The 144,179-nt window shown below is 43.7% G+C and overlaps 4 protein-coding genes across 5 annotated transcripts in view; 1 reads left to right on the top strand and 3 right to left on the bottom strand.

Moving 5' to 3' along the window:
* Nucleotides 1-16,724, bottom strand: part of xpo4 (exportin 4) — a 103,907-nt gene extending 87,183 nt beyond the window's left edge. Inside the window, exon 1 of the mRNA XM_055636982.1 lies at nt 16,627-16,724. Within this exon, the coding sequence (XP_055492957.1) occupies nt 16,627-16,692 (66 nt within the window). The 5' untranslated portion in view covers nt 16,693-16,724. The remainder of the gene's footprint in view (nt 1-16,626) is intronic.
* A 17,078-nt stretch (nt 16,725-33,802) lies between these two features.
* lats2 (large tumor suppressor kinase 2) lies at nt 33,803-85,110 on the bottom strand. Its single transcript, XM_055636981.1, is given in 10 exon segments — nt 33,803-35,783; nt 37,762-37,868; nt 39,493-39,675; nt 41,482-42,064; nt 42,732-44,168; nt 44,170-44,345; nt 51,324-51,456; nt 72,263-72,753; nt 84,418-84,625; nt 84,940-85,110. Coding segments are annotated over 8 exon segments (3,456 nt in total). The 5' UTR covers nt 72,602-72,753; nt 84,418-84,625; nt 84,940-85,110; the 3' UTR covers nt 33,803-35,285.
* A 14,724-nt stretch (nt 85,111-99,834) lies between these two features.
* On the top strand, nt 99,835-110,890 carry sap18 (Sin3A-associated protein). Its single transcript, XM_055636980.1, has 4 exons — nt 99,835-99,994; nt 106,752-106,861; nt 107,058-107,180; nt 110,469-110,890. The coding sequence occupies exons 1-4, from the start codon at nt 99,881-99,883 to the stop codon at nt 110,623-110,625; spliced, it is 504 nt and encodes a 167-aa protein (XP_055492955.1). The 5' UTR covers nt 99,835-99,880; the 3' UTR covers nt 110,626-110,890.
* Nucleotides 110,891-112,023: 1,133 nt separating this feature from the next.
* ska3 (spindle and kinetochore associated complex subunit 3) lies at nt 112,024-142,119 on the bottom strand. Of its 2 annotated transcripts, none has more exons than XM_055636978.1 (10): nt 141,967-142,119; nt 139,783-139,898; nt 129,446-129,510; nt 126,308-126,473; nt 125,088-125,517; nt 120,665-120,765; nt 120,010-120,173; nt 115,777-115,986; nt 113,489-113,609; nt 112,024-112,776 (listed from the first exon to the last, which is right to left on the bottom strand). In XM_055636978.1, exons 2-9 carry the CDS (start codon nt 139,880-139,882, stop codon nt 113,526-113,528), a joined length of 1,320 nt encoding a protein of 439 aa, XP_055492953.1. In that variant the 5' UTR covers nt 139,883-139,898; nt 141,967-142,119; the 3' UTR covers nt 112,024-112,776; nt 113,489-113,525. The 2 variants fall into 2 exon arrangements, with proteins under 2 accessions (XP_055492953.1, XP_055492954.1); XM_055636979.1 differs by having other exon boundaries at nt 112,024-112,772.
* Between the last annotated feature and the right edge of the window lie 2,060 nt (nt 142,120-144,179).

Raw genomic sequence — 144,179 nt, 5'->3', positions numbered from 1 at the left:
TTAAAGCAACGCTCTTGCCTGCGCTGTATATTGATTTTAGAAAAAACACTACCATATATCGCTATGATTTTGGCCATCTCAGCCCACCTCCGCTGAGCAGGCCCCGAGGATTATTCTCATCGATAAAAAAGAAAAAAGTTATTGGGTGTTTAAAAAACCTTGAGATCCTCTCGCCTGTCAATCACTGCGATGAAGGTAGCGCCCTTTCCGGGGGGGGGCAGGACTATAAAACCCCGGATGCATGGACGTGACACAGTCACTCTGCAAGATCGCGAGGGAGAGGCCACGACTCTCATTCTAAGCTGTGAATCAACTGAACTACGAGTCTGCAATGTACTTGCAATGAATGATTTGTTAGCCCTTAATGACAATGGCATGAGTTGTTTGGCCTGCTGCCCTGCCTTTGCTTGAAACTACAATGCCATATTAGGTCCGACTGTGTTTGGAAGGAATAAATGATTTATTAGGTCCGAATGTATTTGTGCTCATTTCGTGATTTCCGCTTAGTCGACAGGTCGCACTGATTGATTGCGTAATTTCCGGTGAGTGCAGAGGTCACACTGATTGCAGAAGTGCCGCTGACTGCAGAAGCCACTGTGTGTGAGTGAGTGAGTGAGTGAGTGGTCTCTGTGACTGAGCTGCCAGCTCAAGAATCCATTTGGCCCACAATGTCCATACTAGCCCTCTGGAAACCAGTCGCTTCAGACCACAACACCATGCTAGCACTCCAGAAAGCCCCCCACCTTCCCACCCCACTGGCCAGCAATATTGGAATTGGTGGAGAGATGGAATATTGCGTTGGGGGACCACCCCTCCCGTGTGAAGCTGGGACCCAACGGGTCCCACTTAGTCCAGTAGCAATATATAGCAGTACAAGGATCACAATGAGGTAGGTTGGAAGACCAGGTCTACACGCCAGGGTATGGGAGAACTGTTCTGTAGTCTGATAACAGTAGGGAAGAAGCTGTTCCTAAATCTGGTGGTACATGTTATCAAGCTTTTGAAATTTCTGCCCGAATGGAGAATGACCCGTGTGAAAATTGAGTCACTATGAATTTAATGACAGCAAATAATTACTGCTCAAGGGCTTTGACTTTGCATTTACTCAGTTACTTACACAAATTCGAATAAATGGTTGGCAATATATTTTGAATTGAATAAATCAACGATAATTTGATAAGCAAAATGTAAGCATCATTTATTCCAAGAAAATAGATAGAAAAGCCCAAACAATTCCTCAACAAATAGTCCCATAAAGGCTGCTTCATGTACTTTGTTGGTGTTAGTTTGTTTAGTTTAATGCCATGTGTACCAATGTACAGTGAAAAGCTTTTGTTATGTGCTAACCAGTCAGCGGAAAAACAATATGAGATTACAATCGAGCAATCTACAGATATATGACAAAGGGATTAACGTTCAGTGCAAGCAACACTTGGTGCCAATAAATATTGGTGGAGTGCAGATCCATGTCCTCTGTGAAGGCAGTTCACTGTCCACTTATCCCAACTGTAGCTCTGATCCCACACCCATGCATCCCAGACAACAGCGCTTCTCACCTTGCATTCTGATCTACAGCCTGTACTGCAAATAAAGGTTGTGGATCAGACTAATAAATAACCCTCTCACACCCACATTGTAGTTATGCATTTCAAAGTATCCACCAAGCTATCAGCCCTCTCCACATATTACTTTATTTTAAAATCTGAAATGTCAGATTATTAAATCTCAAAGGGTGTCTCAATCCACTAAACTGCAATTAAATCAATCTCTGACAGTGGAATTTCGCTAAGGTACAATTGACACTATTTGATCCTTTCAATGCGAATACAACTATATCATTCAATTCAGGATGCTATTCATTGACAACAGCTCAGCCTTCATAATACTGAATAAACTCATCCCTAAACTTCTAGACCTTGGCTCCTTCATCTTCAACTGGCCTTTGGACATCCCAGCTGGCAGGCATTGGTAACTTAGAATTGTTCATAAAATATTGTCCTTAATGACCATCAGTAATGATCCTCACTGATTGTGTGCCCAGTCCCTTGCCCTACTCTCTGTATACCCCGATTGTGTGGCAAAATACAATATCAACTCAATCATTAAGATTGCCGATGATACCACTATTGCCCCCTGGATCAACAACAACTATGAGCTGAAGACATGAAAGAAATCGAAACCCTTGTGTCATGGTTTCAGGACAACCAGCTCTGTACTATAGGTACACAACCTTTTATCCGAAAGCCTTGGGACCAGACACTTCTCGGATTTCGGAATTTGTCGGATTTCGGAATGGAAGATTTTTAGCGTAGATTAGGTAGGTAGCGCGGGCGGCTTGAAAAGTCTGGAGCGGCTGCCTCCTCCCCGGAGACCGGGGAATCATTGTAAATCATTGCTTAAATGTTAGTCAGTTAGTTTGGAGGGATTTTATGTTATGTGGGGGGGGGGGGGGGGGGGGGGGGGTGGGGGGGGGGTGGGGGAAAAACTTGATTCTTAGTCCCCTACCTGGTCAGAGAGGCGGGGAGCGGGCAATGCCTTACCGGGTCGCCGTGCAGTAAGCTCTGGAGTGCTGTGGCCGCCGACTCCCAACATCGCAGAGCTGGGGCTGCGGGCGTCCGGCCACAGGTGGCGCTGGATTTGGAGCGCCGCGCAGCCAGGGGTAGAGTTGCCGGGGTCGGAGCTACAACCGGCGCCACCCGCGGCCGGACGCCCGCAGCCCCAGCTCCGCGATGTTGGGAGTCGGTGGCCACAGCGCTCCGGAGCTTACTGCACCAGGTAGGGGACTAAGAATTAAAGATTCCCCCCCCCTCCAAACTAACTGACTAACATTTAAGCAATGATTTACAGATGTTTAAGTTTCTCCCCGGTCTCCGGGGAGGAGGCAGCCGCTACAGTAGTACAGATCTGGGTTGACCGTGGGTCGTTTCGGGTCAAGTTTGGCGCCAAACGCGAGCTTTGGTGTGCAGACGACATCCTGGAAAAAATGTCCGGTTTTCGGAGCTTTTCGGTTTCCGGAACACCGGATAAAAGGTTGTGCACCTGTATTCCCTATTTCTTTCGCTCCATAGATGCTGCTGCACCCGCTGAGTTTCTCCAGCATTTTTGTGTACCTTCTAGCTCTGTACTATTCTTCCTTTTACAGTGTTTACATGGGCCACTTTCCAGTGTTAATGCTATTATCTCTATGGATTATCTTCAACATTTTTTTAACATTAAAAAAAAAATTACACAAGCAAACCTTACTGACTGGAGTATAGAAAGTCAATTATCGTCAGCTAGTCTACTCAATTTCTTAAAATTTGACAGCATTCTCTCAAGTTTGCGTATTCTCCGCCACTAGAAATACCTCTTTCCTGCACATGGGAAAAACCATACCTCCTGGTAATTTTCCTTTTTCCTGCATACAGGCAGCAACTGAAGACTACAGCTCAGGTGAAGAGAATTTAACAGAGTTGATTAGAGGAAGTGGAAGAGCAACTTTGTGACTGCTTGGACTCATTTGGTTGGGTGATGTTTAAGGACTCAGTAACATACCTGAACAAATATGTCAGTTACTGATTTCACAACAAATGAAATAGAGGAGACTGTTCCCACAAAACACCATCCGAGTGTTCCCATACCAGAAGCTTTAGATGAACCAGAAGATATGCAATCTACCAAGGATCAGATCTTGAAGTTAGGCAATCCAGTCATACAAGAAGTCCAGATACAATCCCCAGGAGGCTATCAAGGCAACTAATCTGGAAGGTCTGAAGAAGGGTCTCGATTCTAAACATCACCCATTCCTTCTCTCCAGAAATGCTACCTGTCCCGCTGAGTTACTCCAGCTTTTTGTGTCTATCTTCAATTAATATGGAAGCTCGGATGGATGCTCAACAACTGGCAGGACTTGCAAGCAATTTTGTACAAGGTGAAAACAAGTAGCTCAAGTAACAGCGGCACAATTCTCCCAGATTAGCTTTTTATGGTTGCTTCGAGAGGCAGAACAATGTACCTTCACTGTCTCCTACAGCGCCAGATGACCGCAAGATCTCAGTCAATGAGGCTGATGCCAGAAGGGGGAAGAAGGGTCCCAACCCAAAACAACGAGCCTATCCATGTTCTCCACAGATGCTGCCTGACCTGACCTCCAGTACTTTGTGTCCTTTTTTAAATATATAAAAATGGGTGCTTTATGTTTGGCATGATCTCAATGGGACGAAGGGTTTGCTTCTGCGATGTGACCAAAGGACTGATTTACCCTTGATTTACATCTACTGGCCAACTAAAATAAAGTAATTATCATAGAATATGTTAAGAATTTAGTCAGACTGGTTTTACGTCTGCTATCAAAATTTTATCCAGGAACAAACTGTGCCAGATATCACACATGGAAAAATTCCGAAAGTAAGGCACAGCCCAGCCCATATGAAAGATCTCCACCCGAGAAGCCGACCATTCATATTCAGATTCAATTTTAATTGTCATTGTCAGTGTACAGTACAGAGACAACGAAATGCATTTAGCATCTCCCTGGAAGAGCGACATAGCAAATGATTTGAATAAATAATAATAAGTGTCCGGGGGGGGGGGTGATGATGATTGGCAGTCACCGAGGTACGTTGTTAAGTAGAGTGACAGCCACCGGGAAGAAGCTGTTCCCGGACCTGCTGGTTCGGCAACGGAGAGACCTGTGGCGCCTCCCGGATGGTAGGAGGGTAAACAGTCCATGGTTGGGGTGAGAGCAGTCCTTGGCGATGCTGAGCGCCATCCGCAGATGCTTGCTTTGGACAGACCCAATGGAGGGGAGCGAGGAACCGGTGATGCGTTGGGCAATTTTCACCACCCTCTGCAGTGCTTTCCGGTCGGAAACAGAGCAGTTGCCATACTATACTGTGATGCAGTTGGTAAGGATGCTCTCGATGGTGCAGCGGTAGAAGTTCACCAGGATCTGAGGAGACAGATGGACCTTCTTCAGTCTCCTCAGGAAGAAGAGACGCTGGTGAGCCTTCTTGATCAGAGTTGAGGTATTGTGGGTCCAAGAGAGGTCATCGGAGATGTTGACCCCCAGGAACCTGAAGCTGGAAACACGTTCCACCTCCGTCCCGTTGATGTGAACAATGAGCTCCTTGGTCTTCTTGGAGTTAAGGGCCAGGTTGTTGTCAGCACACCATGCTGCTAGGAGCTGGACCTCCTCCCTGTAGGCCGACTCATCGTTGTTGCTGATGAGGCCAATCACCGTTGTATCATCTGCATACTTGATTATGGTGTTAGTACCATGCACAGGTGTGCAGTCGTAGGTGAAGAGGGAGTAGAGGAGGGGGAACGCCGGTGTTCAGGGTGAGGGTTGAAGAGGTGTGCTTGTCTAACCTAACAGACTGGGGTCTGTTGGTTAGAAAGTCCAGTATCCAGTTGCAGAGGGATGGGTCAATGCCCAGGTTACCGAGTTTGGTGATCAGTTTAGAGGGTATAATGGTGTTGAATGCTGAGCTGTAATCGATGAACAACATTCTTACATAAGTGTCTCTGTTGTCGAGGTGGGAGAGGGCGGAGTGAAGTGCCATTGAGATGGCACCCTCCGTACTCGTATTCTTGCAGTAGGCAAACTGATAGGGATCCAGTGTGGGGGGTAGGCAGCCTTTGAGGTGTGCCAGGACCAGCCTCTCGAAGCACTTGGTGATGATGATGGGGGTAAGTGCAACTTGGCGGAAGTCGTTGACGGCTTGTAGCAGTGGAGTGCTTTGGCACCGGAACGATGGAGGTGGTTTTAAGGCACGTGGGGACAACTGCTTGGGCAAGTGACATGCTGAAGATGTCAGTCCAGACGTCTGTCAGCTGCGCAGCACAGGCCCGGAGGACGCGCCCGGGGATGCCGTCAGGGCCAGGAGCCTTACGTGCATTAGTCCTACTCAGTGCCACGTACACGTCGTAGGGGGTGAGTGTGAGGGGTTGGTGATCAGCAGGGAGCACAGCCTTGATGGCTGTCTCTAGATTGTCCCTGTCGAAGCGGCCATAGAATTGGTTAAGCTCCTCAAGGAAGGAGGCGTCGCTGGATGTGGGGGTGGTGTTGGTGGGTCTATAGTCCGTGATGGCCTGGATGCCTTGCCACATACGTCGGGGGTCGGAGTTGTTGAAGTGCTCCTCAATCCTGACTTTATGGCAGTGCTTGGCCTTCTTGATGCCCCTCTTCAGGTTAGCCCTGGATAAACTGTAGGCTCAAGCATCACCTGACCTGAAAGCGGTGTCCCGTGCTTTCAGCAGTAGCCTGATCTCGCTGTTCATCCAAGGCTTCTGATTCGGGAATATGGTCACCCGTTTGAGGGAGGTGACACTATTGATGGTGGAGTTATAAAGTCCAGAACAGAGGATGTGTAGGAATCAATGTCCGTGTGAGAGTCAAGGGTGGCCTGAGCTTGGAGAAAAGACGGGTTGTATGGGATATCACAGGGGAGGAGGGGCAGGAGTCAGCAAGAGGGACCAGAGGGGAAGGGGCTGGAGCTGGCGGTGTGATGGGAATTCACGGCGGGCGCTGGTTGCTCTCCTCCGCTGGGATCAGATTCTTCACTTTCCGTTTGGCAACATCACCGGGCCCTCCGAAAATTGTGTCCAGTTGGAAACCTCCTCCGGCCATCCTCAGCTCCAGTAAAGACGCGATGGTGCAGGAAGGAGCGGACCGTCCCGCGGAGTGACAGGAGAAGAGACCTGTCCATGCAGCGCTGATTGGCAGGAGAGGAGATCGATCTGCGCACGCACGGTTTTAACGATTTTTAAACCTCGCTAACTTTTACAATAGACCACCGATCGGAACAAAACTTGGTGCACTCGCAGCACAGGTGAACGGCGAGCGAGCTGGCGAAAAATTGTAGTGCTATCGTGTATCGTTTTTGCGCAAATAGAAAGACCGCGGAAACCGGAAGAGCACAAGATCAGAGTATAGTTATGTTTCGTGGTAAGCACATTTTCCAGCAATGCATTACCACCGATATGAATCCAACCATGTGCCCTTTTTCACAAAAAAGGAGCACAAATCAAATATAGTCAATTAGCACCTCAACAGTCTACCCTCAATCATCAGCAAGGTGATGGAAGTTGCATCTCCAATGACCAGTTTAGGTTTCAACAGGACCACTCAGCTTCAGACATTCTTACAAAGGTGGATCGGGCATAGTCCTAGAGGTGAAGTGACCATGACATCATTCATTTGATCAAGTGTCCAAAGCATCCTAACGGAACCAGTCAATCGGTTCACAATCGACCAATGTAGAACCAGAACCTCAGTCCAGGAATTCCTCCTGACAGTGTCCTGGCCACACTGCCAGTTTCATTAAATAATCATACTTCTATCATAAGTGGGATGTTCCCCGATTAGTTTTTTAAAATATTTTTAGTGTGTTTAAAAGGTTTGCGTTAATGTTTTCCGGTTTGTTTTATATGGGGGGTGGGTAGGAGGGATCAGGGGAAACTTTTTTTTCCAATCTCCTTGCCGGAGATGTGATCATTTTCCAGGTCGTATCTCCGGTTGCTCTGCAGCCTAACATCGTTGAGCTGGAGGCCTTGCTCGGGACTGAATTTGAGCCCCACTGCGGGCCGTGGATTTACCATCAGAGCCGATTCCTTGCCTTGGATCGACGCGGACTTTAAAACATCAAGGAGCTTGCAGTCTCGGGAGAGACCGAGTCGGGAAGCACCAAAACCGCACGATGCTCGACTAGCCCCGACCCGAGGTAGATCGTCCGGCGCGGGGAGCCGAGATCCCCACCCCTGATGCAGGAGCTTGATCGCCCCGACAAGGAGGCCCGCCGCCAGCTACGGGAGTAAGATCATCCCGTCAACGGAAGGTTAGAGGCCCCCGACCGCTGGAGGACCAAAAAGAGAAGAAATTAAACTTTTTGCCGACTTCCATCAGTGAGGAATGTGGAGTAGTCATTGTGGTGGATGTTTATGTTAAAATGTATTTTGTGTGTTCTGTTGCTTTTTATTAGTATGACTGTATGGCAAATCAAATTCCTCATATGTTGCAAAACATACTTGGCTAATTAAGTATGATTATGATACTTCCATCATAAGTGTGCTGTTCCCTGATAATTGCACAAAGCTCAATTCCAGTCACCTGCGGTGGGAATGGACAGGCGATGTTTTGAGTTCGGACTCTTCTTGACGAAGCAGGGTCCCCACCCGAAACATCATCTGTCCATTCCCTCCATAGATGCTGTCTGACCTGCTGAATTCTGCCAGCATTTTGTGTTTTGCTCAAGATTCCCTCATCTACAGTCCCTTGTGTCACCATCTATGAAGCATGTAGGTGAAAAATAGTTTAGTTTATTTAGAGATACAGCGGGGAAACGGGCTCTTCGGCCCACCAAGTCCATGCTGACCAGCGATTACCCCGTACATTAACACTATCCTTCACACTAGCAACAATTTAGAAGTTTTACCAATGCCAACTAACCTACAAACCTGTACGTCCTTGGAGTGTGGGACGGAATCGGAGCACCCGGAGAAACCCACGTGGCCACAGGGAGAATGTACAAACTCTGTATAGACAGCACCAGTGGTTAGGGTTGAACCTGGATCTCTGGCGCTGCAAGGCAGTAACTCTATCTCTGCGCCACCGTGCCGCCCCACATTCATGGCACTGTCCTTGGCTTTTAATACAACTGATACAAGATGGGCAGCACCTATATGGGAATTGATGGGAGCCAAGGAAAACATTAGAAGTAACAATTCAAAGAGAAGCAATGTGCTAAAAATGTTAGGACGTTTACATAGACGGAGAGCTACAGAAGAGAGTAGTGAGCTCACACACCAGAGGAAATGAATCAACATGGACCAGAACATGAAAAGCTCCTGGATGCAGTTATGTCTGCAACCACAGCTGCAGAGTATGAAGTTTAAGTAAAGAGAGTTAGGATCGTAATTGGAAAGCAGAATTCCCTAGTGAGATGAAATGAAAGGCACAATAAGGAGTCCAAGACAAACAAAAAGGCAAATAAATGAAGATAGACACAAAGCAACTCAGCAGGTCAGACAACATCTCTGGAGAAAATGAATAGGCAACATTTCAGGTCGAGACCCTTCAGACACAAAATGGGAACAGAAGTGGAGGTCTGGAATGGTAGCCAAAATGTACATGCATATGAGAAAAGAAAATGTTGCACAGGGCTGGAGAATTTCTCATCTTATGGCATAGGAAGTCAGTCAGTTCTCAGAGCAATTATATCAATCCCCGTCCCCCCATTTATTTCCCTAAACCTCCCTCACATGTAATTGGTTCTTCTTGAGGAAATATTATATAATAGAATTGCTTGGATAATAACTTTTGTGTGAGGAACTTATGTTAAGTTGCAAGAGAAGGGCTTGGAGTTGGGGTTTTCAGAAATACATGTCCCCACAAAGTAATAAAGTACAAAGAACACACACAGAAGAACAACAAAAAAGCTGGAGAAACTCAGCAGGTGCAGCAGCATCTATGGAGCGAAGGAAATAGGCAACGTTTCGGGCCGAAACCCTTCTTCAGACTGATCGGTGGCGGGGGTGTGTGGGGACAAGAAAGGGAAAAGGAGGAGTAGCCCGAAGGCTGGGGGATGGGAGGAGACAGCAGGGGGGCTGAGGGAGGGTAGGAGACAGCAAGGACTAACAAAATTGTGAGAATTCGATGTTCATGCCCCCGGGGTGCAGACTCCCCAAACGGAATATGAGGTGCTGTTCCTCCAATTTCCGGTGCTGCTCGCTGTGGCCATGGAGGAGACCCAGGACAGAGAGGTCGGAGACGGAGTGGGAGGGGGAGTTGAAGTGCTGAGCCACCGGGAGGTCAGCTTGGTTATTGCGGACCGAGCGGAGGTGTTCGGCGAAACGATCGCCCAACCTCCGCTTGGTCTCACCGAAGTTGAAGTGCTGAGCCACCGGGAGGTCAGCTTGGTGTTGAAGTGCTGAGCCACCGGGAGGTCTTTTTGAAGAAGGGTTTCGGCCCGAAACGTTGCCTATTTCCTTCGCTCCATAGATGCTGCTGCACCCGCTGAGTTTCTCCAGCTTTTTTTTGTGTAACCTTCGATTCTCCAGCATCTGCAGTTCCCTCTTAAACACACAGAAGAACAGATGGCTTATTATAACATGGAAATGTTGATCTGAATAGGCATAGCTTTGTTTGCTATGAAGCAGCTATAACACTGGCAGAAGTTGTATTGGGTTTAGTTTGGTGTTTAGAGTATAGGTTGTTAATGGGGTCTCTTCCCAGGACATAGGCACCATTTGTTCTTTCTTTGTGACACATCTCTGAGCTCAAGTGTGTCACAAAGAGGGTTTATGGTTGTTTATGTTGGGTCTTAGACAGCAAGGCTAGATAATAGTCTGTGATTTGGTTTGTGCTGTTTAAATGTATTTATGTTGAGATAAGAGATAAGGCATAGGTGATGTTTAAGAAAGAACTGCAGATGCTGGAAAATCGAAGGTACACAAAAATGCTGGATAAACTCAGCGGGTACAGCAGCATCTATGGAGCAAAGGAAATAGGCATAGGTGATGTGACCTTTGTATAAGGGTGATTTCTTATGTTTATAGAAAACTGATAAAAGTAACTCTGTTTTGATCTACCCCAAACGATTGGGGTCTGCATATAGTAATCTTCCATTTGCTGTGTGGAATGCTATTAGTAAGAAGTCGTAAAGAGGCCTTACATTCCTTTCATCCAGAGATGAGCAAGGGGGAGGTTGTAATTCAGAATTAAACTAGACCCAAGCTTGGTAAGAAGCAATTATAATTTATCAAGTGTATATGGCCTTTGTATGCTTGGAGTTGGGAATTGTGTGATTAGAAATAACTTAAGTCTTTACCACTTTGTAAGAATGGGGCAAAACTAATATTTAATCTTTGTAATCCATAAGTAACTGTATTTTAACTATGTAGTTGTAGGGAAATTATTTGTGAAGTGTATTGTGTTTTAATTAGGATTGTGAGTATTAGACTTTGATTAAATCTGAAGTTTTAGAAATAACTTTCTTTTCCAAAAGTGAAAATATATGTTTTGTGTGTATGTATTGTGTGATTGCTGTGTGATGTGTATTTTATATTCTGAGCGGTGGTCTCTGAGAATTGATTTTATATTTCTGTGGTTTTACTTCATTGAAATAAAATGATTTTGAACAAAGAGGGTAAAGTTAAACCGCAGGCAAACAAAGGGTTGTAAAGAGGCCAGAAAAGGGAAAATCACGTGACTACACGTGTTATCAATCACTGGAAAGGATTTAGTTGATTGGTTAATGCAAATAAGCTAATGTATGGTAAACCATAATGATTGGTTAATAGTTTGCCTCATCTTGTCTAATACCTATATAATGCGTTAAGTTTGTACCAAAGTTACTAGCAAAGATCTTATAGCAGAGCAAGATGGCCCATTCCTACGCAAAACACGTAGTACGGTCATGGGCAGATTCATGATTGATTATAGGACCCATTTTAGCAACCAGCCTCCGTCATCTTGCTTCTGGCCAAAGATCGGATCTTTGCTTCCGCTCCCGTATCTTCGCAAGTCTTTGACTTGGGCGGGGAGAGGGGATGCGTGGCCCGGGGCAATGGGGAGTGGTGGTGCACGGCCCGGGGCAGCGGGGAGAAGGGGTCCTGGGCAGCAGGGAGAAGGGGTGTGCGGCCCAGGGCAGCAGGGAGGCCTAGGGCCCAGGCGGGGAGAGGCGGTGTGCGGCCCGGGGCAGCGGGGAGAGGGAGGTGCGCGGCCCGGGGCAGCGGGGAGAGGGAGGTGCGCGGCCCGGGGCAGCGGGGAGAGGGGGGTGCGCGGCCCGGGGCAGCGGGGAGAGGGAGGTGCGCGGCCCGGGGCAGCGGGGAGAGGGAGGGGCGCGGCCCGGGGCAGCGGGGAGAGGGAGGTGCGCGGCCCTGGGCAGCGGGGAGAGGGTGGTGCACGGCCCGGGGCAGCGGAGAGAAGGGGTCCTGGGCAGCAGGGAGAAGGGGTGTGCGGCCCAGGGCAGCAGGGAGGCCTAGGGCCCAGGCGGGGAGAGGGGGTGTGCGGCCCGGGGCAGCGGGGAGGCCTCGAACCTAGGAGAGGGAGGTGCGCGGCCCGGGGCAGCGGGGAGAGGGAGGTGCGCGGCCCGGGGCAGCGGGGAGAGGGAGGTGCGCGGCCCGGGGCAGCGGGGAGAGGGCAGGTGCACGGCCCGGGGCAGCGGGGAGAGGGAGGTGCGCGGCCCGGGGCAGCGGGGAGAGGGAGGTGCGCGGCCCTGGGCAGCGGGGAGAGGGAGGTGCGCGGCCCTGGGCAGCGGGGAGAGGGAGGCGCGCGGCCGGGGCAGCGGGAGGGAGAGGGAGGTGCGCGGCCCGGGGCAGCGGGGAGAGGGAGTGCGCGGCCCGGGGCAATGGGGAGAGGGAGGTGTGCGGCCCGGGGCAGCGGGGGGAGAGGAGGGGAGTAGTGCAAGTGGGGTAGTGGTGGCGCGGGAGGGTTGGGTAGGGCCGGGGGAGGGGGAGAGCAAAGATCTTATAGCAGAGCTCCGCTATAAGATCTTTGGGAGAGAGAGAGAGGTGGGGTTGGGGCCGGGGTGCAGAGAGCATGGGGAGAGATGTGGGGTTGGGGGCTGGTGGGTTAAGGGTCCACAGCATAGGAGGGGGGGGGGGGGGGGAGGAAGAGAGAGAGTTGATGGGTGGGATAGGGCCTAGTGTGTGTGAAGTTACGGGGAGGTTTACAATGTTTACAATTGTTCGGCATGGACTTGTAGGGCCGAGATGGCCTGTTTCCGTGCTGTAATTGTTATATGGTTGCATGGTTTATTATTTAATGTCCCATGTCTAGTCTGAAATAAAGTTCATCATTAGATATAAAAATCAGAAAAAATATAATTGTGTGTGTTATATGATTATATACATTTATATCACATTCATGAATGTGTGTTTATAAACATTTTATTCTTCAACAAGAATTAACAGAAGTATGAATAACTGAATTATGAATCTAACCCTATATCACGCACAAAAACTGTTCCCCCGCAACGTTGATTACCCTGGGAGTCAGGTCGGGTAGGTTCCGGTTACTACAAAATCAACTCAAACACAGCTTATGAGCCATTTAAAAATAAATTATTTTATAAAATATTAAAAAAGACAATTACCAGAGTCAAATTTTATTCTTGACAAGAATTAACAGAAGTATGAACTGACAGAATTATGAATCTAACCCTATATCACACACACAAACTGTTCCCCCGCAACGTCGATTACACTACGAGTCGGGTCGGGTCGGGTAGGTTCTGGTTACTAAAATGGGCGGGGGAAAATGCCCAGGATCCCCTCCGTAGCGTACTACACGTCAGCCGATTGCATTTCACAGGAGGAGCCTATAGGGTCCACTATAGGATCTTTGGTTACTAGCTCTTTGGACCTGCCCTGGAGTGTTGGAAGGTTCAGAGATTAGTCTCGGCACCGAATAAAGAATTGATTTCAACAGCAGCAATGGTTTGAATCAAGTTTTCTTGAATTAGACTGGCAAAAGAACTCAGTTTAACATTCTCACTACCCATGTACACTTGGGACAAATTCGCAGTGGTCAATTGTAACGGATGCGAGAGAAAACCAAAGCACCATGGAGAAAGCCACATAGATGCACGCAAAATCAATGTAACACTGGATATCAGGATCAAACTTGGATTGTTGCACCATTGTACTATCCTAGTAGAAAAATTATTAATTGCCAGCAATAAAAGAAAATATGATGGTCCAATATTGCTGTGGCTAGAATTAAACTCTCATAAGTAAACCAGAAACTAGCCTCTGATGAGGATGATTTTTCATGTCATATTTCAGAGATTAGTCACAGACAAATAAAATCAGTACGATACTGATTTTACCCTTGTATTTCAACCCTGAGAACTGCTGCAGAGGTTTGAGATCCTAGATCCAGATAATAGAGAGGTGCAAGTCCCAGAAAATCAAGCCAGGAACCAGTCTACAACTAAAGTCTAAGAACCAGATGAACCAGTTTCCAAGTCACAAGCATAACAGTGGTGGCTCTTAGATAATCCAAAATTACTTAAAAGTCATGTGCCAACTGTTACTTAAAGTATAAACCAATACAGAAAGTAGTGTTGATAAGTCCAGGAATCTAGAATTCAAAACTGAGGGACAATCCATTCTTCACTAAAAGTTGAATAAGTTAGGTCTTTATTCTCTGGAGCGCAGAAGGTTAAGGGGGGACTTGATAGAGGTCTTTAAAATGATGAGAGGGATTGACAGAGTTGATGTGGACAAGCTTTTCCCTTTGAGAATAGGGAAGATTCAAACAAGAGGACATGACTTCAGAATTAAGGGACAGAAGTTTAGGGGTGACATGAGGGGGAACTTCTTTACTCAGAGAGTGGTAGCGGTGTGGAATGAGCTTCCAGTGGAAGTGGTGGAGGCAGGTCCGTTGGTATCATTTAAAAATAAATTGGATAGGCATATGGATGAGAAGGGAATGGAGGGTTATGGTATGGTTATAAAAAGGTTTTTGTGGAATATACGACAATTTAACCTTGCAGTGGAAGTACAGCAAGGCAACCCTGATATAATAGAATTCCGGGTGTTGGAAATTAAAGTTTGTGCTGGTGTACTTTAATGGCATAATAGCAACGAGGAACAAACCAGCTAAAAGGGTGGTTTCAATGATCAGTGTTCGTGTTAAATTAGTTGTACACATGCACTTAGCCTAAACAATTTTAATTGATATCTGAGCGACATTTCAAGCAGAAGAAAGATCGGGCAAGAAAGGTCAAAGGATGTTTAAAGAAGTTTCTGAAAAAATGTAATTCGTCAGTTCAGGAACTATATTGAAATATTCAGTGTTGCAGATCCCCGTAAAACGGAGGGGTCTTTATCTTCCACTCAAGGTCGGCTGCAAGAGGCACTCCCCGCGGCACAAAGGCTGAACGAGAGGAACAATGGTTTGCTGGCAATTCGGGTGGAGGTGATGATGGCTGCAACGGGCCTTTATAGCCAGCTGCAGCTGGGATTTGAAAATGGTACCAAAACCCTGGCAATTTACATTTGGACTCAGTGGGCTATTGTATGCATTCGGTACTTAATCCAGGATTGTACTCGTAGGTAGCAATAATCGTACTGATTTTAGGCAGTTCCAGGCCTCCAAATAATTGACAAATTTCACAAAATCCAGAATAAGGAAACATACTCTCAATTACATGTGATTAAATGCCAATTGAAAGGATCTGCATTTAAATTGTGTATTTCACAATCCTGATGTCCCAAAACATAAACTAGCACATAAACTAGCTAACAATGGCCTGTAGACACAAAATGCTGGAGTAACTCAGCAGGACAGGCAGCATCTCTGGAGAGAAGCAATGGGTGACGTTTCTGGTCGAGACCCTTATTCAAACAATGGCTTGTTTCCTTTCTCAATGTTACTTTTTTGCATATCCTTCATTCATTTGTTCTATATCTCTCCACATCACCGGCTATATATCTCGTTTCCCTTTCACCCGACTCTCAGCCTGAAGAAGGGTCTCGACCAGAAATGTCACCTATTCCTTTTCTCCAGAGATGCTGTCTGACCTGCTGAATTACTCCAGCTTTCTGTGTCTATCATTGGTTTAAACCAGCATCTGCAGTTCCTTCATACATAATTAAACATCACAGTTGGCCCTAAACTAACAGGGGCCACAGGAAAATAAACAATGATATATAATAAATAAATAATCAAATAATCCACCCAAATAGTTTACCCAAAGGGCAATTCAGAAAGGCCTAGCGAATGAACAACAATATGCACAATTCAATCTCTCCCTGATGGCAAGGTAGGAAAGAAACCGGTCAACTAAAAAAACAATCCATAAACTTACAATAACTTTTATAATATATAAATAATATGTTCATTCTGCATTAATTTCAATCTTTTTTTTAGCGTTTTATAAAGACTGTTACCATGCAGCAAATGAGTGTCACAAGCATGTGCTCCTAAGATGTTTGCTCTCCCTCATTCAAAAGTAAAGGAAACTATTCATCTACTTTGAATTCTAATTCATACTAAACGGTTCAAAAAGGTACCTTTATGATTTAATATTATGTAAATGAATATTTCACAACTTTTGTACCAATGAATAAATTAAATTCAGCGTTAAAATATAAAAGCAGTACATCTTTACTTCTTCCTAACCATCACTGTGGTGTACCTGAGGGGGTATCACCAAGAACTACCTGAACTAACACGCCATTTTAAAGCTCAACTGGAGAACTAGAAGTTTAATTCATCCATCATAATCCCACTGTGCACAAAAGATAGCAAAACATACCGGTCTGGCGTGTCGGGTTACACTGTATTCCAACTCATCCAAATTAAAACATATCATTAAGGGAAAGGAAGAACCACGGCGATAACCAGTGAAAACGATATACTTGGACATTTAAATCTAATGTGTCTTCTTAAAGAGACGTGTAGGTCACGCCACGCTTGAATAAACACAAGAGAAGTTGGGCAGGCAGGGATGAGATGGGGTGAGTAGAGCTCAGGGCATTCCTGGGTGGAAAATTTAATGAAGCCCCAGGTCTGGGGCACTACGCCACGCACGGCCTTTCACTCCCCCCTCATCCTGCCAGCCCCCTGAACCCCAGAGCCGCCGGAGCTAAGCCCAGCCAGCGGGAGAGGAAACCGAGAGGAAAGCGGACCCTTACCATTAAAACTTTGGCTGCGCTTTCCAGCTGTGCTATCACTTCTGGTGCATGATGAGCCGCCATCATGGTCTCGCTCGGTGACGCGCCGCGCCGCGCCGCGCGGGGGGTTGTGGGTGGGTCGGCCGGCCGGCGGGGCCGGGCTCGAAGATCTTTGGGGCTGACGAAAGCCGAGGGTCGGGCCGGGTCGGGTCGGGCCTGGTCGGGCCTGGTCGCAGGCGGTCGGCGTGATCGCAAGCCAGGACTCGGGGACCGCAGACAACACAAACAATGCGTGTGAGATGTCGACACCTCTGCCGCGCTTATTATTTGTTGTTTCCGGGTGATTTCTGAATGGACGGTACCCACATGTGGACCATCATCAGACGGCAACCGAGTGAATCACCCCGGGAGTGTTTGAGCTCTGGGTTAGCACTTCGTATTGTACTGGTATTGTGTTTATTAACTTTGTTTTGTTCATTATATATTATCTATGTGTGTCAAGAGTGTTTAATGGTTATATGTACCGACAAGGGGACAATTGGAATTCATATTTGGAACAGCATAACGGGCCTGTAAACACAATACACAAACGGTGCCCTCCATAATGTTTGGGACAAAGACCCATCATTTATTTATTTGCCTCTGTATTCCACAATTTGAGATTTGTAATAGAAAAAAAATCACATATGGTTAAAGTGCACAATGTCAGATTTTAATAAAGTCAATTTTTATACATTTTGGTTACACCATGTAGAAATTTCAGCAGTGTTTATACATAGTCCAGGGCTCGAAATTAACGGTTGCCCGGGTGCCAATGGCGACCTAAAGTCACGCCGGGCAACCTAAATGCCATGCCATTTTGCCCGGCTTGGCAAGCACCCGGGACACCTATCGTTTAATTCTGAGTGGGCCCCCCTCTCTATCTCTCTCTCTCTGTCATTCTCCGTCTCCGCCCGACATCCGTATCCGTGTCCGGGCCACCGGGTCTCCATTCTCCGCCGCTCCTCACGGCCTGCACATCCTCCCCCTGCACATGCACACAACCATGGCCAGCACATCATCGGCCCCCCTGCATTTGCGCACTGCCACGGCAACTGGTCGGCGCTGTGCACTTTCTCCCTCCCTTTGCATTGTGGGAGATCGGAGATCTGGTCGCCACCTCACCGCGACCGCTGAAAACCAGCGCAGAATCACTCCATGAAGCTGGAGTAACTCTTGCTTCTTGGTTTCCTGGTCCCCCAAATATATTCCAAATGGAATTTAAACGAGTGGACCCACCACCACCACCACCAAACTCCAAAATAATAGCCTATTGCACTTTTTCTGTTTATTTATTGTGTATATATATGGCCGATGGTATATAGACACACTGAACTTTCATCTCCTGTTCTGTATTATGTTTACATATTCTGTTGTGCTGCAGCAAGCAAGAATTTCATTGTCCTATCTGGGCCACATGACAATAAAACACTCTTGACTTGGACTTAAGCAAAAAAGCGTTCTTGAGGAAAAAAGAGCTACCTTAAATTTAGTTGCATCTGGTTGGGTAACTATGGTAGGGTGAAGACTATTCCATGCTTTAATTAATCAACCTAAAAAGCTGCCGAGGTTGCCCAGCTGGCATCAGAGAAAAAAAAGTTGTGAGAGCCCTGTAGTCCCGTCCCCCCCCTCACCCCCCATTTCAGGGCACCATAATGTTTGGGGCACAGCAATGTCATGTAAATGAAAGTAGTCATGTTTAGTTGCATAGCCTTTGCAGTGCTCTCACTTAAATTTTTTTCTCTGTTTCCAGCTGGGCAACTTAGGCAGCATTTTAGACTGCCAAATGACAGTTTAGGTGGACATTTAAGACGGTTTGCATGACGCGTGCGATAATGTGCTCGGACGAAGTGCATAGTTACCAGTCGGAATTATGCTCAATGAAGCATTCACGTATTATTTCTGCTTCAAATAAAGTCACAAACTAAGCATATTCACCAATCAAGACATGATATATACCACAATGACATGCAGCAAAATTGTAATACAGTATCTCAACTCTTTTTACACGTTGCAATGAATGCAATTTCTATTATTTCTTTCCACTTCCAAACAAAAATGTGATTGGATTATTCAGCGTATGGTCAACCTCGGTGAGACCAAGCGCAGGCTTGGCGATTGCTTTGCACAACACCTCCACTCAGTTCGCAATAACCAATCTGATCTCCCGGTGGCTCAGCACTTCAACTTCCCCTCCCATTCCACATTCGAAACGTCGTCCATTCCTTCGCTCCATCGATGCTGCCTCACCCGCTTATTTTCTCCAGCTTTTTTGTCTATCCACGGGATCCTACCACTGGCCATATCTTCGCATCTCCTCCCCTGTCGGCTTTCTGCAGAAACCGCTCCCTCCGTAACTCCGTGGTCAATTCGTCCCTTCCCACCCAAACCACCCCCTCTCCTGGCACTTTCCCTTGCAACCATTCAGGGACCCAAGCAGTCTTTCCAGGTGCGACAGAGGTTAACCTGCACCTCCTCCAACCTCATCTATTGCATCCGCTGCTCTAGGTGTCAGCTGCTCTATATCGTCAAGTTTATTTGTCACATACACATACGAGATGTGCAGTGAAATGAAAGTGGCAATGCTCGCGGACTTTTGTGCAAAAAGACAAACAACCAAACAACCAAACAAACTATAAACACAATCATAAACACACATATTCTTTTACATAATAAATAATGGAAGGAAAAATGTTCAGTAGAGTTAGTCCCTGGTGAGATAGGCGTTTACAGACCGAATGACCTCTGGGAAGAAACTCCTTCTCAACCTCTCCGTTCTCACCGCATGGCAACGGAGGCGTTTGCCTGACCGTAGCAGCTGGAACAGTCCGTTGCAGGGGTGGAAGGGGTCTCTCATGATATTGTTGGCTCTGGAGTTGCACCTCCTGATGTATAGTTCCTGCAGGGGGGCAAATGAAGTTCCCATAGTGCGTTCGGCCAAACGCACTACTCTCTGCAGAGCCTTCTTGTCCTTGGCAGAGCAATTCCCAAACCAGATGGTAATTTTCCCGGACAAGGTGCTTTCCACCGCCCGCTGCGTAGAAGCACTGGAGGATCCTCGGAGACACTCTGAATTTCCTCAATTGCCTGAGGTGGTAAAGGCGCTGCCTTGCCTTACTCACGAGTGCTGAGGCGTGTGATGCCCATGTCATATCCTCGGAGATGTGGACTCCCAGATATTTAAAACAGTTCACCCTATCCACAGGATCCCCATTTATCCTCAATGGAGTGCACGTCCTCGGATGATGTGCCCTCCTAAAGTCCATGATCAGCTCCTTCGTTTTTTTGATGTTCAAGAGGAGGCTGTTATCCTGGCACCAGTGCTAGATCAGCCACCTCCTCCCGATAGTCCTTCTCGTCGTTGGCTGAGATCAGGCCCACCACCACCACCATCGGTGAGACCAAGCGTAGGCAAGTTAACCTACAAAGCCAATGCATCTTTGAGATGTGGTAGGAAACCCACACGCTTGCAGGGAGAATGGGCAAATTCAACACACACAGTGCCTGAGGACAGGATCAAACACAGATCTCTGGCGTGTGAGGCAGCAAGTCTACCAGCTGTGCCACTATATTTTGTTTTCAACACACAAAAAATTATACGTTGATAACTTTGGTTACTAAAAATAACGAAACTATCCATTTTCAGTCTTCAATCTCGAAGTGATGCTATGTCCCCCTTTCCAGCTACTGTATGTTTTAATTCAGTTCAAGACTATGGGGCAGGACATTGGCCATAAAGTTGCTCCCTAAAGTGCCAGGGACCCAGAATTGATCCTGAATATGGGTGCTGTCTTTATGGAGTTTGCTCCTTTTCCCTTTGATCGTATGGGTTTTCTCCGGTGCTCTTGTTTCCTTCCACATTCCAAAGGGGTGCAGGAACCTTTTTCACACCCAACCCAAAACATAATATTTTCCTTTTGTCCAAAGATTCTGTCTGACCTGTTGAGTTACTCCAGCTTTTTGTGTCTATCTTCAGTTTAAACCAGCATCTGCAGTTCCTTCCTACACACACGATACTATACGATAGAACTTTATTAATCCCAGGAGGGAAATTGTGTGTGTGTGTGGATATATATATATTATACACACACACACATATTTATATAGTTATGTATTCATATATAAATATACACTTTTGTTTTCTCATTTATAACATTGTTTACAGTGTAGTACGTTTACACGTTTGTAGTGCTGCTGCAAGGATTTCATTGTTCTAACTGGGACGTGAGAGAATAAAATACTCTTGACTTACATCGCTAATGTGTGGGATAGAACTGGTGTACGGGTGATCAGTGGTTGGCGTGGACTCGGTGAGCCGTAGGGCCTGTTTCCACGCTGTATCTCAGTCCCACACTGTGCTGACAAAGCCCAATATAAACACAAAGTAAAAACATTTCTGTCGGGGTATGTTGCAGCCTTTGTGAATCCATCTTGAATTCACAATTTCAGATAAACTAGTCGGTGTTAGAACTCGTTAGTTCTGATGCAAGGTCATGCCCCAAATTCATTATCGTGATTATTCTCCCCACGGATGCTACATGATTTGCTGGAAATTTCCATCTTTGTATCTATTCGAGGACTCTGTGGCCAATCTAAATGACTTTGCCATTGCCATCACAGACTTCGTCAGTGGATGTGCAGAGGAACATGTGCCAAAGAAGCCAATGTGAGTGGTCCCCAACCCTGAGGTCCATTCCCAGGTGTAGTTCAAGTTGACCATCTCAAAGCCATCAAGAGTGCCGAGAGAGAATTCTAGACAAAGCTAGAATCCTGGGATAACTAATCAGACACCCATTCCAAAGCCAGCATGCTAGAACAGACCATAAAGTCAAGATGGGCAGTATCGATTGTAGTAATACGTCCCTCCCCAACGAGCTTGGTGCATCTATGATCTCTTTGACTAAAAGGTTAGTTGAATGACGTCACCTGCTCTGACAGTCTTGGGTGCACCTATACCCCTATGCCCCTGTCCCACTTAGGAAACTTGAACGGAAACCTCTGGAGACTTTGCGCCCCACCCAAGGTTTCCGTGTGGTTCCTGGAGGTTCCTATCAGTCTCCCTAATGGTCGAAAGTGGTTTCCGCTTCTATGTTCCGGCGATTATGTCAAAAAATTCAAAACCGGCCGCGACTAAAAATAGGTTGCCGTTTTAAAAATCGGTAATTTTTTAGTCGAAGCCGGTTGCGATGCTAGTTGAAGGTGGTTGCTGGAAGTTCCAGATGGTTGCCGGAGGTTGCAGGTAGTGGAAGGTATGACCTTCTTACCTACTCCACCACCTACCAAGGCCCCTCCTTTCAACACCTCCACTGACCTCCTTACCCCTCCTCCACACTGCTTCCTCTCCCAGTTTGACCTGGTCACCCCTATTGAAATCTCCAAACTCATCAGCTCTTCCAAACCCACTACCTGCTCCCTCGACCCTCTCCCCACTCCCCTGTTGAAGTCCTGCCTCCCCGTTCTCTGCCCCTACCTCACTAATCTCTTCAACTCCTCATTGTCCCAAGGAATTGTCCCCTCCGCTTTCAAAACTGCTGCTGTTACACCAATCTTAAAGAAACCTGGTCTTGATCCCTCCTTTCTCATTAACTACCGCCCAATCTCAAACCTCCCCTTTCTTTCAAAAACCCTGGAGCGTATCGTTGCGTCGCAACTTCATTCCCACCTCCTTGCGTATAACCTACTTGAACCCCTCCAATCTGGCTTTCGCCCCCTCCATAGCACAGAAACTGCTCTCCTCAAAGTCCTCAACGACCTCCTCACCTCTGCTGACACTGGTTCCCTCAACATCCTCATCCTCCTCGACCTGAGCGCAGCCTTCAATATAGTGAACCATAACATCCTGCTCACCAGACTCAAAGACCTTGGCATTGAAGGCTCTGCACTCAGCTGGCTCCGTTCCTACCTTTCCCACAGATCCCACTTCATCTGTCTCCACAACCACACCTCTACTACAGCCACAGTCACTCAAGGCGTTCCCCAAGGCTCCATACTCGGCCCCCTCCTCTTCATCATCTACATCCTCCCCCTTGGTCAGATACTCCGCCCCTTCCACTGGGCCTTCCACTGTTACGCTGATGACACCCAGATCTACCTTGGCACCAAATCCCCCCACAACCCCCTCCTCTCCCATATCAACTCCTGTTTGTCAGCTATAAAAACCTGGATGCAACATAATTTCCTCAAATTCAACAGAAATAAGACAGAATTCCTCCTCATAGGCTCCAAAGCCACACTCAGCAAAACCAATAACCCCACTCTCAACATCGACGGCACCACTGTCTCCCCATCTCCCCAGGCCCGCAACCTTGGCGTGATCTTTGATTCCACCCTCTCCCTTGAGCCTCACATCCATCATGTCATTAAAACCTCCTTCTTTCATCTCCGCAACATCGCCAAACTCAGACCCTCTCTCACACCTCCCGCTGCTGAAAGATTCATCCATGCCTTCATCTCCTCCCGACTGGACAATTGCAACTCACTTCTCCTTGGCATCAGCTCCACCTACATCAACCGACTCCAACTGGTCCAGAACGCAGCCGCCCGACTCATCACCCACACTAAATCCTGGCATCACATCACTCCAGTCCTCAAACAACTTCACTGGCTTCCCATCTCCCACCGGATCACCTACAAAATCCTGATCCTCACCTACAAAGTCCTCCACCATCTGGCCCCCCCATATCTCACTGACCTCCTCTCCCCCTACCAACCCTCACGGTCCCTCAGATCCACATCAGCTGGTCTCCTCTCCATCCACAAGTCCAACTTCCGCAGTTTTGGGGACAGAGCCTTCTCCAGGGCAGCTCCCAGGCTCTGGAACTCCCTCCCCCAACTGATCCGCAATTCCGTGTCCCTCACCATCTTCCAGTCCTGCCTCAAGACCCATCTCTTCACCTCTGCCTATCCTTAGCCCCACGTGCCGTCCCTTTTCATCTGTGCATTAATTGCCTCATACTGTGTTTTGAATTGAATTCTGTATTTACTTTGTGTACTAGTCATGTCTCTACTATTTATTTCATTCCCCTTACATGTTTTTCCTCTACCTGCTAAATTTTTGTAAGGTGTCCTTGAGACTCTTCAAAGGCGCCCATAAATAAAATGTATTATTATTATTATAATCGTAATTAGTAATCCTTCATTTCTGTCGCCTAGATCGCAATGCACTTCTACATGACCAAAGGCAGCCAATAAACAACTTTAAAATATGAAAATAAAGTGAAATAAACAAAAATAAGTTATCTGTTTAATTTAAACCCAGGTAACCCATCCTGTGGAGTTGTCGCTCATAACTCAGTGCAACCTTAATGACCGTACACACAATGGATCCAGCCCCTCAGCTCAGGATGAATGGGAACCACCACTGAACCCAAGAGAATAGAGAATAAAGCTGCAAGGGAGGAGGTCAGATACATTGGTGTTCGACCCCTGAAATATTCATTCTTCACAATAATATGCAAGTGAAGAAGTCAAAGTAGTGCAAAAAATCAGAGGGCAGAGTACATTGGAACTCCTTCTGGCACTTTATGTTAATGCGAAAATGGCCAATGCAGTTTTCAATATTCACTATCTGTTTAGTTTAGAGATAGAGCATGAAAACATGCCTTCTAGTCCGTGCCGACCATTGATCACGCATTCATACTGGATCTATGTTATCCCACTCTCTCATCCACACACTACACAATTTACAGAAACCAATTAAACTACAAACACACGTCACTGGGATATGGCAGGAAACCAGAGCACTCGTAGGAAACCCAGAGTTTTTTTTCTGATCATGGATTTCTGTCGTTGCCCAGCAGCCACTTAATTAAATAGGCAATTCATTGTTAATATTAAAATCAATGGGGAGTGGAACATATTTTGGAGAATATTTCACATTAACTTACAACTTTTCTCCAACAAGTTGAATGAAAAATTGAGAAGGTACTTGATGGAGCACCTGTTGGTGTATTAGGAAACTATCTACCAATAACTCAAATGTGGTCTTCCTCCTTGGGATCTGCAATTATACCTTGGTACTTTCTTAAGTTCTACCATATAACCTTATAAATAACCATATAACAATTACAGCATGGAAACTGGCCAACTTGGCCCTTCTAGTCCGTGCCGAACACTTATTCTCCCTTAGTCCCATCTACCTGCACTCAGACCATAACCCTCCATTCCTTTCCCGTCCATATACCTATCCAATTTATTTTTAAATGATAAAATCGAACTTGCCTCCACCACTTCCACTGGAAGCTCATTCCACACAGCTACCACTCTCTGAGTAAAGAAGTTCCCCCTCATGTTACCCCTACGTCTGTCCCTTAATTCTCAAGTCATGTCCTCTTGTTTGAATCTTCCCTAATCTCAATGGGAAAAGCTTATCCACGTCAACTCTGTCTATCCCTCTCATCATGTTAAAGACCTCTATCAAGACCCCCTTAACCTTCTGCGCTCCAAAGAATAAAGACCTAACTTGTTCAACCTTTCTCTGGAACTTAGTTGCTGAAACCCAGGCAACATTCTAGTAAATCTCCTCTGTACTCTCTCTATTTTGTTGACATCCTTCCTATAATTAGGCTACCAAAATTGTACACCATACTCCAGAATTGGCCTCACCAATGCCTTGTACAATTTTAACATTACATCCCAACTTCTATACTCAATGCTCTGATTTATAAAGGCCAGCACACCAAAAGCTTTCTTTACCACCCTATCTACATGAGATTCCACTTTCAGGGAACTGTGCACAGTTATTCCCAGATCCCTCTGTTCACCTGCATTCTTCAATTCCCTACCATTTACCATGTACGTCCTATTTTGATTTGTCCTGCCAAGATGTAGCACCTCACACTTATCAGCATTAAACTCCATCTGCCATCTTTCAGCCCACTCTTCCAACTGGCATAAATCTCTCTGTAGACTTTGAAAATCTACTTCATTATCCACAACCCCACCTATCTTAGTATCATCTGCATACCTACTAATCCAATTTACCACACCATCATCCAGATCATTGATGTACATGACAAACAACAGTGGACCCAACACAGATCCCTGAGGCACCCCACTAGTCACAGGCCTCCAACCTGACAAACAGCCATCCACCATTACTCTCTGCCTTCTCCCAGTCAGCCACTGTTGAATCCATCTTGCTACTCCACCATTAATACCCAACAATTGAACCATTATAACCAACCTTCCATGAGGAACCTTGTCAAAGGCCTTACTGAAGTCGATATAGACAACATCCACTGCTTTACCCTCATCAATTTCCCGAGTAACCTCTTCAAAAAATTCAAGAAGATTAGTCAAACATGACCTTCCAGGCACAAATCCATGTTGACTGTTCCTAATCAGACCCTGTTTATCCAGATGCTTATATATATTATCTCTAAGTATCCTTTCCATTAATTTGCCCACCACTGACGTCAAACTAACAGGTCTATAATTGCTAGGTTTACTCTTAGAACCCTTTTTAAACAATGGAACAACATGCGCAGTACGCCAATCCTCCGGCACTATTCCCCTTTCTAATAAAAATTTAAATATTTCTGACATAGCCCGTGCTATTTCTACACTAACTTCCCTCAATGTCCTAAGGAATATCCTGTCAGGACCTGGAGACTTATCCACTTTTATATTTTTCAAAAGTGTCAGTACTTCCTCTTCTTTGAATCTCATACTTTCCATAGCTACTCTACTTGTTTCCCTTACCTCACATAATTCAATATCCTTCTCCTTGGTGAATACCGAAGAAAATAAATTGTTCAATATCTCCCCCATCTCTTTTGGCTCTGCAGATAGCTGTCCACTGACTCTCTAATGGACCAATTTTATCCCTCATTATCCTTTTGCTATTAATATAGCTGTAGAAACCCTTTGGATTTACTTTCACCTTACTTGCCAAAGCAACCTCATATCTTTTAGCTTTTCTAATTTATTTCTTAAGATTCTTTTTACATTCTTTGTACTCCTCAAGCACCTCATTTACTCCATGCTGCCTATAATTATTGTAGATCTCTCTCTTTTTCCGAACCGTGTCCAATTTCCCTTGAAAACCATGGCTCTTTCCAATTTTTACTATTTCCTTTCAACCGAACAAGGACATAAAGATTCTGTACTCTTAAAATGTCATCTTTAAATGTCCTCCATTTCTCCTCCACATCCTTCCCATCAAACAAAATGTCCCAATTCACTCCTTTTAAATCCTTTCGCATCTCCTCAAAGTTAGCCTTTCTCCAATCAAAAATCTCAACCCCAGGTCCAGTTCTGACCCTCTCCATAATTATATTGAAACTAATGGTATTGTGATCACTGGACCCGAAGTGTTCCCCAACACATACCTCCGCCACCTGACCTGTCTCATTTCCTAACAGGAGGTCCAGCACTGCCCCTTCTCTAGTAGGTACCTCTATGTATTGCTGCAAAAAACTATCCTGCACACATTTTACAAACTCCAAACCATCCAGCCCATTTACAGAATGTGTTTCCCAGTCTGTGTGGAAAATTGAAATCTCCCACAATCACTATCTTGTGCTTACTACTAATATCCGCTATCTCCTTACATATTTGCTCTTCCAATTCTCGCTCCCTATTATGCGGTCTATAATACATCCCTATAAGTGTTGCTACACCTTTCCCATTTCTCAGTTCCAAATAGCCTCCCTAGACGAGCCCTCTAATCTATCCTGCCAAAGCACTGCTGTAATATCTTCCCTGACAAGCAATGCAACACCTCCACCTCTTGCCTCTCCAATTCTATCACACCTGAAGCAACGAAATCCTGGAATATTTAGTTTACAATCACAGCCCTCCTGCAACCATATTTCACTGATCGCCACAACATCATACTTCCAGGTGTCAATCCAGGCTCTAAGCTCATCCACCTTTCTTACAATGCTCCTAGCATTAAAATATACTCATTTAAGCAACCTCTTATTCTCTGTTTATTGTCTTTTTCTTCTTTCTCCCCTACATTTTGTGTCCGAGTGCTACCCTTCTCTGTCTCCTGCCTCACACACTGACTACTAGCTTTCCCTATTTGAGTCCCTCCCCCCAACCGTTCTAGTTTAAAGTCTCCTCAGTAGCCTTTGCAAATCTCCCCGCCAGGATATTGGTCCCCCTCGGGTTCAAGTGCAACCCATCCTTTTTGTACAGGTCGCACCTTCCACAAAAGAGGTCCCAATGATCCAGAAACTTGAATCCCTGCCCTCTGCACCAGTCCTTCAGCCACGCATTTATCCTCCACCTCGCTCCATTCCTACTCTCACTGTCGCGTGGCACAGGCAGTATTCCCGAGATTGTTACCTTTGCTGTCCTTCTCTTTAACTCTCCTCCTAACTCCCTAAATTCTCCTTTCAGGACCTCTTCTCTTTTTCTACCTATGTCATTGGTACCTATATGTACCACGACCTCGGGCTCCTCTCCCTCCCATTTCAGGATATCTTGGACACGTTCAGACACATCCCAGACCCTGGCACCAGGGAGGCAAACTACCATCCGGGTCTCCCGACTGCGTCCACAGAATCGTCTGTCTGACCCCCTAACTATAGAGTCCCCTATTACTAATGCCCTCCTCTTCTTTTCCTTACCCTTCTGAGCAACAGGGCCGGTCTCTGTACCGGAGGCCCGGCCGCTGTTGCTACCCCCAGGTAGGCTGTCCCCCCCAACAGTACTCAAACAGGAGTACTTATTGTGAAGTTGTACAGCCACCGGGGTACTCTCTAGTCCCTGCCTGTGCCCCTTGTCCCTCCTAACCGTGACCCACTTGCCTGCCTCCTGTGGCCTTGGAGTGACCACCTCTCTGTAACTCCTCTCAATGACCATCTTTGACATCAATTCCCAGGTTCTGCAGATAAGATACAAAGCAATGTTTATGGTTGCCAACTCTTGCTGTTTTACCAACTCCTGCTGTTGGCCATCAAAGAAGGAAATCAGAAATAATAATTTGAGGGTAATGAAGTAACACATGAGAAGGAAACAATTAGATAATTCTTACAAAGGTATGCCACAAGGCAGATGTAAGAACATTTGATTTGTTTCTCCAACTTATCAGCAACCAGAAGACATAGATTTAAAGTGAGGGGAAAGATTTAATAGGAACCTGAGAGACAACCTTTCTGTGTGGAAAATGTTGTCCCCGGGTTTAAAAAATCACAGCGTGGTGGGTGAATGGAATTAACTGCCAGATGAGGTAGTTGAGGCAGGTACAATAACAACACTTAAAGACATTTGGACAGATGTATGGACATGAATGGTTTAGAGGGATGTGGGTTAAATGTGGGCAGGTGGCACTAACAGATGAGACATCTGGTAGACATAGGCAAGTTGTGCCAAAGAGCCCATTTCTGTGCTGTATGACTCTGACTCTAATTTCTTTGGCAATTCCTTTGTATTTAGAATGACTTGCTTTAATTCTGAAGAGAAGAAGATGCCTGGCATACTTAGAAACATAGAAAATAGGTGCAGGAGTAGGCCATTCAGCCCTTCGAGACAGCACCGCCATTCAATATGATCATCCAAAATCAGTACCCCTTTCTGGCTTTTACCCCATATCCCTCGATTCTCAGTCCTAAGAGCTAAATCTAACTCTCTTGAAAACATCCAGTGAATTGGCCTCCATTGCCTTCTGTGGCAGACAATTCCACAGATTCACAACTGTCTGGGTGAATTCCACAGATTCACAACTCACTGGGTGAAGAGGTGATACTCCCTCTGTCTCAACTCCAGAACATCCAGTTGTTGACTATTCCATGTTCAAGTAAGTTCATTCAAGAGTCAAGAGTTTTATTGTCATATGCCCTAAAACAGAAGAATTAATTTCTTATGTGCAGCTTCTTACTTAAATCAATTTTCTAGCTTTGTGAGTTCTAAAATTAAAAACCCATCTACGAGGAGGAGGTCAGGAGCATCTTCAGGGGACTAAAGACGAATAAAGCCCCCGGCCCAGATAACATTAGCCCCTCCGTTCTCCACCACTGCGCTGCGGAACTGGCTGGGGTTTTTACCAACATCTTCAACACCTCCCTCTGTCAAAGCTCAGTACCCAATTGCTTCAAAGAATCCATTATCATCCCGGTTCCCAAGACCAAGACCATCTCCTGCCTCAATGACTACAGACCCATTGCCTTGACATCGGCAGTCATGAAATCATTTGAGTGCATCATACTAAATCACCTGAAAACTGTCACCGCCCCACTCATGGACCCATACCAATTTGCATACAGGGCCAACAGGTCAGTTGAGGACACCGTCAACTTAGCAACTCATCACATTCTGAACCACCTGGAGTCCGCAAACACATATGCCCGCATCCTGTTCGTGGATTTCAGCTCTGCATTCAATACAATAAACCTGGCCAAACTGTTCAATAAATTCCTGGACATTAACATTGACCCATGCATCTGCCACTGGATTCACAGCTTTCTCTGGAACAGGCAACAGAGGGTGAGGATCAACAATAACACATCCTCCCCTCTGTTCCTCAGTACAGGCACACCCCAAGGCTGTGTTCTCTCACCCTGGCTATTCTCCCTTTACACAAACCAGCTCACATCCCAACACAGCTCCGTCAACCTGTACAAGTACGCGGACGACTCAACCATCATTGGATTCATCACCAACAACCAAGAAACTGAATACCGTGCACAGGTCAACTAAGCAGTGACCTGGTGCACAGACCATGATCTCTTACTCAACTCATCAAAAACAAAATAACTCATCATCGACCCAAGACGCCAGCCATCCCCCAAAACTCCTGTGCTCATTAAAGGTGAATCCATCTCCATCACTGACACATTCAAACCCCTTGGAACCCACATCAGCAACAACCTCAAATGGAGGACAAACGCAGACCACATCTATGGGAAAGCCCAGCAAAGACTTTTCCATCTCCGACAGCTCAGGAAGTTCAGAGCAAGGTCTCATCTCATGCTCCGCTTCTATACAGCCATCATCGAAAGCATCCTCACTTCATCCATCACAGTCTGGTTCGGCAGTCTCGACTCACTCTCCCGGAAGAAATTACAGCGCATCATCAACAGAGCATCTAAAATTATTGGCTTACCCCTACCATCCCTTGAATCACTTTACCACAAATGGACATTACACAGAGCCCGCAAGATCATCTCTGATCCTACTCACCCTGCACACTATGCCTTTCAGCTACTGCCCTCTGGGAGGCGCTACAGGACAATTGCCTCAAAAACAAACCGCTTTAAAAACAGTTTCATTCCCACTGCAATTAACATTTTAAACTCTGTACGGTGAGGAATAAGAATAAGCATGGCCCTTATGTATTATGTAATGCGTCTGTTTGTATGTATATCTATGCTATATGTTTAATGTTTGATGAAATGTTGGAACCTGTACCGAGCTGTACTGATAACAAATTCCACCAGCCTGGCTGTGTGGTCATTAAAATACAATACAATACAATACAAAAATGGGGCATTTTTAAAATTTTACTGTACTTGGATTAAATCATTGCCTGAGCATCAAACATTAGGGGAAATCAATTGGGGACTATTATATGCTCATTTTATCTCCAGTCGTGTAATGACAAAAGCTATAACAGATAAAAAGATAAAAAGAGGCAGGTTCTTTTGTACATTATTTGGAATATAACTCCAGGGACTGCATAATACAATTAGATTGCAGGTTTTCATAATATATGTGCCTAGTTGGCAAGATTCATAGTCAGAACAGCGTTAGAAAATTACTCCCAAGTGTCAACTGATTCCAGAGGAGTTGCCAGTCATTTTTCACATATCCAGCAGGTGGCACTATATTTCAATCTGTTCCTGATTAAATGTCTGATGTGCTGCAGCCAAATGTAATGTTCTTGACAGCTCCTTTTCTGAGATTGGCTACTGATGCAAACCAGAAACCCATACTTCAGTCATTCCAGTTTGTGTTACATTTTACATTTAATGAGCTATAAGACACGATACAGTAATTGAATGTAATAAAGCAGATGTTTATAATGCCATTTAATCTATTCGTCGTTGTGTCAATTTCAAGGCACATCCTTTCAGAAGGAGCAACAAATATTAACAGGTACATCCCAGATCAAAGCATTTACATTATCCCAATTTGTGGTATTGCTATAACAAAGTAAGTGGCCAGTTAAATAAGATGATCATCGATCAGTGATTTTGGTCACAATAAATTACTTTTAGTTTAGAGATACAGCACAGAAACAGGCTCTTCGGTCCAGTGAGTACATGTTGACCACACTACTTCTTTGTGTACGAAGGAACTGCAGATGCTGGTTTACACCGAAGATAGACACAAAATGTTAGAGTAACTCAGCGGGTCAGGCAGCCTCTCTCAAGAAAAGGAATAGATGACGTTTCGGATGGAGACTCTTCTTCAGATGATGTCTGTTCAGTTTCACATGCAAATTTTAGAGCTTAGAGATACAGCATGCAAACAAGCCCTTTGACGTTGGGTGACGTTTCGGGTCGAGACTCTTCTTCAGAACAGTCTGAAGAAGGGTTTCGACCTGAAACGTCACCCATTCCTTCTCTCTCCAGAGATGCTGCTTGTCCTGCTGAGTTACTCCAGCTTTTTGTGTCTATCTTCGGTTTAAACCAGCATCTGCAATTCCTTCTTACACAAATGGTATCCTGGCCAGTGGTGGCGTTGGCAGCCCGGCCTGGTGGTGATGGTCAGAAGGTCCATCCGCTATAACCAAAATCCATTATAAAGAGGCAATAACATTTAACTTTTTTGAGGTGACAGTACACTGTACCGATGCGTTCAGTCACAAATAAAACAGTGGATAGCGTCATTTTGTTATGTATTCAACCTCCATTAAAAATTCTACTGCTGGCTGTTTGGCTACAGAATATGAAACACTTTTTGTTGATGTTACTGTTAGTGAACTACATGTAAATTTAAGTTCCAGCTCACTAACAGTAAAATCTGTGTACATATTCTGGCAAATTATTTTCATATATTGAGCCACAACATGTGCAGCTGAATAATGAAAATGCAGCCAAAACTAAGACTATGGGACCAAGTTTCCAGTCTGGTACATCAGTCTAATTGATACTCCATTCATGTGTACATTCCATTATTACTTATGTTCATATCCTTTGCATGCAATGACTGCTTGAATTCTGCAATTCATGGACATCACTCTGCTCTGCTCGGCTGCATACATGCTCTGCCAGGCCTGTATGCAGCCATCTTTAGCTTATGCTTGTTTTGGGGGCTAGTCCCCTTCAGGTTTCCCTTCAGCATATAAAATGCATGCTCAATTGCGTTCAGATCGGGTAATTGACTTAAGAATTCACCATTTTTTAGTTTTGAAAAACTCCTTTGTTGCTTTAGCAGTATTTTTGGGATCATTGTCTTGCTGTAGAATGAACCCACCGGCCAATGATTTTTTAAGGCATTTGTTTGAACTTGAGCAGATAGGATATGCCCATACACTTCAGAATTCATTATGCTTTGCCAGAACTGGTTGCTTGTTTAAGTACTTCTTGGCAAACTGTAACCTGGCCATCCTATTTTTGCGGTTAACCAGCAGTTTGCATCTTGCAGTGCAACCTCTATTTCTGTTCATGAAGTCTTCTGCGGAGAGTGGTCATTGACAAATCCACACCTGACTCCTGAAGAGTGTTTCTGATCCGTCGGACAGGTGTTAAGGGATTTTTCTTTATTATAGACAGAATTCTTCTGTCATCAGCTATGGAGGTCTTCCTTGGCCTGCCAGTCCCTTCGCGATTAGTAAGCTCACCAGTGCTCTCTTTCTTCTTAATGATGTTCCAAACAGTTGATTTTGGTAAGCCTGTTTGGCTGATCTCTAACAGTTTTACTCTTGTTTCTCACTCACAATGGCTTATTTGACTTTCATTGGCACAACTTTGGTCCTCATGTTGATAAACAACAATAAAAGTTTCCAAAGGTGATGGGAAGACTAGGTGCTGAGATCTCTCTTATACCTGCATTAAGGAGGCAATTAAACACACCTACACAATTACAAACACCCATGAAGCCATGTGTCCCAAACATTATGATGCCCTGAAATGGGGGGGGGGGACTATGTATATAACACAGCTGTCATTTCTGTGTTTAAGTGCAGCCAGACATCTGCTTTGGTACACTATGAAAAAGCTTCCCTGGAGTCGTACAGCACAGAAACGGGTCGTTCAGCCCAACTTGCCCATGCTTACCAAGGTGCCCCATCTACACTGGTCCTACCTGCCTATGTTTGGCACATATCGCTTTAAACCTTTCCTATACATGTACCTGTTCAAATCTCTTAAATGCTGATTCTAGTTTCTGCCTCAACTATATCCTCTGGCAGCTCATTCCATATACCCACCACCACTTTTGTGTGAAAATGTTGCCCCTCAGATTTCTATTAAATCTTTCCCCTCTCACCTTAAACTTATGTCCTCTGCTTCTTGATTCCTCTACTCTGGGTTCCTGTGCATCTACCCTATCTATTCCCCTCATGATCTTACACACCTCTATAAAATCGCCTCTTATACCTTTTATAAATAATTCCCCCATTTGTACATCTCTGCTGCTTGCAATTTTGTGAAACGATAGCTGATAAAAATAGTACCTTGTCAATAATTTTACATTCAGACAATACTTTTATTTCTGGACCATAGTCATTTCACATTAATTGAATAAGAAACATTCTGTGTCCATACCATGGTTATAAAAAGGCTTATGAGGCACTCTGTAATATTTAATATTTTAATATTTTATGAATATGTTATACGGAAAAAAACAAGAGATGGAGAACATGTAAAAGGCTTGATTATAAACAGTATTAAAGAGGCAGAATTACAAGGAGCTTACTTTCTTTAATTATTGTAAATGAACAGATTCACACAGGTCCTGCCCGTGTTATACACACATTTCCTAAACTACTTTAACCCAAAAGTTGAAATCATTATTTATGCCTCAGTTGAACACCAAAGCATATCGCAAAGCATTATCCACTTGTCAAATTGCTTTTTTGTAATATTGAAAAATCTTATATATATATATATAAATCATAAAAGATCAAAAGCAGCATTGGTGTTATCTAGACACAAGAGACTGCACATGCTGCAATCTGGAGCAAAATAAAAACTGCTGGAGGAACTCAGTAGGGCAGGCAGCAACTGTGGAGGATCTTGAACAGAAACACTGTCAATTCCTTTCCCACCATAGAAGCTGCTTGACCTGCTGAGCCTCTAGTAGGTACTTTTATGTTATCCAATTTGCTCTAGATCTTCAATATAGATTATAAAATTAACAAAAAAGTGTTTATTATTGTATTACAGATATTAATGACTATATATAAAACATTGATTTACATATTATTGCACTTAACCATTTTTCATAACTTTTCAGCTTTCTGTATATATTTGTAATCCTGTCTGTATATTCTAGATCTAACCAGAGTGTATTCTCTATTCTCTAGTTCTATTCTCTGCTATAAAATTAGTGTCAATACTAAATATAATACATTTTTTTAAATATTTAGCAGCAAGAGCCAATTATCCCAAGAGAGTATAATATGTCACGACACAAGGTAAGTGCTATCTGTTTTCAGCCACAGATTTTTGGTAAATTTTACAGTTTTAAATTCTGCACCAATGGGGAAAAATAACGCAAATAGCAGATAAAGTTACATATTGTCTCTAAACATACACTGGTTGATAGCTTTCACCATGGTCAACAGACTCGCTCTGACTCATATCTGACTGACCTTCTTTGAGCTCAGTGTTTTCTAAGGGTTTTGGATACCGAAAGGGATAACCATGGTCATCAAAGAATCTTCGGAAAGTGAACTCATAAAACGCATGTTCTGGATGCTTGTTACCACCAACGTGACTGGCTAATGTTTCAGAGGTTTTGGTACTGTCACTGCTGTCATTCCATGAATTCTCTTCTTCTATTGGATCGAAGTTCGAGGTGTCCATGGGATGGCTGATCTTTGGAACATATGGTGCCGGCTGTCTGCGGATGTCTTTAGAAAAATCAATGGAGGAAAAGAAAGGATGAGCCTTGATTTCATCTGCTCCATTTCCACCCAATCTGTCACCGGCTCCACAACAAAGTTTTGTGGTGAGATCTATTGCTTCAGGACTAAGTTTTACTTGTGGCGGAATGTACAGCGTGCTCTCCCAATTTATTACCTGTGAAACATATAAAATAAAAGGTACAGGATTATCTTAGCATTGCATTTATGTGTGGTATGTCTGGCATATTGCATGCAAAACATTACATACTTGAATTATTGTAAATGAACAGATTCACTCAGGTCCTGCCCGTGTATTACACACATTCCCTAAACCACACATCCCCTAAACATGGGGAGAAGGCCGGCACGGGTTATTAATTGGGGACGATCAGCCATGATTGCAATGAATGGCGGCGCTGGCTCAAAGGGCTGAATGGCCTCCTCCTGCACCTATTTTCTATTTCTAATTTAACCCAAAAATTGAAATCATTATTCATGCCTCAGTTGAACACCAAAGCATTTCGCGAAGCAATTTGTTTGGATAGCATGCAAAACAAAGCTTTTCACTGTACCTTGGTACATGCGACAATAATAATAAACCAAACCTAGAAACATTATATGCATGAACAGCAAATATGCGATGTCTCTGTATGTCTCTATGCATTTCGTTGTCTCTGTACTGTACACTGACAATGACAATAAATTGAATCATTTCATTTCATTTCATTTCATGAGAAACAATGGTTTACTTTTAAGACAAAATGCCCATTCTGAGTTTTGTTCCTCAAACATTTGTGGAGATTGTGAGAGCAATCAATAACTGGAATTATGAAATCTCATCCAAGTGCTGGACATAGGAACAGTAGCATACCATTTCATACCCTGAACATGCTCCATAAATAATGATTATTCTCTGTCATAACTTCATGTAGTTTAAAGTTCCCATACCCATCCAATCTATACACACACACAAAGTGCTGGAGTAACTTAGCGGGTCAGGCAGTATCTCTGGAGAGAAGGAATGGGTGACGTTTCAGGTCCAGACCAGAGTCTGAAGAAGGTTCCGACCCCAAACGTCACTCATCCATTTTCTGCAAAGATGCTGCCTGACCCGCTGAGTTACTCCAGCACCTTGTGTCTATCTTCGGTATATACCAGCATCTGCAGTTCCCTTCTACACACTGTCCATCCAAGTTATTCTGGGGGTTAATAAAACCATCCCCTATGTTATTAGACCTGCCCTGCACTCAGACACACTCTACCAGATCTATAATACTTGACAAGCCAGTAATCACTCAGTCTTGTATAGGTTTAAATGTTCAAAACTATTGTTGACAATTACAATTGTCTTTCATATATTCCAAATTTATCACAATCACAATAATACTTTAATAGCCAAGTATGTTTTTCAACATACGAGGAATTTCATTTGCCAAGTCAGTCATACAAATATAAAACAACAGAACACACAAAATACATTTTAACATAAATATCCACTACAGTGACTCCTCCACATTCCTCGCTGTGATGGAAGGCGAAAAAAAGTTCAAATCTCTTCCCTTCTATGCTCTCCCGCGGTCGGGGGCCTCGTGCCCTCCGTTGAGGGGACGATCTTGACTCCCGTAGCCGGCGGCGTTTGGGTCCTCCGCATCGGGGTGATCAGCTCCTGCATCGGGGGGATATCAGCTTCACCGCGCCGGTGATCGGACCCCGGGTCGGGGCTGGTCGAGCCTCTGTGTCGTTTGAGCTCCCGACTAGCCTCTCCTGAGACTGCGAGCTCTTGATGGTAAGTCCGCAGGCCGCGGTTGGAGCGATCCCAAGCAAGGGATCGACTCTGATGTTAAGTCCACGGTGGGGCTCAAGTCAGTCCGAGGAGGCCTCCAGCTCCATCGATGGTAGGCTGCAGATCAGCCGGGGATGCGATCCGGAAAAAAAGTATCTCCAGCAAGGTAAGAAACTGAAAAAAAGTTTCCCCCTCCCCCCTTCCCCCACATAAAACAAACCAGAGAACATTTGCACAAACTTTTAACACACACTAAAAATAAAAAAAAAGACGAATAAACAGATAGACTGTTGGCGGGGCTACCAATCTTGCGGCGCCCCAGGTGGTGGAAGGTTATTAGAAGTTAACAACATATCACACTAATAATTACCTTAATTTGAGTTTCTGCAGGAGTTGGAGCAAGAAAAGGAGGCTGCCCCACTAACATCTCAAACAGTATCACGCCCACACTCCACCAATCACACAGTTGTGTGTATCCTTTAAGAGAGACATCATCAGTTAAGTCAAACCTCAAATACAAACAATAAACTAAAAATGACTGTGATTTAAATGAAACAGTTAAGATTTTTCAATAAAATAAGTTCGAATGAGGATTAAGATGAGGAAAAAACTTTTCACCCAGGGAGTTCTGAATCTGTGTAATTCTCTGCCACAGAAGGCAGTGGAGGCTAATTCACTGGATGTATTCAAGAGAGAGTTAGATATAGCTCTTGGGGCTAACAGAATCAAGGAATATGGGGAGAAAGTAGGAACATGCTAGTGATTTGGGATGATCAGTCATGATCATATTGAATGGCAGTGCCAGGCTCAAAGAACCGAATGGTCTCCTCCTACACCTATTTTCTACGTTTTATCGAATTGACATAGTGGGGGAAAAATCCGTGTATTTTGCCACTAACCAAAATTGGTCTAGGGATATCAATGATTTTATTCATTTATTTAACATAATTTACCCTGCCCACTTCTTCCATTTCTCTGGACACAAGGATTTAAAAAAAATGGAATAAGGGTGATGAATCGTCTTGGATACCCAAAGCAGGTGGTTCAATAATCAAAACTTAAATAGATTTGTTTCTTAGCCTCTAGATCAGGATACAACATAAGATTTTGGAAAAAATAATAATTTAGCAGCATGCCATCTTGAAAATAACACCATTCCTTCATGGTTACAGGATTAGAATCCTTAAATATTGCAAAAATAACTTTTATAATTCACAGAAGAATTTTTTTAAAGCACAAGATAATTTTTATTCTGAAATACTTAGGAAGTCACTTTTTGCTTTTGATACATGCTTTCATGTCTTTAAAGTTCCTCTGCATTATTCACAGGCCTGTGAAAAATGCAGTTTTTGTGCATTAATTAATGCAGAAAAATGCAGACATGTCATGTTGCACTAATCGGACTTTTTTTCAAGCACCTGCCACAGCAATATTCTATTGCGTTTACCTGCTGAGGGTGTTTTGGAGGAGGAGTGGGAAGAGAAAGCAGGAATATTGGTAGGTGGGGTGGGTTGTTGAGACGGTTTGGGTCAGGGAATGGGGATCGTGTCAGGGAAGAAGATCTAGGGGTGAATGGACCAGCTTGGAGGTGATTGCCTCACGAGTAAAATGGAGACACGAGGCACTGCATACACTGAAATCTTGAGTAAAACACAAAGCGCTGGAATAACTCAGCAGGTTTGGCAGTATCTGGAATTCATTGTCACAGATGGCTGTGGAGGCCAAGTCATTGGGTATTTTTAAGGTGCAGATTGACAGATTCTTGAATAGTAAGGGTGTTAGGGGTTATGGGGAGAAGACAGGAGTACGGGGTTGATAGGGAATGATAGATCAGCCATGATTGAATAGCGGAGTAGACTTGATGGGCTGAATGGCTTAATGCTCCTATAACATGAAGCTATCTCGACATCAGTGAATTTCCAACACCAGTGGCTAAGTCCAGGGGTATCAATATTCCAGAGGGGTTGGTGACATTCTAATGGATGCCTGCCAAAGTTAGGTTGGAGGTAGTAAAGAACGGCTAAAGAAATTACACACAATTATTTGCTGCGTTTTTTCTTTCCAAAGTGCACCAGAGCCAAACAAGACTTGTGACACTAACCTTTTCGTACTAGAACCTCAGGAGCTATATAGTTTGGAGTTCCAACCAATGAGTGTGCGAGGCATCTTTGGTGCTGCCGGGCAGCCCTTCTTTCAAGGGTCTTTAATCTATCACCACACTTGCAGTCGGACAAGTCTCCCCAAAGATCACTTGGCTCCATGCTGTCCTGCCTGGCATGGGTCCCTTTTGGAAAACAAAACAGATGAAAGCAAAGCAATAATTACTCTTTCACTCCCTTTTCTCCCCTCTTCCATCAGGGCAGGAGGTACAGATGTTTGAAATTGTACACCTCCAGATTCAGGAACACTTCTCAGCTGTTATCAGGCACTGGGAGGCACCAGCTCTACTAGCTGTGTTACCCCCGTGGCTGTCTTTCTGACAATCAACTAACTTTAGTCAACTGGCTACAAAGTCATCATAGCAGCAACATATGCACAGAATAATGACAGCACATTGGAATAAAATTTCTAAAGAAAGGGTACTAGGGTTTCATTGGAACCGTATTCCAGAGGCAGATGACAATGCACTACCCCAATGCACTACCATAAAGAGCTTTAATGATTGCAAATAGACAATTAATTTCCACAGAGGGGGTATTTAAATCTTGCAATGGAAAGCTCATCAAGCATGCGTTCAAGAATAAGCTCATTAAAATGGGCCAAAATATTTTTTATAGTTCTGACAAAGAGTCTTCAACATTAACAATATTTCACTGATATTGCCCGACCTGTATTTCCACCATTTTCTGTGGTTGTTAATTATTTACATTTGCAATTTGTTTCGGGACAATGTAAAGTTAAAATAGGCATTCATTTTGAGTTTTTACATCACTTCTTGCCGACAGTGGAATAATCAAAATGTATGGGGCATATAGAATCGACAGGACATTCTATACAGGGAGTGCAGAGAGGGTTCACCAGACTGATTCCTGGGATGTCAGGACTTTCATGTGAAGAAAGACTGGATAGACTTGGCTTGTACTCGCTAGAATTTAGAAGATTGAGGGGGGATTTTATAGAAACTTACAAAATTCTTAAGGGGTTGGACAGGCTAGATGCAGGAAGATTGTTCCCGATGTTGGGAAGGTCCAGAACAAGGGGTCACAGTTTAAGGATAAGGGGGAAATCTTTTAGGACCGAGATGAGAAAAACTTTTTTCACACAGAGAGTGGTGAATCTCTGGAATTCTCTACCACAGAAGGTAGTTGGATGTGGCCCTTGTGTCTAAAGGTATCAGGGGGTATGGAGAGGAGGCAGGTACAGGATACCGAGTTTGGATGATCAGCCATGATCATATTGAATCGTAGGGCCGGATGGCCTACTCCTGCACCTATTTTCTATGTTTCTATATTTCTAAACAAAAACATATAATTATTTCTGATATATTCAAGAATTCTCCGATTCCAGTGCCTTATTATAAGACTAGCCCAGAAATAAATAGACCAACTTGCATCAATCTCCATGTTATTCCAGGTGCACTGAACCTCAATGCATTATTTAGATTTGTTTGGAAATTTAAATCAAAATATTCAAACTGAGTAGTATTTCTGATTCTCTCTTCATGTAGCAAGGATGGAAATGTCTCCTTTTACATTCTGACAATGCAATTTAACCAGAGCAAGTAAACTGATGCGTCAGGGCAGAAGCTGATATTTTAGTTTGAATGTTAAGTGATACACCGTGGAAACAGGCCCTTTTGGCCCGCGACGCCCAGCGATTACCCATTCACTAGTTCTATCCTGAAACCAAGGGCCAATTTGCAGAAGCCAATTAACCTACAAACCTGTACGTCTTTTGATGTGTGGGAGGAAATCCGAGCACCTGGAGAAAACCCATGTGAACAGGGCGAACATGCAAACTTCATACAGACAGCACCCATAGTCAGGATCAAAGCCGCGGCTCTGACGTTGTGAGGCAGCAACTCTACCGCTGCGCCACTATGCCTCCCCATTCTGCTGACCATGCAGGCACTATATCATCCACAACTCACCTTTCTGATAGTATTTGGAATCATGTGTCCACCTGAACCCAGTACAAAGACCAAAGTCAGTGAGTTTAATGTGTCCATCGAGATCAATCAGGATGTTGTCGGGTTTAATATCCCGATGGATGAATCCCATTTTGTGGACACTCTCAATGGCTAACGTCAGTTCTCCAATGTAAAATCTGGCCAGTGACTCTGGGAACACTCCCATTCGTATCAAGAGACTCATCATATCCCCACCGGGGATGTAGTCCATCACAAAGTACAAGCTGTCTTTATCTTGGAAAGAATAGTAAAGCTTGACGACCCATTCATTGTCAGCTTCAGCCAGAATGTCCCTCTCGGCTTTCACGTGAGCCACTTGATTACGACTCAACACCTCCTTCTTCCGCAGAGTTTTCATTGCATACAGAGCGTTGGTGTCTACTTTTTGGGCCAGGCAGACCTCCCCAAAAGCACCAACTCCCAGAGTCTTGATCTTCACAAACAGCGATTTGTCCATTTTTGCCCTTTTCAGTCTGTTGTAATTGGATTCTTTCTGATTAAGCATTTTCCTCATTTGTTCTTGCTCTGCCTCAGAGAGCCCTGCCTTTGGAAGTCAGATATTATAAATTAAATTCAAATAGGTGAATTGTACTTAAAAACAAAACACATCTATACAAAAGAACTGAAAGACTACTTGGTATTTCCTCTGTTGAAACAATTATCAGACTGAAACAATCAGTTTGAAGAAGGATCCAAACTCGAAACGTCACCTATCCATGTTCTCCATAGAAGCTCCCTGACCCGTTGAGTTACTCCAGCACTTTGCTTCACCCTGTGTCTATGGTTGCATGGTAGTGGACAGAAGCTCTCTACTCCCATCCCTCCAGTTGACCAACAAAGACATCAACCTTGCACAAACACCCATTTCCCCCAGTACAATTTATCACCAGGTTACTCACTTGTGCGCTTTAAAAGATCACAAATACATGTTCCAAATAAAAAAATTATTTCAGGTACCAGCACAATGTTTAACAAATATTTAGACAGGTACATGAACAGGCAGAGTTAGAGGAATATGGGCCAAATGCAAGCAGGTGGGAGTAGTGTAGATGGGGCAAGTTGGCTGGTGTAGGCAAGTTGGGCCGTAGGGCCTGTTTCTCTATGACTATCTATCCCTTCTAAGTTCTGAGCTGCGGTATTTAAACTGATGCCCCACAATTTACTAGTCCAGAAATGTTGTATTTTATTATCAAAATATTAAAAATCAATACCTTTGACATCTCTTGCTCCAACTGCAACCGTCGATTTAATTTTTGTTGGTACGTTTTCATTATATTTTCCACATGTTGTTCCATGAAGAATTTAAAAGCAAAAGGAGAGTAACTTTTAATTCTAGATTCTCTCTTCTCCTCATCCTTGCTGTTTTTGCGCACTGGTACTGGTGATGTTTGAATCAGTTTTTTATCTTTCCCCATCTTCTCCAGTTTGTTGGGCTTGCTGTTTTTCTCGCTCTTGAGAGTGCTGCTGCCTTCAGTTTCTTTCCGCGTCAGATCATGAATACCACGCATACTTTGGTCCACACCCTTGCAGAGGGTGTTGGCATCGAACTGCTCTGCGCTGCTCTGAAGCAGCAAGTGCTTTGGATAAGGTGGTGGGGGACATCGGCGCTCTTTCATGGTGTAATCGACAGGTTCCAGAGGATAGGCTGCAGCCCCACCTACCGCCAATGGCTTTTGATCCATCACCTCATTGCCATCGGTGCCCTGAGTCTGTAGCCACGCTGGATGAGAAGGTGCCACCGCTGTCTGAGGCTCAGGCCTTGGAACTCGAATGCTCCTGACTGGCTGAAGAATAGGGGTGGAGGTGACTGCTGTGATAGTATTGGTAGTGTTATGAGATGGTTCTGCTTTGCTCGTCTGAACTTGTCTCACAGATGGCGACGTCTGCAGTTTACTATTGAATGAATTGGTTCGATTTGGAATTTTGGCATCTGGCCTCAGGTGGCCAGCTGATCTTGGCAATGTTTCTAGCCCAGTGTTCTGCAAGGAATCCCTTCTTGTTGGAGATGGTACTTGCCAATGTTGCACCTGGGAAGGGTTAATGTCAAACATCTCCATGTTCAGGCTATTCCTTGAAGGTGCCATCATGCTTGGGGCGAGTTCAGCAAAGTCATTCCCAAACGACGGAGCAAGATTTGGCAATATCTGTATTTGAGGAGTCGTAGGACTTTGTTGTCTATGGTGGGACTGTGGCAAGTATAGAACTGTTGGAGGTTGCTGGAAGGTGTGGGCAGCAATGCCTTGAGTGACAGGGCTTTTATTCTGAAGGCTTCCATAACTTCCCTCTTGTGGCATCTTACATTGAAAAGATGAGCTTCTTTGGACAGGATAACCAAAGGAAACAGTGCTGTCTCCTTGAGCTATTAAATGCTGCCTCAGGTAATGGGGGTTAGTTGACACCTGAGAGCCTTGTAATGCAATTGGTTGGCCACCATGATTGGAGAGAGTGTAGCCAATCATTTGAAACGTTTGGCCTGTCTCACCTTTGGCTGAATATGTTTTTTGTTGATGTTTAATATCACAAGCAATGGGTGGGAATATATTGTTAGATGGAGGATTCTGTACACTGATTGTAGGGTGTGGTCCTATGGGGGAGCATCTCTGTCCAGGAGCATTAACAGCCATAGCTTGTCCAGCAGCAACTAAAAAAGTTAATATTAGATGTATTTGCATATTGCAGTGACAGTTCACTATGTATATTTCCACTCTCGGCTCCAGAATCTGCTACTTCGTAGATCGGATTTCCCATCTGATGATAGGCAGCCAAAGAGTCATTTGATCCTTCAAAACTTGGTCTACGATCAAGATGAGGCCCAATACCCTTTCCTTAAAATAAACAAGTAAAACAATATGATTATCACTGAGTTTTTTGCAATAATGCTAAATATTAAGGTTAAAACCATAATGCTGCTCACATTACTAACGTTATTCATATTATTCCCTTTATCATACATCTGTACACTGTGAATGGTTCTATTGTAATCATGTATTGTCTTTACGCTGACTGGTTAGCACGCAACAAAAGTTTTTCACTGTACCTCGGTACACATGACAAACTAAACTCAAGTCAATCTTTCTGTACTATCCAACAATGCTTCTTGAATTAAAAAATAATAGATCCTCTGATTGTTCATTCAACAATAGCAGCTTATTATGATTACCTAGAATGTAATTTGCCCTTTGTGTGTGTGTGTGTGTGTGTAGAAAAAAAAAACTTAAGGATAAGGGGGAAATCCTTTAAAACCGAAATGAGGAGAACTTTTTTCACACAGAGAGTGGTGAATCTCTGGAACTCTCTGCCACAGAGGGTAGTTGAGGCCAGTTCATTGGCTATATTTAAGAGGGAGTTAGATGTGGCCCTTGTGGCCAAGGGGATCAGAGGGTATGGAGAGAAGGCAGGTACGGGATACTGAGTTGGATGATCAGCCATGATCATATTGAATGGCGGTGCAGGCTCGAAGGGCCGAATGGCCTACTCCTGCACCTAATTTCTATGTAATGTAGCAAAACATCGCCAGACATTTCATGGAAGTACAATTTAACATTATTTGACAAGCTATTCTGTGAGACCGCCCCCTCACACTGCTCCTCCCTCTCTGATTCCTGCTGCTCTCCGGCTCTATGACTGTGACCCACTACCATAGCCACGTGTGCAAGACCCTGCAGTGAGTCTGAAGGGAACATATTCCTGTTCTCCAGAGAAGCTTGCTGACCTGCGGAGTTGCCCCAGCACTTTGTGTCGTTCTTTTACAAAGGCATTAAGGCAAGTAACCTAAAGATTGGTGAAAGGTGCAGGTTTTAATGAGTATATTAAAGGAGAAACAACAAGTTTAAGATAGCTAAGTTTCACAAGGGAATCCAGAACTGAAGGCAGAGTTTGCGATGGTGGAATGACTAAATTCATGAATGATCAAGAAAGTAGAATTGCTGGACGACTGGTATCTGAGGGTTATTTATACAAGCTGGAAATTACAAAGCATAGGGAAAAGTGAGCCATGGAGGGAGTTGAAAATATGGATGAGGATTTTAAAATTGGAAGCCAATACAAGTAATCAAACATGAGGTAATGGAGGAGTAGAACTTGAGTATCTAAAGTGTGTAGAAAGGAACTGTAGATGCTGGTATATACTGAACATTAGACACAAAGTGCTGGAGTAACTCAGCAGGTCAGGCAGCATCTCGGGAGAAAAAGGATGGGTTAGAAAGGAACTGCAGATGCTGGTATATACCGAAGGTATCTCCAAAGAGTTTCTCTAGAGATGCTGCCTGATCCGCTGAATTACTCCAGCACTTTGTGTCCATCTTGAGTATCCAAGTCTGCATTCTAAGTTTTAGACGAGCTGAGTATTGGACAATATAAAAAGATTTAAGGTACAACTCCTAGTGTGCAGCGTGAATAATTACAATTGATTTCAGAATTCTTTGTATATAGAATTCAAAATTTGGTAGGAATTAAATTTGATCAATGATTTATTTCAATACTGTGTTTATGGACATATTAACTCCAAGCTATTTAAATACTATCTGAAACCCAAACAGACAGTATTATGCCTCATTGAGTCTGCAGAAGAGACGTAACACAAAACCTTGACTGGCCATCCCCTTCACTGATGCTGCCCGACCTGCTGAGTTACTCCAGCACTTTGTGTCTAAACAGAAAAGCAAGAAGCCCACAAATATCAGCCAGGAAATGATATGAAGAGTAGGAGTCAATCTACAAAGAAGTGAAGCAAGATTAATTGAATTTACGATTCAGTAAAATAAATTGCAGTTTTCCAATAAATCACAATTTCCCACCGTACAAGAAAGCCTGGAGAGAATGGATGTGGAGAAGATGTTCCAATTGTGGGACAGTCTAGGACCAGAGGGCATAGCCTCAGAATAAAAGGATTAGTTTAGTTTAGTTTAGAGATACAGCGGGGAAACAAGCCCTTCGGCCCACTGAGTCCGCGCCAACCAGCAATCCTTGCACACTAACACTATCCTACGCACACTAGGAACAATTTCCAATTATTTCAAGATTCATGATTCAATTTAATTGTCACATGTACCAATTAAGATACAGCGAAATTTGAGTTAATTTGAGCCAATGAACCTACAAACCTGTAGGTCTTTGGAGTGTGGAAGGAAACCGGAGATCCCTGAGAAAACCCATGCAGGTCACGAGAAGAACATACGAACTATGTACAGACAGCACCAGTAGTCATAATAAAACCCAGGTCTCTGGCACTGTAAGGCAGCAACTCTACCATGGCGCCACCGTGCCACCCTGTATGTACGTTTAGAATGGAGCCGAGAAGGAATTTCTTTAGCCAGTGGGTGGTGAATCTGTGGAATTCATTGCCACGGGCAGCTGTGGAGGCCAAGTCATTGGGTATTTTTAAAGCGGAGATTGATAGATGATTAGTAAAGATGTCAAAAGTTATGGAGAGAAGGCAGGAGAATGGGGTTGAGAGGGAAAAATAGACCAGCCATGATCGAAAGTCAGAGTAGACTTGATTTGGCCTAATTCTGTTACTATGTCTTATGAATTTATGAAGCTATGCATTGCAGGAGTGAATCCTGGCTTAGTACCATTCTCGTCACAGTCCATTTTTAAACTCTTCCACACCAGGGTGCAAGAGCTAGGTCAGGAATAAGACATGGTGATCACAATTTTTATTACAATTATATTGCTTAAAAGGACATTGTGAACAGAATGGAAGACCAACATGCTTGTGCCTGAAACACTTTGCTTTGTTCTTAATCCCAGGTGCAGAAATTGAAAATCTGCCCATTAATTTAAAACAGACCTATGCAAAGATAAGAGGTAGATGTGCGGTGTAATGCAGCAACTCTACCGCTGCGCCACTGTATCACCCTTGCTGCTCCCATGCAGGCATCAACTTGTCATGGACTAAAAACACTTCAGGCAGGATTGTTGGACAACTATTACAATTCACCACCCAAGACTATTTCCCTCAAAAGGTCAAATTGCTTTTTCTGTCCCAAATGCATTTAAGGACAAAGACGATTAAAGCGGTAATAGGGTCTCTCAAGGCTTTTCTAACATTCAATAAAACCATGATTCATTCCATGATTTATCCACATCCTTAATCCCCATTTCCCCAGATCCTATTAGCATCCAAAAATCTATCAAATTCATCTTTAATGACTAAGCTACCAAGGTTCTCTAGGGTGGAGAATTCCATAGATTTATAACCCTATGTGAGGGGAAGAAAATTATTTTCTCAATCCTAAACAACTACTCTCAACCCAATACTGTGCTCCCTCGTGACCTCCCCCACCCCAGCTCTGGATCCACCAGCAGGAGGAAGCAGCTATTTGGCAGATATCCAATAAATCCTTCACCAAATATTGTGTCTCAATGAGATCCTGCATGAGTATCAGCCAATCTTCTCAATCCTTCTTCTTGGAAGAAGCCTCTCATCCCAGAAACAACATAGTGAATCCACGCTTTGCTGACTCAAATCAAATATTTTTTTAGCTAACTCAATGGTTCAATGGTTTCTGTATTATCATGTGTACCCAGGCACAATGAAATACGTTTTTGCACACCTCAGCAAAACTATCACCATACATGAGCACAAGCCCCCAGTTCAACCAGAATGTACAAAACAGCCCACTGAGACTGAATGCGAAACGTGCCATTTTAGCGACACAAAGGCCCATTGCAGCCATCACCTCCATCCTGGTTGTCCTCTCCCTGCACGCCCCTCTTCCGACCCCCCCCACCCCCACCCCTCTGCAAGCCAGCATATACTGGGAATCAAAGCTAGTGCTTTATCATCACAGTTTATTGCACAATAACTCCAGCAGTCTCATCTTATTGGAGAAAGTAATCAATGGCAGATAATTTAAGTAATGGCACAATTCACAGATACATTAGCACAGTTGAAGAGTTGCTGCCTTACGGTGCCAAAGACCTGGGTTCAATCATGTCTGAGGGTGCTGTCTGTGCAGAGTTTGTACATTCTCCCTGTGACCACGTGGGTTTTCTTCGGGTGTTCCGGTTTCCTCCCATATTCCAAAGACGTGGAAGTTCGTAGGATAATTGGCTTCTGTAAAATTGTCTCTAGTGTGTATGATAGAACTAGTGCATGGGTGCTCGCTGGTCAGCCCATACTCAGTGGGCTGAGGGGCCTGTTTCCACAGTGTATGTCTACACTAAACAAAAGAAACATCTCCAATATATTGTTATGTACTATTAAAGTTGCCAGGGGTAAATGGGACGAAAAAGGTTGGGAACCCCTGCACTAATGTAACTGCTTCAACCACCAGCCCCGGTAGTGTGTTCTAGCCACTCACCACCCTCTGTGTAAAAAAACCTGCCTCGCACATCTCCTTTAAATTTCTTAATGAATGCTTTACAGTTATCTTCACAAAAGAAGGTGATAATGCCTAATTTATCATTAAGGAGGAAGTGTGCTAAATATTGTTCATAATAAACAATGGGAGAAAGAATTATCAAGATTTGCGAGAAAGTTACCACAAATGGAATTAGTTCGAGGAATGATTTAAGGGTTGGGGTAAATTGTTTACTTTGGAACAGAAAAGACTTAAGAGATATAAAAGTATGATTAAGAAAGAATAAACAGAAAAGTGATATATTTCCCTTAGCAGAGGGATGAAGAAATACAAGGACCATACCTTGGAATGGAGATGAAAATGTATTTAGCCAGAGGGTGGTGATTCCGTGGAATTCATTGGCACAGACCGTGGTGGAGGCCAAGTAATTGGGTATTTTTAAAATGGCGATTGACAGGTTCTTGATTAGTAAGGGTGTCAGGAGTTATGCAGAGAATGCAGGAGAATGGGGTTGAGAGGGGAAAAATAGATTAGCCATAATTGAATGGCGGAGTAGACTTGATGGGCCGAATGGCCTAATTCTGCTCCCATGACTAATGAATTAGGGTTATGAATTGGAGGGTTAGAAGGATAATTAAGAACAGGTTTTTCCAGTGAGAGGGGATGATGATTTGGATAGTGGAGGCAGGAAGAGTTATCACATTTAAACAGTACTAGACCAAGTGCAGACCCGTTGGGTCTGTTCCCCCAACACGCGTTTGCGGGAGGGGGGGCAGGGCGGCATGCGGCGTCACACACACAACCACCCCCACACACACGCTAACTACCCCTCCTTGATATTAAATTAATATTATTAAGAGGGGGGGGGGGGGGGGGGGGGATGGGGCAGAGAGAGATGGGGTAGAGAGTGAGGGGCAGAGAGAGAATGGGGAGGGGGGAGGAGGGAGAGAGAGGGAGTGGGGCAGAGACAGAAGGGCCAGAGGGAGAGGGGCTGAGAGGTAGGGGGGGTGGGGGGGGAGGAGGAGGAGAGGAGAGAGGGGGGGAAAAGAGAGAGATGGGAGGAGAGAGGGGGGAGGAGGAGAGCCGGACTGCCAAATGAAGAGAGAGAGAGAGAGAAGCTGCTTCTGACTATGGAAGCCCACAGTTGGAATAAGCTCGCAGGGCTTCACGAGCTGCGCCAACAGAGATGAAAAGTTTAAGCTATAGTTTAAGCGTGATCCTATAATTGAGAAGAGTAGATTCAGCGCGTGAGAGGAGTCGCTGCCCCGAGATCTGTAGACCAAAGAAGCTATAGCGGAACGGAGCTGTAGAATGTTTGTTCTGCAGAACTTTCTGCGCATTTTAATCCACAGCTGCGGGGGGGGCGGGGCCTGGAGGCAGGTGGGCCTAGATTGGTGGGCATGTGGGCATAGTGACGCCAGCAGCTTGTGAGCGGCGTTTATATTTTTTTAATTGAGTTTTGTGATAAATTTTATTAAAAATCTGGGGAAATAAATGACCCAGGGGTGGATTTTTGAACTCTATGATATGGATGTGTATTGAAATACAACAACCTGCAGGAAACAGAAAATGTGGGATTTTGACTGGGTAGCTCGGTTCCAAGCACATGGATACAAGAAGCAAAATAGCCTTCTAAATGATAAATCCACGGTAGTTTTGTGGGAAATGTCAAATTGCAGATGGTTTTGTTGGGAGATTTGATTGAAGTATATAAAATGATGAGAGACATAGATGGGGTAGACAGTCATAATCTATTTGCCAGTATGGAAATAACAATCCTAGAGAACGTAATTCTGAGGCGAGAGGGCAAAGGAGATGTGCGGGGTACGTTCCCCTTCCCCCTCCCTCCCTCCCTCCACCCCCCCACAGAGGATTGTGGCTGGGTGGGTTCCTGGTTGGTGAAGGCAGATATGAATGTGGTATTTAGGAGACTCTTCGATATGCACATGAAAATGCAGGGAAAGGAGGGATATGGATTATGTGCAGTCAGATAAGAGTTAATCTTGATATCATGTTCAGTAGACATTGTGGGCCAAAGGGCCGATTCCTGTGCTGTACTGTGCTATGGTCCACATGTGCTATGTTCACTCCATTGCTGGAGCAACACAGGGCATTAGGAGCATTCCTCGCCAAATCCGCCAATCACATCTATGCCAGCTCCTTGAAATTAATATTTCTAGTAGAAAATACAAAACGTGGTGAAAATTAGCAAATAGTGAGGTTAATCAGAAGTTCCTGATCCAATCTACTCCAAAACTGTGTGGGAAGGAACTGCAGATGCTGGTTTATACTGAAGATAAGACACAAAATGCTGGAGTAACTCAGTGGGTCAAGCAGCATCTCTGGAGAAAAAGGATAGGTGACGTTTTGGGTCGGAATCCTTCTTTACACAAATAAATAATTTAACCTAATCTAACCAAAACTCGTCTGTGAAAAAATGAACATGAGTTTGAGTTGATTGTTAAACTTTTTGGTTTGAATTGGCGCTGCATTTACCTGGTGAAGTTTGCTTAATAACTCGTACAATCTGTTCAGTCCGAGGGTCCAGATAACCCATCTTGCTTATGTAGTCCAGAGCTGCTTCGATGCTTCTGCTACCAGTCTGCTTGAGAGCTCGGATCGCCATCTCCTAAAAATAAAATCCATTTAAAATGTATAAGTAAGGTAGAAATTTTAAGAATAAAGTGACATGCAGTAGTTGTGTAGACCAGGGTGTAAGTGGTTGGGCACATAACACTTGCAGCGGAAATCTTTTTGTCTGTGGTTTGGTAAACCTTCCTGCCAGAGAACCATTGTGCACCTTTATTTAATGTCAAAAATTGGGCTATTTGTGACCCATATCTAAGGAAGGATGTGCTGGTCCCCGGAGAAGCTCCAGAGGTGGTTTAGAAGAATGATCCCAGGAATGAGTGGGTTAAATTATGACGAGTGTTTGATGGCACCGAGTCTGTACTCGCAGGAGTTTAGGAGAATGTGGGGACCTCATTGAAATGTGCCGAATAGTGAAAAGCTTGGATAGAGGGGATGTGGAGAGGATGTTTTCACTAGTTGGAGAGACTAGGACTAGAGGTCATAGCCTCAGATTTAAAGGACAATCTTTTAGAAAGGAGATGAGCATTTCTTTAGTCAGATGGGTGGTGAATCTGAGGAATTCTTCGCCACAGAAGGCTGTGGAGGCCAAGTCAATGGATATTTTAAGGCAAAGATAGAAAGAATCTTGATTAGTGTGTCTGGGGTTATGGGGAGAAGGCAGGAGAATGAGGTTAGGATAGAGAGATAGATCAGCCGTGATTGAATAGCGGAGTAGACTTGATGGGCTGAATGGCCTAATTCTGCTCCTATTACTTATGGCCTTAAGACCTTTGCAGTAAGTGTTATGCTCACAATGTTAGGCTTAATATTAGCACATGTCAAGCAATACGGTGAAACATTTTGTTTTGTAATGACATCCAAATAGATCAGATATACCATACATAAGACAGGTCAATCAAATCAAACTCAAGTACAATAGATAGAGCAAAGGGAAAGATACAGAGCACACAATATTTTTCTCAGTATTGTAGCACACCAGCTCCATAGACAAAGTCCGTGTTATTCTAAAGCGAAGCAACTCCCGTAGAAATATATTACAAGGTGTTAACACCAGAAGAGAAGGGAAACTATTATATGCTATTTAAGGAAAATGCATCTTACACACCTGTTAAGAATTATTCTCAAAACCACACATTAATCGCATTTTTATGGTTCAGCTGCATATAATAAAAATAATATTTGATGCCAAAGCCTGCCTTGCATGGATGATTTAATTCCCCCCCCTCCAATTTTCCTCATCATATGTCAATACTTGGGCAGCACGGTGGCACAGCAGTAAAGTTGCTGCCTTACAGCGCCAGGCACCTGGGATCAATCTTAACGACAGGTGCTGTCTGTACAGAGTTTCTATGTTCTCTCCTTGACCACATGGGCTTTCTCCAGTGCTCCAGTTTCCTCCCACACTCTAGAGCCTTGGAGGTTTGTAGGTTCATTGGCATCAGTAAAAATTGTAAATTGTCCCTAGTGCGTAAGATAGTGTTAGTGTACAGGGTAATCGCTGTTCGGCGTGGACTCGGTGGGATGAAGGTCCACGCTGTATCTCTAAAACAAAAAACTAAAACTACGTATCAATAAGTCAGAGCACAGGAGGTGGCACTTCAGCCTATTGTGCTCACAAATAAGTAGCTCTTTAAATGCTGCCAATGCATTTATAGTTCCATATTGCTCACATTTATTTTGAATGATTAGATGTCAGCGTTATAAACCAAAGTGATTCTATAGACACAGAAAATCCAATGTATTCTCTGTGTGCTCCCACCTCGGTGGCTTCAGTAAAAATTGTAAATTGTCCCTAGCATGTAGGATAGCATTAGTGTATGGGGTGATCGTTGGTCAGTGTGGACTCAGTGGTCCAAAGGGCTAGCTTCCGCACTATAACTCTTGTTGACCACCAGCTTTGTCATGCCAGACTGAGAGCTACAATAATAAGCTACACCAGGCAAAGTAACTGATCAAAGTGGAAACACAAGGAACTGTGTATTCTGGTTCCACTCTCTTCCCTGTGCCCCATCTGGAAAATGGCCTACTAATAGCCCCCTCCATTCTTCCACTAATAGCCCCCTCCATTCCTCCACCATCTCTTCCCTGAGCCCCACCTGGATTCGCACCCGTCTCCTCCCTTCCTCCTGTCCTTAACTAACTATATTCCTTCCTCTGACTTCACCCCCTTCCATCGTTAACTCACACTTTTTGAATCTTCATCTATGGCCTTTGTCCGACAATCTAACTATCAAAAATCTCCCTCCCCTGCATTCACCAATCACTTGTCAGGTTTTTTTCCTGCGCTCACCACTCTTCCAACTTTCCCTCACCCTCAATCACAGTCATTCTGAAGGAAGGGTCCCAACCCAAAATGTCACCTATCCATATTTCCCAGAGATGCTGCCTGGCCCGCTGAGTTCCTCCAGCTTTTTGACTTTTTTTTAAAAAACCTCTACAGGGGCGGCACAGTGGCGCAGCGGTAAGAGTTGCTGCTTCACAGTACCAGAGACCAGGATTCGATCCTGACCAAGAGTGCTGTCTGTACGGAGTTTGTACGTTCTCCATGTGACTATGTGGGGTTTTTCTAGGTACTCCAGTTTCCTCCCACACTCCAAAGCCATACAGGTTTGTAGGTTGGAGAAACTCAGTGGATGAGGCACTTGCTTAGTTTCTCCAGCATTTTTGCCTACCTTTGATTTTCCAGCATTTGCAGTTCCTTCTTAAACAGGTTTGTAGGTTAATTGGCTTAGGTAAAATTGTATATTATCGCTAGTGTGTGGGATAGTGCCAGTGTACAGGGTGATTGCTGGTTGACACAGACTCAGTGGGTTGAAAGGCGTGATTCCATGGTGTGTCTCTAATGTGTGTGCCTCAGGCAACCAGGAAATCCTAGAATAGTTGTAAAGAAGATCCCAAAAAAAAAGTTTATTAGCATTCAGCTCTTTTATAAAAGGTGGGTTAGAGGCCCGAGTAATCTTCTGGGAAGCATGGAGCTCGTTCTCAAAACGATACTACACCTCTCTCCCAACAAACCTCCCACGGGAGCGGAGTTCGACTTCAGAGATAATAGGAATCCATTCAAACCATGGTGACTACACTAGAGAATCAAGGTTACCAAAACCTTAGCAGTCAAGATGAAGTATGCAAATAATTCTTGCATGCATTTAAATACCAAACTCCAGCAATTATTAATTTATTTGCTAAACATACAAGAGGAAGTGCCTTGTATTTAACTCAGTGGGTCAAGCAGCATCTTTAGAGAAAATGAATAGGTGACGTTTTGGGTCAAGACTCTTCTTCAGACCCCGAAAAGTCACCTATTCCTTTATTTCGAAATGCTGCTTGACTCACAGCCTTACTCCAGCAGTTTGTGTCTATTTTTGGTGTAAACCAACAATCTGCAGTTACTTCCTACACATGCCTTGTATTTAATATCAACAAAACACAGTTGCTCCACAAACCTGCTCCTACCCTACACTTGCCCGTTCTGCCAACAAAGGTTAACAGCAAGATTCTGGTAAAACCTGGATCATCTGATTGTTTTCTGAGAAGTGGCTCCCAAACTAAGACAGTTGATGATGGAATTACCATTGCCAGGCAGATAGATTAAACGATTCAAAAATGTGCTCAAGCATCCTTGAAAAAGCACAATCCACCAATTCCAAGGAACCAGCAGCCTGTGACCACTCTAAGTGGAGAAGGTCCATTCAGAATGGTAGGAAGAATTTAAACTCCATCAAACACACAAAATCCCTGCAGAAACAATGGAAGGAATGTACCATCTTGAAAAAAATGCTTTCCGTTGCTTGCTTGCAAGATAAATATTATGGACCTGATATTCAAGTAACATCATACCTGCATGGATTTGAAAGTATGCAGTTTGAAAATGTGATATGATATGAATAATCTTATTTGGATGTGGATAAATGTGAGGTTATCCACTTTGGTAGCAAAAATAGGAAGGCAGATTATTACCTAAATGTGTCAAGTTGGGAAAAGAGGAAGTACAACGGGATCTGGGGGGTCCTTGTTCATCAGTCAATTAAAGTAAGCATGCAGGTACAGCAGGCAGTGAAGTAAATGGCATATTGGCCTTCATAACAGGAGGTGTTGAGTATAGGAGCAAAGAGGTAATTCTGCAGTTGTATGGGGCCCTAATGAGACCACACCTGGAGTATTGTGTGCAGTTTTGGTTCCCTAATTTGAGGAAGGACATTCCTTTAATTGATGGAGTGCAGCGTAGGTTTACAAGATTAATTCCCGAGATGGCGGGACTGTCATATGCTGAAAGAAAGGAGCGGCTGGGCTTGTATACTCAGGAGTTTAGAAGGATGAGAGGGGATCTTATTGAAACATATAAGATTATTAAGGGTTTGGACACGTTAGAGGCAGGATACGTGTTCCCGATGTTGGGGGGGGGGGGGGGAGAGTCCAGAACCAGGGGCCACAGTTTAAGAATAAGGGGTAAGTCCGTTTAAGAATAAGGGGTAAGACGAGGAAACACTTTTTCGCACAGAGAGTTGTGAGTCTGAAATTCTCTGCGCAGAGGGAGGTAGAGGCCGGCTATCTGGATACTTTCAACAGAGAGCAAGATAGGGATCTTAAAAATAGTGGAGTCAGGGGATATGGGGAGAAGGCAGGAACGGGGTACTGATTGGGGATGATCAGCCATGATCACATTGAATGGCGGTGCTGGTTCGAAAGGCCGAATGGTATACTCCTGCACCTATTGTCTATTATTTCTTGGGAGACTCTCCGTCACCAATGTGGTTAGTTCTAAAACTGTTTTCCTTTCATAGTAAACTTTTCATCTTCTTGTGGCAATGTAACTGTTCTCATTTAGAACCATCAAAGTTATTTTTCCGTTTCAAACAGTGAATGTTCTTATTTTTCTGTTTTTCTCCAGATGTTTAATTTAGATGTTTTTGTTATACCTCTCCCAAATTTCATGTTATAGGAGCAGAACTAGTACATTCGACCCATCAAATCTTCTCCACCATTCAATCATGGCTAATCTATCTTTACCTCTCAAACCCATTAATAATTGACAATCTGCTGCTGCCTGCCCGCTGAGTTAAAAAATTCCCACGGTAGACACGATACACAGTGTATCGTGAGTCTTGCATGGGAACTTTTAAACTCAGCGTGCAGGCAGCAGCAGATTGTCGTTCCCTTCAATTTCACCCCACCTACACCCCTCTGCTTCCCGGCCATGTGTGTGACCCCTTCCCTCCCCTCTCCAGCTCCCCGCTCATTGCACCGGCGTGGGGGCTTTGTACTGTCTTCACGACGGCGATGGCTGCAGGTAAGTGCAGTCACCGGAGACGTCAGGACCAATTGGACGTCGACCACCAGGCCCACCGCAAGCACAGAGATCCCAAAGACCCACAGCCAGCAGCAGCCCAGCCCAGCCCCGCTCCAACTTCTTCTGCCGGGATCAAGGCGCAAACTCGCGACCTTGCGGATATGAGCCGAGCACTCTACCACTGAGCCAGCCATTAAAATCTACGCAAAAAAAATTCCATTCCGAAGACCGACAAATTCTGAATTACAAAAGGTGTCTGGTCCCAAGGCTTTCGGATAAAAGGTTGTGCACCTGTACTGTGCTTATTTTGTAATCATGGTGGTCCTGGAAAAAGATAAGCACCTATGGTACCAGTGTAAACAAAAATGTTGGAGAAACTCAGCGGGTGAGGCAGCATCTATGGAGAGAAGGAATAGGTGACGTTTCGAGACCCTTCTTCAGACTCAGGCGACGTTTCGGGATGAGATGGTACCAGTGTAATATCTTTAATTTCTAATATTGTGTTACTAATTTATTGTTTTTTTGTTTATTACATGTTAGCTATGACTATTGTGGTTACATGCATGTTTTGCTGTTGGAAGTAAGAATTTCATTCTTCCGCTGTCGGTACACAGTGACTTCACTGACAAGAAACAAAATGCTAATTTAATGAATAACTTTTCGCTATTCTTAAACTAAACAAATTAATTTGTGCTAAGAATTTTAATCTCCATAAAAAAATAAACTTTCCAGAATTGATCTCAGATTGATGTTTACCAATGCATTAGAGATCTGGGCAAGTGTATGACCGTAGACTTTAGAGATACAGTGTGCAAACAGATCCTTCGGCCCAACAAGTCCACACCGACCAGCAATCTCCCCGTACACTTGAACCATCCTAAACACTAGGGACAATTTACAATATTACTGAAGCCAATTAAACTTGCACATCTTTAGATTGTGGGAGGAAACCGGACCACACGGAGAAAACCAACGCGGTCACAGGGAGAACGTACAAACTCTGTATAGACACCACCTGTAGTCAGGATCGTACCAGGGTGTCTGGCTGTAAGTCAACAGCTCTACCGCTGAACCACTGTGCCGCTCCTAACCCTTTCACCATTTAATTTTCCACAACCTCTTCAAATTACAGGCACTACGTTAGTTGTTGAAAAATACCATCAAGATTTCTCAAATTCCCAAACAGATCATAGAAGTTAATTCTGGAGCAGGATTTTCAATAATTTACATCATTCGAGCCAGTGGGATTAAAATTAGTCTGGTACTATTCAGGGCTAAATGCCAAACTTTAGTAAAATATTACTGCATAGAACATAGATGAAGTTTGCCCACTACTTTTCTGAAAATGATCTAAATCATTTCAGATAAGAATTTCAATCATCGGGGGAAAAAAAATGTTGGTAACAATTCTAATTGGGTGTTTACCTAAACATGATGGAGAATTATCTAATCCTCTCACCACTTAATACCCACAATTTATGGTTTCAAACTAGTAAAAATGTAAGTGTAGCTGTAGGTTTAAAACTTTTCCTGAAGTTTATTAAGCATAGAACAAGATAAAAACAGGACATGCTACAACTCCAAGATACATTTTTAAAACACTATAAGTAACCATTACTGTTTTATCAGAGCTACAGAGCACATCTTCCTTAAAAGGTGTGCAAGATTAACAAGATGGTGATATATCTTATCTTAGTATTTCCTTTGCTGCTGAGGTATTTGTTGGTGGCTGTTAATGTAACGCAGTGACTAGTGGGGTACCGCAAGGCTCAATGCTGGGACCCCAGCTATTTACAATATATATTAATGATTTGGACGAGGGAATTGAATGCAATATCTCCAAGTTTGCAGATGACATGAAGCTGGGGGGCAGTGTTAGCTGTGAGGAGGATCCTAGGAGGCTGCAAGGTGACTTGGATAGGCTGGATGAGTGGACAAATGCATGGCAGATGCAGTATAATGTGGATAAATGTGAGGTTATCCACTTTGGTGGCAAAAACAGGAAAGTAGACTGAATGGTGGCCGATTAGGAAAAGGGGAGATGCAATGAGACCTGGGTGTCAAGGTACACCAGTCATTGGAAGTATGCATGCAGGTGCAGCAGGCAGTGAAGAAAGCGAATGGTATGTTAGCATTCTTAGCAAAAGATTTGAGTATAGGAGCAGGGAGGTTCTACTGCAGTTGTACAGGGTCTTGGTGAGACCACACCTGGAGTATTGCATACAGTTTTGGTCTCCTAATCTGAGGAAGGACATTGTTGCCATAGAGGGAGTACAGAGAAGGTTCACCAGATTGATTCCTGGGATGTCAGGACTTTCATATGAAGAAAGACTGGATAGACTCGGCTTGTACTCGCTAGAATTTAGAAGATTGAGTTGGCTCTTATAGAAACTTACAACAATTCTTAAGGGGTTGGACAGGCTAGATGCAGGAAGATTGTTCCCGATGTTGGGGAAATCCAGAACAAGGGGTCACAGTTTAAGGATAAAGGGGAAATCTATTAGGACTGAGATGAGAAAAAAAATAAAAAATTACACAGGGAGTGGTGAATCTGTGGAATTCTCTGCCACAGAATGTAGTTGAGGCCAGTTCATTGGCTATATTTAAGAGGGAGTTAGATGTGGCCCTTGTGGCTAAATGGATCAGGGGGTATGGAGAGAAGGCAGGTACAGGATACTGAGTTGGATGATCAGCCATGATCATATTGAATGGCGGTGCAGGCTCGAAGGGCCGGATGGCCTACTCCTGCACCTATTTTCTATGTTTCTATGTAATGTAGATGATACTTTTTTCATTCCGAGACACACCATGCCCACTCCCCAACAGTATTCCCTCTCCATAAAGGAATATAATCACCGTGGTCTCTTCCCCCCCCCTCACTTCAAATGCCATCAAAATCCATCAATTCTGAAATAGATAAATTAATCTCAGATCGCACAGCATGATGGCATAGCAGTAGAGTTGCTGTCTAACAGCACCAGAGATCCGGGTTCAATCCTGACTACAGGTGCTGTCTGTACTAAGTTTGTATGTTCTCCACGTGGGTTTTTTTCTGGAAGCTACGATTTCCTCCTACACTCCAGAAACAAAAAGGTTTGTAAGTTTATTGGCTTCGATAAAAATTGTAAATTGTCCCTAGTATGTAGGATAGTGCTCGTGCTGGTGTACAGGGATCGTTGGTTGGCCTGGACTCGGTGGGCTGAAGAGCCTATTTTCACTCTGTATCTCTAAAAATCTAAATAACAATTTCATTCACCAGAACAAAACTTCCTGGTATCAATCTTGATTTGGGTGTTTATGAAACAATATAAAAATTATTAGGTGAGTGGACGTTAATTTTCCAAAACTATTTCTGCTGTGATTAATGGATCAGCACATTGATACAATCATAAAGTATGTCCATCAACGCCTCTACTTCCTTAGAAGATTTGGTATGTCAATGAATTCTCTCTTGAACCTCGACAGGTGTGCAGCAGAGAGCATATTGACTGGTTGCATCGGGGCCTGGTTCGGCAACTCGAACACCCAGGAACAAAGAGGATTACAAATAATGATGAACACTGTCCGGACCATCACAGGCTCCAACCTCCCCATCATTGAAGGGATCTATAGGAGTCGCTGCTTCAAAAAGGCAGCCAGCATCATCAAGGACCCACACCACCCTGGCCATACTCTCCTGCCATCGGGAAGAAGATATAGGAGCCTGAAAACTGCAATGTCAAGATCCAAGAGCAGCCTCCACTCACGTGGCAATTCTGCCCAAATGGCAGGAGTCCTAAATTAAGGAAATTGAATTAAATTACCATATTTCCCGATTGTCAGTACAGTTGGGAGGGGGGGTGGAGGGAAGTTCCTTTCACAGCGTGTGGGGAGTCTGGCTCAAGTCAGCACGGCCTGGGCTGCACAAAGTAGTGAACTTGCAGGGAGGGCAGGAGCGTTGAGAAGGGGGGGGGGGTCGGGGATCATGCCAGCAACTCATTCACTCACTCAGTAGCTCGGGTGGCTGCCGGGACCAGACAGCGGAACCAGCCACCACCTTGGCGCCTCCTGCTGGCCCGCCCGCCAGCCAGCCATGGTGTCCTTCGGCACAGGCGCAACCGGTGGAGGTGTGGTTGGCGGGTAGCTACTTGGCGGAAGGCTAGCTGCTTCTTCCCAGGCTCTCTATCTCTCCCGTTATGTGATCTCCCCGAGCCAGGAAGTCCCCGTCCCTCGGACCTGAACCGCACAGCGCATTGTGGGACAGGCGAAGATGGAGGCTCTCCGGTCCAGATTGCCTCCTTTGAGTTTCACAAGATGTTCCTTTCTACTGACTAAACCAAATCCTTGATCTTATCCTGCCAGCCTTTTTTTCAAAATTTAGCAACTCAAAATGGGGGGGGGGGGGGGGGGGGGGGGGGAAGGTCTTCTTTGCGGGGAAAATACGGTAAGTCTGCTGCTACAGAACTGAATGACCGGCTAACAATAGACAAACTTCTGAACATTGTGCATATTTTTAAAGAACATCACTGCTGCTTTCACATTGTCCTCCACCAAAATTCACAGTAGGTTGTTACAAATATATTTCTGCAAAAAATAAAATTTTCGCAATCTTTCCAAAAATAAATACATTCAGTCAAGAACGATGCATTGAATAAAATAGAACTGCAAAGATCATTTTTACAGCCATCTGCAAACCAGCTTGTGGCTGTAGTTCAGACTCTGCACAAACAGTTAAGCAGGCAGTCCAGTCTTTGAATAAGCTTGCATCATCTGAAAGGCAAGAACAACCACACATAGGACAAGTTGTCCTGGGGTCAGCTCTCGAGGCATTTGGAAAGCATTTAGGAGAACTATTCTCATAATTTGCACATGGTTAACCAACGTGACATTTTCCAGAGCCAACCATTTCAGCGTCGAGCAGCTGCAAGTCTTGTGGGTTTCTCCACCTCCCATCCAAGGAATAAAATACTCAAGCCTCCTGACTAAAAACATTCCATTAGCTGATAGTTTAACAGCAAAAAACCTTCTCTGCTTTCAGAACAATTATTGTGAGCACAGTGCGTAAAAACGGAGACAAACATCATAAAAACACATCAGTCTGAAGAAGGGTCTTGACCTGATACGTCACCTATTCCTTTTCTCCAGAGATTCTGCCTGACCCGAGTAACCCGAGTTACTCCAGCATTTTGTGTCTATCATATAACACGCTGCAGACTCAAGAGAGATGCTGGAATCTTGAGCAAAACACACACTGCTGGAGGTACTCAGTGGGTTATCAGTGGATCGACCACAAAAAAGTCCACTAGAGGAATGGGAACCATTTATAGATATAGCATGGAAACAGGCTTTTTGACCCAATGAATGGACACTGACCAACAAAAACTTGTTCACAAAGGGATGGAGAAACTCAGCGGGTCAGGCTGCACGTGTGGAGAACATGGATAGCTGACGTTTCGGGTCAAGAACCTTCTTGGAATGGATTCTGCTTCAGAATCTCCTGTCAAACACCACTCCCGCATGGTCAAAGTCAGTCTGAAGAAAGGTCCTGACCCAAAAAATCATCTATCCATGTTCTCCAGGGATGCTCCCTGACCTGCTGAATTACTCCAGCAGGTCTTTTATTGTGCAGGCCATTGTTTCTCCAATCACCTGTTTTCATTAGTTCTATGTTACCTCATTTTCCTCTCCACTCCCTACACACTAGGGGCAATTTACAGAGTCTAATTAAACTACAAACCTGCACGCCTTTGGAATGTGTGAAAAAAAACCCGAAGTACCTGGAGGAAACCCATGGAGAAGGTGTAAAATCCACACGCGCTCAGTACCTGATGTCAGGATCAAACCCGTGTTTCTAGTGCTGTGAGGCACTTGCTCTACCACTGTGCCACCAAACTTAATGACCTGGTGCTGCCTGTGCCACCGTCACAGAAATTTCTGGGAACAATCCCGCCTTAGCCAACCCAGTGTGGTTAGACTTGATCATTAGGCAATATCAATGATTGCTTGAAGACATATGGAACTGCAGATGCTGGAGTCTTGAGCAATACACAAAGTGCTGTAGGAATGCAGTGCATCAGACAGCATCTGTGAAGGGAATGGGCAGGCAACATTTTGGATCAGGACCCTTCCTCTGACTCTCCTGACCTGAAACATCGCTTGTCCATTCTCCCTACAGATGCTGCCTGACCTGCTGAGTTCCTCCATTATTTGTGTATTAATGAATGCATCATGATCAATTTTTGCCCATTTCATCAAGAGCAAATTTAGAGCTCAGACAAATGGATGCACATTTTGAAATTATATGAATTATATATCAATTATATTAATATACCTATAATTTATATATTGAATTATTATGTCTGCTGACTGGGTAGCACGCAACAAAATGCTTTTCACTGTACCTCAATGCACGCGACAACAAACCAAAATAAAACTAAATAAAACTGGGGAAAAAAATTAAATTAAATCAATTCCACTTTCCTCTCCTTACCTCTGGTCTAACTATCCTTTGTCATCCTACAGCAAGCCCAAGGTACTTATATTTTGAAAATGCAGTAACATGCCACTTGCAGAGTATATATTCACTACATTAAAACTTAATGTCTTTAATATTCAAGAGTTGACGTAGAACAGGCTTTTGACGAGTTGACAACATAATGCACATACATGAAATGTCACAATGTAATTTTTAATCTAGCAGTAATGAAATATTGAATTGTGGCAAGGGAACTTCAGAAAAAGGGGAAACCATGCTTTACTTGAACTTTTACAAGCACTATCCAGGCACACATCAGAAAGAAAGAGTTATAAGGACTTCTGGCTGCCTCACAGGACCCAAACATTCCTGCTGTCATGCTTACATTTCTAGCTCTGGAATTATTTACACTCCCTGGTTCTGCAATAGCTGTGTAAATTCCAGAAGTGTTACAGTTATGTAGAACACAGATACATGTTGCTAGTCAGGATTAGTTTGACAACCTCAGATACAAAAACATACAAGGCGGTACAAAACTAGTTGTATAAATGCTTATCTCTATACCTATAAAAGTCTGATCTTGTGTGTGTGTGTGTGTGTGTGTGTGTGTGTGTGTGTGTATTCATTGTATCTTCCTCAAAATGCTATACGCTAACATTTTCACAGATTATTCATCACATGAACCACGCCGACAAACTGCTTCACTTCACATTTCATGCTATATTTCAAAAGTTATAGTGTTTTCAAAATAGCTAAAACCAAGTTTTTAAAAAGGCAAACGTCCATCAACCCGCTTCGAGTGATGTCACAAGGTTTACCAATGGAGGGGTGTGCAGCCACCAACTTCCAGTGACGTCAGGAGAGGGCCGCATTTAAATTAACATTCCGCTTTTTCCGGCCCGGGCTTCTACCCGCGACACCCCAGCTGGGGTTTTACGCGGACATCAAGGAAGCACCAAGACTGCAGCGATGAAGGAGACATCGAGAACGCAGCAGTGAGGCCTCGCAACGATGGGGCCACTGAGGAGGTGAGGAGGGAGAGTGGGGGGGATTGAGGGAGAGGATGGGGTAGGGAGGATAGTTGCCACGTCTACATTCCCTCTCTCGCCCCCTCTCTCCCCCCTCCCTATCTGCCCTGACTCACACCCTCTCTACCCACCCCCCTCCCTCTACCCCTTCCCTCCCTCTCTAACCCCCCCCCCCCCCCCTTCTTCTCTACCCCATCCCTCTCTACCCCCCTCCCTCTCTAGGGATTGAAGAGGGAGGGTGAAGAGGAGGAGGAGGGAGTGCTGGGGGATAAGGATAATTGAGCCGCGCCTGTGCAGTTGGGGCTATGCGTGAGTGGTGGAATATTCCGTTGGGGGAGCATTGGGGGAACGGTGAGTGGTGGAATCTTGCGTCGGGGAGCAGACCCAACAGGTCTACACTTGGTCTAGTTACATATAACATTGGGATTTAAGGATACATGTATAATTTTCTATTGATTAAAGTACTGTTAGCTGCAGAAACTTTGCAATTGGAAAGAAAATAATTCAGTATGATCTCCAAATCTACAAAATATAAACTATGTAACCTTTGAAAATAGAGTTCTTTGTTATCAGTTTCAAATTACAAAATTTAAACTAGTTCATCAGTTTTCACCTTGAATATCGAATACAGTCCATAACTCCCTGAAAGTGGTGACTCAAATGAAGTGGTAGAGGTGGCATATGGTATGTTTACCTTCATTGGTCAGGGTATGGAATATCAAAGTCACAGGGTAACATTGTAGTTTTATAGGGTTTTGGTTAGGTTGCATTTGGACTACTGCGTGCAGTTCTGGTCACCACAATACAGGAAGGATGTGAATGCTTTGGAAGGGGTAAAGAGGATGTTTAGCAAAATGATGCCTGGATTAGGGTATCTCTGCTACAAGGAGAGGAGGAGGATAGAGGGTGATCTTATAGAGTTGTATAGAATCATGAGGGTAAATGCAGTCTTTTATTGAGAGCAAAGCAATATAAACTAGAGTTTATAAACATATAAACATTGGTTTAAGGTGAGGGGGGAAAGTACTAATAGGAACCAGAGAGGCAACCTTTTTGTTTACACAAAGGGTGGTGGGTATATGGAACGAGCTGCTGGAGGAGATAGTTGAGATAGGTACTATCACAATGTTTCAAACACATTTGGACAGGTATAGAGGGATATAGGCCAAAATCAGGCAGATGGGACTTGTATAGATCGGGCATGTTGGTTGACTTGGGCAAATTAAGCCGAAGGGCCTGTTTCCTTGCTGTATGATTTTAAACACGAGGAGAGGAAAACAAGACTGATTACATGCAATGCCACCAAATCACAAATTTACACAAATCTGTATTTCACAAAATGGATTTAAGAATGGGTTTAAGAATTAGTATAACCTTTCTTTAAATTTGACTCAATTGCCAATTGATTTTGTTTCTACAATACTGGGATTATTAGAATTGTAAAATTAAAAAAGGACTCAATGCCAGAGAAAATGCAACCCTTGTTTTGGTTGCTAAAAACTTTCACACAACAGTAATGCTGATGGAATCCTCTCCCAGGAGTTTGTTGAAAACTAAACTACGCAGCTTTAATCCATGCCTACGCCACAGCAAGTAATATGAAACACACTCTGGCTCAGTATGACATTTCTGCTTTGCTTTGGATTGGGGATATTCCCAATAGAAATCGTTCCTTTGCCTCAAATCACCGCACAGGGTCTTCATCTTGCTGCTAAAGGGAGCCAGTTTAAAATGCAACATAATGTTTGTGAAGAAAGCAAAACTAAATGCATTTATATATTCTGCATTCTGACCACTGCTATAATGTTATACCTAGCAAGATCCCATTAACAACAGCACGAACTCTAGCAGATGTTGTACTTGAGAATAATGAATCATAGAACTTAGGGATTATGATTATCATATAAATCACACAAAAAAAACACCATTCAACAATACTGCTGCTTGAAAAAAAACTTTCCTTAGAGCATTTGATTTGATCTTGTGGAAATTGGTCTGGTCGACTGTATCAGCAAATATGGTGTGTTTGAATCAGAGCAGATCAGAGTAGAAAGAAAGACTAAAGTTGGGCTCAGTATTGTTTTGCATAAACAGGGTTGCTAAGCACATACAGAACCATTTCTGACGGTCTGAAATATATCAGGTAGCCTCTAATTTGCAGAGTTTCACAAAACTTTACAGTAATTTTATCAATCACACAAATGTGTTCTGCTCAAGGATTTAAAAAAATGTATCCCGCATGAGGGCAATAGATAGAATAGATCCTAAGTAGGGGAATCAAGAACCAGAGGACATAGGTTCAAGGGAAGAGAGGAACATTTTAATGGGAACCTGAGGGGCAACTTTTCCCACACAGTGGGTGGTGGGTATATGCATCAAGCTGCCAGAGGCGGTAGTTGAGACAGATACTATAACAATGAGAATTAAGGGACAGAAGTTAAGGGGTAACATGAGGGGGAACTTCTTTACTCAGAGAGTGGTGGCTGTGTCGAATGAACTTCCAGCGAAGGTGGTGGAGGCAGGTTCGTTTTTATAATTTAAAAATAAATTGGATAGTTATATGGACGGGAAAGGAATGGAGGACTATGGTCTGAGCGCAGGTATATGGGACTAGGGGAGAATACGTGTTCGGCACAGACTAGAAGGGTCGAGATGGCCTGTTTCCGTGCTGTAATTGTTATATGGTTATAATGTTTAAAAGACATTTGTACGGCTACATGAATAGAAACATAAAAAATAGGTGCAGGAGTAGGCCATTTGGCCCTTCGAGCCTGCACCGCCATTCAATATGATCATGGCCGATCATCCAACTCAGTATCCTGTACCTGCCTTCTCTCCATACCCCTTGATACCTTTATCCACAAGGGCCACATCTAACTCCCTCTTAAATATAGGAAAGGTTTGGAGGGATATCAGCCAAAGGGGGGCAGGTGGAACTAGCGCAGATGGGGCAACTTAGTCGAAATGGGTAAGTTGGGGCAAAGGTCATGTTTCCATGCTGTATGACTATCTGAAAACAGTCACCATGTGTGAGTGGACATCTTTACATGGTTAGAGTTATAAGAGGGAATTTTGTGCATCATACAGTATGGAAACAGGCCCTTTAGCCCAATGCTGACCAAAATGCCTCATCTACACTTGTCCAAACTACCTGAATTTGGCCCATATCCCTCAAGATTAGAGCTTGAAGAATTAGGTTGAAAAGGACAGGCTCTTTTCTCTACAAAAGCAAGCTGAAAAGTTCATGGTGAGAAAATCTTGTGATTTTTGTTTTGTACGTATTTTTTATAACTGTTAAGTGTGAATGTATAAAGAGTTTTTGCATTTTGTATATATTTTTTGATTCTGAAGTTTATTTTGAAGCAAATAATGGTGTGCAAGATTTTGATGGGTTTTGATGGTGTTGTGTGTGTGTGTGTGTGTGTGTGTGTGTGTGTGTGTGTGTGTGTGTGTGTGTGTGTGTGTGTGTGTGTGTGTGTGTGTGTGTGTGTGTGTGTGTGTGTGTGTGTGTGTGTGTGTAGTGTAGATATTTTTAATAGCAAGAGAGGCTAATTTACATGGTAGTGAAAACTTAATAATACATCATTTAGAGAATTCAGGAAAAAAATATTTTCATGAAGTCTGATTAGAATACAGAACTTGCTATCACTTGCAATACATGGAGATGAACTGCTTAAAGGGCGACAAGGTGATATACATATATATAGTATGCTATGTGTACATACATACATGTAATATTGATCAATGTGTCCTTCCATTTCATTTAATTTTTACATTATTGATGTTTAAGTTTTTTTGTTACATTTTGAGTCAATAAATGTTTTTCTGACAAAAACATAGATTAATCTCCTTTTCAATAAGTTGGAGAAAACAAACATGAAGCAGAGAAAGATGATGGAAAAAAGCAGTAGCAAATATCTTCAACTTTTAATCCTCAATCAATCGTGAACCAAAACTGTGGAATGCCACCAATGATAAAAATGTAAAACTGATAACACAGAACAAATTCCAGAACCCTTAATTGACTCGATGATAAGGCACTTTGAATTCTACAAGTGATAGATTAAATTTCTCAGCAAGCATCAACTAAGAGTAAGAACCCAAATGTGTACATGAGAGAATGTGCATGGTTGTGTGCCCAGGCATGTGATGATTTTGCAATCAAATGGTCAGAACATACCACGGTGTAATGTCAAGTGTTGGCAGATAACATACTGCTTAAAGACATTATGGAGCACAGGAGGATGAGGGGTGATCTTATATAGGTGTATAAAATCTTGAGGAATAGATAGGGTGAATACACGGAGTCAAGAACCAGAGGACATAGATCTAGGGTGAGAGGGGCAAGATTTAAAAGGAAGGGCAACTATTTCACTCAGAGGATGGTGGGTATATGGAATGAGCTGCCAGAGGAGATGGTGGATGAGGCAGGTACGATTACATCATTTAAAAGACATTGGACAAGTTCATAGACAGGAAGGTTTGAGGGATATGGACGAAACACAGGTAGGTGGGACTAGCACACACACTCGGCATGGGCAATTTGGGCCAAGGGCCTGTTTTCGTGTTGTATGACTCTATGACCCAACCAGATGTTATTTAGCTATTTAATTATATACACACACACACATTATTCAAGGTCATGCAGGTCAGAAACACCCAGAGATTTATTCCAACTATGCTAAATTAGTTTCTAAGCAGATATTGTCCAGATGGCCTCATCCTTCCCACATTAGGAACATGAATATAAAATCAGTACAGTTCTCAGTCCCGTGATTCATATGAATATACAATGATATCCCATCAATAATAATATTGAAAGTCCATCAATGTCTCTAGTTCCTTAGAAGATTGAGGAGATTTGGTATGTCAACAAACACTCTCCTGATCTTCTAAAAAGTCTTGACTCTTGGTAATAGGAAAACCACATTACAGTAAATGTCCCAAAATCCGCTTACAGGCATAAAATGCTAGAGTAATTCAGCGAGTCAGGCAGCATCTCTGGAAAAAATGAATAGGTGATGTTTGGGGTCGGAACCCTACTTCAGACTGAAAGGGGAGGGGAGGGGGGGGGGGGGATACGAACTGCAGGCAAAATTAGCCAGAACTAATCAGGGCTGGCAACAGACAACCTCAGGCAGTGGGGAGCCCACAAAATACCACTTTCCTGCTATTCAACAATCCTGACAGTTTGGCATCTGCTTCATGAGATCCAGATTCCCAAATTCCTTTTCACACACCAGGTTCACGCGCTCCCCTGGAGATCATCCGTTTCCCTGCACTCTTGAAACCTATCGTGACCTATGCTCCCTTTAAACTAAACAGTTTCACTATGTTAACACGTTAATATTAATGTTATTATTAACGTGTTAACATAGTATAACTTACAAGAACATTTCCACCACCAGGGCGAAACCGGGGGCGCCACCGTCGGTCATTCATTCGTTTATGCTGCTGCTCGCTGATTCAGTCTTCTCCAAGATCTATTTAAGAAAGAACTGTAGATGCTTGAAAAATCAAAGGTAGACAAAAAAATGCTGGAGAAACTCAGCAAGTGAGGCAGCAACTATGGAGAGAAGGAATAGGCGACGTTTCGGGTCGAGACCCTTCTTCAGACTGATGTGTGGGGGGGGGGGGGGGGGGGGGAGCGGGAAAAAGAAAGGAAGAGGCGAGACAGTAGGACTAGGAGAGCTGAGGAGGGGGAGGGGGAGAAGGGAGAAGACAAAGGCTATCTAAAATTAGAGAAGTCAGTGTTGATACCGCTGGGGAGTAGACTACCCAAGCAAATACCCAAGCTTGTCTCCTCACTACATTTACTGCTGGCTCCAGTCATAATGGCTCTAGTAATCATGTATTGTCTTTCCGCTGACTGCAGAGCATGCAACAAAAGCTATTCACTGTGACACTAAACTAAACTACCTTGCTAAAATTGTTAACAGAAACTTGTTCACTCGGAGCTGAGGCAGCGGGACTCGGAGCTGAGGCAGCGGGACTTGGAGCTGAGACAGCGGGACTTGGAGCTGAGGCAGCGGTGGCCCGACTCGCGGAGGCAGCGGGACTCGGAGCTGAGGCTGTGGCGGGCCGACTTGGAGCGGAGACGGCGTTCCGGCTTTCGGCAGTGGCGACATCACCACGGAGGTCCACTGGACTGGAGAGCGGCATCTTCGGCCTGGATCGCCTCAGCGCAGAGGGAGAACAAGGAGGGAAGAGACAGAGACTAAGACTTTTGCCTCCATCACAGTGAGGAGGTGCTTGGTGAACTCACTGTGGTGGATGTTAATTTGTGTTTATTGTATGTTTTGTTATTTATTATTATTGTGTATGACTGCAGGCAACGAAATTTTGTTCAGACCGAAAGGTCGGAATGACAATAAAGGAATCAAATTCATCAAATTCAAAATAAAATGACTCTGTCTGAATGCTTTACAAAAATGTGGCAGCATAGTGACACAGCAGGTAGAGTTCCATCCATCCAGGCCAGACCCTGACCTTTGTGTGGAGTTTGCACATGGAGAAGTTGGGCTGAAGGGAAGAAGGGCCTTGACCCGAAACATCACCTATTCATGTTCTCCAGACCTGACCTGCTGAGTTACTCCAGCACTTTGTGGCCAGATCCACGCTGTGTTTCTCTGTAACTATGAAGCTCCCTGTGACTGTGTGGGCTTCCTCCAGGTGTTTCATTCCACAATCCAAAGAACTGCTGGATGGCAGACTAACTCATCACTGTAAATTGCCCCTAGTCTGGGGAAAGTCGATGGAAATACGGAAAAATCTAAAAGTGTGAATAGTACAGGTGGGTGCTTGATGGTCAGTGTGGACTTGGTAGGTCAGGGAATCCTGTTTCAGTGCTGTATGACGTTCTGTGTATTTACTTTAGTCCTTTTTCAATAAAGAACAATATGTAACTTTCTTTCCAAATTGCCTGCATCTAAAACTCTCCGTGGTTAATGAACCAATACACTAAAGCCACTCTGGGCTCCAAGATTTATCAACCCATTTCATGGGTTGATAAAAAAAATGTTTTTCTTCCCACAAAAATAACTCACTTAACACTTTCCAAATTAACTCCATCTACCATCACCTTATGCTCACTCACTTAACCTGGCTGAACCTTTACAGATTGCATCCTCCAAATTGTTTACTTTCCATCCAATATTGGGCAAACCGGCATGTATTTTGTTCATAACTTTTTAAATATATCATGGATACATACAGAAATTTATTCATACTATGTGTTCACTGACCGTCCCAAATAGTTCTTAAAATGGTAGTGAACCACCACATTAAACTGCTGCAGACTTCTCGTGAAAATATTCTCATGGTGCCATTGTACAGGAAGCTCCAGGATATATACCCAGTGATGACAAACCAACAACAATCTTTCCAAGTTACAACTTGAAATGGAAACTGTTGATCCAGCATTCACATCTACATCTCTCCTCTTTAATGGGGAAGGGAGGTAAAGAAGAACCGGGGGTCTTAACATCCGCGCCCTCAAGGTTAGGTTAGCTGCAGGAGCCCCCCCACCGGGGCACAAGGGCTGAAGGTGGCAGGGCGAAGAGAGGGGCGACAGTTTAGTTTAGTTTAAGAGATACAACATGGAAACAGGCCCTTCGGCTGACCAAGTCGACACTGACCAGCGATCCCCATGGACCAGCACTATCCTACACACTCGAGACAATTTACAATTTTTACCGAAGGTAATTAATCTACAAACCAGCATGATTTTGGAATGTGACAGGAAACCAGAGCTCCTGGAGAAAACCCACATGGTCACGGGGAGAACATACAAACTCCATACAGACAGCACCGTGGTCAGGATCGATCCCGAGTGTCTAACGCTGCAAGGCAGCAGCTTTAACACTGTGTCACTGCTACTTTTTACCATTAATTCCTCCTGCCTCAATCATTTACTTCTTGCCGCTATCTTCTTTTGTTATCCAGTTGTTGAAAGTCTGACAACCATTGCATTACATTTGAGGCCAGTGAACGTTTTATTTCCTGGCGGTACCCAAAGCATGACATCTTATAAAGTAATAACACATGATCAAAAAGTAACATTGACGAGGCATACCTGTTCACATCCAGCATTTACCAATTCTTGCAGCATCTGCCTGTTTACTTCAACACTAATGGATTGACCCGACTCATTTGCAAATGGCATCAGGGAGTTTCTGATTTCACGGAGAGCTTTCTGATAAGGGCCAAATTTTGGGACAGGTCGCATCTGTTGTTGTCTGGTGGCATCTTTTCCAGCAGTGGCTTTCGGATCAAGTTGGGCTTCACTGTTAGTGCCACCATTCAAACCCTGATTTGAAGATTTAGGAGGTTGCTTCAATCCCTCCCGAATTTCCTGTAGTCTTTGGCGGCTGTTTCCTGCATATGAAGTGGCTGGAAATGTCTTTGGCCTCATCACAGAAACAACTTTTGCTTTTCATAAATAAGCTCTTTTTGCAGGTTTTTTTGAGGCAGATTTTCAGGAAGTTTTAATAGTTTGTTGCCATCAAAGATGTTCACTCGTGGTCTTTCAATTTGTGTTCATTTCATTTTCATGGGCATCTTTAGCTGAAATGCAGAAGAAGAGTGTAATTTTTTTTTAATGCAATATTTTCTGAGACATTTAATTGTATTCATATTAATTGTATTAATATTTAATTTTTCTTTGCATGCATCTGCAAGTACGTGCACATGTGCATGAATCTTCCAACAACTCAACGAAAAGGTTGAAAGACCCAAAGCTCCATGTATATTTCCAAACAAACTGTGAAAAATGTATATTTTCAAAAACTGCCAAGAACATCCTGTACTTAGATGCCCATGTAGCTATTTGCCCTGTGATTAAGAAAGCACAGTTTCCCTGCGATAATATTTCCCCTCTTTTTTCCTGCTCTCTTAAAAGTTCCAACCTCTTGTTAGAAAAAAAAATTGGACAATTTCTGGGGGGGGGGGGGGGGGGGGGGGGGGGGGGGGGGGGGGGGGGGGGGAGGGTCCGTTTAAACATGGACCCAGGAGGCCTTCACTGCCAAGTTTCACCTTGTCCTTGCCAAGTGACCACCAAGTACAATTTCCAGCAGGATATTCTGGCTGGCAAAGAGAAGAATACTGGCTTGTTTTTATCTCTTATCCGAACCAAGAGTGTTGAGGCCCCTCCAATCCTTTATTTCTGAGAAAAACAAAAACTATTTCAGTAAGCAGTATTTGATACTTATGAATTCCAGCTACTTCTGACACAAACACCAATTCATTTTGTTTAAATATTTGTTTTAAGGATAGTAGTCCGAGTTAAAGATAGCAAATTGACTTAGTCCTTATGCTTGTGCATAAGCAGTGTGGCGGCACTGTGGCGCAGTGGTAGAGTTGCTGCCTTGCAGCGCCAGAGACACCGGTTCGATCCTGACTATGTGTGCTGTCTGTATGGAGTTTATGTTCTTCCTGTGTCTGTGTGGGTTTTCTCCAAGTGCTCCAGTTTCCACCCACATTCCAAAGACATACAGGTTTGGAGGTTAAATGGCTTCGGTAAATATTGTAAATTGTCCCTATTATGTGTAGGCTAGTTGTTGGGATGGTCGGTGCAGACTCGGTGGGCTGAAGGATCTGCGTCCGCACTGTATCTCTAAAGTAAACTAAAGTACTCGTTGCTATCTCCGATACTCCTTCTTAATTTTAAAGCTGATCAGTCAGACATCACCAAGAATCAATGAGAATATTATCCTCCCCATCTCCAGTGAGGCAGCTTTTTTCTGTCCTAGGAATTTCTTGCCATACAGTGTACTGAACAGAGGTGCAAGTTTCAGGAGCTTAGGGTCAGACATAGAAACAAAGTGAGCTGTCCACTGGGGAAATATTAGAACCACAATAATGGGAATGTTGACCTGGGAGAAGATGCTGACATTAGTTCTGTCAATGAAACTGGACAACTTTTTGGATGGTGTTGGGAGTTAGTTTCCCAGTACCTTTGAAGAGCCTGCTAGAAGTAGGTCATGTTTCTAAAGTGTACAGGAGAGCATAGATCACTGCTTTCTAGTAGATCATTAGCTTTGTGCTAGTCTGGGTTTTGATCTTCGAACATTTCCACTCAAAGGCTGTGCTGGATGCAGTGGCTGAATTTCTATGCATTTGTCTGCTTTCATTGAGAATTGGCTCCAAACTATGAAAAACATTTTCATTTTCCAAAATATTGGCAGGTAATATGCAATGGGACAAGTTGATAGAGGACATTCCTTTTATGGAGGATCAATGCAAGGCCCATTCTCTCATACACTTTAATGATAAACCCAGGAGCTTGGTTACAGAGTGTGAATATATTCAAGTGTCATCCGCATAGTGCAGTTCGATGAATGAGTGGAATGACAGTAGTTCAAGAGTGGAGATGATGTTGACCAGACGGTTTCCCATTCCATGTACTGGTTAGGCCATAAGTTCGTCATAGGACCAGAATTAGGCCTTCAGCCCATCGGGTCTACACTGCCATTCAATCATGGCTGATCTATCTCACCTTCTCAAACCCATTCTCCTGCCTTCTTCCCATAACCTTTGACACCCTTACTAATCAAGAAACTGTTAATCTCCACTTTAAAAATACCCAATGATTTGGCCTTCACAGTCTTCTGTGGAAATGAATTTCACATAGTCACCCTCTGGTTAAAGAAATTCCTCCTCATCTCCTTTCAAAGGTATGTCCCTTTATTCTAAGGCTGTGCCCTCTAGATTAAGATTCTCCCACTAATGGAAGCATCCTCTCCACATCCATTCTATCCAGGCCTTTCACTATTCAGCAAGTTTCAATGAGATTCCCTCCCCTTATTCTAAACTCCATCGAGTACAGGCACAGAGCTGTCAAGCCCAATCATCCCTGGAATCATTTTCATAAACCTCCTCAGGACCCTCTCCAATGCCAGCATATATTTCATCAGATATGGGGCCCAAAACGGGCTCACACACTCGAAATGCGGTCTGACCAGTGCCTTATAAAGCCTCAGCATTACATCCCTGCTTTGATATTCTAGTCCTCTCGAAATGAATGCTAACATTGCATTTGCATTTACCTTCCTTAATACCAATTCAACCTGCAAATTAACCGTTTGGGAATCCTGCACCAAAGGTAGACAAAAATGCTGCAGAAACTCAGCGGGTGAGGCTGCATCTATGGAGCGAAGGAAATAGGCAACATTTTGGGCCGAAACCCTTCTTCAGACTGATGGCACTCTAAAGCACTCTAAAGTTCCTTTGCATCTCTGATTTTGGAATCCTCTCCCCATTTAGAAAACAGCCTAAATCTTTATTCCAACTGCCAAAGTGCATCACCGCACACTTTGCTCCGTTGTATTCCATCTGGGTCCATGGTAGTAGGAAGATTATTTGAAGCAAAGAGCAAACTTGAAGTAAAGAAGATTGTGAAAATTGTTGTGCCAATGAATGACACAGTGTTGCATTACCCAGTTGTGCGTTGCGATTGGGAAAGTGGTGGATTTGCTGGTTAGATCTTTGACACCTCATTATTGTAGAAAGTTTAGAAAGGAGAACAAAGCTACAGTTATGGGCCTGTCCCACTTGGCCGTCATTCACGTGCCATTTACGCGACCTGCTAGCGTGTGGGTAGCGTGTGGTTAGCGCGGGAGTGGTGTGGAGGAGTGTGGATTTCGCCCTGCACTAAATCTTCGCGCGCCACCGGCCTGTCGCGTAACTGACGGCCAAAGTGGGACAGGCCCAAGACCCTGGCGCGGCGCAACGTCTCACCTCCAACAGCAGCAGAAGCAGGCAAATGATCGCCGACCTCGACCTGGGGCTCATGGCTGTTGTGGATCCGGATCTGCCCCCACTCCTACTCCCAGAGCGGGGCCAAGACGATTGGAGATAGACACAAACTGCTGAAGTAACTCAGCGGGCCCAGCAGCATCTCTGGAGAGAAGCAATGGGTGACGTTTCGGGTCGAGACCCTTCTTCAGACTGAAGAAGAGACTCGACCCGAAACATCATCCATTCCTTCTCTCCAGAGATGCTGCTGGTCCCGCTGAGTTACTCCTGCATTTTGTGTCTATCTTCAAATGACGTCGCACTCCGGACGGCTGTGCAGACGCATGATGACGCATGCAACCGTCGCTCGTCAGTCACTACCGGCCTGTCGCGTAAATGACGGCCAAGTGGGACAGGCTCTTTAGGATACAAACTGCTCCAGGGGCTTTTGTTGCTCATCTTTGTACCCATGGTACATTTGACCATGTGTTGAGCTGGAGCAAGATAGGAGCAGATAGTGTGTTGATGAAATGAGGTTAGAGAAACGTACATTATAATTTCAGTTAAGAAGGTCCAAGTGCTCTACCCAGCAGGAACTAACTACCTTGCTATCTTTGTTGATCTCTTCCGTTCTTGGCATAGATAGATAATCTTGTCAGCACTGAAGAACCATGCACAAAGTTGCTGGATCTCCTGCACTCTTTCCAGCAAAGATCTATTGTTTAAATCTGAGATTTGATTCTTTAAGGGCCTGAAACCTTTTCTTGTGGTACACATTAGAACATCGTGGAAGCTACTGTGGATCCAAACGTTTGCCAGTCATATTGTATTTTTTTCTATCTATCCTGTGGAATTCCTTTATCTACCTACATGTGGGGTAGAGTAGTGGTTAATTTCTCTGTGAATTCCTCAATGTATCATCACTCAGGCATGTAAGGTAGCAAAATATATCCACAGTGAAACCCAGGCCAAAACAACTGCAATAACTCTTAAATATTTGATTTTTTTTTAAACTTAGTTTGTATTTCATTCGCTCATTTAAACCATTTGTCAAGAAATGCCAAAGAATGGACGGTAATTGCCACATTCCCAGCAAGTCTATTACTAAGCAAACAGATCACTGACGGTAAGTCAGAATAGTTTGTTATGTCATCGGAAGTATATCGCCATCTCCTATTCTACAGATTTTGTTGCGGCTCATTTGATCACCTCTTCAAATTGAAGCAGAAGGCGTTTGAAAGAATCAGATTTTCATCTCTCTGTTAATTACTCCACAATAATTAGGTATTCTGTACATATCAATTTTTTGATTAACCAGCATTATACATTGGTTGCTGCGTTGTAATAATAATAATCCTTCCTGGAGTTACAGCACAGCTTTAATACCTTGCATTCTCTTTCAGAGACAGAGGCAGAACTCTTTAGAATAGTCACTATTTATAGGGGGCGAAAGAGGAAGCTCCCCCACATTCAGACAGTGCCAAATACACTGTGATTGGACAACAGGGACGATATTTGCTTGTTCTGGCTCCAGCCAGACAATGTTAGTTATTTCCTTTCTCTGAAATGGCCACACCACCAAAAAAAAAATCGCCACAATTAATGATGCCAGACTTTGCTGTCAGGGAACGCAAAACAATTAACATTTTTTTAATCCTCTGGTTTGGAGTAACGTTTTTAAGAGTATCCACAAAACCTCACATACAATTTCAAACAGACAGCAGAGAAAAACAAAATCACTAACCAGCGCAACATGAATAATATTACACAATGGAGTGGAAAGAGTGGGGGTGGAGGCAGGAAGAGGTGGCCATAGCAGTACAATTATAGCTTCATATATTAAATATCACACAACAATTATTTCAGGGAATCTGTAAAAAATAAAGTATAATCAGATGACGACTACTCAACTAATTGTCTCAATCAAATAAAATATTGCTTCTCTTGATCTGTTACGTAAGCTCATAATTTGAACCAATTGCCCTGTGTTTTATCTATTTTTGGAATAATTTAAAAAAAACAGTATTTATACTAAACACAAAATAGTACAGGAGAGCTTTGCAGAAAAATGTGAGCGGTGCATTTTATAACAAGCTTAGGCAGGTTATTGCAATACTCATTTATTTTATCCATGAGTGAATCGGTTTAGTCAGTAATGTAAATTAAAGGGAGGGGATTTACTTGCAATGACTTGAATAGGAAAATGAACAAATTTGTTACACTTGTTAATTAAAAGCACTTACAAGCACACAGCTTACTAATTGTTTTCAGACATTAATACAAATTTTGCAGTAAGACGATTACAGATGTTTATTATTTGTTTTAATATACTATAATTCAATATAATAAACATTGTTTAAAGTGTAGCTAATGTAACATAACACACTGGGTCCTGCAGATCTTGAGGTCTGTCACATTACGAATCTTGGATGCTTTTAAAAAAATCTGTTGAATTACTAGGTCCTTTTTGATTGGCAGTTAATTCTCTTTCGGAAAATTGGCTTTTGTGTCGCGATATAGAAACTATTGGACGTTATCAAAGATAATCCTCTCGTAAAACAAGGATCAGAGTCCTGTTTATCATTGTACAATTAAATTGATGGACAATATATAAAATAATATATTCATATCTTGAATCTAATCATGTTTGAGCTATTTTCTACATTGCACTATTAGTTACAACAAACATGCTTGAAAGCCAAATATTATATAAACATCAAAAATTAATCCAGCTGCTACATTTTTCTTTCTCATTTCAAGAAATTTATGACAAAATTTTCCTTACACGATAGCTTTATAGTATTCATTCCAAGGAAACTATGAAATTGAAGACATTTCATATCCTTTGTCACAGTGTTGAATTGGAGATACTGATGCCCTGTCCTAACTTCTGCAACACCTACTATTTTGAGAACGTATATTCACATTGCCAATCATTGGCCCCATATTTGTTAAGTATTGTTAGACGTTCATCTTTAATTGCCAACCAAAAAGTACTTGCTAGCAGTTCAACAAATTAAAGAAAGCAACCAAGGCCTATAATATGCCAGCCCTCAAGATCCACTGGACCCAGTTCAAACGCCGTGTTCTCTAGGACTTTGACAGCGGCACGCTGGCGCAGCAGTATAATTGCTGCCTTACAGTGCCAGAGTCTCGTGTTTACAGTTTGTATATTCTCCCTGTGACCACGTGGTTTTTCTCCAGGTGCTCTGGTTTCCTCCCAGCCTCCAAACACATACAGGTTTGTAATTCAATTGGCTTGGTAAAATTACACATTATCCCTAGTGTGTAAGATAGTGCTAGTGTATGGGGTGATTGCTGGTCAATGCAGACCCGGTGGGCTGAAGGACTGTATCTCTGAAGTCTAAAAGAATCTAACAACTACATTTTTATTGGCTATTGTCTTAAAAATAACACAATTTGTTTTTCAAACCAATGTAAGTAACTTGAAATGCATTTGATCAATAAACAAAGATCATTTGAGCTCAGGTTTTCATTGTTAACAGACAATGCTGATGGTAAGGATCCAAACCGAAAACATTCCTGGTGTATAAAATCATGAGGGGAATAGATCGTAGACAAAAAATGCTGGAGAAACTCAGCGGGTGAGGCAGCATCTATGGAGAGAAGGAATATTCCCTCTCTGTGACCACATGGGTTTTCTCCGGGTGCTGCAGAATATTCCTTCTCTCCATAGATGCTGCCTCACCCGCTGAGTTTCTCCAGCATTTTTTGTCTACCTATTTTTCCAGCATCTGCAGTTCTTTCCGAAACAAACAATGGAATAGATAGGGTGGACGCAAGTATTTTACCTAGAGTAGGGGTGTCAAGAACTAGAGTTTAGGTCTAGGTTAAAAGGGGAAAGATTTAATAGGAACCAGAGGGGCAACTTTTTCACACACAGAGTGGTGCGTGTACGGAACAAGCTGCCAAAGGAAGTTGAGGGAGGTGCAACAGGACCTGGGTGTGCTTGTACATCAGTCACTGTAAGTAAGCATGCAAGTACAGCAGGAAGTGAAGAAAGCTAATGGCATGTTGGCCTTCATTGCGAGAGGATTTGAGTTTAGGAGTAAGGAGGTCCTACTACAGTTGCACAGGGTCCTGGTGAGACCACACCTCAAGTATTGTGTGCAATTTTGATCTCCTAATTTGAGGACATTATTGCTATTGAGGGAGTGCAGCGTAGGTTCACCAGGTTAATTCCCAGGATGGCGGGACTGACATATGATGAAAGAATGGGTCGACTGGGCTTGTATTCACTGGAATTTAGAAGGATGAGAAGGTATCTTATGGAAACATATAAAATTCTTAAAGAATTGGACAGGCTCGATGCAGGAAAAATGTTTCAGATGTTGAGGGAGTCCAGAACCAGGGGTCACAGTTTAAGATTAAGGGGGAGGCCATTGAGGACTGAGATGAGGAAAAACCTCTTCACGCAGAGAGTTGTAAATATGTGGAGGTCAATTCACTGGATGTTTTCAAGAGAGAGTTAGATTTAGCTCTTGGGGCTAAAAGAATCAAGGAATATGGGGAAAAAGCAGGAACGGGGTACTGATTTTAGATGATCAACCATGATCATATTGAATGGCAGTGCTGGCTCGAAGGGTCGAATGGCCTACTCCTGCACCTGTTTTTCTATGTTTCTACTATAACAATATTTAAAAGACACTAGGACAGGTACTTGGATAGGAAAGGTTTAGAGGGATATGGGCCAAATGCAGGCAGGTGGGACTAGCATAAAAGGGGCATCTTAGTCAACATGAGCATGCTGGGTCGAAGGGCCTGTTTCCGTGCTGTACAACTATATGACTCTATCCCTGCCCAGTCTGCAGAAGGGTTCCAACTCGAACCATCGCCTATCCGTGTCCTCCAGACTTGCCCTCTGACTTGCAGAGTTACTGCAGCACTGTGTCTTATTGCTGATGCAAGTACCGTTTCAGAGATGATGCTGAAAACCTTCATGTCTGTATTGTGCAAATGTCTTCTGCCAGTATTTTCATTTACCATATAGTCTACTGTACCGTGTGTACATTTAAATCACCTCTGATGTGCTCTACAATAATTAAAATTACTTCTCCTTTTGAAAAAGTTGATAACATTTATTGTTCAACTGCTAATGCCCCAGGTAATATTTTAAAATAATTTAAAGATTGTTGGAAATCAGATAATTGCAGCTGGCTTAATGAAGCATAAAACCACATTATACATAAGCTTCCGGCCATAAACAGAAAAATCCACCAATGCAAAGAGATGAAAAAGAGGAAATTTACCCGGAAGTTGAAATCCAAGTCACGGTCAATTGGTACAAATGTTTCTAAGTTGACAAGTTTCCAGGAGTACAAAGTGATGGTTAGCAATTATGTTGCTGTTCAATTATTGACATCACCAATCAAACTGGCATTCTGTCTGTCAGGTTTTGCATATACCTTGCATTTCCCAGGTGTATGTACTCTGGGAAAAGTCATACCTTTGTTTTTAAAAAGCAAACTAAAACATCGATTAACAGATATACATCTTAAATTATCATTATTTTGGATTATAATTTGGATGTAGATTGTTGCAATGAAATACAAATGTACAGCATACATTAATCATTTTGCAAGTCTGAAATATGCATTAAATACAACATGTAAATGAACACTAATGTTAATAAAGATAGACACAAATTGGTTAAGTAATTCAGCGGATCAGGCAGCATTTCTGGAGAAATGTCTGGTCCCGACCCAAAACGTCACACCCTTTTTCTCCAGATGCTGCCTGACCTGCTGAGTTACTCCAGCACTTCGTGTCTATCTTTGCATAAACCAGCATCTGCAGTTCTTTGTTTCTACTAATGTTAACAATACTAACTGTGGGATTTAACCAATACGAGAACATAAGAAATAACAGTAGATCTAGGCTACACAAAAAAGCTGGAGAAACTCAGCGGGTGCAGCAGGATCTATGGAGCGAAGGAAATAGGCAACGTTTCGGGCCGAAACCCTTCTTCAGACTGATCGGGGGCGGGGGTGGGCGGGGACAAGAAAGGGAAAAGGAGGAGGAGCACGAAGGCTGGGGGATGGGAGGAGACAGCAGGGGGGCTGAGGAAGGGGAGGAGGCAGCAAGGACTAACAAAATTGGGAGAGTAGATCTAGGCTGTTTGCTCCTTTCAACCTGTGCCTCCATTCATTTAGACCATGAAATGAGGGGATCGGGGAAAACTTTTTTTTCAGGTTCTTACCTTCCCGGAGATGTGATCAATTTTCGGATCACGTTCTCCGGGCTCTGCGGCCTTCCATCGATGGAGCTGGAAGCCTCCTCGGACTGAGCCCTGTCGTGGGGAGCGGATTTAACATCCCTTGCCTGGGATCGCTTCCATCGCGGAATCAACATCAAGTGTTCGCAGTCTCCGGTGAGGCCGAGTCGGGAGCTCCAACGTCGCGGAAAGGTTCACCAGCCCCGACACGAGGTTCGATCGCCCAGCATGGGGGAGCTGACATCCCCCCGATGCAGGAGCTTGATCACCTCAACGTGGAGGGCCCAAATGCCGCTGGCTACGGGAGCTAAAATCATCCCGTCAACAGGGGTTCGAGGCTCACGACAGAGGAAGAAATAAGGGAAGGACTTGAACTTTATTTCACATTCCATCACAGTGAGGAATGTGTCGGAGTTACTGTGGTGGATGTTCATGTTAAAATGTGTTTTTGAAGTGATCTGTTACTTTTAATTGTATGACTGACCTGGCCAATGAAATTCCTCGTATGTTGCAAAACATACTTGGCGAATAAAGTGTGATTCTGATTCTTATTCTCAAAGACACCAAGTGTTGGAGTTACTCAGCGGGTCAGGCAGCATCCTTGGTGAACATGGATAGGTGCCATTTCAGGTTTGAGCCCTTCTTCAGATACCTTTCTGCATCAGCCTTGTGTATTAAAAAATCTATCAACTCCTGCCTTTGAACATCAGCAGGCCTCTCGGGCACAAAATTCCAAATGTTCAGAAGGGTAAGGTTGCAAAGAATTGATTCCAAGCACTGATCTTTACAGTACCCACCAGTTACAGCTTGCCATCCTGCAAGTCATTTATCCCTACTCTATTTTCAATCCGATTACCAATCCAATGAGCTCCTATCTGGGGCAACAATCTCTTAGATAGCTTTGATTTTGAAACTCCAATTATACTACGTTTATTCAGGTATTTTTTAACTTCCATGTTTTGTCAAACATTGATTATCTACGTGGCCCGTTTGACTTAAACAAAAATTATATTCTAGTATTTTCTCTACTGGTGATAAACATAGAATAGTACAGCACTTTGGCCCTTTGGCCCACAATATCTGTGCCAAACACGATGCCAAGACTATCATTTGTTTATCTGCACACAACCTATATCCCTCAATGTCCATGTGCCAATCCAAAAGATGCCAATCTCATCTGCCTACAAACAATCCATAACCCTCCATCCCCTGCATATCTATTGCCCTTCCAAATATCTCCCAAATGCCATTATCATATCTGCTCTAGATATCAGGTCAACCAACTTATAGTTCCCCATTTTCTCCCTCCTTCCCAAGTGCTAAAGTTACAAAAAGAGAATAAAGAATTATGATTCCATTATTTGAAAGAATTTTGCCAAAAATATTTCCACTCTACTAATAAATTAAAATCACCCCTCTTTCGTTTGTAGTTTCATTTTCTCCATTATTACTAAGTGGTCAAGTTACAAATAGAACAAAGAATTGAGTATCGATTATCTGAAATAACTTTGCTAATTTCACTCTTCCGATAAATTGAAACCAGCTCTAGAAACATCGTTGTTCGAAATGAGGATCACGCGATATATACATATATCGCGTGATCCTCATTTATATCATTTTCACTTGATCTTCATTTATCCTTATACATGTGTGTGTGTTTGTGTGCGTGCGTGTGTGTGTGTCATCGGCGACTTTAAATGTTGAGAGGTGTAAAATACTAAGTTTAATGTAGCTGAAGGGGAACTATATATATATACACACATACACACACTGTAAATCGCACAGAACTGGCTATATCGATCGCGTGATATAATGGAGCTTAAGAGGAACTATATATATATATGGTTCCCCTGAAGCTACATTAAACTTAGTATTTTACACCTAACTCAAGATTTAAAGTCGCCGATGACAAGCATGTAAGTTTCATATGCGGCCCTGATTCAGCTCTGATTCAGCAGACGTCTGTAGCTACTCGAAGCTGTCATCGGAGGGTCTTTCTTTGACCGGCTTAAAAAAAGTCTGAAATCCGTATGTTTCCAAAGCGACACGCGAACTCTCCCAAAGTGGGAACTTCCCTCGAAGTGACCACAGCCCAAAGAGTTCGTGGAATAGGATTTTCCTTAGCTTTGCTTCCTTTGAGATTTATAGTTAAAAAAAGAAACTGCTTCAAATTAGCGGAGTTTTTGTTTAAACGTGACAGGACGAGGAATTTTAATAGTACGTTACCATCGAAAACGTATACATTCTATCCTTAATCATACCTTTAAAATAAAAAGCACAAATCGTCTACCCAGGACTGTCTCCGATTTAATGGGGTGTAAATGCAGGCAGTTTGGAGTCACCGCAGTTTCTCTCTTTTTTGCGCGAAGTTATGCGGATGAAAGCCAAAGGAACGCACCTCGGCCCAAGCAACCGCATTCCAGAGCAGGGAGAAAATGCATTTCAATCTGCCAGCGACACCATGTTGCGCTGTGGGAATAGAGAGAGGGAAAAAAATAAGCCACAATTTACCAACATCATTAAAAGTTACTGTAAATCGCACAGATCTGGCCAATCTTCAAGAATAACTCAAGTCGTTGACAAACGTCACGGTCTATCTAATACTACATTAAAATAAGCATTGATCGACTCAGCTTAGTTTCATTATTAAGTGCAAAGAAATTTAAACACGTAGGCCAAAGAATTTGACGTATGAAATGTTTAAATATGATAAATGTAGTGATACAGTTCAACCGGTGAGAGCTGGTACGGTGGGGTTTTTTAAATAAAAGTTTATCACTTACTTGTTTTTCACTGGTGTTCCGGCCCCGCTTTTGGAGACAAGGGTCTTGCTAGTAGTGCTGGTGCTATCCAGGCAGCCGCTGCACCGTTCGGGCTGTCGCTCGGCGACTATCCTCCGCTCGCTGCTCCCTCTCAGAATGTGGGCCGGAGCTGGGACGCGCCTGATTGACAGCTGCGCTCCACATTGTTTTCATTCCATTCGGGTCACATGGCGGAGCCGCGCGCCGCAACACCAGCGGGAGGCGGGGCTCTGGTCCATCTCCAAAATGTATCCCAGTGAGTTGTGTCCAGTCTACGCCTTCTTCAGGACCCGTGCGTATATTCTACCCGTTTTTTTGTTTGGTGTGTACCGTCTCCTCTCGGAACCTGGGCAACTTTTGTTTTCCCTCTCAGAGGGTGGTAGGCATGTGGAGCGGAGCGGACCAAGGTCAGAGGAGATACACAGAAGGACACCAAACCTTTCCTATCCATGTACCTGTCCAATTGTATTTTAAATGCTGTTATGTAGCATGCTGTTATGCCTCAATATCTTCTCTGGCAAAATAAAACACAAATTGCTGAAGTAACAGCGGGTCAGGCGGCAGGGGACGTTTCAGGGGTCGAGACTCAGCATTTCTGGAGAACATGGATAGGTGAAGTGTCTTTGTTTCTACTGCTAGAGGAGATATGTGCATAGAAGTAATTGCAGATGCTGGTTCACAAAAAAAAGACACAAAAATGTTAGAAATGTAAAATGGTTAGAATCAGTCTGAAAGGTCCCGAACCCGAAATATTACCTATACATTCAGTCTTCAGGACTGAAACATCACCATGTTCTCAAGAGATGCTGCCTGATCCGCAGTGTTACTCCAGCACTTTGTACCAGAGGAGGTAGTTGAGGCAGGTACTATAACAGCATTTAAAAGACATTTGTGCAGATACATGGATAGGAAAGATTTAGAGGAATATGGGCCAAATGTGGGACTAACATTAATGAGGCATCTTGGTCGGCATGGATGAGTTGGGCCGAATGGTCTGTTTTCTGTACTGTATGATTCTGTACTGTATGATTCTAAACCAAATTGGCTGAACAACAGTCCCAACAAGAAACACCACCTAACCATGCTCTTTCGAGATGCTGCTTGACCCGCTGGGTTACTCCGGCACTTTGTGTGATTTGTTCACCATCCCTGATCCTCCATTAAAACTTTGAAAATTACCTAACATCAGGCAAGCAGGAAAATTCAGGGAAAATAAAATATCTTGTGATTCCTCTTCAAGGAAATAGCAGGTGAGATGGACAGCATCCTTGCTGTGGCTTAATTCCACAGACAGACCTCTTCAACACTGAAATGTTTGTAACTTCATACAAAGAATTGTTGATCATATGCTTCACTTCGTAAAAGGATGCATACGTACAATTACTTCCCTTTCCGATTCTGTCCTGGGCCTCCACCATTGCCAGGGTGAGGCCACACGCAAACTGGAAGAACACCTCATAATCCGTTTGGTTATATTACAACACAATGGTAGGAACATAGAAGAAACAAAGAACTGTAGTTTCTGGTTTTCCAAAAAAAAGTACTGAAGAACTTTTTATCTCTGAAGAGCATGAATAGGTAACATTTCGGATCGGGATTTCACCTGAAGAGGGGACGTCTGAAGAAGATCCCAGTATGAACACTGAATTTTCCAATCTGAATAGCCCCCCCTGCCTCCTCTCTCTTTCCTCTGCCCCTTTCCCCCCCAATCCCCCATCCCAGTGTGCAGTCATTTCTGCCACCACCTGCCTTTGAAATCTACTCCACAAATCTGACAGTCAAAATCCCCCCTCATCTGCACCCAACTATCACTTACTTTGGTCCTGTCCTCATCTATTTTCCAGATTTCCCTCCCTCCCCCCTACCCCTCCACTACAATCAGCCTGAAGAAGGGTCCTGAACAGAAACATTAATAAGGTGGATGAGTTGAATGTGCAGATAGCTATTAATGACTATGATATAGTTAGGATCACGGAGACATGGCTCCAGGGTGACCAAGGCTGGGAGCTGAACATCCAGGGATATTCAATATTCAGGAGGGATAGACAGAAAGGGAAAGGAGGTGGGGTAGCGTTGCTGGTTAGAGAGGAGATTAACGCAATAGAAAGGAAGGACATTAGCTTGGAGGATGTGGAATCTATATGGGTAGAGCTGCGAAATACTAAGGGGCAGAAAACACTAGTGGGAGTTGTGTACAGGCCACCTAACAGTAGTAGTGGAGTTGGGGATGGCATCAAATAGGAAATTAGAAATGCGTGCAACAAAGGTGAAACAGTTATAATGGGTGACTTCAATCTACATATAGATTGTGTGAATCAAATTGGCAAGGGTGCTGAAGAAGAGGATTTCTTGGAATGTACGGGGGATAGTTTTCTAAACCAACATGTAGAGGAACCAACGAGAGAGCAGGCTATTCTAGATTAGGTATTGAGTAATGAGGAAGGGTTAGTTAGCAGTCTTGTTGTGCGTGGCCCCTTGGGCAAGAGTGACCATAATATGGTTGAGTTCTCCATTAGGATGGAGAGTGACATTCTTAAGTCAGAAACAAGGGTCCTGAACTTAAAGAAAGGTAACTTTGAGGGTATGATCGCTTTGCCCAATACCTCTGCTCGGTTCGCAATAACCAACCTAATCTGAGGAAGGACATTCTTGCCATGGAGGGAGGACAGAGAAGGTTCACCAGACTGATTCCTGGGATGTCAGGACTTTCATATGAAGAAAGACTGGATAGACTCGGTTTGTACTCGCTAGAATTTAGAAGATTGAGGGGTGATCTTATAGAAACTTACAAAATTCTTAAGGGGTTGGACAGGCTAGATGCAGGAAGATTGTTTCCGATGTTGGGGAAGTCCAGAACAAGGGGTCACAGTTTAAGGATAAGGGGGAATTCTTTTAGGACCGAGATGAGGAAAACATTTTTCACACAGAGAGTGGTGAATCTCTGGAATTCTCTGCCACAGAAGGTAGTTGAGGCCAGTTTGTTGGCTGTATTTAAGAGGGAGTTAGATGTGACCCTTGTGGCTAAAGGGATCAGGGGTATGGAGAGAAGGCAGGTACAGGATACTGAGTTGGATGATCAGCCATGATCATATTGAATGGCGGTGCAGGCTGGAAGGGCCGAATGGCCTACTCCTGCACCTAATTTCTATGTTTCTATTGCCTATCCATTCCCTCTGCAGATGCCAGAGTGGTGTATTCCACCACTTTGTGTTTTGCTCATTAGTAAGTCTTCAGACGTTATAAAAATTGGCAGAGTTGCGGACAGTGACGAAGCCAGTAAAAAGATGGAGCAGGATGTGGATCAGTTACTAATCTGGGTGGGGAAATGGCAGATAGTGTTTAATCTGGGCAAATATGGAGTGTTGCTCTTTAAGAAGTCAAATGTAACGCATACGTTTACAGTTAATGTTAGTCCATAGTTCTGTGAAAGTAACAACACAAGTAGATCAAATCTACTTAACCTTATCCACTGCCTCAAGGATATAAAGTGTTGGAAGGCCCAGAACTCCCTTCATGCATATGTCTCTATAGGCTGTGGGCCATGCATCGAAATGGGTCTAGAATTTAACTATTGTGACCCATGTCTGATATCTACTTGAAATTTGGCACATATTTAAATAAAATATAATTGAGAAGGAATTCATAACTCGTCAGTGTCAAAAGTTGCACAATAATTAATTAAGCTAATTAGAAAATTAGATTGAAAAAGTAGCGCCATCTAGTGCTCAATGCTCATATTACTCAATGGGGAGCCTAATTCCGTGCTGCGGTCTATTTAAACCATATATTATTATTATTATATTTATTTATTTATATACATATATATGTATCTCCAGTCATATTCACGTCATATATATATAATTATATTATATAAGAATAATATAATGAATATAATTATGAGTGTGTATGTTGAGTGAGACTGCCGCAGAGGTCCCGGGTTTCAACGACTCCTGAACCTGGCTAATTAATGAGTGAGTGCAGTTCCTGTACATTCCTCCGTTTACTGAACTCCACTGGCTGGGGCAGTGCCAGGCTGGGGGAAGGCTAAGGCTTCTTCCACTGAGAGGAAAATGCTTAACACTAACTCGCCCCCCTTCCAGAGCTATCCATGGCTGGAACTGGAGCCGCATTGGGACCGGCTGCTAGCTCCGTACGTGTGGCCGCTCAGCCCATCCACCTAAGCCAGCATGCCCTTCTGGATTATCATGGTGATGATGGTGGGGAGTAGCACTGCCCTGCAGGCCGCCTTCAGCACCCCCATAGCGCCAGTTCCATCAGTCCGCCTGCTCGCTCACTGCAACACCGGCCGGCCGACAGACCGACAGACCCCTCACAGCATCCATCGGCGGACCAAAAGCCTGACTGACCCTAACCCTAATCCTATTCCTAACCCTAGCTCTACATTTTTATTTAACAGTTCACATCATAACATTACAACGATAAATCAGTTGTAAAACAAAATTATCAGCAAGGTTAGCATTACCTTTATTCCTTCGAAACCTTGCTATTGTTTTGATGTAATTAGGAGGCAGTCATGATCCCAGTGCGCTCGCTACCATGAAGCAAAGCGCGTGATTGGGCAATTAGCGTCTGACTCAATGTCAAACGTGCATTGATTGAACAATTACTACTCGGAAAATTGGAGGTTTTCTCATATTTTAAAAATATGTGCATGTTTTGATCTTGACGAGTTACAGGTATGATTAGTATAATATTTTTACACAATATGTTATAAATACAGGTAGATACGTAATTTGGGTCACGATATGAAACGAAAAAGCACCTCGGCCCATGGTCTACTATGACTTAAGTTTCAGACTCCTCTGCTAGGATATACAACCTTGCTGCTGAATTGTGTGCATTTCGATGTCACTTCTAAGTTCCTGAGAAAAGAGGCTATAGCCTGTAGTAAATGATCAGACTCACACATAGTGATTAGAATCCATAGTCTTTTATTAGCAACTCTGTGGAGGAAACACAAGGTGTTTTCGTCTCCATGCATTCAGCTAGTCTAACTGGAGAGAGAGAGAGCTCACTAATAAGCCTGTGGGCGGACCAGTAGTACGAGTGACATAAGGAATGTGCAGCAAGCATAATCTGTGGTAACACATATATAGTACTAGTACAGGGATCCGGTAGGCGGCGCGACTCTGGGTCGTGTGTGGGGGGGTGGGGTGGGGTGGGGTGGGGGGGGGGGGGGGAAACTTTTGAATCTCTCCCTGCACTGGAGACCCGACTTTTTCTCGTCGGGTCTCAGTTGTCGTTCGGGCCGCAACGAGGAGCGGCCTCCAACAGGAAGAAGCCGGGGACTCCGGTGCCGACTCACCTCACCGTCGCAGAGCTGGCCGAGACCGGAGCGGGTGGAGCGGTGGAGGAGCGCTGCCGCTGCTGCTGCTGCTGCTGCTGCTGCTGCTGAGTCGGAGGCTGCTGCTGCGGGTCTGTGGACGGCGGCACCGGGAGCCCGCGGCTCCCTGGAGGGAGACCGCTTTTCGGGGCTCCTGCAACGGCGACTTCTCCCGCCCGAGTTGCGGGGTCGAAGAGCTCCTGGAGCGGGGCCTAGCACCACTGCCCCGCGCGGCTTGGAACGGCCGCGGGACTCTGCGAGCGCACGCCGGGGGCTCTAACACCAAGACCCGGTGTGCGACCTCGCACCACCCGGCGTGGCTTTAATGGCCGCGGGACAATCGCCATCGCCAGCCGGGGGCTTTGACTTTGACTCTGACATCGGGGGGGGGAGAGTGCAGTGGAGAGATAAGTTTATTTGGCCTTCCATCACAGCTATGTGATGGATGTTTATGTAAAATGTAATTATGTTGTGTCTGGGGTCTATTTGTGTGTAATGTATGGCTGCAGAAACGGCATTTCATTTGGACCTCCAGGGGTCCAAATGACAATTAAATAGACTATTGACTATTGACTAAGTGGGACCCGTTGGGTCCTATGTTCACACGGGAGGGCTGGTCCCCCGACGCAATATTCCACCTCTCCACCAATTCCAATATTGGTGGCCAGTGGGGGGGGGGGCGCTTTCTGGAGCGCTGGTATGGGTGTTGTTGGCTGCAGGGACTACTGGCCTCCAGAGGGCTAGTATGGACATTCTGGGCCAAATGGATTCTTGGGGTGGCAGCTCAGTCCCTCAAGCCTGATGTGCTGGCAGCTCACTCATGGCTGGTGGGCTGGCAGTTGACTCACGGCTATTCCTTGACATTCCATTTCAAGCAGGGTGCAAGGCCACAAAATTCAAGTGCAGTTTCATACTGCTTCATGCAGGGTGCAAGGCCACCAAATTCAAGTGCAGTTTCCAACCACTTCAAGCAGGGTGCAAGGCCACCGAATTCAAGTGCAGTTTCATACCATTCAAGGAGGGTGCAAAGCCACCAAATTCAAATGCATAGAAACATAGAAATTAGGTGCAGGAGTAGGCCATTCGGCCCTTCGAGCCTGCACCGCCATTCAATATGATCATGGCTGATCATCAAATGCAGTTTCATACCATTTCATGCAGGGTGCAATGACACCACATTTAAATGCAGTTTCATACCATTTCATGCAGGGTGCAAGGCTACCACATTCAAATGCAGTTTCATACCATTTCAAGCAAGGTGAAACCACCATAAAACCACACAAAACACCACACTCAAGTTCAGTAGATATTCAGTGTGTTCAGTTGATTCACAGCTCAGACAGAGTTATGACCTCCCCCTCCCCCATCATGCAGAGACTGAGCCACACCCACACTTCCAGGTTTTATAATCCCACCCCCTTCCACCAGAAAAGGTGTGGCCTTCATGGCATGATTGACAGGAGAGAGATTCTCAACATTTTTTAAACACTAATAACACTTTTATTTTTCATTGATGGGAAGAATCCTCTTCACCTAATCAGCGGATGGGGACAGAGTAAGATGGGCAAAAATCACAGCCGTAAATGGTAGCGTTTTACCTAAAATCAATATAGTGCATACAGGAAGTTGTCAAGTTTAGACAAACAATCCTTTGCAGTGCCTTTTTATTCAACCCAAAACCCGCCCAAACAACCCTTTGCAGTGCATTTTCACTTCAACCCAAACAACCCTTGGTAGTGCATTTTCACTTCAACCCAAACAACCATTTGTAGTGCGTTTTCACTTCAACCCAAACAACCATTTGCAGTGCGTTTTCACTTCAACCCAAACAACCATTTGCAGTGCATTTTCACTTCAACCCAAACAACCATTTGCAGTGCATTTTCACTTCCACCCAAACCAGCCTTTGCAGTGCATTTTTACTTCAACCCAAACAATCCTTTGCAGTGCATTTTTACTTCAAACCAACCATATTTTCATTTTCAAACCATATTAAGGGCATTCACAGATGAGTAGACATGTGTTCAGTGTTATTCAGAGCTCAGAGAGACATGACCCTCTGACTTCCTCCATCATGCAGAGACTGGGTGAGGCACACCACTTCCTGGTTTTATAGTCCCTCCCCCTCCCTCCAGCAGAGGCAGCAGAGAGAAAGGCGATTAAAAAAAAAACATTAATATCTCTCTGATTTTTGATCGATGGGGGAAAATCCTCTGGTCCAGCAAGGCGGCGGGGGGCTCTGAGTGAGGTGGTCAAAAATGACGGCCGTAGGTGGCGGCGTTCTCTCGGAAATCGCAGCACAGTGAGCCAAAAGCGGTCAAGATCAGACTTTTAGTAATATAATAAGATAGATTGACACACTAATCTACATCCTCCCTCTTAAAGAATTAAATGCAAATATACAACTACTGAATACTACAGAGAATTAAATGCAAATGTACACTGCTGATTATATAAAGCACACATAGCGTGTGCCAATAAACTGGAGGACATTCAAGCATAGCCTGGGTACTTTACGGTGGGAGTACAAACACGACCAGCATGCGTACGGTACAGTCCTGCATCTCCTCCCGTCACCGAGGACACGCTCAGTGGTGAAATAGGCGTAGGAGATTGAAACGGCATTCCAGGGGACGAAACTGGAGACTTTGGCACAGGTGGAGGCGGCGTTGCCATTGGCAAAGTAACCGGATCAGAAACAGGTTGTCGTGCTGATGCAGTCAGGCCGATGCCGCTGGATGTGGATGGAAGTACACTTGTGCGGTCAGGATAGTACGGAGGTGGTGCTGGCTCATTCACAGGCAGGATATGTTGCCTATTACATCTGTAGATGCCGCCATTGGCATTGACCAAGTATGAACGTGGCTCGAAGGCAGTTCCAGAAATTACACCGATGCGGTCGTGACCTTTGTTGCGGTCGTGACATCAGATGCTGAGAGGGTGAACCCAATGTTGGGTCGCGCGAGATGTTGCGCAGATTAAGCAGGTCCAGGTACACGTCTGATTTTGCTCTGTGGGACCGTTCCATTCATTGTTTGGTACTCCTGACGGCACGTTCAGCTAGTCCATTGGGCTGAGGGTACTCAGAGCTGCTGGTGATGTGACGAAAACCCCTGCGTGCAGCGAAGTTTTTGAAGTTCTGGCTGTTTAAAATGGCGTGGCCGGGTCCAGTCATCGTTGTGGTAGCTCAGCGGAGATTGTGTGTCTTTTTAACTTGTATGTTCATTTTTAATTTATTTCTTTCTACTAACACTTTAGCACTACCAATGTACGATCGGAAAACACTGTTAAAACTAGAAAAAGTATGGAGATCACAAGATAAAAATATATGGGAGTGCGGGCAGGAAAAAGGGGGGGGGGGGGGGTTCAGTATAGGCTAAGAGCTCAAGCCTTCCATCTTCCATCCACCTCTGCCAAGCATCCTTCTGGCTAACGTCCAGTCCCTGGAGAACAAGTTGGATGGCCTCGGGGCGAGGATCAGATTCCAGCGGGACTTAAGAGACTGCAACATCTGTCTGACTGATACATGGGCTGATCCTGCTGGTGCCGGATTAAGTAATCTGACCAGCCGAGTCCTTCACTGATTTCCGTGTTGACATAACAGAAGAATCCGGGAAATCCAAGCGTGGAGGAATTATGCTTCATAACCAACAATAACTGGTGCAACCCTAGGACTATTAAGAAACTTTCTCGTTCCTGCTCACCAGACCTGGAGCATCTGACTATCTCATGCCGCCCATTCTACCTTCCCTGTGAGTTTAGCTCAGTGATCGTCACAGCCGTCTACATTCCACCGCAGGCGGACACCGACGTGGCACTATCGGCCCTACACGATGTGCTATGTCGACACCAAAAACAAGAACCCTGATGCAGCTATGGTGGTGGCTGGAGATTTTAATAAGGCAAATCTCAAAAAGGTTATGCCTAACTTCTGCCAACACATCACGTGTGTCACCAGGGGGGAAAGAACTTTGGACCACTGCTACACGCCGTTCAGGAAAGGCTACAAGGCCGTTTCTCTCCTTCCTTTTGGAAAATCTGATCACGCTACCATTTTCCTGCTGCCGGAGTATAATCAGCGGATAGTACGGGAAGCGGCAGTGACGAGGGACGTAAAGCGGCGGTCTGACCATTCAGAGGCCATGCTGCAAGATGCACTGAGCGATGTCGACTGGTATATGTTCCAAGCAAGTTCCAGAAACTTAATTGCAACAATAGCCAATAACATCGTCCCTACGGTAGGGGTTAGCATCTTTCCTAATCAAAAACCCTGGGTGGACAGGTCCGTTCGTGTTGCCTTGAATGCTGCTTACAATTCCGGCCTGGCATCTGGCAATATGGATGACTACAAGGCAGAGTCCTACAGACTGCGAAGGACGCAAAAAGGAGGTACAGGGACAGGATGAAGTCGCAGATGGAGCAGCGGGATACCAGACGCCTTTGGCAGGGGCTACGGACTATAACTAACTACCAGAGCAGCCCCCCCCCCCCCCCCCCCCCCCTCCTCCCTAGCTGATGACCTGAACTCTTTTTATGCACGATTCGAGATGGGCAACATCACTCCTAGCTCGCCGACTAACAACAACACCGCCAGCGCGCTGGCTAGCGAGGCGGGAGGGAAGTCCACCGCTGGAGATGTGCACACATTCACGGTGACCGAGCACAACATGAGGGGGGCTCTGACGCATGTGAACACGAGGAAAGCTGTAGGCCCAGATGGCATCGCGGGGCGAGTACTAAAGTCTTGTGCTACTCAGCTTGCTCCAGTGCTCACCAAATATTTAGCCTCTCCCTGGCCACGTCCGTGGACCCTGCCTGCTTCAAAAGATCCACCATTGTACCTGTGCCAAAGAATGCCTCTCCAGCTTGCTTGAATGGCTACCGACCGGTGGCCCTCACCTCGGTGGCCATGAAATGCTTCGTGAGGCTTAACAAGAACCACATCTGCGCCTTCTTCCCTCGCACCATGGACCCGCTGTTCGTATACCGTCCGAACAGATCCACGGATGACGTGATCTCCCAGGTTCTGCACACCACTCCCTCTCACCTTGACAGCCAGAAGGGGGGGGGTGCTATGTGAGGATGCTGTTCATTGATTTCAGTTCAGCTTTCAATACCATAGTCCCCACCAGACTTGCTGAGAAGCTGCTGGAACTGGGGCTGAACACTCTCCTGTGTGCCTGGGTCCTGGACTTTCTCACCGCCAGGCCCCAGGTGGTCAAGATGGGGGGACATACCTCCAATCCCCTCATCCTGAACACAGGATCCCCCCAGGGTTGTGTCCTTAGCCCCCTACTGTACTCCCTGTACACACATGACTGTGTGGCCAGGTTCAGCTCCAACTCCATCATCAAATTTGCTGATGACACTGTGGTGGTGGGCCTGATCTCAAATAACGATGAGAAGGCCTACCGGGAGGAGGTGGCTGATCTGGCACTCTGGTGTCAGGACAACAGCCTCCTCTTGAATGTCACAAAAACTAAGGAGCTGATTGTGGACTTTAGAAGGGCTTAACATCCAAGGACGTACACGCTACTGGAGATAAATGGGGCTACTGTGGATAAGGTGAGCTGCTTTAAATACCTGGGAGTCCACATCATAAAGGATCTGACATGGATAACACACACTGCCGCACTGGTGAGTAAGGCAAGGCAGCGCCTTTACCACCTCAGGCAGCTGAGGAAATTCAGAGTATCTCTGGGGATCCTTCAGTGCTTCTACTCTGGGGCTGTAGAAAGCATCTTGTCTGACAACATCTCAATCTGGTTTGGGAACAGCTCTGCCCAGGACAGGAAGGCTCTGCAGAGAGTAGTGCGTTCGGCCGAACGAACTATGGGAACAACACTCACCCCCCTGCAGGACTTGTACACCAGGAGGTGCAGATCCAGAGCCAGCAACATAATGAGGGATCCCTCCCACCCCAGCAACAGACTGTTCCAGCTGCTCCAGTCAGGCAAGCGCTTCCACTGTCACGCTGTAAAAACAGAGTGGATGAGAAGGAGTTTCTTCCCACAGGCCATCAGGACTGTAAACTCTTATCTCACCAGGGACTAATTTACTAATTTACTGTTGTGTTGTGTCTTTTAAACATTTTTTTCCTAAATTGTAAATACTGGTTCTTTTCTATTGTTCTGTTGTTTTGCACAATACGCAGGCATTGCCACTTTCATTTCACTGCACATCTTGTGACAAATAAACTTGACTTAACTTGACTTGGTAAATTGACTGCCATTATCAGATAGTAGTTGACATGGAGCTCCGTGTTCGGAGAAATGGCGTGCCAGCTTCTGAACTACCCCATGAGAAGTGGGGCTACTAAGAAGATCGATGTCAAACCAATCAGAATACGAGTCGACAAGAACCAGGTATTGTTGGCCATGCCACTCAAATATGTCAGTTGCCACTGTGGATCGGGGAGGGCAAGAACCGGGTGTGGGAGAACTGGTTGCTTTTGTTCATGTGATGCCAAACTGTTGCACACTGCACAGAATTCCACTTTCTCGTGAATGTAATCAGTCATGCCCGGTCAGGCCAGTAAAACATGTTTTTTGCTCGCAGGACAGTTGCTTCTGCGCCTGGATGTCCCGCATGGACAGCATCAAAATACTTGCTGTGTAGAGAAGCAGGAACTACAGCTTTGTGGCCCTTTACGATAATGCCATCTTGTAGTGCTAGTTCATTGCAGACGGCAAAGAAGGGCCGAACTGGAAGCAGTACATTGTAATGCTTGTGAGGCCAACCATGCTTAATGACAGAGGAGAGCGATGGTAACGTATTGTCAGCGGCAGTGTGGGCTACCAGCTCATCCAAGCAGGACGGGGGAATAAAGGAAACAGTCATAACCACAAAATCATCATCTGGTGTGGATGAACCCTCGCAGGTCTTTCGAGGAGCACGTGAGTGGGTGTCAGCCAGTTGCATGTCCTTGCCACGTTTGTAGGTTCGAACAATGTCATACTTCTGAAGCTGTAGCAACATCCGTTGAAGGCGTCCTGGAGAAGCGTGTATTGGTTTGTTCAAGATGCTGATCAGGGGTTGATGGTTGGTTCTTCATTTGTGACCGTTTTCCCGAAGATAAAGTCATTAAACTTCTTGCATGCGAAAACGACTGCTAGCAGCTCCTTTTCAATCTGGGCGTAGCGTTGTTCCGTGTCTGTCATGGTGCGCGAAGCATAGGCAACACGCCTGTTGCCGTCACCATCATCTTGGAGGCAAGCCGTCACAAATCAGTGTGACCGGTAATTTTGCATTAAAGTAGGCGAGAGTGGGGGCACAAGACATCTGTTGTTTAAGAGTGTCAAACGCCCTCTGCTGTTGCTCATGCCAGGCCCAAAGAGTGTCTTTGTGGGTTAGCTGGCGCAGTGGGGCCGATAGTTCACTGAAGTTTCCCACTTCTAACACCATGTAGGAAATTATCAGACTCACACACAGTGATGAGAATCCATAGTCTTTTATTAGCAACTCTGCGGAGGAAACACAGGGTGCTTTCGTCTCCATGCATTCAGGTAGTCTAATTGGAGAGAGAGAGCTCACTAATAAGCCTGTGGGTGGACCTGTAGTATGAGTGACATAAGAAATGTGCCTGAAGCATAATCTGTGTGGTAACACATATATAGTGTTGACACACTAATCCATATAGCCTATTCAATCTCTTTTTGTATAACTGATCTATCTTTCCAGGAATCAATGAACCAATGCTGCCATCTCCCTTGAACAACTTTCCATATCTGTTGTTGGGTAAGAAGACTTAAGCCCGTGTCCCGCTTTCCCGAGTTACTCACAAATTCTCCCGAGTTTTCCCCTTGATTCAAATTCGGAGAATGTCCGTAGGAGTCTGTAGCGAGTCCGTAGGAAGCCGTAGATATGCCAACGCGGCTCGTAATGCCAGCCGTAGGTACTCGGGGCATCAGGTAAGTCGGGACGTTTTTTCAGCATGTTGAAAAATGTCCACGAGTAAAAAAAATAGCCTCGAGTACCTACGGCTGGCATCTCTGAGTTTGAATCAAGGGGAAAACTTGGGAGAATTCATGAGTAACTCGGGAAAGTGGGACAGGGTCATTATATACAATAAACTAGATGTGATCTCACAAAATGCCTTAGAAAATATAATTTCAGATTTTTCTACATTGTACTTTTGAACTATTTTTAGGTTTATTATTGTCACAGTACTTTGCTTTTCCTTTCGGGTATGCTATCCAATCAGATCAGTTAATACCATACATAAATACAATCAAGTCATTCTCAAGTACAAGAGGTAGAGCAAAGGGGAAGATGCAGAGTGCAGAATATAGTTATCTTAGTTTAATCTTAGTTTAGAGGTAGTTCAGACATACAGTGTGGAAACAGGCCCATCGAGTAACTGAGTACGTGCCGACCATCGATCACCTAAAAACGAGTTCAATGTCCTACATTCGAAGGGCAATTTACAGAAGCCAATTAACCTACAAACCTGCACTTCTTGGAATGTGGGAAGAAACCAGAACACCTCGAGAAAACCCACGTGGTCACAGGGAGAAGTACTAACTCTGCATAGACAGCACCCAGTCAGGATTGAACCGAGTCTCTGGTGCTATGAGGCAGCAACTTCACCTCTGCGCTATGTACTACCCTAGTCATGGAATCATTCAGCATTAGGCCCCTCAACCCAACTTGTCAATGCCGACCAAGATACCCCATCTAAGCTAGACCCATTTGCCCTTGTTTGGCCTGTATCTCTCGAAATCTTTTCTATCCATGTGCATGTCCAGGTCTATTATAAATGCTGCTATAGTAACTGCTTCAGCTAACTCCTCTGGCAGCTCGTTCCATATGCCCACCACCCTTTGATTGTAGGGAGGTCAATTCCTGCAATGTCCACCACTTCCTGCAGCCTCCTTTGCTCTTGGGTGTTATCTAAGTTGTCTAAGCCAGTATCTGCAGTTCCTTGCGACTGCATTGCCCTACTTGCGTTGGTACCAGGTAGAAAAATGGGAAATGCAGATGCTGGTTTACAACAAAAGCCATGAAGTGCCTGAGTTACTCTAGCACTTTGCGTCTAAACCAGCATCTGCTGAGTTCCCTGTGACTGCATGGTCCTACTCAAAGATCCTAGAGGGACTCTAGGACCTTTGGTCCTACTTGCCTTGGTGCTGGGTAGAAAATAAAGAACTGCAGATGCAGTTTTGCAAAAAAAGATACTTGGTTATCTGAGTTACTCCAGCACCTAGCGGTTACTCCAGCACCTAGCGTCTAAAGACAGCATCTGCAGTTTCCTGTAAATGCATAGCCATGCTTGCCTCTGCTAGGTCGAACGATGGAACTGCAGACGCTTGTTTATTTAAAAAAAAGAAACGAAGTGCCAGAGTTACTCCAGTACTTAGCCAGCAACTGCAGTTCCCTGTGATAGCATGACCCTGTCTGAAGAAGGATCTCGACCCGAAACGCCACCCATTCCTTCCTGGTGCCTGCCCCGCTGAGTTACTCCAGCCCTGTGGGTGCTGGCGGACTCTGCCTGCATCAAAGATGGCGGCGCCCGCAGAGGTGATGATGGCCGACTGCCATGCGCGTGTGCGCGCGCGCGCGGGGCCCCACTCGACACCGATGGTGCGGTCGCCATCGCTGAGGGAAAGGCGGGCGGGGAACATGGCCGTGGAGTCTAGAGTTACGCAGGAGGAGATCAAGAAGGAGCCGGAGAAGCCGGTGGATCGAGAGAAGGCGAGTACACGTGGCGATGGCGGCTGCAGTGGCGGCGGGGTTTACGCCAGGCCGCCGAGGCCGAGGATCGGATGTAGGCCGCGGGCCCGGTCTGGAGGAGGGCGCGCGTTGGGAGGCGGCGCTGCCGCGGCGGTGGCCTCGAACCTGGGCATCTGCAAAACGGCTCACCCCCGTCCTCTGTACCACTCCCCACCCCCCCACCCCTGCAGCCCCCATACCTGCACCACCCCCGTCCCCGTTACCAGCCCCCATACCTGCACCCACCCCCCCACCCCCATACCTGCACCACCGTCGTTCCCTGCACCCACCCCCCACCCCTGCCCCCCTACCCCCCTCTCTCTGCACCACCCCCACCCCCCCCATACCTGTACCACCCCCTACCCCGCACCACCCTCTCTCTGTACCACTCCCCCATACCTGCACCCCCACCGCCCTCTGCACCAACCCCCACCCCACCCCCACACCACTACCCCACCCCCACCCCCACCACCCCGTCCCTTGTACCACCCCCCTACCCCACCCCTGCACCACCCCCGTTCCCTGTACCACCCCGTCCCTTGTACCCCCCCCCCATACCTGCACCCCCTACGCCCTCTGCACCACCCCCGTCCTCTGTACCACCTCCCATATCTGCACCACCCTCGTTCCCTGCAACCCCCACCACCCTCTGCACCCCCACCCACCACCCTCTGTACCACCACCATCCTCTGCACCAACCCCTCGTTCCCTGCACCACCCCTCACCCCCACCCCTGCACCCCCCCCCCCCATACCTACACCATCCTCGTTCCCTGCACCCCCCACCACCCCGCTGCACCACCACCATCCTCTGTACCACCCTCGTTCCCCTCACCCCCCCGTCCCCTGAACTGCACCCCCACCCTCCTCTGCACCAACCCCCGTTCCCGGATCCTCAGCCCATGTATCAGCCTCTTGTCCTGGCCCCCAGCCCAACACACTGGTCCCATCCCCAGCCTGTTACCACATCCATACCCCCTCCTCTCTCTCCTGACTCTGCACCCTGTCATCTGCCCCATTCGTGGCCTCTATCCCAGCCACCCAAATAATTATATTTAACCAGGCACATGATCAGCGCAGAAATGTGGGTACATATTGAGACTGATCTGTTACTGGCTGATCACTATCTTCTTCATTTTAACCAGCGTTAATTTCCTCGGGGCTCAGAAGGCTCCTGACCCAAACCCTCGTCTGTCCATTCCTTCCACAGACGCTGCCTGACCAGCACTTTGTGTTTTGTTCATGATGTTTTATGCCCTGATCACAAATGAATTAGACAGCGGTCATAACACAAAATTAAATTGAGCCCTGAAAATGGAAAAAGGAGATGGTGCTTATGATCAGATGGGTCGCAGTGGACAGACAATGTTGTTAGATGTGCTTCAGTGCTGAGGGTTTTAAAGAGGTTACTTGGCCAGTGGTTAGGGAGGTTTGTAGTCCCTTGTCCATGCAATTTTAGTTTAGTTTAAAAATACAGTATGGAAACGGGCCTTATGGCCCACCAAGCCCATGCTGACAGTGAATCTGCTCACAATTGTTCTATGTTATCCCACTTTCTAATTAATTCCCTACACATTAATGGCAATTTTACAGAGGCCAATTAACCGACAAATCCACATGCCTTTGCCATGTGAAGAAAACCACACGTTAAACTCCACACAGACAGCACCCGTAGTCAGGATTGAACCCGAATCTCTGGCACTGTGAGGCAGCAACTCTATCATCTGCTCCAGAGCACTGTGGTGGAGCACTTTGTAGAGACAGTGTTGGTGTTATCACTTCAAAACTTTATAGGTGGTCCATGTCTCAGAATCAGATACCAGGTAGGATCACTGCTGCTCAGTAGACCTTGAGCTTTGTGCTAGATTTCAGATCTTGAGATTTTGGTGTTGTCCTTGGTGAGTTGGTCTATCTCCTGGTGTGATTTTTCTTTTAAAAGTGGTCATGAAAGAAACGTTGGCTTCGTCAAGGATAATTTCAGACAGTTGAGTAAAAGGGCAGGGTGTTCCATAGACAATAGGATGTACATTAAGACTCTCAGAAGGCATATGATAAAGTGCTGTATTCAAGGTCATTATTGTCAGGAATATCAGTGGCATGTGGTCTCACCAACGTCTAGTACAACTGTAACGTAACTTCTCAACATCTTTACTCAATACCCTGACTGATGAAGCCCATTGCACCAAAAGCCTTGTTTATTGGGATATCTAAATATGGAGCAACTTTCAGAGAACCATGTATCTGCACTAGACCAGTTTCCTTGAGGCCCTATCCACAGTAACTACACTTCAAAAATGCTGGTTGACACAAAAGGACACAAACAAACTCAGTGGGTCAGGCACCATCTCTGGAGAACATGGAGATTGGGTCAGGACCCTTCTTCAGATTGAGGTGACGCAAAAGGTGTGCCCAGCCCATTGAAGCTGACTGAACCACTATGGTCAAGAGTGCTGGGGTTGTTGACGCTTAACTTGATAGTGTATTCAGAGCAATTTGCAGAGACAGTGTTGGTGTTATCTCTTCAAAACTTTATAGGTGGTCCATGTCTCGGAATCAGACACGATGTAGGATCACTGTTGCTCAGTAGACCTTGAGCTTTGTGCCAGATTTCAGATCTTGATTTTTCAAACACGCTTCCTCAGATGGCCAAAGGTTGTGCTGGCACATTGAACAAAGAACTGTACAGAATTGAATGTCATTGTCGTTTGAACTGCTCTCGAGTGGCCAAAATGGAAGGGACGGCTGCAATGGGCCTTTGTGGCCAACTGCAGCTGGGGCTATAAAATGGCGCCTCTTGTATAGTTTGAGTATCTCAAAGTAAAATATTCCAGGAATGGTGCTCTGTCGCCCCACCGCAGGCAGTGATGAGATGGTGAATATGTGATTGAAGTTCTCCTGACATCAGAAGATTAAGGACCAACAGAAAATCTGTGCTCTAAAGAACAGTAGGAGGAAAGAACGTACGCATTCGAACAATTTGCTTATAACTATGACACGCAGAGATACTTCAACATTGTTGAGGTCTATTGGTCCACCACAATGGTGGCACTACGAACTTCAGTTTTGCTCTGTTATAGTTACCTAGTATAACTGTTATCAATTGTATTATTGATTATTATGTGTTTATCTGTTATTGTGTTTGCGGTCTGTTAAGGTGCAGCTAATAAGAATTCAATTGTCAAGTCTACCGGTAATGGAACAACTAAACACTCTTGATATATGAGAGGATGGGCTTCTGCCAATCTGCTGCCCGGGTACAACAATGTCCAACAAGAACGTTTCTCAAAACGTGGATCACTTCCTTTATCTTGGAGCCACCTGGCAGCGAAGGCAACATTGATAATCTGAATATATTCTTCCTTAGTTTATATTCATGAAAACATATCAGGGTAATGCCTGAGAAAATGGATTGAGACAGATAACTTAAATAACTCTGTTGGATAGCCTGGACAAGGTTCTGATAAATTTAGAGTTTGAATCTTGCAAATCTATTTAAGGTGTAGGAAAGAACAGCAGACGCTGGTTTAAACCGAAGATAGACACAAAAAGCTGTAGTAAGCAGGTCAGACAGCTGAGCAGGCCCAGGACAGAAAGGTCATTGTGGGAATGGGAACGGTTAGTTTTCATCATTCATTCATTTGTTCTATATCTCTCTATGCCACCATCTATATCTCTCGTTTCCCTTTCCCCTGATTCTCAGTCTGAAGAAGAGTCTCGACCCAAAACTTTTCTCCAGAGGTGCTGTCTGACCCGCTGAGTTACTTTTCACAGTCTATCTTAAATTTATTGTTTTAAAAAATAAGCTAGGTTGGTGGGCTACTGCAGTTGGAGTTAAAAAGAGGAAGTGGATAAATCCTTGAATGTATCTGGCTATTTTGTTTTTACCTAAAAGTATGTATGATAACTATAGACAATAGAAAATATGTGCAGGAGTAGGCCATTGGCCCTTTAAGCCTATGGCTGATCATCCCCAATCAGTACCCCGTTCCTGCCTTCTCCCCATAACCTCTGACTCCGCTATTTTTGAGAGCCCTATCTAGCTCTCTTGAAAGCATCCAGAGAACCTGCATCCACCTGAGGCAGAGAATTCCACAGACTCGCCACTCTCTGTGGGGGAAAAAGTGTTTCCTCGCCTCCGATCTAAATGGCTTACTCCTTATTCTTAAACTGTGGCCCATGGTTCTGGACTCCCCCAACATCGGGAACATGTTTCCTGCCTCTAACGTGACCAAGCCCTTAACAATCTTATATATTTCAATGAGATCCCTCTCATTCTTCTAAACTCCAGAGTGTACAAGCCCAGCCGCTCCATTTTCTCAGCATATGACAGTCCCACCATCCCGGGAATTAACCCTGTAAACCTACGCTGCACTTCCTCAATGTCAAGAATATCCTTCCGTAAATTAGGAGACCAAAACTGCACACAATACTCCAGGTGTGGTCTCACTGGGGCTCTGTACAACTGCAGAAGGACCTTTTTGCTCCTATATTCGATTCCTCTTATAAAGGCCAACATGCCATTCGCTTTCTTCACTGCCTGCTGTACCTGCATGCTTACTTTCATAGACTGATGTACAAGGACCCCCCAGATCCCGTTCCACTTCCCCTTTTCCCAACTTGACGCCATTTAGATAGTAATCTGCCTTCCTGTTTTTGCTACCAAAGGGGATAACCTCACCTTTATCCGCATTAAACTTCATCTGCCATGCATCTGCCCGCTCCCCCAACCTGTCCAAGTCACCCTGCATTCTCATAGCATCTTCCTCACAGTTCACACTGCCACCCAGCTTTGTGTCATCTGCAAATTTGCTAATGTTACTTTGAATCACTTCATCCAAATCATTGATGTATATTGTAAATAGCTGCAGTCCCAGCACCGAGCCTTGCGGTACTCCACTAGTCACTGCCTGCCATTCTGAAAGGGACCCGTTAATCCCTACTCTTTGTTTCCTGTCTGCCAACCACTTCTCTATCCATGTCAGCACTCTACCCCCAATACCATGTGCCCTAATTTTTCCCACTAATCTCCTATGTGGGACCTTATCAAATGCTTTCTGAAAGTCCAGATACACTAAATCCACTGACTCTCCCATGTCCATTTTCCTAGTTACATCTTCAAAAAATTCCAGAAGATTAGTCAAGCATGATTTTCCCTTTGTAAATCCATGCTGACTCAGACCGATCCTGTTACTGCTATCCAAATGTGCGGCTATCTCATCTTTTATAATTGATTCCAGCATCTTCCCCACCACCGATGTCAGGCTAACTGGTCTATAATTCCACGTTTTCTCTCTCCCGCCTTTCTTAAAAAGTGGGATAACATTAGCTACCCTCCAATCCCCAGGAACTGATCCTGAGATCTTATAGAACATTGGAAATTATCACCAATGCATCCACAATTTCTAGAGCCACTTCCTTAAGTACCTTGGGATGCAGACCATCAGGCCCTGGGGATTTATCAGCCTTCAGTCCCATCAGTCTATCCAACACCATTTCCTGCCTAATGTGGATTTCCTTCAGTTCCTCTGTCACCCAAGATCCTCTGGCCATTACTATATCAGGAAGATTGTTTGTGTCCTCCTTAGTGAAGACAGATCCAAAGTACCTGTTCAACTCATCTGCCATTTCCTTGTTCCCCATAATAAATTCACCTTTTTCGGTCTTCAAAGATCCAACTTTGGTCTTAACTAATTTTTTCCTCTTCACATACCTAAAGAAACTTTTACTATCCTGCTTTATATTCTTGGCTAGCTTACCTTCGTACCTCATCTTTTCTCCCCGTCCTGTCTTTTTAGTTATCTTCTGTTCTTTAAACATTACCCAATCCTCTTGCTTCCCGCTCATCTTTGCTACGTTGTACTTCTTTAATTTTTATAATGGCGCTTTTGTGAAAATACAATATTTTCAAAAGCAATCTAATTTGTAAACTTGTTGGAAGCATATGGAACTGGGTCTCTGTATTGCTTTGCAACTGGATGCTCAACTTCATCAACAGAACACAATTGGTGCAAATTGGCAGCAATTCTTGGTCCTCAAACCATCAGCACAGAGGTTGCATGCTCGGACCCCTGCTCTACTCTCTCTATATCCATGACTAACTGGATACTGTTCCAACTATTTAAATTCGCCGATGACACTGCCGTTGTTGGATCAATTGTGCATGAGGAGTCATAATATAGAAGATCGATCGTCTAAGTGAATGGTGGTAGTATGACAACCTCGTTCTCAACGTCAGCAAGACCAAGGAACTGATTCTTGACTTCATCGACAAGTCAGTGGTGGACAGAGTTAACAACTTCGGGTCCCTGGGAATGTATATTTCTGAGGAACTGCCCTGGACCCAGCAGAATCATGCAATCATAAAGAAAGCTCATCAATGCCTCTACTTCCTTAGAAGATTGAGGAGGTTCTAAATATTGATGCGTACTCTCTTGAACTTCTATAAAAGTATGGTAGAGAGCATATGGATTGGTAACTCAAAAGCCCATGAACAAAGATTACAAAAAGTGAGGGACACTGCCCAGTCGATCATGGGCAAATTCTTAGCCTATAACTTACTAATGTTATTGAAATATTCGGTGATTAAATTTGGCGCATTCTTTGTCTCCCTCTTAACCTGACTTCGGCTTTCACCATGAAGAGCAACAATATTTAGTTTATGGTGCTGTGCTTTAGAAACAATTATTTTGGAATTTCTTCATCCTGTGTTACATTATTCATTATATTTTACATACATTTAGACCTGCCCTCTTCTGCTGAGAGTATTCACAACTAATAATGGGAGACATCACAGAATGGATGATTTTGCCAGAGGAAATGTCCCATCTAGTGAGCTTCAGATCTATACTTGGTAAGTATTGTTCTTCATTTGCTAACACGTATCTGATTATTATGGTACTGATGGCTATAGCCTTACCATTTATTTACTTAATAGAAGACAACATTGTAAAAAGTCTATTCTCAAACCTATTGGTATTACAACATGCTTTGTGAATGTATGTAAGGAACAACTTTTTTTAATATAATGTTTGTGTTTTATAATTAAGGATGGATGCTACATTAAAGGAGTTAACTAGCTTAGTGAAGGAAGTTTATCCAGAGGCACGGAAGAAAGGAACACATTTCAGCTTTGCAATTGTGTATCCGGATCCTAAACGACCCGGTTACAGGTTAGTACACAATTACCAAATTCATTGTACACCAGACGGCTCATTTTAGGCACACAAAAAAGATCAGCATTTCCCGTAATTTGTACATCTCAAGATGGATGTTGATGTTGTGATTTTACAGTGCCTTCAGAAAATATTCAGACCCCTTCACTTTTTCCACAATTTGTTACGTTACAGCCTTATTCTAAAATGGATTAAATTATTTTTTTATTATCATCAATCTACACACAATACCCCATAATGAAAAAGTGAAAACAGGGGTTTAGATATTTTTGCTGAAGACGAAGGAATTGTCCGTAGACCTCACCCAGAGACAGGATTGTGTTGAGACACAGATCTGGAGAAGGGTATAAAAGAATTTCTGACGCATTGCAGGTCCTGAAGAGCACAGTGGCCTCCGTAATTCTTAAATGGAAGAACTTTGGAACACCAGGACTCTTCATAGAGCTGGTCGCCCGGCCATACTGAGCAATCAGGAGAGATGGGCCTTGGTCAGGGAGGTGACAGAGCTCCAGAGTTCCTTTGTGGCGATGGGAGAACCTTCCAGAAGGACAACTATTTCTGCATCACACCACCACTCAGGCCTTTATGGTAGAGTGGCCAGACGGAAGCCACTCCTCAGTAAAAGGCACATGACAGCCTGCTTGGAGTTTGCCAAAAGGGTTGTTTTCTCTTGTGCTCTGGCCTGATGAAACCAAGATTGAAGTCAAGATTCTTAATCAGACCCTATTCTCCAAAGATGCTACCTGACCCACTTGCCCAGCTGATCAAGATTCTGCTGTAATTCTTGATGACCATCTGCCCTGTCTATAAAGCCAATGGCATCTGCAATGTACATTCTCATCCAAATCTCTGATATAGATGACAAACATCAATGGGCCCTGATCCATGAGGCACACCACTAGTCATAAAATTCCACTCCCACTGGAAAAACAACCTTCCAGCACCACTTTCTGCTTCCTACCATAAAGCCAATTGTGTACTCAATTAGCCAGCTGGGTTCCATGTGATCTAACCTTCCAGTGCAACCTTCCATATTGAACATTATCAATGACCTTGCTGAAGTCCATATACTTCACTGTTAGTCCACATAGACTACTACTACTACTTCAAAAAATCAATCAAATTCATGAAACACAACCTTCCATGCCCAAAACCATGCTTACTATCCCTAGGTAGACACAAAATGCTGATGTTCAGACTGAAGAAGGGCCTCGGCCTGAAAAGTCACCCATTTCTTCTCTCCAGAGATGCTGCCTGAGTTACTCCAGCATTTTGTGTATACCTTTGATTTAAAACAGCATCTGCAGTTCTTTCTTACTATCCCTAATCATTCGCTGTCATATCCAATTTTAGTGTGGTATCCATTAATTCCAATATATAATAACATTTTAATCATTATTTTTAATGCTTCTAAAGATACTTTGTTGGAAATGTTGAATATATAGATCAGTTTTTTAAATGTAGACAATGTGAGTATTTCCTGGTGGAGGTGACATGGTAAAAGTTCACATGGTGTGCTGACGTCAATTTTATTACCCAATATGTTGAGATTCCAGAGATGAGGCTGAATAATTGGGAATGCCATCAATTAATGATGAACTGTTAAACCTGAGATTTCTTTGCATCGAGTAATAGAATGGAAGATTGCTTAATGTCAGAATAGGTGACATTTACAAAAAGGTAATTTGTTTCAGTTTTAAGATGGTAGTGATCATATTTAATGCTGCTGATACTAAAGACAATTGAGGAACATCAATGCATAATTTTAGGCTGTGGGCCATGCATCAAAAATGTGTCTAGAATTTAAGTTTTGTGACCCATGTCTGCTATCTACTTTAAATTTGGCACTTATTTAAATAAAATATAATTGAGAAGGAATTCATAACTCGTCAGTGTCAAAAGTTGCACACTAATTAATTAAGCTAATTCGAAAATTAGAACAAAAAAGTACGTGCCATCTAGTGCTGAATGCTCATATTACTCTGGGGAGCCTAATTCCGCGCTGCGGTCTATTTAAACCATATATTATACCATATATTATACCATATATATATATATATATATATATAACGTGAATACGACTGGAGTTATATATAATTATATTTATAAATCTAATGTGATGAATATAATTGTGAGTGTGTATGTTGAATGAGACTGCCGCAAAGGTCCCGCATTTCACCGGCTCCTGAACCCGCCTAATTAATGGGTGAGGGCAGATCCTGTGAGTTCCCCCGTTTACTGAGCCCCACTGACTGCCATAGTGGGACTGGGGCAGTGCCAGGCTGGGGGATAGCCCTGAGAGGAAAATGTCTAACCCTAACTCGCCCCCCTTCCAGAGCTGCTCACTGCTGGAGCCGCTTTGGGACTGGCTGCGGGCTCCGTACGTGTGGCCGCTCAGCGCGTCCACCTCGGCTAGCATGCCCTTCTGGATCATCATGGTGATGATGGTCCGCTCGCTCGCTGCAACACTGGCTGGCCCGCAGCATCCACTGGCGGGTCGACAGCTCGACCGCCACTTCGCAGCATCCACCGGCGGGCTGATAGCGTGACTGACTGACCCTAACCCAGCTCTACATTTTTATTTAACAGTTCACATCATAACTTTACAATGATAAATCAATTGTAAAACAAAATTATCAGCATGGTTAGCATTCCCTTTATTCCTTTGAAACCTTGCTATTGTTTTGAAGGTAGACAAAAATGCTGGAGAAACTCAGCAGGTGGGGCAGCATCTACGGAGTGAAGGAATAGGTGACGTTTCGGGTCGACTCTTCTTCAGACTGATGTTTTGATGTAATTAGGAGGCAGCCATGATCCCCGTGTGCTCGCTACCATGAAACAAAGCCCGTGATTGGTCAATTGGCATCCGACTCAATGTCAGACGTGCATTGATTAGACAATTACTACTCTGAAAATTGGAGGTGTTTCTCATATTTTAAAAATATTTGCAGGTTTTGGTCTTGACGAGTTACAGGTATGACTTCTATAATATTTTTACACAATATGTTATAAATACAGGTAGATACGTGATTTGGGTCACGAAATGAAAGGAAAAAAGCCCATGGTCTATTTGAAGACTTCCTCTATGAAGAATGTTTAAATGATAATCATGCATCAACAAGCACCAATAAATTTAAGATGTGAATTAAAGTCCAACCGCTTGGAATTAACAGGAAAAGGGTTTGATTCGGGTTTTAAAAAAAAACATGTTTGTGTTCCTGTAAGGGGTTTATAGAAGAAAAATTACTGCTGGTGCTAATTTATGGATTTTTTTTTATATAACAGAGTTAAAGAAATTGGCACCACGGTTTCAGGAAGGAAAGGACCAGATGACTCCATGACATTACAATCACAAAAATTTCAGATTGGGGACTATCTGGACATTGCAATTACACCGCCTAGTCGAGCACCACCGCCTCCCGGCCGTATGAGACCTTATTGATGTTCTTTCCACATCCTCTTGTGTAGTGAGGGATAGAAACCCTCCATAACTAGGTTTTGTATTTGAAACAAATGGGCCATTATGGAATATTTGTTATTGGCCTTACTACAATCCAACCATTACATAAAACAAAACCATATTCTAACTTCATTGTAAACGATGTATTTTTGAAAATTGAAGAGACTTGTAGGATTTGTGTATTGTCTTTAGTTATGGTTTTTAATTGGTTACTTGTTTGGACTTTAATAAAGGTGTTCTTTGTGAATTTTTATTTTGCAGCATTAATACAATTTATACAAATTTCTGGATAAAACCACGAGGTTGAACCCCTTCTAGCATTCCATCAACATTTCGGAGGAGGCAGGAGAGGCAAAGTGACCAGAAACCAGCGGTCCAGCCCATATGTGAGGCTGAGGATTTTATAGTGACTGTATATGGCAGGAAACTACTTTAAGCTGGCTGCAGGTTATGAAAGGTTCAATTTTGGCAGATGTGCACGTCAATTTTGCCTGTAAATCTGAAAATACACATGCATGACATGGTATGGTAACCATAGTTGGAAATTAAAGGCACACAAAACTGATGACAACCATTACTAAGTAGTAGAGGGGAAATTAGTTCTGCCATTTGTAAGAACTGTTTTGTATGTACAATGACTAATTAAGCTTTCATAAAACTATATTGTCTTGGTTTGATTCCATTAAGCTTCTCTAAAAGAATAGGTATACTTAGTTCTACAGTGCAAAGCATCTTTCTTTTAGCATGCACAAATCGTAATGCAATTAATTATTTGTGTACTACCAATTGCTGAATTGACAACAAAAATGAAGCGGAGACAAGGAACTGCTGGAATCTTGAGCAAAACAGTGCTAGGGTCCCAACCTGAAATGGAGCCTGACCCACTGGGTTTACTCCAGCACTTTGCATTTTGCTAAAGCAATACCTAGGTAGTTTAAACTCCTAACAACTTCTCCATTATATGATATTTAAAAGCAGGCCAGGTATTACTACCATTAATGGAAATGTTCAAGCTACTATCTTGGTAAGTGCCCATGAAGATATGGGAGAAAAATGAAAAATATCAATCTCCAGCATCCATGACCCCAAACTTTTTAAAAGATGGAACTGTTGCCATTTAAAAAGGCTAAAATATGTAGTAATCCCTAACACATTAATTAACAATTGTATAAATAAAATCATATACACATGGAAGCAAACAGAAAACAAGTACTGGATTAGCAGACAGGCCAAAATGGAAATGAGTTTGAATTGGGGTTTCATAGAAAATAGATGCAGGAGGAGGCCATTTGGCCCTTCAAACCTGCACCATCTCCTCACAAATTGTCTGCCCTGGCTGGTTCTTCAATTAAAGCGAATGCCTGAAATCGTAATGCAATCAGAGTCCAGCATATGTTTATTTGTTAATCATAGTATACACAAATCAATTAATTGTATAAAAATTGAGAATTTTACACTGTTATCATCATGACCAAAGTATTAGAATGTGGGAATTAGATCAATTGCATAATCACATACTGAATGTCAAGATCAGTCACAACTTAAGTAATGCATTTTACTCCAGCCTCAAAAATATGTAAAATAGATACAATAGGTCTTAAAGCTTCAAAGGACAGTGAACAAGATGCACAATATCCATCATGTCAGGGCCGGCACCCTGGCTCCAAACATACATCAACCACTGTTTAAAATCTTTTTTAAAGATCCAGTTTTTTTAAGAGATACAGCACGGAAACAGGCCCACTGGGTCCGAGTCCGCGACGACCAGCAAGCCCCGTACACTACACAAACTAGGGACGATTTTACATTTTCACCAAACCAATTACCTGGACATTTATGGAGTGTGGGAGGAATCCGAAGATCTCGAAGAAAACCCAAGCAGATCACGGGGAGAACATATTGAAAGTATGGAGACAACTCTTTGTGCTTCATTACAACTGAACATTTATTCTACATTACTATTTATGTAAACCAATTCAGTCAACGTGGATCTGTTGTTGCTTCGAGCCTGCTTTTCAACAGCACTGAGCTGTTCTACTTCCAGAAGCACTCTTCTAGTCCAGTTCTGAATTTTCCAGTTAATTGAATGTTGTTATATTCCATTTAATTTTTCACGTCAAAACAGGTCACTTTCTAGGAAAAATATAAACATCATTAGAAAATGATCCCCCCCCCTTTTTGAGCACTGATAAAAGGTACAAGAAAAATAGCACTTTAATCAAGAGCCACTTGATTTTTTCTTAAACAGCCTTTTCCACCAACATCTCTGAACAACTATTTTTACCACCACACCCTTCCTTAAAAATTATCCAGCCGCTGAGCATACTTACTAAACATTTTGTTTCTTGATATTTACTATAAAATAGTTTAAAACATTATACCCTCAAACTGAAAGTGCATTTGTGAACATTTGCATCTTCGATTTGGTTGATAGTTCCTATGAAGTAGGCTGAGGGTCACAGGACTGGAAGAGATCACATAGGTGGCTGAATCCAAACACTAGAAAATTAACCAGGTTGGACCAAATAACAATATTAAAGGCTGCACCATATATGTAGTTTTGCAACACAGATGTCCTCATTTACACCTTGTATTGATTACATCATTGACCTGCAAATATCCTTGAAAACTGCAGTAGGTGTCCTTTAATTCCAGTCGTAATGTAAGTATATTCTGCTATGATTAGCTTTACTAAAAAAAAAGCTTTAATGAATACATTGAATCAGAGGGATCACACTTTCTTTGAGGAGGTGCAGCCTTGAATCATGTTAGTTGCAGTACTGAATCAAAATTATTGAGGGTTAATGAAATACATTAAAAATACATTTAAATGCGAATTGCTTACCTATTTTCCTCCTTAAATTTATTCCATGCTGCAATAATCATTGCATTGAATGGATGAAATTCTCTTTACTAGATTTATGGCCATAAGGAGTCTTCAAATTCACATCATACGATGATATAATCTGGCACAGAGATTGTATGGTTAGTATTTTATTGCAAAAAGAATTAGAAACTATCATTTTAACTATGGTAATATATTTTAGTTTTACTTATTACTTGGATGCATAGACATTAAATTTTAAGGAACAGATTATGAATATGCAAAAATAGATAAAATCAGGCAAGGTGTCCATTGAACCCATCAATCTCAGCTTGACGTCCCACACCAGCCACATATTTATACAATGTTTTTAAGATAAAAAAAAACCCTAAAATGCTTTACACAAGTATTGAATAAATTTGACAATGCCACAGAAGGAAACATTTGATGAACAAAACTGAAATCAACGAGTGAAACTCTTGAGGAGAGCACTAGCAAGAGGGGTTGAGAAATAGAAAGGTTCAGAGGAAATTCCAGATGCCAGGGCCATGCCAGTTGAGACATTTAGAATTAGAGTATGGAAACAGGCCCTTCGGCACAACCTGTTCATGCAAACCAGGATGTCCCATCTCATTTGCCTGCATTTGCCCCATATTCCAAACTGTTCCTATCCATGCACCCGTCCAACTGTCGTTTAAATGCTGTTATTCTACCTGATCAACTCCTCCATACAACCATCATCCTATGCACGGAAAGGTTTCCCTGCAGGTTCCTGTTAAATCTTTCCCATCTCATCTTAAATCTACGTCCTCTAGATCAGTGGTTCCCAACGTGGGGCGTACGCACCACGGGGGCAATTTGATTTTTAAGGGGGGCAATTGAGCGCGACTGAGGAGGCCTGGGTCCAAATTTTCGATTTTTATTTTTTTGGATTTTCCATCAGGTAAACATATGTAGTTTATGTTTCAGATGTTATTTTGAGTAAATAATTTTTTGGGGTAAAAAAGGTCTTTATTGTGTAGTTATTACATAATCACCACGCCATCGCTCTTCATGCACGTCGCACGAAGCGCGCGAGGTCATGGGAGAACCTGATTTATTGAATTGGATTTAGAAATGCGATTCAAAGAGCTTTTGCTAAGTTACCCTTATAATATCTATTTCCTCCGTTTTCTCTCAAGGGAAAGCAAGGGGAGGGCATCAGGATTTAAGAGGTGATTAGGTGGGGCATGGCCAAAAAAAGGTTGGGAACCACTGCTCTAGATCTTGATTCCCCTACCCTGGGTAAAGAGACGGTGCATTCACCTTATCTATTCCTCTCATGATTTTATACACCTCTACATGATCACCCCTCAGCCTCCTGCACTCCACAACGGTATACGGACACACTTCTGTTCTGTATTTATTTATGCCTACAATATTCTGTTGTGCCGAAGCAAAGCAAGAATTTCATTGCCCTATCTGTGACACATGACAATAAACTCTCTTGAATCTGGAATTTTGAGTCCTGGCAACATCCTTGTAAATCTTCTCGGCACTCTTTCCATCTTGATGACATTTTTCCTATAGCAGGGTGAACAAAACTTAATGTAATATTCCAAATGTGGCCTCACCAATGTCTTGTACAACTGCAACATAACATTCCAACTTCTATAAGCAATACTCAGTGCCAGAAGTCGAATAAAAGACAGAATGTGCGAGAAACCAGAATTGGAGATATGCAGAACGCTGTTGGGAATTATGCAGAAAAATCTGAAAACCAGGACGATAATTTTTAAATCAACATATTATTGAAATTCAAGGAGGAACAGAACTTGGTATATGCATCAACCAGAACAGCAAGTTTTGGCAACCCCGTTTACAAAAGGTGGATGATGACAAAGTAGAGTTGCAAAGGCTTAGTTCCACTCTTCTCTCAATATTTTCCATTTTCCCCATCGTTTCCAAAGTTGTGATGTTACAATGTAATGGTCAGATTGGATGATATTTTCAACTATACCAAAGATCTTTTTTTTTTAATCCCCAGGCACCCTTTTTCTTCTTATGTCTTGTGTTTTGTTGTAATTACCAATTTGTCAAAACCAATTATGGCATAAAACCCGTTCTTAAATGTTCTTATAATAATGATATATCAGTAAGTTTCAATATTTATCTTAAAATAAGACACCACAAATTAGATACGATGCTAACTGTGATCTTTAGCAAGTGCACAAGTTTTGGAGAGCCTCTGAAATCAGAATGTGGACATATCCTTTTATGCTGTCTCATGCCTCATCAATGATTGAGTAGTGAAAAGAAACAAAACCAACCTCAAGGACATCACTTGGAATTGTGGTGGTCATTTCTGGGATTTTTGGTGTGTCAAAAAGAATTTCATAGTTAGTCATCATTGGTAGAGGCGTTGGTGATATGGTGTCTCCATTCAAAAAGTAATTTTCAGAGTTCATAGACAGTAGCTGAGGTTCTTCTGATGCTTTTTGCATAAATGCTTTAGTTCCCTCTTTTCTTAAAATTTGAGACTGCAAAAAAAGGTTTAAAATGAAATGTAACGATTCCCCATTAAAGAGTTTCTTCTACTTAAATCAGCTGAGTAATATTAACCACTTTTCCAGGTTGCCCACCGTACACTTTTCATTGGTACCCAAAAATGCAAATTGAATTTGTGGATTTAAAATGCAAGTGGGTTCTTTATTTCACTTATCTAATCCAATTCAACATGCAGGTATTGTGTGGACCATTGGGTAAATGTGGGAAGGGCTAGGAAGGTACAATTTTACATCCTATTGCTTTGATACTCAATGCAGTGATCTGGTAGTGTGCTATTTTCTACGTACATTAATTGATCAGATATAATTTTGCAACATTAAACAAATTTACGATGCAAACATACATAGAGTGAACAACAATACAAGTTTCAGATGGTAAGAGTAATGGAGGTACTATGAAAAACAGCCCTGTGGATACAAATGTAGGGAAAGCCCATTTTGTAGTGACGCAGAAAATAGCAAAGCCACTGATCTAGAAAAAAGTTCCAACAAAGGTCCTCTGTGGCAAGTGCTTTCCCTTTTCCAGTGTCTTGTGCTGTTCATTTCCAAGATCCCTCTCTCAGAAGCTGTGGTATAACCGAGCCTGCTAAGTGGTTAATCACATTGAAGAATTTGTTATATCCAGTCCTTTGAGTCTACGCCGGGTCTTAGAGCGATCTCAGTTAATCTCATTTCTCACAGACCACATAAGAAAGAAAGGAGAAAACCAAATGTCCTATGTGTCATTTTAGAGACAGAGCATGAAAACAGGCCCTTTGGCCCACCGAGTCCACGCTGACCATCGATCAACCGTTCACATTAGTTTCAATGTAATCCCACTTTTGCATCCACTCCCTACACACAAGGGACAATTTACAGAGTCCAATTAACCTGCACGTCTTTGGGATGTGGGAGGACACCAGAGCACCCAGAGGAAGCTCACGCGGTCACAGAGAGAATGTGCAAGATCCATGAAAATAGCACCCAAGGTAAGTATCGAATCTCGGTCTCGGGAGCTGTGAAGCAGCATCTGTACCAACTGTGCCACTGTTTCCTTGGAAAGTCAGTCTTATAGGTTGGAGGCCGGTAACTAGTGGGGTGCCTCAGGGGTCTGTGTTGGGTCCACTGTTGTTTGACATATACATCAATGATCTGGATGATGGTGTGGCAAATTGGATTAGTAAGTATGCAGATGATACTAAGATAGGTGGTGTTGTGGATAATGAAGTAGATTTTCAAAGTCCACAGAGAGATTTTAGGCCATTTGGAAGAGTGGGCTGAAAGATGGCAGATGGATTTTAATGCTGATAAGTGTGAGGTGCTACATCTTGGCAGGACAAATCAAAATAGGACGTACATGGTAAATGGTTTGAGAATTAAGGGACAAAAGTTAGGGGCAACATGAGGGGGAACTTCTTTATTCAGAGAGTGGTAGCTGTGTGGAATGAGCTTCCAGTGGAAGTGGTGAAGGCAGGTTCGTTTTTATCATTTAAAAATAAATTGGATAGGTATATGGATGGGAAAGGAATGGAGGGTTATGGTCTGAGTGCAGGTAGATGGGACTAGGTGAGAGTAAGTTTTCGACATGGACTAGAAGGGACGAGATGGCCTGTTTCCGTGCTGTAATTGTTATATGGTTATATCCAAACCACATTATTTTGTCTCTAGCTGTATGTAGGTTGCAACTGGTCTGAAACAGTTACTACAGAATTAAAAGAGAGAATTGACAGCCAGCTTATTGGCAATTGCCACTTCAGAACATGATTAATCATTTTTTATCGATTTTCTTAGAAATGAGAATATTAGAACATTAATAGATCATATTGGATTTAAACAATGAAGTCAGGATAGAGATTCCACTTTAATGCAGGAACTGCAGATTCTGGTTTAAACCGAAGATAGACACAAAATGCTGGAATAACAGCGGGATAAGCAGCATCTCTGGATAGAAGGAACGGGTAACGATTTGGGTCAAGACCCTTCTTCAGACTGAGTCAGGGGAGAGGGGGATACAGAGATAAGGAGGTGTGGGTAGACTGATGGGACTGAAGGCTGATAAATCCCCAGGGCCTGATGGTCTGCATCCTAGGGTACTTAAGGAAGTGGCTCTAGAAATCATGGATGCATTGGTGGTCATTTTCCAATGTTCTATAGATTCAGGATCTGTTCCTGTCGATTGGGGGGTAGCTAATGTTATCCCACTTTTTAAGAAAGGTGGGGAGAGAAAACAGGGATTAGAGCCCAGTTTGCCTGACATCGGTGGTGGGAAAGATGCTGGAGTTGATCATAAAAGATGAAATAGCAGCACATTTGGATAGCAGTAACAAGATGTCAGCATGGATTTATGAAGGGGAAATCATGCTTTTGGAATTTTATGAGGATGTAACTCGGAAAATGGACAAGGGAGAGCCAGTGGATATAGTGTACCTGGACTTTCAGAATGCATTCGATACAGTCCCACATAGGAGATTAGTGGGCAAAATTAGGGCACATGGTGTTGGGGGTAGAGTGCTGACATGGATAGAAAATTGGTTGGCAGACAGGAAACAAAGAGTAGGGATTAACGGGTCCCTTTCAGAATGGCAGGCAGTGACTTGTGGGGTACTGCAAGGCTCGGTGCTGGGGCCGTAGCTATTTACAATATATATTAATGATTTAAATGAAGGGATTATAAGTAACATTAGCAAATTTGCAGATGACATAAAGCTGGATGGCAGTGTGACCTGTGAGAAAGATGCAATGAGAATGCAGGATGACTTGGACAGGTTGAGTGAGTGGGCAGATGCAGTGGATAAATGTGAGGTTATCCACTTTGGTAGCAAAAACAGGAAGGCAGATTATATTATCTAAATGGTGTCAAGTTGGGAAAAGGGGAAGTAAGGGATCTTGGAGTCCTTGTTCATCAGTCAATGAAAGTAAGCATGCGAGTACAGCAGGCAGTGAAGAAAGCGAACGACGCTGGCCTTCATAACAAGAGAAGTTGAGTATGGGAGGAATGAGGTCCTTCTGCAGTTGTACGGGGCCCTAGTTAGACCACACCTGGAGTATTGTGTGCAGTTTTGGTCTCCAAATTTGAGAAAAGGACATTCTTGCCATTGAGGGAGTGCAGCGTAGGTTCACAGGTTAATTCCTGGGATGGCGAGACTGTCATATGTTAAGAGAATGGAGTGGCTGGGCTTGTATACTCTGGAATTTAGAAGGATGAGAGGACGTCTTATTGAAACATATAAGATTTTAAGGGTTTGGAAACACTAGAGTTAGGAAATATATTCCCGATATTGGGGGAATCCAGAACCAGGGGACACAGGGGTAAGCCATTTAGAACGGAGATGTGAAAACACTTTTTCACACAGAGTTGTGAGTGTGGAATTCTCTGCCTCAGAGGAGGTCGGTTCTCTGGATACTTTCAAGAGAGAGCTAGATGGGGCTCTTAAAGATAGTGGAGTCAGGGGATATGGGGAGAAGGCAGGAACAGGGTACTGATTGTGGACGATCAGCCATGATCACATTGAATGACGGTGCTGGCTTGAAGGGCCGAATGGCCTACTCCTGTGTCTATTGTCTATTGTGTGAGGTGTGAAAAGAGCCAAAAGAGATGGAGATCAAGGAAAATGTAGAATAGATCATTGTCAAACTAGTCGGAGAACTGGAAAGGGGGAGGGATGGAGAGAGAGGGAAGGCAAGAGTCACTTGAAGTTAGAGAAGTCAATATTCATACCGCTGGGGTGTAAGCTGCCCAAGCGTAGACATGTACAGTTTTAAGATTGCATTCATGACAATATAATACATACTGATAATAATACACGTGAAATAATGGACATCTATATTTTGGCAAGTTTGCAACAATTTTTGAAAGAAGTCTCAGTGATTTTATTTCCTGAGATCCAAGCAATAGGTCAGTCAGATACAAATAATTTTTTTTTTTCAAAATCAGGATTAAGAACAGTAATTGCAGAATGCTGATAGAATTTATGGGTCTATGTATAGCCACTGCATTAGGCTGAAGATCAGACTCACAGTAGATTGCTTTTTCAACCAGGGTGTTTCAAAATTTGGTAGAGCCGGTGAAGGAATTGAACCATTGGATCTTCTTACTTCATCCATTGAAACTTTGGAGTTATCTTGGTGTACTTTCAGACCAGGTGTGCAGAACACAGGAGGCAAAGGAGAATTCAACATATCTGCCATGAAATATGAAAATATAATATCATTAATTCACCCATCCATCCCCTAGCACTTTCCCCTTCAATTGCAGGAGATGTAACATTTGTCCCCACACCTGTCTCATGTCCATCCAGGTGTGACAGAAGTTCACCTGCATCTCTTCCAACTTTGACCATTGCATTTGGTGCTCCCGACCTGATCTCTACATCTGAGAGACCAAGCATAATCTAGGCGAACATTTCACCAAACATGCGCTCTGACCAAGCCATTTTAACTACCCTTGGTCGACTCCATTGTCAGAGTAAGGCTACATACAAACTCGAAGAACAGCACCTCATATTGTGCTTGGATAGCTGATAACACAACCGTGTGAACACTGGATTCTCCAAATTCAAGTAATACCCCTGCCTCTCCCTTTCTCTTTTTTGTCCTCCCCCTTGTGCACACATTTCTCTGACCATGCCATTTCCACACCTCCTCCCGCTCATCTCGCACCCCTCCTACTTACCGTCAGGCATTGACATACAAGGCACAAAACCATCCCTTACAATCTGTTCTGATGAAGAGGCTTTTGGTGGAAAATCTTCTGCTGTAGATGAAGGATTACCACTGGAGCCCATTGGTTTTGGGATGGCGGGGAGTAGACAATGGGAGAGAGAAAAATTGAGAAACACATATCTTTAAAGATTGACAGAGACAAATTATGTAATTACACTTGCTGACAAAATTGTGTATTCATTAACACAAAAATTCTAAAGAAGATATGAAACTTTTTTTTCCTCCTTAATTTACAAGTGCTGAGAAATGAAGATACTCTAAACCATTCACTAGCACTGCTAATGACATTATGGATTGGACTGAAACTTTGTGATAAAACCATTTCTGTCAAGTTAAGGTGTTACGAATGCTTATCTGAAATTTTTTCTGCCAAAGGAATAAAACAGATTAAAAACTGCATAAAGCTTTAAGTCACTTTTAGTCAAGTCACTTTTATTTCTATAGCACATTTTAAAAACAACTCTCGTTGGCCAAAGTGCTTTACATTGGTGGAGGTACTAACTTTATACAACATTGGTTCATCGCTGCACCAAAAAAACCCAGAATATAAAACACTCCCTGTTTGAACTCTCGGCAGACGGTACAGATCCACAAGGGCCAAAGTGCAGACTAAGGGACTGTGGTTTACATTGTTGGGTGTGTATGCGTGCTTTGTCTGTACTATTTGCTTACTTTATACAACCGTGGATGTTTGGTTCATAGACTGACTAAGTACATACAGTGGCTTGTACAAAGTTTTCAATACCCCTTGAACTATTCTTTCTATTCACATTTTGTGGCTTGCAAAAGTTTTCATACCCCTTGAACTTTTCCACATTTTGTCACGTTACAACCACAAACGTAAATATATTTTATTGGGATTTTATGTGAAAGACCAACACAACGTGGTGCATAATTGTGAAGTGGAAGGAAAATTATACATGGTTTACAATTTTTTTTACAAATAAAAAACTGAAAAGTGTTGCATGCAAACGTATTCAGCCCCCCGAGTCAATACTTTGTAGAACCACCTTTCGCTGCAATTACAGCTGCAAGTCTTTTGGGGTATGTCTCTACCAGCTTTGCACATCTAGACACTGAAATTTTTGCCCATTCTTCTTTGCAAAATAGCTCAAGCTCAGTCAGATTGGATGGAGAGCGTCTGTGAACAGCAATTTTCAAGTCTTGCCAGAGATTCTCAATTGGATTTAGGTGTGGACTTTGACTGGGCCATTCTAACACATGAATATGCTTTGATCTAAACCATTCCATTGTAGCTCTGGCTGTATGTTTAGGGCCGTTGTCCTGCTGGAAGGTGAACCTCCGCCCCAGTCTCAAGTCTTTTGCAGACTATAACAGGTTTTCTTCCAAGATTGCCCTGTATTTGGCTCCATCCATCGTCCCATCAACTCTGACCAGCTTCCCTGTCCCTGCTGAAGAAAAGCATCCCCACAGCATGATGCTGCCACCACCATGTTTCACAGTGGGGATGGTGTGTTCAGGGTGATGTGCAGTGTTAGTTTTCCGCCACACATAGCGTTTTACAGTTAGGCCAAAAACTTCAATTTTGGTCTCATCTGACCAGAGCACCTTCCTCCACATGTTTACTGTGTCCCCCACATGGCTTGTGGCAAACTGCAAACGGGACTTCTTATCTTATGGCTTTCTTCTTGCCACTCTTCCATAAAGGCCCGATTTGTGGAGTGCACGACTAATAGTTGTCCTGTGGACAGATTCTCCCACCTGAGCTGTGGATCTCTGCAGCTCCTCCAGAGTTACCATGGGCCTCTTGGCTACTTCTCTGATCAATGCTCTCCTTGTCCGGCCTGTCAGTTTAGGTGGACGGCCATGTCTTGGTAGGTTTGCAGTTGTGCCATACTCTTTTCATTTTCGGATGATGGATTGAACAATGCTCCGTGAGATGTTTAAAGCTTGGGATATTTTTTTATAACCTAACCCCGCTTTAAACTTCTCCACAACTTTATCCCTGACCTGTCTGGTGTGTTCCTTGGGCTTCGTGATGCTGTTTGTTCACTAATGTTCTCTAACAAACCTCTGAGGCCTTCACAGGACAGCTGTATTTATACTGAGATTAGATTACACACAAGTGGACTCTATTTACTAATTAGGTGACTTCTGAAGGCAATTGGTTGCACTGGATTTTATTTAAGGGTATCAGAGTAAAGGGGGCTGAATACTTTTGCACGCCACACTTTTCAGTATTTTATTTGTAAAAAAAATTGAAAACCATGTATCATTTTCCTTTCACTTCACAATTATGCGCCACTTTGTGTTGGTCTATCACATAAAATCCCAATAAAATACATTTACGTTTGTGGTTGTAACGTGACAAAATGTGGAAAAGTTCAAGGGGTATGAAAGTTCAAGGGGTTTTGCAAGCCACTGTACATAAATACATACGTATAGCCCTCCCTCAGAGAACGTCAAGAAAGGCTTGAGAGTAAAGATGAGTTTTAAGTCTCTACTTAAAAGAGTCAATGGAGGGGGCAGTTCTGATGGGAAGGGGGATGCTGTTCCAGTTTAGGAGCTGCAACCGCAAAGGCACGGTCGCCCCTGAGCGTATGCCTAGTCCGCGGGATGTTCAGTAACCCCAAGTCGGCCGATCTGAGGGACCTGGAGGTGGTGTGGTGGGTAAGCAGACTTTTGATGTTGGTGGGGGAAAGCCCGTTAAGGGCTTTGTAATCATAAAGAAGGATCTTGAAATTTATTCGGAACCGCACAGGGAGCCAGTGGAGAGAGGCCAGAATCGGGGTGATGTGGTCCATTTTCGGGTGCCCGTCAGGAGTCTTGCTGCGGCGTTTTGGACCAGTTGCAGGCGGGACAGGGAAGATTGGTTGATGCCAGTGTAAAGGCAGTTGCAGTAATCGAGGTGGGAGGAGATAAATGTGTGGATGATCTTTTCGAGGTCATCAAACTGGAGGAATTGTTTTATTTTAGCTATCGTCCGAGGCTGGAAGAAGCTAGTTTTTACCACGGCATTGACTTGTTTGTCAAATTTCAATGCTGAGTCAAATATTACGCCAAGGTTTTTGACATGAGGTTTGAGTAATGGGATAAGGCTTCCAAGGCTGCCTGCTATCATTTTGATTGAGTCCGAGGGGCCGAGAAGGATGACCTCAGACTTACTCTTGTTTAGGTGGAGGAAGTTCTGGGCCATCCAACACTTTATATCCTCGAGGCAGTGGATAAGGTTAAGTAGATTTGATCGGTTTTTGGGCTTCAGGGGGAGATAGAGTTGTGCATAGTCTGCATAGCAATGGAAGGAAATGCCGTGCCTTTGAATGACTTGGCCTAAGGGGAGCATATACAAGGAGATGAGAATGGGGCCAAGGATGGAACCTTGTGGAACCCCGCAGCAGAGGCTAGCTGGGGAGGAGAAAGTCACCTATGTTAGTAGAGAAACTCCTACCTTTGAGGTAGGAGATGAACCAGCTCAGGGCAGTGCCATCACTACCAACCCCGTACCGGAGACGGTCAATTAGGATGGTGTGGTCGACAGGAGTCTCGCTGCGGCATTTTGGACCAGTTGCAGGCAGGACAGGGAAGATTGGCTGATGCCAGTGTAAAGGGAGTTGCAGTAATCGAGGCGGGAGGAGATAAATGTGTGGATGATCTTTTCGAGGTCATCAAACTGGAGGAATTGTTTTATTTTTATGTTTAATGTTCATTGCAGTTATTGAAACATATAAAATTTTAAGGGTTTGGACACACTAGAGTTAGGAAATATATTCCCGATGTTGGGGGGAGTCCAGAACCAGGGGCCACAGGGGTAAGCCATTTAGAACGGAGATGCAAAACACTTTTTACTGTAAACAGGAAATTCACAATAAATCCTTAAAGGGGCTGTCCCACTGCGGCAACCTAATCTGTGACCTTAGACGAGTTTGCCCTCGACTCAACTTCGCAGCATTGTCAACACGTGGTCCTAGGAGGTCCTATGAGCTCACTGGAACTCTCCGTGAGGGAAGTTCCCGAATACTCGTGGCCTCAGCTAGGTTGCGGAAAAATTTTCAGCATGTCGAAAAATTTTCCGTGAGTAAAATCTGGTCGGCATGGTTCTTTTTAACTCGTAGTGCAGTGGAGTGGGGTCGCTATTTAGTTTCAGGCAGTCGAGGGCAGCCGTAGGCATTCTCCTTCTCTGACCGGGCATTAATTGGCTCATTGGAGTTTTCAGGACCAAGGAAAATGTCCGGTAAACTTTATTATACTTCTTAAACCTGTCTCCACTCCTTCTCCCCCTCACTAATGATCCACTTCTAAAAATCAGATATAAATCAATTATTATTGATTATTTTTTGAAAATTAAATAGAACTTTGGAAACAGAATACAGAAAGTTGAAGGACTTTTTCTTTTGAAAATATTTATACGTTACCTGTTGTTCTTCAGTTGATCACGTTTATTGTACAGAGCCATGGTAAAATCATTTACACAGCCTGTGTGTTCACCAATTTCAAAACTTTCCATCTTGGGAGTAAGGAGCATCTCATCACCCAGCTGCAATGTGCACTTTGGTGTTTTTGGCCAAACTGGATCTTGACATATGGAAGAATGCACATCATAGTTTCCAGGGAATTCCTGAGCCATTTTAGGATCTGAAGGCAAGGTACACTCTGGCACTCCACAAACACTTTGAAACATTAAATGACCAAGTCCAAAATCTCCAAGCTGTGGGGTACGCAAATGGTCAGTCAGCGAAGGCTTCTCACACTGCGGAGTATTAACTTCTTCATCTTGTGGTTCAGCCTCAGATCCAGCATTTTCAGCCACTTCAGTTTCAGTTTCCATGGATTTCATCTGTGGTTCTTGGAAGAGGAAACATGCATTTTATTTGGATGTTGCCTACTTTCCTTCGCTTCAAGGCAATGAGGCTCATCCTCAGGAGAACATCTAATTCAACCAGACATAAGATGCCCTCCCATATCATTGGCTAAATTATTTGACTGCAATTGACTTTGCACTATAACATTATAAACAGTCTGAAGATTTAACCACCACCTTTCATGAACATTTCCCAAATACTTTGATGATGGGAGGCAGAGGGCAGTGCTGATGCTTTCCTGATTGGAGGATTTTGGCCAATGATGTATGGCGGTGATTGATGCTAGGCCCCTCGATTATTAAAAAAAAAGCACATTATAAACACAACTGTGTGAATGGCATGAAGGGGGTTCGGGGCTAGCGTTTCAGACTCATAATAACAAAATTATTTCTCCTGAAGGATTTAATGGTGCTAAAAATCTGAAGGTAGTTTGCTACATGGTTTATTTAATGGTGGATCATTGCACAAATATCAATGGAAGCTATTTTTGTCACTTGCAGTGGTCACATGTGGTGAAACCAACAGCATTTTTAAAAGACAATAATGTTTGATTACCGAGAGGGCAGGGTGGTTTAGGTGAAAACAGTTTCAGTTCCCTAGCCTGCTTTTTCCAGGGCAGTTATTTTCTGCTTGTCAATTTGCAAAGTAACATTTAGGTGATTCTCCAATTCCCAACAGAAATCGCGTTATAACTATTTTGTCCCGTGTAATACAAAAAATGTTCATCAATCATCAGATGTGTTACATTCTAATCGTATTATTTCTTCATATACCTTCATCTTTTTTATGCAAGGACTCATATCCATAATTCTGAAAGTGTTCTTCAATTTCTTCAAGGTCTGCACTATTCTTCTGGTGCAGAATCTGGAAGGCTCTGAGTAATACATCGTTCTCTGAGTGTTCTGTTTCAAGAGTTTCTATTTTTTTATGTAAATCTGCCTTTGAAGGGGAAACAAAAAAAGTGTGCAAAAGGTATTGTTGAATTCCATTGACCCGACACAAAACATCTGTTCATTCCCTCCACCCATGCTGTTTAACCCGTGGAGTTCCTCCAGCACTTTGTCTTTCGCATATACGATTCCAGCATCTGCAATCATGTGTATCACCATCTCTGACCCCTTTCAGATCACCTATAAATGACAGCCAATCATATTGTGTGGCATTACATCTTAGCTAAATGGGACATACAGAATACATCTGGCTATGCGGTACAATGGACCATCAGAAACAGGAGTAATGTATACCACCAGGATTTATAACCTCATGGCCTCACATTACAAGCAAATTAGGGGAAAGAGAGGGAGAGGGAGAGGGAGAGAGAGATGGGTGGAGAGTGTAGCACAGGGCTGGTTCATGGGCTCGCCGGCCTCCTGTATTTTCTGCGGCGAGGTAGAGACCGTGTTCCATGTGTATATGGAGTGTGTGAGGTTGCTGCCCCTGTATGAATATCTGAAGGGGCTGCTCCTCAGGTACTGGTTGCATTTTAGTCCCACGATCCTGGTGTTTGGACACAAGGCATGGAGTGGGGAGGGCCGATCGGGGGGGGGGGGGGGGGGGGATTTCCCGGGCGGTTTGCCCCGGGGCCTGGCCAAGATGCCCATGGCGGGTGTCCCATCCCCCCCCCCCGCGCTACTTGGCCTAGTAAACATAACTGAAACGCTGATCTTGTGCCCTTCCAGTTTGCAGTTTTTCTATTTGCGCAAAAACAGTACACGATAGTGCTACGATTTTTCGCCCCCATCCCATTCTCCTGTGCTCAAGTCCAACAAGTTTTATTCCAATCGATGGTATATTGTAAAAGTTATTAAGATTTGAAAATCTTAAAAACCGCGCATGCGCAGATTGGTCTTCTTTCCTATCAGTCGCCGCCACGCAGATTGGTCTTCTTTCCTATCAGTCGCCGCCACGCAGATTGGCCTCCTTTCTTGCACCATCGCCGCACTGATTGGCCGCGCCCGCTGTGACAGTTGGCTGGAGGTCGCCGCGGTGAAGGAGTGGCAGCGGCCGGGTGGGTAGGGTGGTGCCACGGGCCGAGCCCGGGGACTGGGCTTGGGGCTGGAGCTGAAGTAAGGGGCGAGCCCGGGGCTTGGGATGGGGCCGTGACCGGGGCCGAGAAAGAAGCGGCAGCCTGGGATGGAACCAAGGACGAGCCTGGGTCCGGGGTCAGGGACCAGCCCTCCTTCCCTCACTCCCTCTCACTCTCTCTCCCTCCCTCCCACTCTCTCTCCTCTGTCCCACCCCTCTATCCATCCACTCTCTTTCCCTCCCCCTCTCTATTAACTGTAAAACTGATACACCACTCACTCTCCCTCCCTCTCCCTCTTTCTTTCCATCCCTCTCTGCCTCTCCCTCCCACCCCATCCCTCTCTCCCTCCTTCTTTCCTTTCCCTCCCTCCCTCTTTCTTTTGATCCCTCTCTCTCTCTTTGCCTCTCTCCTTCCCTCCCTCTCCCTGTCTCCCAGGTGAAAGAAGAGGGAGTGTCAAGAGGAGGGGGACGGAGTGCTGGGGGATGAGGGGGAATGGAGGAGGATAGGAGTAGGAAGAGATATGGAGAGGTGATGGAAATATTAAATGCAAAGTTATTAACTTTAATTTAACTTCTGCCGTTAGTGCAGGATCATCAGCCGATCATGCGCAGTTGGGGGCTATGGCTTAGTGATGGAATATTGCGTTGGGGGACCAAGCCTCCCGTGTGACAGAGGGACCCAACAGGTCCCACTTAGTCTAGAACTGCTGTAAAAATTGCTGGGCAATGCCCACCTCCATCAGGACAGTATAACCGTTACACCTGACATCCATCGTCAAGTACCCCCTCCTTCAACATCCTGAAGGTGACCATTGGCCAGAAACTCAATCCTTGTACACAAATCCTGTTGTCAGCGCAAGCGGTTCATGTGCTGACAGCTCAAAGCCTTTCTATCATCTACAAGGCACAAGTCACATTTGTGACTGAATGAATGGAGCTCCAACAAAACCCAAGAAACTCAACACCCTCCAGGACAAAGGAGCCCACTTGACTGATGTCCATCACCATCCTATTTATGTATTATCCACAAAATGCATTTGCCTCGGTTACCCCAAAAATACCTCCCAAAGCCACATCTCTACCACCAAGGAGTCCAAAGGCTTCAATATATGGGGATACCATCACTATTCCTTCATTATTGATTGGTCTAAATCCCTCCCCAACAGCAATCCAGTATTTAGATTTCGCAAAGATGAAGGACAAACAGGTAAAGATGACAACTTACCACAACGTACCAAAGGCTATTCTGAATGAGCAATACGCAATACCCAGAACATAAAATACAGCATAAATAAATTTTGTAAAATAGAAAATAATTCACATTAATATGCAAATATTCAACAAACTAATAGCTGAATTGGGCTTTGTGGTGATTTTTCTTGATGAAAATATATATTAGTCTATTCAAACCAGTTCAAAAATATTTCTGAAACTGCTGCACATTTGAAACCCTGATCGTCATCAGCAAATTCTAAGAATCAGAACTGCTGACAAAAGGCTCAAATAATTAACTGCAGTAATGAACATACCAAGTTTTAAAATAATTTGTCTTCTGATAGTTTTAATTAAAATAACTCAAGAAATAATGAATCAAATTTTCAGATGAGGCGATTTTTTGAAATCATGAGGTAAATCTCTATCGGAATATGATAAAATTTCACCATTAGCACGTCGTGTTTTCGAGGAGATGTGAATCACAGACAAACAAGACACACAAATAAATACTTCACATCCAAGATCAGTTTTATAATAATAGAGATGGGGCAATGCAGTAAGAAACTACTTAAGATGATATGGATGAATTTCAATCAAATAGTTAGAAATAGAATTGAAGCTTCCAACATAGTCAATCGACTGTTGGAATGTATGCATAATTTAATACTTACCTTAATATTTCTAACTTCAGAATGTAATTCATGAAGGATCTTTTTGGGAGCAGTTTCTTCATGATCTTCATGGGATAGAAAGAAAATGTTAGGTTTTTTTTTTTGTTCCTGCATGTTTGAGTAAATTCAAAGCAGAAGACACAATATAATGCACCACCCTGGAAAAGAGGGTGCTCAACATCCCTCTGTAGCATAAACTTAAAGATAAAACAAATAATTGCAGAAGATTGGATAGAATATAATAAGACAACAGATGATTAAAGCATTAGCGTAGAATGAAAGAATGCAGATAAAGCAAATCAGAAATATAAAAACAAGTAGTAAATGTTGATACATATTTAAAATGACAGAGAGACCTTTGGTCTTACAGAAAGCTCAGAGAATGACAGACAATTAAAGAGGCACCTTGCATCAGTCTTCACTATAAAAGGTATGTTACACCTCATAAATACAGTGCCCTCCAAAATGTTTGGGACAAAGACCCATCATTTATTTGCTTCTGTACTCCACAATTTGAGATTTTTAACAAAGGCCAATTTTATACATTTTGGTTTCACCGTGTAAAAATTACAGCAGTGTTTATGCATAGTCCCCCCATTTCAGGACAAAATAATGTTTGGGATACAGCAATGTCATGTAAATGAAAGCAGTCATGTTTAGTATTTTGTTGCATATCCTTTGTATGCAATAACTGCTTGAAGTCTGTGATTCATGGACATCACCAGTTGCTGGGTGTCTTCTCTGGTGATGCTCTGCCAGGCCTGTATTGCAGCTATCTTTAGCTTATGCTTGTTTTGGAGGCTAGTTTCAAAGTTCTCTCTTCAGCATGTAAAAAGCATGCTCAATTGGGTTCAGATCAGGTGATTGACACGGCCACTCAAGAATTGACCATTTTTTTGCTTTTAAAAACGTTGTTGCTTTAGCAAAACCTTTGGGATCATTGTCTTGCTGTAGAATGAACCGCCGGCCAATGAGTATTGAAGCATTTGTTTGAAGTTGAGCAGAGAGGATGTGTCTATACACTTCAGAATTCATTATGCTACTACCTTCAGCAATTGTATCATCATTGAAGATAAGTGAGCCAGTACATTCAGCAGCCATACATGCCCAGATCATAACACCCTCACCACCGTGTTTCACAGATGAGGTGGTATGCTTTGGATCTTGACCAGTTCCTTCTCTCCTCCCTACTTAGCTCTTGCAATCACTCTGTTGTGTTAATCTTCGTCTCATCTGTCTCAAGACCCTTTTCCTGAACTGTGGTTGCTCTTTTAAGTACTTATTTGCAAAATATAACCAGTCCATCCTATTTTTGCAGCTAACCAGTGGCTTGCATCTTGCAGTGTAGCCTCTGTATTTCTGTTGATGAAGTCTTCTGCGGACAGTGGTCATTGACAAATCCACACCTGACCCCTGAAGAGTGTTTAAGAAGGAACTGCAGATGCTGGAAAATCGAAGGTACACAAAAATGCTGGAGAAACTCAGTGGGTGCAGCAGCATGTATGGAGCGAAGGAAATAGGCAACTTTTCGGGCCGAAACCCTTCTTCAGACTGATGGGGGTGGGAGGGGGCGGGGAGAAGAAAGGAAAAAGGAGGAGGAGCCCAAGGGCTGAGGGAGAGATAGGAAGGGGAGGAGACAGCAAGGGCTAATTGGGAGAATTCAATGTTAATGCCCCCAGGATGCAGACTCCACAAGCGGAATATGAGGTGCTGTTCCTCCAAGGTATTTCTGATATGTCGCACAGGTGTTTGAGGATTTTTCTTTATTATAGAGAGAATTCTTTTGTCATCAGCTGTGGAGGTCCCTTTGCGATTAGTAGGCTCACTAGTGCTCACTTTCTTCTTAATTAGGGCTTGAAATTAGCGGTTGCCAATGGCAACCCACAGCCCTGCCAGGCAACCTAAAAACCATGCCATTTTGCCCGGCTTGGCAAGCACCCGGGACACCTATCGTTTAATTCTGAGCGGGCCCCCTCTCTATCTTTCTCTCTCTCCGCCCGCTATCCGTGTCCATGTCTCGAGTCTCCGCCCGCTGTCCGTGTCTCCGCCCGCACCTCGTCCGCCGGCACGGCTGCCCGCCTTACACATGCGCACAACCATGGCCAGCAACAAAGATCCTTTGGCCAGCACAAAGGATCTTTGGACAGCACATTGTCGGCCGTGGTTGTGCGCATGTGCCGCCCTGCACATGCGCACTGCCACTGCAACTGGTCGGCATCGGCCACTTTCTCCCTTCCTTTGCATGGTGGGAAATCTGGCTGCCATTGCTGTCCACTCGCCGTGACCGCTGAAAACCAACGCAGAATCACTCCCTGGAGCAACTCTTGCTTCTTGGTTTCCTGGTCCTCCAAAAATATTCGAAATGGAATCTAAACAGAATTTAAACACCACCACCAAACTCTGAAAAATAACAGCATATTGCATTTTATCTGTTTATTTATTGCGCATATATATATATATGGTCTATGGACACAGTGAACCTTTATCTCCTGTTCTGTATTATGTTTACATATTCTGTTGTGCTGCAGCAAGCAAGAATTTCATTGTCTTATTTGGGACACATGACAATAAAATCAGGGCTCGAAATTAGCGGTTGCCCGAGTGCCACTGACCACTCAAAGTGCCGCCGGGCAACCTAAATCAACTTGGTTTATACCGAAGATAGACACAAAAAACGGGAGTAAGTCCGCGGGTCCGGCAGCATCTCTGGAGAAAATGAACGTGACGTTTTGTGTCGGCGACGGTTGTGGGAAAGATGCTAAGTGTGGCGTGACGGAGGGTCAGAGCGAATGACAGGCCCCTCACAGCAGCAGCGGCGGCTCCATCTCCTCCTCCTCCCGCACCCCGCCCAGCCTGATAACGGCCGCTGCTGCCACTCAGCTAACGGCGCTTTCAAGCTAAGAGCGAATGACAGGCCCCTCACAGCAGCAGCGGCGGCTCCATCTCCTCCTCCTTGGAGGAGGGAGGAGTCGGTCAGAGGCGGACGTAGAGTAGGGGGGGGGGGGGGGGGGGGGGAGGTGTACTGAGGATAGAGCGCGGTGATTGGAGGAGGGAGACGTGCCAAAACACTATCGGCAGACCTGTGACCCATTCAACCCCACTGACGTCCCCCGCGCTCTCTCCTCACAATTTTACCTACTCCAACTAACACGCACTAATTCCCCTGCATCAATCCATCCAATCCGCACCAATTGCCTTCTCAAGCGCCCCCCCCCTCCACCATCTATCCATCCTGCACCGATTCATACACCCCTCCCCTCGACCCTGTGCTGAAAATGTCTTCAAAGCTAACATTGACTATGTTTGATAACGGAATGCAATCAAATATGTTTTAATTCCCAATATTATTATTTGTTTTAATCCATAAAGATGGATTAATTAAATTGTTAACATGTGAAACATTAAAACCGCAGTGACACGTTATTACATCATTCATTTTAACGGCAAATCAATGCTCTATATATGGAGTAGCAGTATTGTAGTTATTTAATGAGCAACATTCACAACTATACGTTGGATTTATCCAGGTTTTACTTCTACAGTCAGTCATATACATCACAAATTTGGTCAGGAGATATTTCAGTTGAAATTTTAACGTTAATTCTGAAGTGGGAATGATGGAAAAAGCGTTTATCAACAATTTTTTTTGAAATGTTGTTTACAAACTGGGTATCATGATTGCCACATCCATCTAATCTGAATGTCCGGTAATGTGGCGTCGTGACACGTTTAAATATATCACCAAAAGAACATTTGCTGCATTTATGTCCTTTGGCCATCTCTTGCTAGTTAGTGTAATGTTTAACCTATCAGATGGGTATAGTCAGTTTTAACAGCTATTATCATAATATGCCTTTTGAAAATTCCTTGCAACCTGTATATTTTGTTGTGGATAAATTATGTTGGAAGCAAGAGTGTTTCTGTACCAATAGCAATAACGACCCATGCTATGGCCATGTCATGGTAAATTTCGGTCCTTCACAGAAAACATGCTTGCATCAATCTGTAGTGTACATGGTTAAGCATATATGTTATCAAGATTCAGGATTTATTGACACTGGTTGATCATACGCTGAATAATCCAACCACATTTTTGTTTGGAAGTGGAAAGAAATAATAAAAATTGCATTAAATGCAATGTGTAAAAAGAGTTGAGATACCGTATTATAATTTTGCTGCATGTCATTGTGGTATATATCATGTTTGATTGGTGAATATGTTAGTTTGTGACTTTATTTGAAGCAGAAATAATATGTGAATGCTTCATTGAGCATAATTCCGACTGGTAACTACGCACTTCGTCCGAGCACGCGTCATGCAAGCCATCTTAAATGACCACCTAAACTGTCATTTGGCAACCTAAAAAGCTGCCAAGGTTGCCCGGCTGGCAACAGGGAAAAAAAGTTAAGCGAGAGCCCTGAAAACTCTCTTGACTCTTGACTTGGACTTAAACAAAAAAGTGTTCTTGGGGGAAAAAAAGAGCTACCTTAAATTTAATTGCTTCTGGTTGGGTACCTATAGTAGGGTGAAGACTATTCCATGCTTTAATTATGCGGCGGAACTCCATGGAGCAGCCAGCATCTATGGATAGCAGAAATTGGGTGATGTTTCGGGTAGAGACCCTTCTTTAGATTTCCTCTTCTCTCCAGCCAATCTAGCTCATGCATTATGGTCTTGCCCCAAACTTGGTAACTACTGGGCAGTGGTTTTTAAAACCATCAGTGAAGTCCTTGGGAAGACAGTGAGACCTTGCCCGCTTGTAGCTGTATTTGGTGTAGCAGATAAAAGCTTGGGTTTAAATACAACCCAGTCTGATATCATTACATTTACGTCACTTTTGGCCCGTAGGAGAATCTTGCTGGTCTGGAAATCTACCACTCCTCCATCTGCTGCTGCTTGGCTGGAAGATGTGATTTTTTTTTTACGGTTAGAAAAGATTAAATTCACATTGAGGGGATCTGTGAAAAGGTTTTATTTGAAATGGGAACCCTTTTTTTTATTATCATACTTTGAGGGTCTAAAGGAACTACCTATTGACTGAGGGCACTTGACAGTAAGTGGGGAGCCGCCTTTATTCTGTTTTGTTACTTTATTATTGTTAAAATGTGCATTTGTGTTTGTGATATATTTGTATTGTGAAAACATTAGCTGCCAAGGGGTGTTTAGGGAGGGTGGGTAAGGGTTATTTTGTTATTATATATAACAAACAAAATGGAGGGAAATGTAATGCAATACGTCAGAGGTACTGTAATTTTTTTTCCTCCAATAAAAATAAATTAAATATAGATTTCTCTGGTTTTAGTGTTTTAGTTTAATTTAAACATACAGCGTGGAAACAGGCCCTTCGGCCCACCGAGTCCACACTGACCACCGATCACCCGTATACTAGTTCTATCCCATACATTAGCGACGTAAGTCAAGAATCAAGAGTGTTTTATTCTCTCATGCCCCAATTAAATCCTTACTTGCAGCAGCACAACAGAATACGTAAACATAGTACTCTGTAAACAATCTTATAAACGAGAAAACAAAACAGTGTATATTTATATATGAATATATAACTATACACACATACAATTTCCATGCTGGGATTAATAAAGTCCTATCGTATAGTATCGTGTGTGTAGGAAAGAACTGCAGATGCTGGTTTAAACTGAAGATAGACACAAAAAGCTGGAGTAACTCAACAGGTCAGACAGAATCTCTGGACAAAAGGAAAATATTATGTTTTGGGTTGGGTCTGAAAAAGGTTCCTGCACACCTTTGGAATGTAGAAGGGAACAAGAGCACCAGAGAAAACCCATGCAATCAAAGGGAAAAGGAGCAAAATCTATATAGACAGCACCCATATTCAGGATCAATTCCGGGTCTCTGGCAATTTTATGCAGCATCTTTATGGCCAATGCACTGTCCCATAGTCTTGAACTGAATTAAAACATTCAGTAGCTGTAAAGGGGGATATAGCATCACTTTGAGATTTAAGACTGAAAATGGATAGTTTCTTTTTTTTTAGTAACCAAAGTTATCAACGTATAATTTTTTGTGTGTTGGAAAATAAAATATAGTGGCACAGCTCGTGGACTTGCTACCTCACACGCCAGGGATCTGAGTTTGATCCTGTTCTCTGGCACTGTCTGTGTTGAATTTGCCCATTCTCCCTGCAAGCATGTAGGTTTCCTCCCACATCCCAAAGATGCATTGGCTTTGTAGGTTAACTTGTCTCTGTAAAATTGCCCCTAATGTGCAGGGAGTGGGTGAGGAAAGTGGGATAACAGAACTTGTGTAAACGGGGAGACAAAAATGCTGGAGAAATGCTCTAAAAAATGCTCCTCCAATATACGGTGGGCCTCACTCTGGCCATGGAGGAGGCCCAGGACAGAAAAGTTGGATTCGAAATGGGAGGGGGAGTTGAAGTGCTGAGCCACCGGGAGATCATAGAAACATAGAAAATAGGTGCAGGAGTAGGCCATTCGGCCCTTCGAGCCTGCACCGCCATTCAGTATGATCATGGCTGATCATCCTGTACCTGCTTTCTCTCCATACCCCCTGATCCCTTTAGCCACATCTAACCCCCTCTTAAATATTGCCAATGAACTGGCCTCAACTACATTATGCGGCAGAGAATTCCAGAGATTCACCACTCTCTGTGTAAAAAATGTTTTTCTCATCTCAGTCCTAAAAGATTTCCCCTTTATCCTTAAACTGTGACCCCTTGTTCTGGACTTCCCCAACATCGGGAACAATCTTCCTGCATCTTGCCTGTCCAACCCCTTAAGAATTTTTTAAGTTTCTATAAGATCCATCCAGTCTTTTTTCATATGAAAGTCCTGACATCCCAGGAATCAGTCTGGTGAACCTTCTCTGTACTCCCTCCATGGCAATAATGTCCTTCCTCAGATTAGGTTGGTTATTGCGAACCGAGCGGAGGTATTGGGCAAAGCGATCGCCAAGCCTATGATTGGTCTCACCAATGTAGAGCAGCTGACACCTAGAGCAGCGGATGCAATAGATGAGGTTGGAGGAGGTGCACGTGAACCTCTGCCGCACCTGGAAAGACTGCTTGGGTCCTTGAATGGAGTGAAGGGGGGAGGTAAAGCGACAAGTGTAGCACTTCATGCGGTTGCAAGGAAAAGTGCCAGGAGAGGGGGTGATTTGGGTGGGAAGGGACGAATTGACCAGGGAGTTACGGAAGGAGCGGTTTCTGCGGAAAGCCGACAGGGGAGGAGATGGGAAAATGTGGCCAGTGGTGGGATCCCGTTGGTAGACAAAGCTGGAGAAAATCAGTGGGTGAGGCAGCATCTATGGATGCCCTTCTTCAGACTGATGTCGGGGGGGGGGGGCGGGAAAAAGGAAGATGCGGAGACAGTAGGCTGTGGGAGTGCTGGGAATAGGAGGGGAAGGAGGGAAATAGCAAGGACTACCTGAAATTGGAGAAGCCAATATTCATATTGCTGGGGTGTAAACTACCCAAGCTAAATATGAGGTGCTGTTCCTCCAATTTGCAGTGGGCCTCACTCTGGCCTAGGAGGAGGCCCAGGATAGAAAGGTCAGATTCGGAATGGGAGGGGTAGTTGACGTGCTGAGTCACCCGGAGATCAGGTTGGTTATTGCGAACTGAGTGTAGGTGCTGTGCAAAGCGATCGCCAAGCCTGCACTTGGTCTCACTGAGGTTGATCATACGCTCAATAATCCAACCAGAATTTTGTTTGGAAGTGGAAAGAAATAATAGGAATTGCATTCATTGCAACATGTAAAAGGAGATGAGATACCGTATTGTCATTTTGCTGCATGTCATTGTGGTATATATCATGTCTTGATTGGTGAATATGTTTAGTTTGTGACTTTATTTGAAGCAGAAATAATATGTGAATGTTTCATTGACCATAATTCTGACTGATAACTACGCACTTCGTCCGAGCACATTATCGCACGTGTCATGCAAGCCGTCTTAAATGACCACCTAAACTGTCATTTGCCAACCTAAAAAGCTGCCTAGCTTGCCCGGCTGGCAACAGGGAAAAAAAGTTAAGCGAGAGCCCTGTTAATGATGTTCCAAACAGTTGATTTTGGTAAGCTCAAGGTTTGGCTGATGTCTCTAACAGTTTTATTCTTGTTTCTCACTCATAATGGCTTCTTTGACTTTCATTGGCACAACTTTGGTCCTCATGTTGATAAACAGCAATAAAAGTTTCCGAATGTGATGGAAAGACTGCAGGAAAGACTAGGTGCTGAGAGCTCTCTTATACCTGCGTTAAGGAGGCAATTAAACACACCTGAATAATTACAAACGCCTGTGAAGCCATTTGTCCCAAACATTATGGTGCCCTGAAATGGGGGGGGAGACTATGTTTAAACACAGCTGTAAATCCTGCATGCTGAAACCAAAATGTATAAAAATGGCCTTTAATAAAATCTGACAATGTGCACTTTAACCACATGTGATTTTTTTCTAATACAAATCTCAAATTGTGGAATTCAGAGGTAAATAAATAAATGATGGGTCTTTGTCCCAAACATTATGGAGGGCACTGTAGCTGTGAGTCTGTCAAGATACCCAGATCCAGATGGACTTCATCATAGCATCTTAAATGAGGCAGCTAATGAGATAGGTGATATGTTGGTTTTAATTTTCTAAAATGCCATATATTCTAAGAAGGTTGTATTACATTTCTTTCAGTATCCCACAAATCCATACTTTATTCAAAAAGGGAGGCACCCCAAAAGCAAGAAACTTCAGGCCAGTTGGCTTAGCATGTGTCACTAGCAACCTACTTGAAGTTATTATTGAATGCTATACTTTGGTTTTGTGAAAGGGAAGTCGCATTAGACCAATTTGCTGTAGTTCTTTGAAGCTGTAATGTGTTGTGGATGGGTCCATGGATGTACTACACATAAATTTGCAGAGAGCTGTTCATAAGGTGCCACATTAAAACAATATCATGCTGGCATGGTTGAAGATAAGTGTAAGGAACTGCAGATGCTGGTTTAAACCGATGAAAGACACAATAGCTTGAGTAACAGACAGGCAGCATCTCTGGAGAGAAGGACTGGGTGACGTTTCGGGTCGAGACCCTTTTTCAGACTCTGCAGAGATGCTGCCTGTCCTGGTGAGTTACTTCAGCTTTTTGTGCCTATGGTTGAAGATAAGTAAGTTATCAGGAAGTACACGATTTTTAGCAGTTGTAACTAGTTGTGTACTCGGGACTTAGGGGTGGCACAGCAGTGGAGCTGCTGCCTCACAGCTTCCGAGTCCCGGATTTGATTTTGACTACGTGTGGTGTCTGTACGGAGTTTGTACGTTCTCCCTATGATCGCGTGGGTTTTCTCCGGGTGCTCCCGTTTCCTACCACATTCCAATCACATGCAGGTTTGTAGGTTATTTGGTCTCTGTAAATTGTGCCTAGAATGTAGAATCAAACTAATATACAGATGATCGTTGGCCGGCCTGGACTTGGTGGGCCGAAGGGACTGTTTCCACAGTGTATCTCTAAACTAAACTAGACTCAACCGTTCAGAATCGATATAAATAATTTTGGTGAAGATGCTGATGATATGGATGGTAAATTTATTGTCGACACAAAGATAGAACAGTCAGAGGAAAGGGGACATGGATAGGTTACACTAATTGATTAAGATCTGGCAAATGGAATATAACCTAGAAAAAAAAATGCCCATTCTGCCAGAATAATAAAAATTCAACATTATAACTACATGGCAAGTGCTTGGAAAGCTCAGCATTGTAGGATATGGGTGGCTTTGTATACAATTCGCAAAAGGCTAGTGTATAGGTACAGCACATAATTAGGAAACCTCACAGAACATCATTTCATTGTTCTGTTCCCAGTGCATATCATAATTAAACACTATTGACATAATTTATTGCTAGGCAAATTGAGGATCAGTTCCATAAAACTTTTCATGACTCTTGCTTTCCACTTAAGACAGGTAGAATTGAGACACATGAGCCGACGTTTTCCAGGGAGTGGTAGAAGTGTGAAAGAGAGGCTACGATCAGATCAGTTGTGATCATCAAGAATATTGCAGCAGATTCATAGGATGTGTGGCCAACTCCAGCTCCTCATTTATATTGCTATAACCATTGGGATGGTTAACATCATAAAATGAATGCCCTTTGTCTTATTTATATTAAACTAAATGATAATCATCTACTCGTCTCGTCTAACTTGTCTTAACTGAACATTTCTAAGAGTTTATATAGGACAACTAATGCATAGATGATGGACATTCATAAGTTTTAGGATTTCTTATGTCCTTTCAGTAGAATAGAGAAATTCATCTTTGAAACTGCACTGCAAAGTATTAATTAACTTACTTACCATCTTCATGATTCAAAGCATGGTCCAAATATTCGATCTCTTTCTCCAAATTTATTGCAAGTACTTTTAACTTGGTGAAGAAATGAGCTGCAACATCCATCTTGGTTCAAAGCAAACTACGAAAGAAAATTAAAAACATTTTAAATACATGAAAATCTAGAATAAATTTGGTTATGTTCAAATGGATACATGCAATCATGCTGCCTTCTCCACTTCAGAGACTCAGCCATCAGAACATTAGACATTAGAGATACAGTGTGGAAGCACGTCCTTCAGCCGACCGAGTCCACACTGACCAACTTACAATTATACCAAAGCCAATTAACCTACAAACCTCTATGGTGCATGGGAAGAAACCGGAGCACCCATAGAAAACCCACACGGTCACAGAAGAACGTACAGACGGCACACGTAGTCAGAATTGAACGCGGGTCTTTAGCACTGTATGGCAGTAATTCTACCACTGTGCCATTGAAGTTGTTTTTCTCCAAAGAATTCAAGCATAATGTCAATATAACACAAATTCAGTGCCATCTCCACGCTGGTGATGGTCAATTTTTACAAGCGACGGAATTCCCAGAGAATTCAGACAGGAGTTTTGAAAAGATTCTGATTGTCAAATGCAATGTGACGGTTTGGAGGGATTGATCAACTTCTGATATCTCCCATTTTCAGAAGGTGGTGGGGATATCGAACAAGCTGTCAGAGGAGGTAGTTGAGGTAGGTACTATAATAGCATTTGAAAGACACTTGGACAAATACATGGATAGGAAGGATTAAGAGGGCAATGGGCCAAATGAGACGAGCTTAGATAGGGCATCTTGGTCAGCATGAATGCGTTGGGCTGAAGGGCCTGTTTCATGCTGTATGACTCTATAAAACATTGCCATACTTTCCCACAGTTGAAATCCTCTAGCCCTGGCAATGCATTAACTATAGGGTGATTTCACGAAAGGTCACTGGAGCGTAGATCCGCACCCACGTGACCGAAAATCTCAACTGGAGTACATGCTATACATCTGGTACATGTTAGTGAATGGGAAAACACGCACTTTCCCACCCGTTAAAAACATCGAAAACGGCCAGTTTTTGAGCTGCAATTTACTGTGCCAGTCGGGGTGACCGTGAGGCACAGCTACCTAGATTTACTGTCCAAAAAAAAGATAGAAACTAAGGTAAATTAAAGAGGGAGCTGAAGGTGCCAATCCAGCAGAAGTGAACAGCGGACATTTGCCGTGGAGATTTAAAGGTCCAAAATATCGGGAATTATCGCGTTTGCTCGCTTAATTTCACCAAAAGTAAGGCATTATTGACGTACTTTTGATGAAATTCAGCGAGCAAACTGGCCGTTTTCGATGTTTTTAACGGGTGGGAAAGTGCGTGTTTTCCCATTCACTAACATGTACCGGATGTATAGCATGTACTCCAGTTGAGATTTTCGGTCACGTGGGTGCGGATCTAGCTCCAGTGACCTTTCGTGAAATCACCCTATACCTCCGCATTGTTCCCATAATGTTTCAGTACCATGAACAAAACTGCAGGCTGTTCTCCGGTAAGGCCATGTCAACATCTCATTTAGTTCCATCAAGGCTGTCCCTATGTTCTATGTGTTGACGAATAATGAAATCATGATGCATATCTTCCGAAGACTTCTACAATTCTAGCTACTTTCACTAGTTGGAACATGCAGTCCTGGACAAGGGTTTCGGCCCGAAACGTCGCCTATTTCCTTCGCTCCATAGATGCTGCTGCACCCGCTGAGTTTCTCCAGCATTTTTGTGTACCCTCCTGTTCTCATGTGTGTACCGCTGCGCCACTGTGGTTACGGGTAGAAGGCAGGAGAGTGGTATCCTGCTCCTTGATCTCATGATCTACTGAGTGATGTGTTTGCATATCTGTTGTGCCGTTGCAAGTAAGAATTTAATTGATCAGTTTGGGGACAAACGGTAATAAAACATCCCTGTCTCTTACATTGCTAAACCAAACTTAAACATTGCTAAACCAAATTTTAAAAGGTGCAGCAATGTCCTCTTGCGGCTGCACAGAGAGCCGGGCGATCAATTCAAGACGCAGCCAGACTGGGTTCGATCTTCAGCGCGGCTGCAAATCCCGGAAGGCCTATTTCCACCGTGATTTAAAAAAAATGTGTTTAGTAAAAATAAAACCCCGTAAACAATGACTTACAGGTCAGAGGGCGGTGTTTTGTTTCTAAGCGACTTAGCGGGCACCCAGGCAGCACCGCGTCCGCGCGCACGATCCGCTTGAATTTCGCGCGCGCCGTCGGCGGGCGGTTGGTTGAAACGGCTCGGGAACCGCGCATGCGCCGCCCGTCCAACAGCCAACCGCCCCGGACTCGCCCCGAGGCCGCCTGCAGCGCACCCAGGCGGACTGGCGGGGACCTGCAAGCAGCCGCTTATACACTTGCTGAAATAAAGAACGGCAGATGCTGGTTAATGCACAACATCATACAGAGTGCTGGAGTAACTCAGCAGGCCAGACAGCATTTCTGGCGAAAGACACAAAGTGCTGGAGCAACAGCGGGTCAGGCAGTATCCCTGGAGTTTCAGGTCGGGATCCTACTTCAAACCTGTTGAGTCACATTGTGTCAATATTTTGGTAAAATCCAGCGTCTGCAGTTCTTCGTTTCAGCATCTCTGGAGAACATGGGTTGGTGACGTTTGATGTTGGTTTGCAAACCCAGTGGGTCAGTCAGCATCTCTCATCCACGTTCCACAGAGATGTTGTTAAAGAGGGAACTGCAGATGCTGGAGAATCGAAGGTTACACAGAAAAGCTGGAGAAACTCAGCGGGTGCAGCAGCATCTATGGAGCGAAGGAAATAGATCTGAATAAGGGTTTCGGCCCGAAACGTTGCCTATTTCCTTCGCTCCATAGATGCTGCTGCACCCGCTGAGTTTCTCCAGCTTTTCTGTGTAACCACAGAGATGTTGCCTGCCCCGCTGAGTTACCCCAGCACTTGGTGTCTTAATTTTGGTCATGGGAATTGCTTGCTTTGAAATCGTGGTCTAAAAGACACAGTGGACACTCCCACTTATCAACAATTGTTCCGCACTGACTTTTTCTTTAATTTATTAATTTACCATGTTGGGGATCGCTGGAATTGACAGCATTTATTTCCAATCTCTCTCTCTTTCAAATCAATATCTCAAAAATCAATCTGTCAAATTGCCCATGAGAAGATATTCGTAAGCCACCTTCAAGTCAAGTCAAGTTTATTTGTCACATACAGATACGAGATGTGCAGTGAAATGAAAGTGGCAATGCTCGCGGACTTTTGTGCAAAAGACAAACAACCAAACAAACTATAAACACAATCATAACAACATATTCATGGAGTTCTTCTGGTTTTTGGGAAGGAATTCCAGACGGAGGCAGCTAAAGGTTTCTCATCAACGGGAACGTTCATGAAACCAAAGTTGATGGAAAGCGGAAATCTGTGTCTGGAAAAAAATTCTAGATAGAATGACGTCTTGGAGGGACTTAAAACAATGATCATAGCACAGCTTAGGGCTTGAACAGCAGAGTTTTCGATGACTCCGATTGTAAAGTACACGTAGTTGTGCTATAAGACGATACTTTGCGTTATAGAAATTCGTTTTACAAAATCGATTTGCAAATGACGAGAAAGGGGGTTAGGAAAGTGTTTCAGATGCACAATAACATTTCCCCTGCACGATTTTCAACAATAAAATGTTTTATTTTAGAGTTAAGTTAGTTGTTACTGCAAAGTAATAATACTAAAGGTTTTATGTTACATTGCACAAGTGTCAAAGGAAGCGATTGTTTGTCAATTTCATAGCCGCCCGCTGTGAGATTGACAAACTGCGTTCTTCAGGCACAGTGGTGTGAAGTTAGTGTGAGGTGAAGTTACGTGTAAACAGTTTTCTCCAAATATTTTTCACCTAATAACTCATATGGTTTTCGAGCTCCGTATCGAAATCGTGTTATTACTAATTCAGCAAGCGTAATTGTGTTCCTTAATTTATCAAACAAGTTCCATTCGATTCGCGTATTGGAAATGTGTTACCCGGAACTATCTGTAAAACAAGTGCTTGAGTACAGGAATAACTCAGCGGACGTCAACTCAACATGTCTGAAGGGATCTGAGGACCTGAAACGTCGCTTATCCATGTTCAGAGATGCTGCATGACCTGTTGAGTTATTTCAGAACATTGTGCCTTTTGTAAACCAGCATCTGCAATTCCTTGTGATCTATCCACATTCTCTAGAGATGCTGCCTCGCCCGCTGGGTTACTCCAGTACTTTGTCTTTTCAAAAAAATGTATACCAGCACTTGCTGTTCCTTGCGTCTCTGAGAACGAGGGAAACCTGGTGTGAGTTCATTCCGAAAGTTAAATCTGGCAGTAACAAAGACAT

This window comes from Leucoraja erinacea, chromosome 6, assembly GCF_028641065.1.
Source record: "Leucoraja erinacea ecotype New England chromosome 6, Leri_hhj_1, whole genome shotgun sequence".
In the NCBI taxonomy this organism is placed as follows: domain Eukaryota; kingdom Metazoa; phylum Chordata; class Chondrichthyes; order Rajiformes; family Rajidae; genus Leucoraja; species Leucoraja erinaceus.
Note: the sequence above shows the minus strand (reverse complement) of the source record. Positions and strands in the feature narration are given on the sequence as shown.

Excerpts from the sequence above, each read along its gene's own strand:
- sap18 (XM_055636980.1), top strand. The coding sequence starts at position 99,881 with ATGGTGCGGTCGCCATCGCTGAGGGAAAGGCGGGCGGGGAACATGGCC. Across the intron at positions 106,862-107,057 it reads GAGCTTCAGATCTATACTTG|GATGGATGCTACATTAAAGG; the intron begins GTAAGTATTGTT and ends TTTATAATTAAG. Across the intron at positions 107,181-110,468 it reads CCTAAACGACCCGGTTACAG|AGTTAAAGAAATTGGCACCA; the intron begins GTTAGTACACAA and ends TTTATATAACAG.
- ska3 (XM_055636978.1), bottom strand. The coding sequence starts at position 139,882 with ATGGATGTTGCAGCTCATTTCTTCACCAAGTTAAAAGTACTTGCAATA. Across the intron at positions 126,474-129,445 it reads CTGAAGTTAGAAATATTAAG|GCAGATTTACATAAAAAAAT; the intron begins GTAAGTATTAAA and ends TCCCCTTCAAAG. Across the intron at positions 113,610-115,776 it reads TTCCAAGTGATGTCCTTGAG|ATTATATCATCGTATGATGT; the intron begins GTTGGTTTTGTT and ends TCTCTGTGCCAG.